The sequence below is a fragment of the Centroberyx affinis genome, unplaced genomic scaffold (genome assembly GCF_046629955.1).
Source record: "Centroberyx affinis isolate AG114_WGS23_722 - 3 ecotype Tasmania unplaced genomic scaffold, CSIRO-AGI_Caff_v1 ptg000557l_1, whole genome shotgun sequence".
NCBI lineage: Eukaryota > Metazoa > Chordata > Actinopteri > Beryciformes > Berycidae > Centroberyx > Centroberyx affinis.
The window spans coordinates 453,651-597,829 of NW_027279200.1; the positions used below are offsets into that span (position 1 = coordinate 453,651).

The 144,179-nt window shown below is 43.1% G+C and overlaps 3 protein-coding genes across 3 annotated transcripts; 1 reads left to right on the top strand and 2 right to left on the bottom strand.

The window, feature by feature from the left end:
* Positions 1-23,100: 23,100 nt before the first annotated feature.
* f9a (coagulation factor IXa) lies at positions 23,101-26,771 on the top strand. The gene is made up of 8 exons (XM_071518221.1): positions 23,101-23,188; positions 23,719-23,906; positions 23,987-24,011; positions 24,279-24,392; positions 24,932-25,086; positions 25,253-25,495; positions 25,661-25,784; positions 26,182-26,771. Exons 1-8 carry the CDS (start codon positions 23,101-23,103, stop codon positions 26,769-26,771), a joined length of 1,527 nt encoding a protein of 508 aa, XP_071374322.1.
* A 3,076-nt stretch (positions 26,772-29,847) lies between these two features.
* On the bottom strand, positions 29,848-54,702 carry mcf2a (MCF.2 cell line derived transforming sequence a). Its single transcript, XM_071518199.1, has 30 exons — positions 54,588-54,702; positions 49,093-49,161; positions 48,684-48,798; positions 48,142-48,232; positions 46,281-46,400; positions 45,842-45,958; positions 44,199-44,348; positions 43,583-43,698; positions 43,084-43,198; positions 42,824-42,943; positions 42,123-42,314; positions 41,838-42,029; positions 39,623-39,794; positions 38,080-38,156; positions 37,745-37,830; positions 37,507-37,573; positions 37,166-37,281; positions 36,015-36,084; positions 35,816-35,908; positions 35,277-35,369; positions 34,695-34,820; positions 34,218-34,439; positions 33,347-33,439; positions 32,956-33,034; positions 32,782-32,845; positions 31,354-31,454; positions 30,768-30,880; positions 30,429-30,541; positions 30,001-30,104; positions 29,848-29,888 (listed from the first exon to the last, which is right to left on the bottom strand). Exons 1-30 carry the CDS (start codon positions 54,700-54,702, stop codon positions 29,848-29,850), a joined length of 3,342 nt encoding a protein of 1,113 aa, XP_071374300.1.
* Positions 54,703-56,049: 1,347 nt separating this feature from the next.
* Positions 56,050-100,978, bottom strand: atp11c (ATPase phospholipid transporting 11C). The gene is made up of 31 exons (XM_071518184.1): positions 100,479-100,978; positions 83,156-83,275; positions 81,548-81,637; positions 76,739-76,819; positions 75,450-75,557; positions 74,021-74,149; positions 73,291-73,379; positions 72,490-72,540; positions 71,979-72,043; positions 71,785-71,866; positions 71,554-71,704; positions 71,174-71,371; positions 70,219-70,389; positions 69,520-69,728; positions 69,252-69,323; positions 69,057-69,130; positions 68,804-68,907; positions 68,448-68,629; positions 67,946-68,212; positions 67,561-67,738; positions 67,305-67,407; positions 67,043-67,188; positions 66,624-66,683; positions 65,119-65,246; positions 64,219-64,354; positions 64,064-64,129; positions 63,772-63,875; positions 63,492-63,648; positions 61,053-61,161; positions 59,442-59,473; positions 56,050-59,127 (listed from the first exon to the last, which is right to left on the bottom strand). The coding sequence occupies exons 1-29, from the start codon at positions 100,503-100,505 to the stop codon at positions 61,057-61,059; spliced, it is 3,453 nt and encodes a 1,150-aa protein (XP_071374285.1). The 5' UTR covers positions 100,506-100,978; the 3' UTR covers positions 56,050-59,127; positions 59,442-59,473; positions 61,053-61,056.
* Between the last annotated feature and the right edge of the window lie 43,201 nt (positions 100,979-144,179).

Sequence of the window (144,179 nt, forward strand, 5' to 3'; positions counted from 1 at the left end):
TGCTCAGAACTACAATGTCACTAATACAAGCATATACGTAGGTTGTAGGCGGATTTTTTTTTTTTATGGGTGGTTTGTGAGATTACACAACCACATGTCCACATGCCTGCCATTGTCTGTGTTCCAATGATGGGACGGAGCAGTGAGTTTCAGCAGAGAGGGAGATTTTTTTTTACTCATGGTAATTTCTTTAACAAGTAAAAACGTTCAACTTAACTTTGGCCAGAGGAATGTTGCCACATGAAATCAAAGGTCAAAAACGCAGCTGAAGAGAGAAAATAAAATGGAATAAAGGGGATGACTGAGAACAAGAAAAGAGGAAAAGAAAGACAAAAGCCAGACAGGGATCCAACGACACTGGGTCAGATTTTGTCACTGGTTCTGTGGCCTGGCAAATGACAGCCAGAGGCAGGCATGTTCCAGTAGGCGCTGAGGGGGCAGCTTACAATGCCACTCACCTCAGAAGACATGCAGCGCTGTGGATTACCAGCAGCAGGCTGACTAATGCACCAGAGCAGTCAGGTATTTAGAGATTTTCGGGGCAGAACACTTCTGGCGGTGCTGACGTCAGACGACAGAGTGTGATAGAATTTTAAGGTCAAATCTTTTAAGAAGAGAAGAGAGAGTAATAGGGCGTAAAAATGCATTTTGCCCTGAGATAGATAAGAGGGATATTATAGTTCCTTATTCTAATCGATTTAAACTTAAGCATCTCTTTAAACAGATTCAGCACGGCCTACTAAACAATTTGGGTTGGGGCATACTGAACAGAAGAACATACCTTTCTCAAACTGTAAGGAATACAAGAGAACGCGACAGACAGATTAAACCAGGAGTCAACGCACCAATTGCAGGGCATGCGTGTCATTCAGCAACCCAAGCTGACGGAGGAACGGAAGAGACAGGCTCTCAACAATCCCAAACATTTCAGCGATCAGCGTGCGAGGCAGCGATGGAGAGTGGCAGGTCTCTGACGCGAGGCGAGCCAGTTTCCTCGGGGCAGTGTGGCCGGATCTGCGTCAGCACCAGGGAAGCGTCTGACAGGACACGGCTCCACCACCCCGGCACGACATCTTCCTCCAGTGGAACATGTCCTCACCTCCCCAATGTCGCATGTTGGAAACTGCATTTGTGGTGTTCGGCATATTATAGTGCATTGGTAGATGGTGAACTGCTGGTTCTACTGGTTCTACTACTGGTGCTACTTTTTCTTGATTATCACTGTTTTGCTTTGGCAACAGATACTGTTGTATTTAATGCCAATAAAGCTCATTTGAATTGAATTGAATTGAACCAGCAAGGGTGGAAGTAACAAATTACATTCCTCTCATTACTGTAAGTGAGTACTGTAGCTTTTTGTATCCTTGTACTTTTTTTTTTATATTTTTGACAGTTAGTAATTTTGCTTTTATTTAATGCTTTGACTAAGTAGGTGTATGAGATGTGTATGTTTGCCAATAAACAAGGAAACATTAAATTGCTAGATTTTTTAATTCAAGTTTGGTTTGAGTTTGATTCATTTACCAACCCTGGAATAAGAGCCCAGGATCCCCTCATGCAAGTCTACTGTCCTACCAAGTGAGTTAAAGCATCAGTGTGGCTGCCTGAGAAGTTTATAGGTATTGTATCTCTGTATCCCACTATATGCAGTGGCTTTTTTGGGGGGGGTTTTTTGGACCAACAAACTGACCCTACCAACCAACCGATTTACACATTCTCTTCCCAAACATGCCCTGATGAAGACCCTGTGTTGTTCAAAACCTGCCACCATTTTTTATTATTTGTCCTAGTTATGCCCATATTCTAATAATCAATTCTCCTTCTCTGTGCAAGAGTGCCTGAGGATAGCCCTGTATGGCAACTTTTTTGTTTTACATGTAATATTTTTCTTCAAGAGCAGCTTGTAGTAACCCGACCTGGAGTTTATTCATTTGTTGACTTTTTTGAGCTCTTGGCCTCCCAAACTTTGATTTTCAGTATACAAGCTGCTGCTCACAGCTAAAGAGCAGAACCTTAGTAACTTTTAATCTGCATACGTTTTAAATGTATTTTTACTTTTACACAGATAGATTTTCACAACAGTAACTGTGGCCTACTGCTACTGAAGTAAAATTTCAGCAAAGTCACAGCACTTCTACTTGCAAAGGATATGTTAGCACTCTTTCCACCCCTGCAGACTAGATATGATAAATTTTCAATAAGACATTAAAATGAAATCTGACAATGCAGACACTGACTGCTATAGAAGGGGGAGCTGCAGTAAAATATCAGATATCTTAACTTTTTGCCTTCCTCTAACACAGATATCGAAACTATGGTGAGGCTGCCACTTTCTTCAGCAATACTGTTAACACAGGATGTGAAAATCTGAGATAATACTTTAGCAGTGGTCAAATCCTACTGGTTTGTACGGATCACATGCTACTCAAAGGGGCTTCTAGAGTCAGCCACTAGATCGAAAGATTTTGATGATACTGTAGGCAGTGTGTTGTTTTGCCGATGAGATTAGAGCAGGTGTCAGTGCAGCGCAGGACAGAGCCGCCTTCGTTGTGATTAATGAAGCGACTGCAAACTCCTCTCTGGGCATCTATTGATCTGGCTCTGTGGCTGGCCTCGGCCTGAATTAATCTGCCTGCAAATATGCAAGACTTATGCCTTCTGCTCCACTCGGCCCTGCAATTCCAGGCAGACATGAATCCACCGGCTGACACTCACTACCCGAGAGGCAGGGGAGTCTATCAATGCACTGGACCGAGATGAAGTCTGAGAAGAGTGAAAGAAGTGCAGTCAAAGTTCTGCTCCTACCGCTGTGTGGCATTAAGGAGCCACTTGCAGTAAATGTATAAAGTAAAAGTAATAGAAAGTTATCACAAACTTTACATATATTAAACCGTACAAATATTTTTTTAAAAAGGGGATGGAAGTGTACACTACCAGTCAAAAGTTTGGACACACCACATTTTTCTTTATTTTCAGTATTTTCCACATTGTAGAATGATAGTAAAGACATCAACACTATTAAATAACACAAATGGAATTATGCAGTGACCAAAAAGTGTTAAACAAATCAAAACTATCTTATATTTTAGATTCTTTAAAGTAGTCGCCCTTTGCCTTGATGGAAAGGCAAAAGGCTGTAAGAAATTCATACATAAGCATCAACTTCACTATTTATATTTGTCTAAGAAACAAATTCCAAGCATTTAAGCAGAAGCCTTTAGATCAAAATCGCTTTGAGATAATGTAGTACATTCAATGAGGTGTGTGCAAACTTTTGACTGGTAGTGTACAATATTACGATATTGTACATTTTGTCATCAAATTGTATGTTTGTCATGAGGCCAAGCAGTTATGCAGTTGGAGTTCACAGGCTCGGGGATGCTGTGAGGCTGAGAGAGTGGGTATGTCATGCTTTGACACATCACTTTGTCTGGACAACTCAGCTTCACAAGGACAGGGGGAAACTAACACAAAGTGATTCACTGGTGTTGATATTGGAGCCCCAACACACACCTCACCCTCTACCCCACCATCTCTCCCTCCCTCCCTCTTCCTCTTCTTCTCTGCATGCATTCTGTTTTCACATGCACTGCCACAGGATGTGCTGATATCATGTAAGGCATGGCCTTTCACTGACTGAGCCACAGAAGAGAGAAGAGATTTATATCACAAAACTCCTTACTCGCCAAGCACAAGAAAAGCGACGTGTGCGCCGGCACTGAAACGACACCCAGAAAACGACAAAGCATGATGTTGCTCTGTGCAGCTTAGTGAGAAGAGCATGGTTTTAACACTGCTTCAGTTTGTGATAGGATTACCACTGGGACCACCCAGAGTGAAAATACATTTCTTCAATATCATTTGAGTTTGAAAAAAAAAACCATCCCACCAGAGAGTTTTCTCACTAATGACAAATTACAGAACTTTACAGGGTTTCTACGCCTGTTCCTGAATCCCTTTGTTTCCGAGGTTTAATTAATTGGATTATGGCGAGTCGACAATAATCACCTGTACATGTTAAGGGAAATACATGTACAGAGAAATTGACATGGTGTATTGGAAACATTTAAAAAGCAGACACAGCACACATAAAAATGTTAATGTACACTCAGTATGTGATTTTAGCAACCTGCCGAGCGAGATACTGTAGCTGAAACAGTCCAAGTAGTGCAATATACACGTGGTGTGTAAAAAAAAGTATCTTGTGACTCGGGTGTGCAAAATGATCAGGGTGGATGGACACAGAGGTGGGGGAGGGAGGTGGGGAGGGGGGGTTGTTGGGTGTCACTGGTGTTCTGAAAAAGCGGTGGGGTCAGAAGGTTCAGCAGGACAACAGCTCTCGGAAAGACGCTGCTGAGATGGCAGGTGGTTCCGGTTTTAATGGACCGTTTCCCTGAAAATCATCTGTGGAGCAGGTGGTTGCCAGCGTTGGCAGGGTCAGCGCTGATTTTTCCCTGCTCACTTCCCTGCTCATGTGCCATTCAAGTCCTTGATGGAGGGCAGCTGGCAGCCAGTGACCCGCTCAGTGCTGCAGATAGCCAACTGCAGTTTTTCCTAAAATTTGAAGGCAGCAGAGCCAAACTACACACTGATGGAGGATTCAAGGATGCTTTCAACTATGCATCTATTATACCAGACTGAGATTTATTGAGCATTCTTGGTTAAGGTGAAGCGGGTTTTGGAGATGGTGATCCCTATAGGGCTTGAATGAGTCAACCATGTTCACACATGCCATTGATTTCCAGGGGGAGATGAGAAGGCGGGCTGCTGTGGAAGCTAATCTTGAAATCAATTCTTTTGAGCATGCTGTGCTCAAAGTTATTGCTAGCATAGCATGATGCTAGGCAGGCTGCTTCTATCCAGCAGATGAACCTGCTGATGATGCTATTGTTATTGGTGCAATCACCAAACTTGAGCAATTTGATGAAAGGGTTGCTGTAGATGCAACGTTGGTATACACAGCAAATTTATCACCATTAACAAAGACTAAGGTCGATTAAAGACGATAACTACAAGAAAACAAAATGAAAATAAAAACTGAACAAAACAATCCTGAAACTATAATATAAATCTCTAAAACTAAATGGAGTAAAATCACAATTATTTTTAGTTCTTGTCTTTTTGTCAAGGCTGTTGGTTGTAATTCATCAACTGATCAATTTGCTACATTACTATGTCACTATGCTATATCAGTATGGGGTTAGGATGCCGGTCTGTGAAAGATTTGAGGCAGAACAGCAAGCCTACCTGTTGAAAATCTTCAAAGAGGACGGACTAGAAGTAGTTCACACTATTTCAACAGCAAGATACATGTTTCTTCAAATTATGATATTAATTTCAATCGTCTGTATCTCAGTGCCTGTGTGTGAGCATTTACAGGACAGTGCCCTCAAAAAATAATGAGGCAAAACTGTACTGTACTGTGCTGAATACAGGGTGTAGCTCATTATCTGTGCTGTTTAATTTTTATAGCCCATTTACCAGGAATGCTAGCTGTTCTGGAAGATGTAAGTCTAATTTAACATGCATATAGCCTAGTTATATTGAAAAGGAGACAAAATAAGTAAAGAAAATAAGCAGTAAGCAAAGAAAAGTTTCTATACACTATATGTGGTTGCTGTACAGGTATAGTGTCTTTTTGGCTTGGCTTCACCATCACATGTGTGACTTCATCACATGTGACAGTCATTACTTATAGCAATGCTGCCAAATACACCAATTAGGTTTATTGATTTGTTGTGTGTGAAAACCAGAGCACCTTAAAACAAAGCAGGGAGCCTGACAACAACAGCACCCAAAAATTAATTGCTATAAATGGGAAAGCTCCAATGGGCAAGCTGCCACAGTGTAAATACATCTATTATTATTTCATCAGCCAGGATGAACAAAAAGGCTCTGCCTACCAGTGTATTATACATAATAAAGTAATATTTGATTGCCCACTGGCTCATAAATTATCATACAAATAATTATCTTCAGGGAATATAAAGTCATGATTCCTAATCCCCAAAGACAATGGACTACAACCGGATTTTGGGGTGAAATTTGCTGCGTAGGTCCAGAAAGAATCTGTTGGTGCAACATGACTGCTTCATTGTCAGCGACCACATATCTCTTTTAAATTGTTTACAGCAAAATAGACACCAAAACACCAAAACCAGTAACGTGCGTGCCAGTGCGTAAAGTGTCGTGCGCATCCCCGGTAGATGGAGCAGTTACATTGATTAGTCCCGCCAGGTTTCTCTGGCAACCCTGTCTCCGCTCTGTCTCCATGGCAATGGATAGGCAGTTTACTTCCCTTCACTGAGGAGAGGTGCAAGGCCTAATTTTTTACACAATAGGTCATAAGCTCAAGCTAGAAACGTGGAGGCTACGCACGTTAAGATTGTAGTGTAGCTACCTCAAATGTGATGAGAGTGTGCAGTGAGGCTGGGCAGTGTTGGTCATATGCGGATAAGGTGCGAGCAAAAAACAGACATTTCAACAGGATGCCAGTGACACGATGTGTCACTGTCATCATCGTGTTAAAGCGACAGCACGTTTACTCTAAATGTAAAAATGCATTATTTTTTTTACAATCTGGCATTGCCCATTGTTTCCTACTGGCCTGCAATTTAGGGATTCTTCGTTTTGCCTCATTGACTCCCTTCTTTCGACGATCACCAAGAAATAACCAAGTAAAACCAGATGTGATCTCAGACCAACTACGTTGTGCATGTTATATAGGCCTAATATCATCGCACTACTGATAGCAACTGCTTAGATTTAAAACAGCAATATCAACATGCAGTGTGCTGGGAATGGCTCGTCATCAGTGGGCAGGCTGCTATTGTTTTCAAAAATCCCAGAGGATGATTTGAGAACCATGCAGGGGATGAATGGGCGCACGGTCGCTTTAAAACCTGTGATTTAGGGGTAGCAGTCTGTGCATGGCAAGGCTCGCCTCTTACCCTTGGAAGCATCCTTTTCTTCTTTAGGCTTCGCCACTTTTCCGCTCATAGATCCCAGTTTGGATGTGTAATTCCCGATTTAGACAAGAATCGAAATCCTTTTAATCGCTGACTGTCCTCAATGAAATCCTTATCAAAGGTTCCAGGTGCTGAGATAAGGGCTCTGTGAATGGGAAAATAGGCTACAATTAGTCTTCAAAATTACATTTTCTTTTCATAACGCAAACAGAAGCCTACAATGTGAAGACGGCCACAAAACAAAGCAACAGACCGTGTGAGCTACTCAACATTCAAGGTGTTTATCTCAGGCTATCAGTGAAAGCATCCAACTACTGATGCTCTCTAAACACACACACACGCCACACGACATACAGACTATAGCCTAGTGTCCACAAAGCCCATATGGTTTCAATAAATACCAAGAAACAGCGTATGAGGCTTTCTATCATTACAGTCTTCCCAACGGTTTAAAAACACGCTCCAGCCTACCTTATCTCCTCCACGTTTTCTGCTACATCAATGCACATTGATGAAAGAAAACGCTCCCACCATGAATCCCGTTATGTTGCATACAAAAATCACGACCTGCTCTACTGTGACAAAGGAGCGGAGCGAAAAGCTGCGAAATTGAGCGCAGGTTTTCCAGGAGGGTTTCAGTCGACGTTTAAAACCAACAGAACGGGCACAAAAACAAAGATTGGCTCAAAGAAACTATCCTATCTCTAAACAAAACCCGGGAAAAACAAATGCCATCCAGGGCAGCCTGTGACCAGGTTTCCTTGTCTGAGGCGTTTTTGTATTGACGAGCTCTTCTAAAGGGTCGGCAAGCCGAATCAACAGGATCCACAACGTGAGAGCGCTCCTGCCGTTACAGCGCTGATCCACACGGTGAAAAACTGTTTACTGACTTTAACGGCATCACAACTGTAATGGAAATCACTAGCATAACCGCCTCCGTCCACAAATGCAATCAGTGTGTGAAGTATAAGAGCACTGTGGCCGATGTGGCGAAGAATACAAGCAGGAGACTGTGCTGCATGGCGCACACCATCTTGCTGTTGCTCTCATTCAGCTGCCGTCAGTGCTGTGTGTTATCTCATTCACATATACGTTTTGTTGTTATTTTTTCTGTTTTGAGTAGTTGTTTTCTTTAAGCTTTATGAAATAGCCTACACGAGGTAATAATTAAGCAAATAAAGAGCATTTCTAGCCAATCATTTGATGTGATAGCATCACTCATTTACTGATCGGTTAACTTTATAATGTGCTGGTGTGGGAATACTGGATAACTTATACCTAAATACTACATGAAAAAAATGCAGTGTTAATATTTAAGTCACCGCACAAATGTAAAACCCTTATTTACATGCGTAACTCATACTGACTGGGTAATATTTACTGGAAACAGTCTGTTTTGTCGCCACCAAGCCTTGTATTATCTAGAGCAGGACCTGCTGTAGTGCACTGCAGAGATAAACTCACCTCGGTGAGATCAAGTAGCGAGGAATAAACCGGTAAAAACTGTTTGTTTATGACAACTTGGCTCAAAGTAGGCTATTTGAAACAGGTCATTCGTCAACACTCTCCAAACGTCCCTCTGTTACTTGAAGTAAAACTTTTCTGCCCCTGCGGTTGTTTCAATCGCCTGTTCTTGAGCGACGGACGCGCAGTGGGACCCAAACAGCTGCGACACTATAATACACGATACCATCACTGCAAAAATAGCCTATCCACCTTAACAAGTCAGTTAGTATTGAGCTTTAAAATCTTATTTTATAAAAACAAGTGGAAACGATCTGTCAGTATAGCATTAGATAATTTCACTTGTTTCCAATGCAAATCAACTTTTCCTGAATCAAATGTCATTTTCTTGATACAATCAGCCTTCAGGATATTGACCCTTGTTTGTAGAAAGTTCGCGAAACAAGTATTGAAGTGGCATTATCTCATCCCGCTGGTATTTTTTTCACTTGTTTAAACAAAAGTAAGATTTCAAGACTGGATATGAGACTAAAGGACTTGTTGAAAGGGACATTTTTTGAGTGTCCGAAACGAAGAGGGGGGTTCAAGTCTGCGTAATTCCTCTGCAGAGCAGCTCTTCAGATCCTCCTGGTTAAGAGTGACTTTAAATTTTAGCTTTTTCGTTCAGCTTTCAAGCAACTTCAAGTTTTATAGCAACAAAACAAGTTTATGTGCAGACAACAGGTGCAGGTCAGTCCCTTCATATGGCTTAGGTCTCGGGAAATATATCACACATAACGGCATGTTTTTACAGTGTTACTGTTGACACTGACATCTCCTTTTAACGAGAGCTGAAAACTATTGTGCCAAATTTTGGTGTCCAGAAATTTGTTTGATTTTATACTTGATAACGATAGCTTAACCTTCATAATCCATGTCCGTAGGGCATTGTATTTAACACTTAGGCTATTTTTCGTCTTAGCACAATAAATTAAGTCCTTACCTTAACTCAGAAGTGAGTTAGCCTATTACTTTGGCAAATGAAGATGGCAAGGAAAATTAAAAAATAAATTGAAGCCTAAAAGCTACAGTTCGTCCTTCATTTGGACTTGCAAAGAAGCCCTGACAGCCAAAAAATCCAGTTAACAGCCAAAAATCCAAATTGTTAAAAGGGCTCTAAATCCGCTTTTAGGGTTACTATTATTATGATGATTATTATTATTATCTTCTTTCATTCATAAGTCCCCGGTACAATCCCAGCCCGATCTCTGCAGGCGTTATGTCACATCTCTCTCGGCCCGGCGCAGGTCTGTGGCGCTCAGAGGCAGCGGAGGAAAAAAGACCCGCGGTTGAGGGTTACAAGATCTATATGGTTGCTATTTTTAGAAGAAACTGGACTCCTTTCAAACTTTCTTCACATGCTTAAATCTTCCTGACACGTTTAAGGCGCACTGTGGCCTGTTTCAACACATAGGACGAGAATGGTCAGATCATTATATGGTCTACGTCTGAACAGCATTTACTCTCCAGTTCAGCTTTATGATTTCTCTCCTTAAGCGTCCGGATTCAAACTGAAACTGAACAAATTTAGGCTTCCAAGTGTCTAAGATATTCGATTGCTATAGCAATCATCAGGAGGATGATAATTGAAAACATGTTGAAACAGCATGATACTGTAATGTTCTCTTTTCTTATTTCTTATTATCTAATTGTGACTTTCACTGTGCAATAAATGCAATATTAACAATGATGGTTGAATGCATGAAATCAGAGACTTTTATTGTTATTTTTATTATTATTATTTAATCTGAGAATTTTGAACAGTCCTCAAACAGGTGCCCGCTGGTTTCACTTTTATACACAATGAAAGTTTCAAAACATGTCACAGATAAGCTCATGCACGCATGAGTTAACCTTTTTACCCCTTGTTTTACATCTATAATTTGTTATGAGATATATTCCATTAGGTGAGTCTTCACTGGTTGTATAGTCATTAAATAGTTCACCCTTCCTTTACCTCCTTATTTATGGCCATTGACTGTGACTTGTAAGTTTCTCTCTTGTCTCAATGGCCACTGCTATGCTGTATTTCCTGCCATAATTTAGTTTAGTTTGGAGAGAGAGAGAGAGAGAGAGAGAGAGAGAGAGAGAGAGAGAGATGTGAGATATTCTTTCTTGGAAATAGCTGATTCTTTGGCCATGTGCCTGTGTGTTATTATTGTTATGAAATCGTAATCTTCCGTGAACAGGAATAAGCTACTTTCAGTCCCAAACCCTTCAGTTTTGGTTGTCCTGCTGCAATGTCACTCAGGCCCATCACAAATGAATTATATGCCAAATCTTATGTATCCATTTTGGAAAAAAAAACAGATAAAAATATTTCTGTAAGGTTGTTATTCAACAGCTTTAAACCAAAGACTTAAGTTACCTAACAACCGTTAAGTACAATGATTTGTTTTAATTTTGTGCTATCGATCATTGTGTAAGAGTTGCAGTAAGCTATCTTTGTTTAAATGGTGTCTGTCTCTTTTTGGAATAAAATGCCTTGATCTATCCCTCTTCTTAAGTCATGAGATCTGACTGCTCATTCATGGGGAGTGAGAACGTGCATGTTATTATTCCATGATAGTGGCAATCTTAGCACCAACACAGAGTTGAGGAGACTGGGAATCAATAGGAGCTGACCACACTCAGGAGCAGGGGTCAACAAGGTTATATTGGCTATGATCAATCACAGGGGAGAGGGGGGGGGGGGGTTAATGACTGGATGTGTTTGTAAGAGATGCTGTCACTCACTGCCAGCATTATCACACACACACACACACACACACACACTCACGATTACACATGCATGTCACAAACACACTGTGCACAATCCGCACACACCAAAACATATACACACACATGCACACACACACACAACTCACAGACTGATTATATCATTTCTCAAGTCCTACAGCACACATCCTTTTGATCTGGAGAAATATTATGCACCGACAGCAAAGCTCTAGCAGAGCTGATGAAGAAGCAGTAATGAATGGGATATTCAAGTATTATTTACTTTACCCATCTAGTCTAAATCTACTTTTCACACCATTTCTAATAGCACACAGCAAAAGTCATTTCTGCTGGCCAAATAGCTGAGGCCGCAGCGATGAGCCTGCAGGATTCAGATATGATATCCAGGTTGAGTATTTGGCACTTTTAAGGGCTTTTGTAACAGTCAGCGGTGTGAGTTTGAGTGTGTGTGTCTGTGTGTGTGTGTGTGTGTGTGTGTGTGTGGTGGAGTTAGGGTATGTTGTGAGTTATGCAGACAGGCCCCCACATGTTAATCTATAATGTAGTATATTTCCCACCGGATTACGTATTTCTCTCTGGTCTAATGGACTAATTAGTGCCTGTACATGAAACCTTATGTGAGTTTAGGTGACTGGAGTAGAGGTTTATTGACCAAGTTGTAGAGTAATATCATTATAGACTCTACTGTTTTTGTAATCATTACAATATAACAAAAAACAATCAAATAATCAATTGCAGTATACTGTAATAATATGGGAATACACAATTATTGCCAATATATTTAAAGTCTTATTACACATGTAGCCTATATGAATACATAATATGACAGCCTTTGCAATGAGACCCCAAAAATGGAGTTGTTGCATGCTGAGACACAAGTTATTTCTTACCTAAATTAGTGGGTTACATGCTGGTGAGGTCGGAAATGAGTTGGAGCTCTGACTCACTACCATGGCATATGTACAGTATGTATGTTGGAGGGTAGGGCAGAGAGAGAGAGAGAGAGAGAGAGAGAGAGAGAGACAGTAAATGTCAGTGGGTGGTGTTCCCACTGTGTCCATGGCCTGTAGCCCCCTTTGACCTTTCCAGCAAGGCATCACACTACAGTGCTGCGTTCACCCCCAGCCTGTTTAAAGCACTGCCCCGCAGCCCTTTTGGTACAGCACACAGAAACCCCTGACTCACTATTAGTACACTCTGTCACCTCTGATGTCACATCACAGGCTGCATCCAGCAGTGCCACAGTATAACACAAAAAGCTTTTGATTACTTGCTGATTGCAGGATTGCTTTTTTAGAAAATGCACCATCAACCCAAGCTTAAGTTTATACTGCCTCTAACCGCATGCATATACACACTTATACACACATATATACTGTATAGGGCCATATATTCATATTCATTCACATTATATAAAATGGAAATGATACTACTTTTATTGTACTATTTCTTTTAAGCATAAAGATGTATATTAACTAGGGAAAATATATTCTTGGACGTTTCACTTAAGGTGATTGGTAATGGATGGGAGTGAGGCTGTTTGAAAAACTGTGAACATTTCAATATCCCAATATTAATGATACCTGACAACACACACACACACACACACACACACACACACACACACACACACACACACACACACACAGAGTACCCCTGCCATTTGTCCCATATACCGTATGTGTAAATGTAGATTGTCCAGTAGAAGATTTCTGGACTGTGGGAGGATTACAGATAAAACTGGGTTATTAGGTAGGTCACTTGCTATTTCCATGAGTGTGTCCTTGCACAGTTATCCTTGCTAAGATGATGGAGAGATGGTATTCCAGGGAACAACAATCACCCAGAGCTGCAGTTTGCATGTGTTCCCCGTGTCTCTGTGGGTTTTCCCCTCACACTCCAAAAACATGTAAGTCAGGTGGATTGGAGACTCTAAACCAAGAAGTACAGTATGAATGTGAGTGTGAGCTGTTGTCTGTATATCTGTTACCCTGGTGTCCAATACTCTCAGTCATACCCCACCCCACAGCCCTCTGTTACCTCACACTATGTGCACACCCTAAGCATCACTCTGTCACAGTTCTAGCCATATTACATTTACTTGATCTGGTTTTCTTGCAGTGGAAATGATATATATCCCTAATATTAGAGTAGATTATAGCCAAGAGCTATGGGGAGTCATAGCGCGGATCCCTGGCCCAACAGTGCTTATTCACCATGGCGATCAATTCAAAATCAATTTCCCATCGTATGGACAACAGCCACATAAATCAGTTGGATAGGATAACACAGAGCACCACTGGACCAACGGTGAAGAAGCTGCTAGATTTGCAACTTGGCTGAACTGAAAATCACCCAAGGTGATGTTTGTGGGGGAGCCGGTGTGGGTGCTGGGAGGGATCAGTCTTAAAATAATTTTCTGGGACAGGCTGAGAGGCGATGGAGGGTTATTGTGCTCCGATATTGTGCTGGAGGGTTAGTCCTCTGCCTTTGACGGTAGGTGTTAGCCTGAGTCTGGGAGTGGCTGATAAGGTAATCAAGCTGGTTCTGTTACACGGCACTGATGACAATAGATGCAAGCTGAAGCTCTGTGAGTGTTTATTGCATTTGTGTGTGTATACTGTACAATTTAGGTGCAATTTATCACAAAAAACATCTGTCTCACACTCCAAATGTGCCAAATGTTACACTAATTATTACATCCAGTGACATTCACTGTTATCAGAGAATTGCAGGCTTACAAACCACTCAATCGATAGTACATGCAAAGCCAATGTCAGCTTATTGTCAAGGTAGAGATCAAACTAGATTTTATTTATTTGATCATACTAGGGAATCTTTGCAGTAGTCAGATGAGGGGAAAACAAAGCATTATGCAGAAGAGAGAGAGAAAGAGTGTGTGCGTGTGTGTGTGTGTGTGTGTGTGTGTGTGTGTGTGTGTGTGTGTGTGTGTGTGTGCACGTGGGCACATTAAACTGATAGATTTCATCAAACACTACTTTTAGGACTGTTGCACCTGCCCATTCATCTCTGAGCCTATACAGAGCTCCACCAGACTGACCCCAGTTCCAAAGGTCAGTATGGGGTCAGCTAGTTATTTCTATACTAGAGAGGTCAGGGTCAAAGGGTGTGACACAATGTCATATTTCTGTCACGTCGCCCTCTAACACACCACATAATTGACTTGGCAGGTCCCCAGATTGCATTTTCATATCTCCCATGTCACAGAGTCAGGGTGTATTTTAGCTGTGGGATAGATGATCTAAAGGCATTCGGTGTGGAGAAATTACAGCAGCTGACAGCCTCCCATTTAACTCCGGTGATGAAGTCTTCATCAGTCCACTGGTAGGTGAGTTATGACCACCTGAGGCATATATTTTATTAGAAACATTGCTGGCGTAGTTAGACCTGTTTGGAGAACATTCACCGCAGCCTCACTGTACCTACCACACTCCCAATGTGACATTAGTCATATAACCACCTAGACCAAGGAATTGAGAACAAAGGGGTCTGTAAATCACAGCTGATTTGTGCTCTATTGCTCCAGTAGTTGGTTGCAGCTCACAGCTAGATAGGATTAGGGACAATGATTGAGTTTCACATTTTCAAATTCCTCTCAAAACCTTTGACTGGAACATTTGACCGCAACACAATTGCAATTCAGACAACAGGCTTGGGCAAAACCAACATAATCTTAAGAGTTTCCTCAAGTGAAAGAAAGAGCAATGCTAGTGTTCAGTAGCTCTCCAGAGTGCAAAGTTAGAATTGAGCTACTACACTGAAGAATTCATTCTACCCACTTCCTCCCCATCTTCTCTGTCCAAGGCAGCTTTTAGCCAACTCATTTTTGACATTCAGTAGGCAAACAGCGAGCTTTGCGGGCACTTCTGTCCAGGAGGGATGGGAGCTCCACTTTTCGTTAACGGTGGCTGAACATCTCTGGGCCGGCAGCGTCTGTCAGTTCAGCTGCATCACGGCTCACAGCACCAGGAACAAGGGTTTTAGCTCTTATTTATTAGCAACTCATAATAGTACTGTGTTTCTGGGTCACTCTTGACAACAGTAAGCATGGGTAAGTACATTTACTCATCTACCACACTTTACTTAAGCAAGCCTCCTAGCCCTAACTTATTGAAGGGAACTTCCTTGTTTTTTCTTAATTCAGTTATAAAGGAAAAATTCAGCTTTTCGCTTCATTTAACTGACACCTGCAGATTCTAGTTTTGCAAAGAAGCCAGAGTGAAGTTACCAATGAAGTAATCAGACCAAGCATGACTGAGCCACCAACACTTTTAGCTTTACCTAGTGTAGTGAGTTAAATATGGAATCCTTCCCAGTGCAGAAACACCAGGGCACTGTACTGGCCATGTGCTTTTCCTTTTGATACTTAATACTTCATTACTTTTACTTCAGCAGAATTATGAATGGTGACTTTTACTATTCAATTAGGTTATTTCCCCTTATACTTGAGTAAAGGATGTGTGTAGCTGTTCCACCACCACTCTCAAATCAACAGGATATGAAATTAATACCACACCCCTAGAACGTTTAACTTTATTTTAGCACTCTCTCTAGTAGGAATACAGGTGCATCATGGATTTAAATATCTTCTCTCGTGTGTTTTTACTGGCTGGATTTAATCTGAATGACCTCCAACTGAGTTTATTTAAGACTATTGGACTGTGACAAGCTGCCTTTGGAAAAATATCACGCCAACTGTTGAAATGTCAGTGTTTGGTTTGGTGCGGATGCATGTGGGCAAGCAGGGGAGTGGGTGCGAAACATCAGGCTTTCAGATTACAGGAATGACTGTACTAATTAACAGAGCGAGACTCTCTCAAATATCACATTAATGTCAATGACTATATCTAGGGGATGGGGTGGGTGGGGGAGGGGGTAGTGCTTTGAGGCCTGCAGTGCTTCTTTTTAGAGCTCACATCATAGGAGATCCCTGTGGATATTACAAGCTCACAAGACTGTGTGGTGAGAAGAGCCCAGTTGCAGGAGTCTGGATTCAATCTTCATAAAGAGAAAGCATAGTGTACCAGACAGATTTCATAATTTTGCCAGCTCTTTATTTACCACTGCATCACAGCTCCCTGAAAAAAGGTGTCAGTTCTTCTAAAATAGACTGATAATGTCAGCCATAGTGTCAGAAAGGTGAGGTACATCCCCAAGAAGGCGTGGTCAAAATGGCTGATACTTTTAGAGATTCAGACAAATAAATCACTTCTGCTTCCTAAAATCTGAGAAACCAGTGAATCAAAAGTATCCTTGAGTCAATGTTGCTCTGAACCTACTTGCTATTCTTCGTGAGTTTTCAGTGAGTTCATTTGCTTCGGTTTTACATAGTCTCATGAATTTATTCCTGAAATATCCATTTTCACACTGAGTGAACATAATTATAGCATCTCCCTATAATCTCTGTTTACTCCTGTTTGTAAGCGAGCGGCTACAGTTTTCCAGTGGGTGACATTGCAGAGTCTCTTTCTGCGTCTCTTGAGAACAATTCATTTGCTTGTACCTGATGAATAGATATGCTGTTCTCGCTTCAGACGCACAACACAAACACACACACACACACACACACAGTCTATGATGAATACAGAAGTCTAACTCCAGTCTCTCAGTCTTCTGTTCCTCTAATATGCAGTGACAGCAGCTCATCATCCTCAGACTACCAGCGGGCTGATTATGTAAAGACTGTCTCAGAGGGACAAAGGTGATCATAAACTAACCTAGATAAGCAGAGTGCTTGCAATACCTGAGGTATGTACAAATAGCTTAGGTTTGCTGTCTTTGCTTGCATCTGTATATAAACAAACCCACACATGATAATATTATGGTTTACATGTTATGGCCTGGAGAAGCCCAGCACTCAAAGGAATCACTGATCTAATTAAGCACTTCCAACCCTCACTGTCTGATGCTGCCAGATCTTCTCATATCAGAAACACTGCATCATTCAAATGTCACCCTGTACAAATTTAACAACGCACTTTAATTTGGTAGAGGTAATGCTTTATACTTGAAGTGTATTTCAAATCAAAATCCAATCAATGATTATTAATTTACCAAACTGCAGACCACAGACAGCTCTCTTAGTGTGATTAAGATATAATGTAAGATAATGTAGTCAGTGTCAATCTAGTCAGCTCCTGCCCTACCAGAACAGTGCCGTAACACAGAGAGAGAGAACCTGACGAATTTTGTAGAGATGTGAGGTCAAACTCAGAGAAAGTGAGAGATTAGGAAGAGTTTAGCTAAGGCTAAGGTTAGAGAGACAGCAGCGATCAGGCCTGATTGATGCAGCCAGCCAGATCTCCAGGGCTTCCTCAAGAAAGGCAGCTCTGACTCAAGGACCCCCCCAGGTGATTCTGCCCAGTTATCTGGCATCATGCAACACTTAAGGCAATGGTTTTCAATCCGAGTGCTCGGGACCCACAGCTCCTGCTGCTAGGCTAACAACTTACTCTTATGGTGTTAGCCGCTAACACTAGGCTAACAAGTTATCCTAATGGCACTGTAACTGCACTGGTTAGTGGTTAGGCCAAAAACTTAGCCATATGCACTGCACTAAAGAGGCAACCGCCAATATTCACACTGCAAATAATGCTTGATAGTAATCAAAATTTGTCAGTAAGTAACTAATACGATTTTTGCCTGTCTATTAAAAAAGAAGCCATCTCTGCTGTTTCGTGTTTCATTCCATTCCTGAGAGCTTTCCACTGAGTAAAGGCAGTGCCAATATCTATATTTTATTGTGCTCCTTTTCACACTCCTTTTTGCTTTGAGACTGTCAAAATATCTAATTCATTTTTTTCTGGACAGCTGAAGGCAGAGGGGGTGAAACTGATCCCTGTAGAGCTGTTTCAGACATGCTACACCGCACCTGCTACCATCCAAAACACATCACTTCCCATGCGCCAAGATATTATCCCGCCACTGGTCATGCCTGACCACAGGGGCTGCAATGGGACAAACCAGGTGGTCTAATGCAGTGCGGATGGGTGAATTTTCTCTGAGTGAGCCCCAACAAATTACTTAAATTGAACACAAGGCAGTATTTTACCATGAAAAAGTTATACAATGTAGCTTTAACTCTCAAGGTGAGCCATGAGGTTGATGAGCTCCACTCATCTGCCCTCTTGTGGTGGAGGGCCTCCTAGTAATACCAGGATATCAACTTTAGCCAGTGATGGAGTAGTTTGTTTTTGTCTTGGTAGGAACGGTAATTTCAGCCTTGAAAAAGCAATCCACATTTATCATTACTTTTATGTAAGACAGTTCACTAAAGTGCTGCTTGACTGAAATGCATGGGAGTGGCTTTATTAAGCGTTATTTTAATTATAAGCATTATAAATTCTATGCACTTCATAGCTTCATAGCTCTAACCAGATAATGTACCTATACATACTCAAAAAGCACCAAGGGTACTGGATACTGTAACAGAATAGTCTTACATTGTCAGTAGAGCAGCACCAGAGATTGCATCTTGATGCCATCATAGTTTTGGCTCTCTTGTTTCCAGCTTTGGAAAATACATGTGCTCAAATCTCATTGGACCCGTTCAAAGGTAGACAGATAATGGATGCAAATCCTGCTTTAGGGTGTATTACCCCTTAGTAACCTGTATCTCACAAACAAAAAGGTACACTTGTAAGTGTACACTCCCATACATCTCTCTGTTATCATCAGAGGATCAGCTTAAACATGACAACATTGAATAGGAAGTATTATTCTTCAATCATTATATTTATCATTTAACAGATTTTCCCAAACTGTGCTGGTTTTGTTTGAGCTCTACAAACATTTTCATCCACAGCCATAGGGAGGTTTTACCAGCGCAAAACATAAGCCTCCCACAAATGACACTGTGTCCCTGGTGAAAGACTTAAGGTAAGAAACTGGGCTGTCTGGAGATACTGTACAGTAACAATCAATAGCACTGAGCAAGCATCAGAGTTTTTATTATCTGCCGGTCCCTGGCTTGATCCCCTACTGTAGTAACTAATCTAATTGGAGCTGACACAGATTCCCAGCTGTGTGGTGCTGCCAAAGAGACAGAGGAGGGAGAGATGTCAAGGAGATCTACAGAAATCAATAGTCACACTCACAGACTATTTTACTCTATTTCATCCATTCAATCAGCCATGCATCCTTGCTGTCCATCTAACAGTCTTGTTAGCATGCTCCACTCACCACTCATCACCTGAGGGCTAAGTAAGAAAGTCACTGTGTGCCACTATTGTTTTACTCTAAATACAGTTGTAAGCCCAATCAATGGCATTCATCCATGGCGTTGTTAAACTAAGGTGAATGCCTACGTGGAATGGTTTTGATTTTCATGTCATTGGCACACAACCCCTCCCAACAGCAACAGAGAGCCTTAAATTTAGAAATTTGATTCCTGAGAGATGTATATGAGGACAGTGCACAGTTCAACACAATGTTTTGGAATAAAGTTATAATTGTTGCTCTGATTATTAAAAGTGTGAGATGAAATGGATGATTCAGTCAATCATAGACAGTCTAAAGTGCAGTGCTAACCCAAGTAACACAACAAAATGTTTTTGGTCACCAAACAAAACCATGATAATGAAAATGAATAGAAGTATTGAACAAATTATTTGCTCTGATATTCATCCCAGGGGGGAATTATTGAGAAGCCCTTATATTGAGCGGGCAGTGTTAATTACTGAAGTATGAATTATTCAGTCTTTTAATGACTCAATGAAATATAAATGCCTCCGGTCAATAGTTGCCAACATCTGAGTAGACTTGGGACTCCCTCTGGAGGGAATCCAGTGCCAGGGAGGGTTTTGCATCCTATGGGCCAGACCACAAAGTGACACTGGAGTTGAACCCCAGACAGTGATCTTCAACTGACATGTTGAATCAGCACAAGCTTCAAGTCACCCTTGGTCACTGCATCATCTTGGCTATTGATTGACCATATTGTATGATCGTGAAATGGTAAGGGAGACATGGGGTAAAAATATAAATAGCTCATCATAGGCTTGCAAAACATGAAAATGACTCATATGTTGTGCATGCACAACCTGTTTACCTTTCACCCAAGAGGTGATGTTTACTACATCCCTCCCTTTCTTAGATGTTAACTATCATCATCATTTTGAACTGTAACTGCTTTCCAGTCAGAATACAGTACATGTCTATTTCAAATGTTGATCAGTAGCTCTGAACTTAATTGTAATGTAAATATCATTAATCACAAGGAAGTAAGGCTGTGGTTCCATTCAAATATGTAACGCATTTTCAAGTACTCACCTTAATGCAAACAATACCATTTGAATGTACCAAATTTATAAACAATTACTTACTTAACTAACCAAAATGTGCTTTACAATGCATTGCTTTTTCCACACTGAATGCAATACACTTCTTTCTGTAACTCTTTAGAAAACAAAAAAACTAAAAAGTTTTATTTTATTTTGATATTTCTTTTTTTATATATTAAATTGGCATCATAGAATGGCTAGAGATAGACTGACATTAAGACAATACCGGAGATTTTGCTGCTCCATTCTGGGAATGTCTTTCTAAGTGACAGAGTCTCTCAGACAGACTGGGTTCGATCGGCTCATTGAGGTTGACCTTGCTGCTGGCTGGCTGTGTTTGGGCTGTTTACATCAGCACCAGCTGGGGCAGTCTTTTGTGCTGGCAACAGTTTTGCGAATGAAACGTGGCACATCATCCGCCTGCTATCCTGTTCAAGAATAACAGAGTTGCCTTTCCATTCCACAATAGTCTAGTCTAGTCTAGTGTATTTAATAGTGTATGGGTCTTGTTCAAACGTTGTTGAGAGTTTGTTTTGCTTGTGTTGACAGAGCAGGACTGTCACCTTGATGGATTCTCCTTTCTGTTGCTCTTCTGGATTTGTCTGTGTCCACCTGGGCAGAGAGTAGGATGGTGTTTGCAGAGCAGTGGGCAAACCAAATCTCTAAGGATTTGTAAGACGGCAAAGTCTCCACGGCAAAGTGCCACAAAAAATGTTTAGCCTTCAGATCCTATTTTTCTTAAACAAAGAGAAAAACTCTGCCAGTGAGGCGAGACACCCACCTCAGGAACCTTCCAGAAATGAGTGTCAACATCTTGAAACAAGTCAGAAAAAGGCAGATCACTGCACGACTATCAAGAAAGTTGATCTGCACTGGAGACAAGTGACACAATCAAACCCTTAAAATTGTTATGTATTTGGGAAAAGAATACATTTCAGTATTTAAAATAGGCACTACTTTTTGTTAAGTGATACAATGTTCAGTATACCTTTAATAGGTTATGTGATATGTCAGTGTAGTGATATCTGTGTGATTGAATTTGGGGTACACAGGTTTTACAGTTTCTGACCTCCTCCATTGCCTGCACTGCAAGCAGTTCAGCTTTCCGACTGGTTGCTGGCTTTATCCAGTTTTGTTTATATCATAAAGGCTGCATGTCAGTTTCCCCACTGTGACATTTTTTTAGGTTGTAGTAGAGTTTAGTAGAGCTAAGGTATTGACTGACACACTAGGCTATAGGCTAATACACTCCCTGTATGGTACACACACACACACACACACACACACACACACACACACAGGCACGCACACACAATATGTCACAAATGTTAATAAATGACTCATTGCCTATAATAATGTCAGATGATATGGTAGAAAATAGAAATTTTTGGGTATCTTGATTTTTTTCATTTTTATCTTGTGCTAATCTGGATGTACATAACATAACATAAATTTGTAGCCTATTTATGGATTTATTTATTCTCAACATGACTTACTCGCAGCAGCAAGTTCATACAGAATACAGCTCCAAGGCTTCCAGCCAGAAATGTAACAACCTCCAATCTTGGCTTTCAATATATTCACTTTAGGCTTTATTTTAAATCTTACCAATAACTTTAAAAGCAATGCCTAGATAAACCACAGTCTACATCAAAGACCTTTTTAACACAATATGAGCAAATCCCACAGAATAGCATTTCTTACTATTTATGAATCAAGGCTGAAAAGCTAGAAAAGGTGATTGGCCAAGAAGATTCACATCAAGATCACATCATTCATCATAACTAAAGTAAAATGGTAGCTTACCAAAAACTAGTCAAGTACTTGGTGTTGGAGATGGTTGTGAACACTTTGTTCTTTTGTCTTTGCAGGATAGAGCTTATCCACCTTTCCAGGCTGCAGCAGGAGAGAGGGTCTATACTCAAAAGATGACTGACTGACACCCAGTCATGTTAAAGGTTTTAATTGAGAGGATCAGATTTTCTAACAGGTAGTTGTCCCAGTACTTCCTAATAATCATCCAACCTTTTTAGTCTGACACAAATCCGTATGATGTAAATTCACAGTATACCTGTACGTTATTGTAAGTAGTATCAAAGTAATGTAAATTACAGGAAGATAGGGTCTTTAAAAGGGGAAAAAAATCAGTGAATTTCCTTCACATAGAATTGCTAAAAGGTTATAGACATAGCAGCATAAGCAGAGCCACATGTCCACTCTATCACCAGACTATCACTGTTTGTACTGTTTAATTCATTGCATCAACCATGCTGGGTAACTTTGAGGTATATGTCTGCCATCTTGTGGTGAACAGTCTGAGGTGCGCATATATCTTGTTCTGTTGGCCTTAGCTCCACACTCTGCTCTGTTTGTCAAGCTACAACACACATACCAAATCCAAAAACCACACATACAAACTCAAATCCCCTGATGTCTTTGTTTATGTGGATGTTGACACATTAACTTTCCATTGACACAGTCTGGATTTTTTTCTCTGGACAAAACAAGCAACTGAGTGTGTGTATGTGTGTAGGTTCAGTGTAAACAGAGAGCTGTACTTTGGAGTGGTGTCCCAGTGTGTGTCCATCATGATTTCAGAGCAGAGTGGAATGGCTCCAGTCTTTGTGTCTCTCCTGTGGTGTGCGCTGCTGTTGGACTGTCAGCTGGGCTCTGGAGGTATGAGATGGCTCTTCTTTATGATGTTCTTGCTTGATTTCTCACACTTTTTAATTTTTTTCCACCTGTTGGGTGGGGGGTGGGGCAGCTGTGGCTCAGGAGGTAGAGCGGGTTGTCCACTAATCAGAAGGTCGGTGGTTCAATCCCCGGCTCCTCCAGTCCGCATGTCGAAGTGTCCTTGGGCAAGATACTGAACCCCAAATTGCTCCAGATGGTTGCGCCAGCACCCTGTGTGGTAGCTTGCATGTATGAATGTGTGTGTGAATGGGTGAATGAAGGCATGTTGTAAAGCGCTTTGGGTAAAAGCGCTATATAAATGCAGTCCATCCATTTACCTGTTGAATCTCCTATCCAGTCTTGAATTTTCAATGTTGTCAATACAGGTGACAGGTGGTGGATTGTTTCACTTTTTCATTATACAAAAGTGTAGCTCTAGATTCAAGTTATATATTGTTTATATCAACTATGGGACATAGAAAGTTATTTCAGCACAGGCTCAGTGACTGTATTCCCCCTTTGGCTTCCTCTAGCCCCAGCTCCAGCCTCAGGCCAAGTGTTCCTGTCTGGCCAGGCGGCAGACAGCGTCCTGCGGAGACAGAAACGCTACAACACCGGGATGTTTGAGGAGTTTATGCAAGGAAACTTGGAAAGAGAGTGTATCGAGGAAAAATGTGACCTGGAAGAGGCCAGGGAAGCCTTTGAGAATGATGAGAAGACAGTGCGTGTTTATTTATTTTGTTATTACTATACACCTATCGTGATCATTGTTGCTTGCATTCATCAGTCTTTGTATTTCAGATGGAGTTCTGGGTGGGATATGTAGGTAAGGCCATGTTTAATAATTGACTTCTAGTAAGACAAACAGAAAACAGGAGAAATGACTCAGAGGTGACTGTGTTTGTGTGTATCTACTGTGCACATGACCTCTTAACCCCCTCAAAGTATGAACCTGTGACAGCATGATGTTTTTTGTTAGTCTTTCTTGTGAAACACTTTGTAAACTTTGTTTTAAAAAAGTGCTATATAAACAAAGTTATTACATGGCGGTGTGCTAAGGTAATGATGTGTTTCTGTGTCTGGATTCCCTCAGACGGAAACCAGTGTAAGTCAAGTCCATGTAAGAACCAGGGGATGTGTAAAGACCACCGTGGATCCTACACCTGTGAGTGTCTCTCCGGCTTCACTGGCAGGAACTGTGAGATTGGTGAGTAAAAATGGGATCAAAAGAAATTTGATTTGATTGATTTTTTTTTTAGGCGAAATGACCCAAATCTGCTGAGAAGATTAGATCTGATCAGATCTCAGTCTCACAGGATTAAATGTCAGATGCTTTTTTCTCCTTTGTAAATTGAATCAGTGGCACAAGTTTGGTCTTCGGTTCCAAAATTAGATTGTTTGCCTTTCTGGATATTCCAAATAGAGCACTCAAAGTGCCCTCTCTGTGAGCGTGGACTGAATATATCAGAATCACAACACTTATATTCGCAAGTGCAATAGGTGCACAAGCAATTTGACTTGGTAAATGGTGCTGACACATTACAAGACAGTTACACAATACAGGTTTGACACAGTTGGAGGACAAAACATGACTCACATAGTGAAAACAAGACGTACACACTGTGTGACAGTAAACAAAACATGAACACACTGCAAGTAGGCTATGTTTGGGACAGGGCAATGTCATTGTTAGTAATGTAATAAGAGGATGCGGGTTGAAATTGTTGATGTGGTTTCTCTCCTCAGTAACGGCTAGAAGGTGTGATGTGAACAACGGAGACTGCATGCACTTCTGTGAATCGATGGGCAACTTTGGAGCAAAATGCTCCTGTGCTGAGGGATACGTACTGACGGATGATGGGATGAACTGTGACCCGGACGGTATTACATTTTCTTTATGGGTTCTCTGCTAAATATGATAACGATAACTCTCATTCCCACAGAACTTCTCTAACAAGGATCAAATGTTACTCTGCATCTCTCACATTACCAGCTGAATTCCCCTGCGGTAGAAATGCCTTGACAGTGATAAGTGCAGTGTCCACAAGGTCTCTACACGCCAATGAGACCGCAAGCCTCCAAAACATCACCTCAGTGACCAACATCACTACCACTACCTCCCCTCTCTCGACTTCAGCCAGTACCACTGTGCCCTTTCCAGCCACAGATGACTCTATAGTAGACCTGTCCCAAAGCAGGCGGCTCCGGTGGCCGCACAGTGACACTGCAGTCCCCACAGAGGAGACGTCTGAAGCTGACAGACGCATCGTTGGCGGAAATGCGGTAATTCCAGGAGAGATCCCATGGCAGGTAGAGTATGAAATTGGATATGCTGTATTTAAGGCAAGTAGGGGCAAGTGCAAGATAAGGGGGGCTTCTTTACAGGAATGGGACATGAATGCATGTGGGTAAAGGAAGATAAGTTATGCTACATTAATTCCTTGTAGATATTCACAGCTTCCTCCTCTGGCCCAGGTGGCCTTTATAGCACGTCCTAGTGGTCAGTTGTTCTGCGGAGGCTCCATTCTCAGTGAGCTGTGGGTCATCACTGCTGCCCACTGCCTGGTGGAGGCACAGGGCTCCTTCTTCATCAGAGTGGGTAAGACTCAATGCCACTGACTAACAATTACCAATTTTACCGCTGCTGGTGTAACTCACTATTGCGGTGCTAAGTAGCTCCTTTTAAGGTTATGTGTATTTTTAATTTGATGTAAAGTGTCGTGCCTCTGGCTTAGGTCGGGGTTAAGTATCTCCCTCAAGGATACTTCGACAGGTATGGCCACACAGGGGATCGAACCTGGGCTCTCCAGTTTAGTGACAACCTCAGTAACTACTATGTCATTCTGCTGCCCTAACAGACATTTACTGACACACAAAAGGTGTACAAAATCTTGTGTGGTTGTGCCAGGGCTCTGCAAAACAAAGTGTCTCAGGTTTTATCGTAGTGTAAATCTATACAGTGGATCAATGATATCTGTGTCCTGTCCTTCGTCCAGGGGAGCATGACATCTACACCAACGAGGGCACCGAGCAGGACCACGAAGTGTTAGAAGAGCACATCCACCCCCGCTACGATGCCAGAGTGAGCATGTACAACCACGACATCGCCCTGCTGCGCCTCCAAAGCCCCATCAACTTCTCCACAACAGCCCGTCCCATTTGCCTGGGGCCCAAGGCCTTCACCGAGGCCCTGGTGAAGGAGGCCTCTCCCGCTACAGTCAGCGGCTGGGGCCGAACGCGTTTCCTGGGATCCCAGGCTAACACCCTGCAGAAGGTGGACGTTCCCTTCACAGATCGGACAGAGTGTAAGGAGAGCAGCAGCACCAGGATCACGCGCTACATGTTTTGTGCAGGATACTATGATGAAGCCAAAGATTCCTGTCAGGGGGACAGCGGAGGTCCTCATGCCAACCGCTATCACGACACGTGGTTCCTGACGGGCATCGTGAGCTGGGGGGAAGAGTGTGCGAAGGAAGGGAAGTACGGCGTGTACACTCGGTTGTCCCACTACCACCGCTGGATATACCACATTATGGGGGTGACTGACCACAGGCTGGCAGCTGATGTGGAAGAACCTGAACCTTGAATTAAAAGACTTTACATACACATTTGAAACATGTTGAAATGTGTTGCATTTCAAATAAAATGTCTTATTTTGCGTGATGCTCCTTGACAGTCACAGAGGATATGATTCCAACAGTTGTAGCAGACTTTGAATTTTGGTTGTAAAAAAGAATCTGACAGGAAGTTCATGACGCAGCTGGGGGCTCAATATGGGTCTGGTGGTTAACTGGAAGGTCATAAACTACTCTAGGTTCAAACACTACAATAGCCAGTGTGTCTGCCTGTCAGTGTCCTTAGGAAGAAAAATATTGAACCCGTACCTACTTGAGAGGTGCATCTTCTGGCTGCCGCTGCATTCTGACCTCTGGTGAAATGTGGAGATGTGTACGTGTCTCAGAGGGACATGTGAAGAAAACAAAATCCTTATTATATGACGTGTAATATGATGATTGAAGGGCTCAGAAATTCCCCCACAGCAATTAACTGAAAATATAATCTCCAATATAAGAATGCATTTGTAAAGACTGTAAGAGGGTATGAGGCACTACATGTCAAATAATGGATATGTAATATTAGTTAAAGTCAGATTCATGTCATACCTTCCATGCACTGTACCAAATAATATCAAAACACATCACTCCCACCTGCTGGAAAATAAATGCTTTACAAGTAATAATTATCAACAGCAGAAAAACAAAAAGGCTATGCACATCCAAGCCTCAATGTGCCGGACAAGAACAAACAGAACAAACAACAAAGAAGAAACTCAAAATGAGAAAAGTCTGCACAATTGAAGTACATATGTATGTAATAGATTCACTGTGTGTGCATAAATAAGTATACAGGCTTCAGGAGCAGCCTTAGTGTTCAAACATATCACTGTGTTAAAACACTACATTAAAAAGACAAGTACAGCGTAATTTCTGTCATGAAAACAAATCTCATCATTATTGCAATAAATAGTTTTTATTCTTATTTACTTAATTATTTCTGTACAGAACTGAAGCTGTACAAAAAGAAGCCAGTCAAGAACTATGACTGTTTAACAATACAAACCTGCTCATTGCCATGCATTTTGTCCCTAAAGAAACATTCAGCAACAAGCATACTAGGCTTGTCACGGTACACAATATTTCAAGCAATTATTTTTATTTCCATGTTGGAAAATCAGTGGAAAATCTGCAGCATTTTGGATTGAAGTTAGAAAGAAACCATCTTATCTTGTCATATAAGCAAAAAAATAAAAATAAAAAAATAAAAATCGGGGCGTTGTTGTGCAGTCAAGCATAGCTGCTGTAAATGTGCAGAGACATAATTTCATTTGGGGCTGCATAGATACCTCACAATGTGAAGGAACAACATGACAGCAAAATAAATAAATAAACAACATAGGAAATGTGTAGTGTGAAGCGGCCCCCGCTGCTTTCCAGACTCATTTCCACATCAAACGCAGCATATCAAAGGCAGCCCTCCGACTGGGGCCTTGATTTCATGTGGTAAATTCGTATAAGTCTGCAATCAATATTTAATTAAGCGTTCAACACAGTGGGTATATTTCATGTTTGCTGTATGATCCCTTTTAATGGGGAACCCAAGATTAACTGTGCTGTAATGGAGAGGAGGAAACAATCTGCCTCCGTGATGGAAGGGCACAGACAGCATAATATTTCTCTCTCTCTCTCTCTCTCACTCTGCCTTTCTTTCCCCCTGTACATTGTGACTGACAGTCAGCTCCCAACAGAGAGACAGTGAGATCCTGAGGAGAACGACAGTGTTTGGAGCTCTGTGCCATGCGCCTCCCATACCTCTACAGCACAGCCCACACTGAGGAATACATTCCTATCAATCTTCATCATCTCCGCCTGCGTCTTAGATTACCATCCCTGACATGTCAACTGCTGCCTGCGTGCAGGGGGGCATGTCTCACTACTAACACACAACAAATCCAAGAATAAACAAATGAAATGACAGCATGAATAAGGGAAAATATACTGTACACTATGAGAGGTATAGCGCCAAGCAAAGAACAACCTGCCATTCAATACACAATACAATGATTGTTTTTTGTTTTTTTTATCTTTTGCCCTTCCACCTTATTAAAGTGCCTGTTGAATATTTGTGAGGTCAGGTAGAAGCAAGAACAGAGTATTTGATATTGCCTAGCAAACAGTACATACGAGAGAGGAACAATTCCAAAAGAGCAGGAATAAAAAGGCAGTATGGCACGGCACATTTTGGCATTTTAACTCTTACAGAGTATGGAAGAAAGGTGCCTTGAGGAATGAAATGTAAGAAAAATACGATGAACTAGTTTAAAGGAAAATGTCAACCAACTACACAAACAAACATTGAGGTACATGTTAAAAATGAATGATACTGCATATGTACAAAAGTCTCTTTTTTTAAGAAATGTTTCAGGCAAGTCCTGGGTTAGCATCCATTCAACACACACTCAGACAAACACGAACATATCACACACACTAAGAGATATTGCAATCTCAACTATTAGCCAGATTGAGGAGGGACTGAAAAATGTTTCTGTTTAGAGTCCATGTGATGTGAAGTGTCCTGCTCCAGCAGCAGCAACTTGTCTCACTTCACATCCTGACTACATTTGCGTTGCAGAGGGAGGGCCAGAAGGTCAAGGTGTTTTCTCACCAATCGGAAACATCGGAATTTGAAAATCGGAAAATCGGAAGACCAAACAGGATCCAGGGATAGGCGGTTGATTGTCCAAGAGGGCGAACAGTTCCTGTGCCTTTGCGCTGGTGCCACCTTTTGCTGTCTGTCTCTCTGTGCAATGGCTAACACCTTCAATGACAGCATCCATCAATGAGACAGGAGACGAAAAAAAACAAACACTGGCCCAGGAGATTGTCATTCAAAAGCTGGGGGAAAATCAGGTCTGTAGACTCCCATGTATTTTTTTCAACTGATTGGACTGTGCAGAAGAAAGCCGATGGCAGCAGGGAGTGAAGAGTGGGTGGCTGATAGTGTGCCAGTTATGAGACAGCAGTGGCTCAGTCTGTTTCTCTGTCTGTGGCTCTGTTTGTCAGTCCGCATGGTTAATATTAGATTCACATTGTGTGCTTTCTTCACTATGGGGAGCTGAGCTTTCTCACCTTCAGATTCCCTGGGTCTACAAGAAAATATAAAGATGTTAAAAAAAAAAAAAAAAAAAAAAACTTGAGTAAAGACATACTGTGCTCTACATTATATTGTCATCTTGGAAGCCAATGTCTTTTCTTTACCCCCTAGTCTGGAGGAGTGTCCTCGACTGCTGTCTCCTAGAATCAGCTGCAGGCTGGTGGCTGGAATGAGGCCTTCCTGTCGCCGACTCAGATTTTTCACCAACCTGAAGGATGAGGAGTGGTGGGGAAAGGGTTGAGATTGAGGGAGAGAGAGAAAGAGGGGGGGAGAAATCAGATCAAATAAACTTTGGTACTTGGTACATGGTCCAATTCTAATCCATTTACTTTTCAGGCATTTAGCTGACGTTTAGGTAAGCAGGGGTCTTGACAGGTCACTTTGACAGGTCACATAGCTGCTAAAAGCCACACACTGGCTTATGAGGATTGAACCTGTGACCTCTCTCTTACGGCACTGTTTTCATGACCACTAGGCCACCCTGGCAGCCCAGTTTACCAGTCATGTGTCTGAAGACAGGCCAAAAACTCACCAGATGCCCTGGTAGCCTTCATGCTGCAGTTGGATGACATCTCCACATTTGATAGTGATGCTGTCTGGTCCATTCCTATGACAATCAGCCAAAGCCCTGTATCTGCCTGGAGACTGGCACAGAATGAAAACTGTCACTTAACAAACCCTATCAAAAGTCCAGTCACGCAAAATAGAATCAACCACCCATACAATAGAAATTCTATGTGAAAAGATCTATGTAGGCCTTAAAGTCATGATTGACAGGTTTGGAAAGCTGGGAGGATCTAACTGATTATGGTCTATTCGTCTAAATGTCTGCTGATATTGTGCAGTAAGGTAAGGTGTAACCTCGTCTCACCAGTTGCACCAAAACCTCCTCGTCAGTGTCAGATGGGTGGGAGGTGTCCCGACCTCCAGGCCACTCCTCCAGACCCTCGCAGATGTCTACCGAGTGAGGCGCGCCGGGCCAACCTGGGAGCGCACACACACACACACACACACACACACACACACACACACACATACATTACTTTGGCTGTTACAGGTATCGACAAATGCATTGCTTAGAACACTCCACCTGCAAGGAACTATGCAGATACTTGGTAACTATATTGACACTATAATGACCCTTGTCACTTACTGGGAAATTAATAAGAACGTAGAATCAAAAGCTAATCTCAGTAGCTGGGCCTTTTCCCCCAAAATTCCTTGGTGCACCCAGTGCTGCTTCAGGTCAAAATACACCTGAACTGCTGAGGAGGAAGAAGTCAAATATCTACATCAGTTTGGGTTTAAGAAGAGAAAAAGCAACAGCAATGTGATACTGTGCAAGTCAAGAATGATTTGTATCAATTTTGTTAATTTGTCATTTACAAGTCATTTAGTTACCAAGTATCTATTTGATTATCAAATGGTGTAAATGTGTGCGGCTGGGTGTTACTCACTCCTGCGGTTGCGCTGGTGTTGAGGGGAGTGGGACTGGGGGTCTGGACTGCTCCGCCCCGACTCTGTGTCCTCTGAACTCACCGACGCCCTCTGCTGCTTGCTGGGAGAACAACGCAATGCAACACATGGCTCACCACACACTGTACAGAGTCACCAAACACGCTCAGGATAGATGTTATCCTCAGCCACACAATCTAGGGTCAGCTATCACTTCCTGAATCCGATCCATACCTATAAGAGGAGGGAACATTAAAGCTGGCCCTGGATCAGTGTCTAGGAACAACTCTGTCCTGTTGTATCTCACACAGCCATGACCGTTCAGGCACCAGCCAGACAGCAGGGCAGAGCACAGAGCAGCCAGGTGCAAGCTTCTCTGTAGAGGGTGGGAAGTAGGACTCACAGACCTCTGACTGACAGTGTTCACACAGGGGAGGCATGTGTCAACACAAGGAAAGATCTGGTCTCGATTTATCAAGATCCAAATTTAGACAGATTTGATCGTTGTGTTATCAGATGTTGAGCATGTTTCTCGAAAATTCATTCTAGTTTGATTAGATCTCAAAAAACGAGCCCCATCTTAAAAAGCAGTTCTTATGAGGAAATCAAGAAAATTCATGAAATCAAACCAAAACTCATATTTTCTTTTCGTTTGCCCTTTGCATTACATGCAAAATTGCAAATCTGAGATGCAGAGATAAGTGCAATTACTTTGGATACAATGTTAGAAATACCATGGAAGAGCTGCTGAGACACTGGCCTCTCAATGCAGACTTGGCGACCGGCAAGGGAGGGGGGATGTTCAGTTATGAGCCAGAATGGAGGCTATAAAACGGGGTGCAGATGACGGTCAGTATGCAAACACAGCAGCCCTGGGTTTTGGTCCCCAAGCCGGGCCGGGCGGGTCATGCCGAGGCGTGGCGAGGTGAGCCAGGCCGGGCCAGGCTGAGTTTACCACTGAGCGTTAAGGCGGGTCAGTGGCGCTGGGGGCGGTGGCGGGGGCGCGGCCGGGGCCGTTGCCGGGGGCTTCGGGGGCGGGGGCTCCGGGAACGCAGGCACAGAAACACATCAGCTGACAGCGAGACAAAGTCCAGCCCCGGCAGACAGCCCCTGGGGACCCCTCTGGACGGCCGCACGCCCCTGCAGGTAGGGGACGGGAGGAGTGGGGATAGGCAACCAGACACCAGAGAGAGTGGGCCCTTTCTCCCACACCGCCACACACACACACACACACACGGCCTTCTACCACGAAATGATATCCTTACATTCACTCAAGCCGTGAAGACTCAGCAAATGCAGATTGCAGTGCTGTGACTGCCTGTGTGTGTGTGTGTATATTTGTGCACTTATTGTATACAGCCATGCCCTGAATACAGTAAATACAGAAGAAAACACTCACACTGTATCCATAAGTAACCACAGGCACTGACCTCTCAGAAAGTGGTGGGGAAAGCTGCATGTGTTCAACCATTTGGCCATGTTGATATGCCTCGTCTATGAGAAGAGAGAAGAGGCGATGGAAGAGGAGAGAAAGAAGAGTTTCACCTTCAGTGTAGGACTCCAGCTGATTCTGAGTTGAATATAAACATGAGTTGTGCACAGACCTCGAAGCAGTTTCTGCTGGTTAGTGAGGATTCTGCGCAGCTCATTGAGCCAGGCCATCTTCACCTCCACTGTAGGAGCCTGGGAGATGACAGAAGCATGAATTACAACAGAGATTACAACAGAAACAAGGTGGTCAGAGGACAACACCTAAGCCACTGTACATAATATATCTGAACATGATATAGTTGAGTGTAAACTGAATTTATGGGGTGGGAAGGCCAGCCATAAAAATGTTGGGATAGAATAAATGGTCAAAATGAAAAAGGGTTAAAAGGGTTCAACATCGAGCAGTTGAGTGAAAATACTGAATTAACAGCGAGGTAATAAATCTACTGCTAACGCTGGCAGTAAATGTAAAAAAAAACTTCAAAAAAGTATGCGCATCCTCACCTGAACCACATACACCTCCTCCCTGCCACTGTACCAGATTTCAAACTTTTTCACATCTCCCTTGACGTTCTCTGTGATCCCCACAGCAGTCATCTGCCAAGAGAGATGTACACTGCTTACAAACACACGCACACACCCGGCATTAAGAGGACAAGAAGCACACACAGCACATCATACATCAGGCTTACATCATGTAACACATCTGTTCTGTCAGAACACAAACATTCACACACACCTCCGCTGTGCGACTGCTTCCTCCCCACACTCTCAATAATAAATCAAGAGCAGCAGCAGCAGCAGCAGCAGCTGTTGGTGTGACACCATCCATGATGCCCGCCAGGCATAAAGATATACTGTAAAACAAGTCTTGAAGGAATACACTAAGTTTTGGGGTGATTGGCCAACTTACCCATTGATAGTGTTGAGAACTCGAACACCAAAATCATCTATGTGCCCCTGGCAGATCATTCGCTCCGGTGCTCTATGCCAACACTTTAGCATACACCATGTTAAGTGATCATATGTGACTAACATCATCCAACCTAAGAGAGCTTTTTTCATGAAAAAAGATATCTGATGTAGCCACAATTTATTTTTGGGACTGTTTCAGGCGAGCTACAACACATTCATCCGCTGCACAGTGATTTTTAGCTGTTTAGTCTCCAGGTAAACAAAACAACTCACTCTGAGTCTCGTGGGAAGAGAGACTTTTTCACAGAGAAAGTAGTCTGCTAGTTCAGAATAGTTTTTTTGTATCATAGGTAAATTGACCAAAGGGCTAATCTCCCAATACTTGGTGTATTCCCTGAAGAAAAGTGCATGTGTTTGGCAGTACACACACACACACACACACATACACACACAGGCCAACCTTGAGACAGTGCTTGAAGCTGTAGGAGGGGGTCTTGTCACTGCCGTCTCCATGCTCCTCCCTGCGCTTGCAGAAGAGCAGAGCTCTCTCATACAGGAACAGGTGCCTCTGCATGGGCTTGAAGCGGGCCAGCTCCTTCATGCGTGTGGGACCTTTCTTATGGCTGATCCACACACTAAAAGAACCCTGCATCAACACACGGCCCAGGTCACACAGCTCGCCCTGGGTAAAATGGGAGAAAGCATTTAAGATCACTTTAAATTCCTTCAGTTTGAAACGCAAGCTAGACCTGCAACCCACATAATAAAAATTAAGCCTTTGTTGTAAATAGATTGGATATAAGAACTTATGTATCGCCAAATATTTCCAGTTTATGGATTCTGAAGGAAATTCAGTTCCAGTGAATTAACCTTCATGGTACACTGCAGACACAAAATACCACTCACAAACACAGAGATCAAAACAAATAGGACCCACCTCATATCCTGTGATGGCTATCTGATGCATGGAGTCATTGACTGATTTGAGCAGGTCCAGCATGGCCGTTAGCGCCCCCTGTAGTTCAGAGGTCCCCTCACAACCTGTACTGTACTTCAGCAGCTCCTGAACACACACACACACACACACACACACACACACACACACGCACACACACGGACAGGCATGTGCACACAGTACACAGTGGCTAAAACAGTACACTGTATATTGATAATGACTCTTGCTAAATCATAATGAACAATTCATCATAGTACAGAACAGTAAATGGGGAATTTTGCCACCAGTTCCTATCATACAGGACTATCGAACATACTTACTACATGTTGTTGCTTGCTAATTTCTGACAGGGTTATACAGTTTTGTACTGACACTTCATGGGTTTTGGGAACATGGATTTAAAATATGGCTCAGTTCAGCTCAAGGCCAGTCTGGGAAATAGAGTATGAAAGGCCTGCCTCACATGCATGAGCGATTGATTGACTGTGTGTGTGTGTGTGTGTGTGTGTGTGTGTGCGCGTGTGTGCGCGTGTGTGCGTCATATGATGCTGCCCTTTGTCCCACCTTAAGCAGGAGCTGGTATTTGGTAAGGCGTTGGACTGGTTTCAACAGGTAGGAGTCCAATCCCAGTTTGTGCTCCAGATTCTTTTGACACTCCTTGACAAAGAAGGCAAGTTAAACCACAAAATGCTCTGAATGTAATGTATGTAAATCAATCACTGTAACTGCAGAGTATTTCCAAAAATGCCAATTTTGGGGGGAAAAAATCATTACCTTCTTCATTCAATATCTCTCGAATAAGGAGGATCTTGTAAAACTGTTACTATTTTGTCAACCAAGGATTTACTATTGAACTATAGAAGTTACTATCCTAAAAAACATACCAGAATTTGCTCTCATTTTGTGCTATCAATAAGAGTAGAAGTCTATTTTTCAAATGGTAGATATCAGATTATGGAACAAAACTATTAAAATTTTTCCAATATTAGAAATGTTCTATTAAATATACAGTATCTGTAGATGGTAATGGTTGAGTCTGCAAAACAATGAATAAACTAAACAAAAATGTCAACTGAGAGAGTAAAAACCATGGCGAAACCGACCTGAAAGAAGGCACAGTCTGAGAATTGTCTCCATAGGGCCTCAGAGCGTGGCTTATTCTGACAGTAGCATTCATACATTTGGAAATTCTCCTTCTGGAGAAGAGGAGACACAGCACACAGGAATCTGGTCTGAGATATTGCCAATAAATGATGTCCGAATCGTCAAAATAGAAACAACAAACAAAACGTATCGTCTCACCCGCTCCAGAAAACAAGCTCCTACACCCTCAGGGGTCTCCAGGCATCCTTCCAGGTCCTGGAGGAACACTCTGGATTCCCAAAAAGATCAAAGGCCAAGAGTTAAATATTAAAAGCCAAACAGAGTGGGTGAGTTCACAAATTAACCAAACACCGTCTTACCCCAAACCCTCCCACACATCAGCCCTAATAGAAAAACTGCCATACACATGGGGTTTACGCTACAGAGCCCACTGTATCCATCCGTTAATCTCTCTAAATCTAATGCTTATTACAGTAACAGGCAATTATCTCCAGTTAGGATAGTGTAATTTGCTTCCAGCATCAGTCATCAAGATGAGCCATTTAGCTCAGCAGGAAGGCAGAATCAGCAGGCAAGAGCGGAAACATTGACACTAATAAACTCCACTGTGTAAACTGACGTTGCAGTGAGAAAGAAAGGCTGACAAGGACGTAGTGTAAACTACTGAAGACCCAATAGTTAAAAATGGAGAGGCGGGAGAAAATGAAAAAAATAAACATTTTGTAAATCTATTTTGTATTTTTGTCAGCCTGTCATGTTGTCCATGCTAAATATTACATGTCTAGCTGTCTCTGCTGTCAACAGACTGTCAAAAGGAGAATTTATAAGTTTGTAATGCTAACAGGTATGAGGAGAGACATTAGCATTGGTGGAAATTTAGATATCTATAGGCAGTATAGACAGTGTAGGATTCAGAAAAGCTTGCTGAGCTAAACTGAGCTAAAGAAGAAAACCAATTCTCCATTTAAATCAGCTTGTAATTATCTTTTTTCTGTCATTGACTTTATTTTAATGAGCCCTTCTTGTTGGATTTAATAGATACAGACTACCCACAACACCCTTTGTAGCTCCACATATAATACTTAACTGCTAGTTGTTACCTTAAGCTCAGAAGTCATGTTGATGGGATATTTTTAGCAGTTAGTTTGCCTGTCTAGTTTACTCAAAGCAAATGATTCAAGGTAAAAGAAAGTGTGTAGCAATCAGTATTACCATTACTTATTATTATCCCATTACTTACTGTACCTATCACTGTGTAACAATGCATTTTTTGTTTGCATACCATACATGCTTGCAGTTCTGTATGTTTAGACATGTTTATGTGTGATGTGAGTCATTAGTTTCCTTGCCTGCTGTGAAAATTGTAGATCTCAGGCATGTTTCCAAAGAGGATGTCTCTCTTGCTGCGCAGGATGGGGGGCAGGAGGCCTGACAGAGCTGGATTGTCCATCTCGGCCCTGTAACCCTGCAATATTAAACCATAACAGCATAATCTAGGACATATATGGCTTAAGTGAAGGCAATGCAAAATATACTAGCAGGAGCTATTAAGTAAGTGCATATATTGAAGTGCCAGTGGAAATTGGGAAAATAGTGAGGACGGAAACACGTGTGGCAAGTTTTTACTGTTAGCAATTTTTCTTTTTTGTGTGACATGAAAAAAAAAGGAAAAGCTGGCATGTTTTCTCACCAGCAGCACTGACAGCAGCTCTTCCACATAGATCCTCTCTGTCTCTATGAGTTCCCTCATCACATGACTGTGACACAAACACACACAGAGAGGAAGAAAAGACGGGAGAGAGCCAAAGGGCATCATTAGCACCGAACAAAGAGAATCACAAAGTAAACAACATGGAGAGCACTGTGAGGATGGACAGATGGGTGGATGAATGGATGGATGGATGGATGGATGGATGCCTCCTCCTCACCGTTTTAAGAGATCTGGGCTGTCCTCTCCCTCTAGACTGTATGACACACAGCTCCTGCTCTCCTGGTAGTCGTGCATCACCTCTATCTTAACACACACACCATAGATGGACAATACAGATTTTCCATTTGGATTTCAGGCAAATATTTGAGTTCAGTTAATGTAACAATTATTGTATCGCACAGGAAAAGCTACATAATAAGATGATAATAAGATAATCATAATATTTTCAATTTCAATTTCAATCATATTTGGTGTTAGCTGGAGCTGTGATAATCCATGAGTGATTTAAAAAAAAAAAAAAAAAAATGTACCACATTGTTGTTGTTGCCTCACCTTTCTAGGGTTGGGGCTCTTCCGTGACGCTCTCTTCCCAGGCAGAGAGAGATCAAATGTGAACTTCAAACCATCACCTGCAGAGCATCAGACATAATGATCACACTGATGAGTGTAATCCACATACAGTATGTTCCCATATGCTTTGATGAGGCTATCTTTCAACTACACTACTTAGGAGATGGCTGATTCATAGAGTAAATCAAACAGAATTATTTCTTTATGGCCATGTGCAAGATGTGAAATTGATAGCCCCGAGGGGGTTTGTTTGCCCTGCCAATGACCTTTTGTTTTTATTCCTCAGTAAGTTTAAACAACAGTAATCAGTCGTGATGGACACTTGACATAATCAGTGATAATAGGCTGCCTCTACTACAGGTACCTCCTGGAACCAGTATATATAGATCTAAAGCACTGGCTGGCACGACTGTCAGTGTCCTTTTGATCCTAGCAACTGAATCCTTACATTACAGTCCAAGCTCTAGTGAGCGTATGCTCAGAGTGCCTTTGCATGTGCCATATTACGTTCATCAGTGGTACGCATGCATGTGCGTGCATGTATATGTACGCATGTACAGTATCAAATCAATCAAAGCTAACATTTTTCCCTTCATCTCTCTCTCTTAAATGGCTATTCTCCTGAGCATGAAGGAAACCGGGGGAGGGTTCATAATCACTCTTACTCTCGTTATCACTCTCATTACTAGGCCTCAAATCATAGAACAGAGCCTCTTCATGGAGAACAAAACCTTAAAGAACATTAATGGAAATAGACAAAAGCCTATTTATTCAGGTCATAGTCATTTGCATGCAGGCACGCATGCACACACACAACTGTTGGGGACATGCTCAGGGGCGCAATAGACACATTCACATCCAAATACACATACTAGATCCACCATATTAATTGGGTGCTACTGTATATGACTGGCTTTGTGCAGCCTCCCCTGGGAGCTGGAGGGAGATGAAAGGTTCTTTAATGTATATGGACCGCATATGGTTCTATCACAGCTATCGTCCTGACTAATAGAGACGTCAGGTATATCCCAGTGGGCTGATTATACCAGAACCCTTGTTCCGGCTTGTTTGTAAAGGTGCCCTGCTAAGCCCAAGGTCAATACAGGAACACCTTAGGCCAACTCACTGGGACCCTGTGATGTGTTAATTTCACCACAGAGCCAGTGGGAGGCTGGAGGCAGGATGCACAGGGGAAGGGGATTGCTGCCAGGCAAAAGGACGAGGAAGAGGCCTCACACTGGGCCTGGGAAACAGAGGAAGCCTGGGTGAGACCTACAGTAGTACAGCTGGTTGATCAGAGAAAGGCATGTAAGCTGCAAACTAGGGAAGCTAACTAAAGACTAATGCTGTGCAATCCGCTGTGATGCTGTGACAAAGACGCTCTTTCTCCAAGTTTGAATGAATGAGGTGACATAATCTTCATTTTGATAAAGAGTCTTTCTCAAGACACTAGTGTGTTTGTATGTGTGTGTGTGTTTGTGTGTGTGTGTGTGTTTGAGTATGCATATTATCTGTGTGTCTGTACCATGCTTGGGGGAGAAGAGCGGGGACTTAGAGCGTGGGGGGTTCTCAGGCCTGGGGGCCACCAGTTGAACCGGACGGACGTGTTTATCAGCCAGCTTCCTCAGACAAGCCTGTCGGTTCTGGATCATCTGCTGCACTGTGCCATGCTTCTCAAACGTCTTCCCTATCTGGGCCTGATAGACAGAAAAAAAGGGACGGAGAGAGAGAGAAGGAAACAGAGGGTTAGGGTATTCATTTTGATGTAAAAGCCAGTTTAACTGATGTGAGGAGCAAAATAGACATGGAAACGACGGCAACATGGTCATATATTTGAATCATATGCTTTAGTTGACTCACCTGATGCAAATACCTTTTTATTTCATGTATGAAAACCATTCAATTAATATTACTATTTTTATACATGAGACTGTGGCGAAGTTCAATTTCACAAACACCTCAACAATCCAGTACCCCATTTACACTGAGCCACAAAATGAAAATGACAAAGACGGAAAAGAGAAATTTCCCCGGTGGCCTCAGTTCAGGCATCACCAACGAAATAAAATTTGAGTGGCAACATGTCACAGCAGCAGTTAATGCCGCCAGCTCCAAAAGCTGGACTGTTTATAAAACTAAAACAAAAAATATATATGAAGATGGTGGAGAGCTGGCTGTAGAGGGCGGCTGTGCGCCCTGCACCGCCATCTCCAATGCGCCCCGGCCGTGCGCCACAAAACCATAACGCATCGTTAATTTATACCCTTATGACATTAAGTCCAATTGCTTAACACTTTGAATTTGTCACAATTATTTGGAACAAATTGGGGCTCTGCTAAAAGACTGTAATGCATTTACTTCAGACTAATTCACACCATATCAGCCTATAATGAAATGTACTGTAGATGCTTTTTCGACAAACGATAGGCAACAAAGACGCTATTTAGTGGTAGACGTTCTTCTGACAGAATATTTGTAGAGTAGGCCTGGAAATGAACTGAGTGTAAAAGCCATTTTTACTTTATTTCACGAATTTGCCATCGAAGTTGCCATTCCCCACTGTCTCAAAAATGTGCACACGCATGGGTCAGTGTAGCGGTACGCACAGTCTCACTACAAGAGTGTTTTTTTTTATAATCTGTGTGAAGTAGCGCCTGCCGTCTAACTTGAAGAATACGCAGAAATGCATACAAAATCTGAATTTCTGTGGCGCCTGCCATCTCCACATTTGCATACATCGCGGGAAAACAGGTAGAGATGCAATCGGATTTCTATCTGGCTAACGGAGATGCATTAATGTGGCCAGGAGTAAATGGAATGTGGATAAATCATATCTGGATACTATCCGGATAAGGGACGCATGAAATGACAAGTGTAAATGGGGCCCAGGAGTACGCTCTCTCTATCCCTCTCAACATGGTCATATAACCTCATTGTAGTTTGAAGTAATGAGCTAATTTATTGTATGATTATATGATGATCACATTACACAGTCTAAGCTCACAACTTCAAACAATACGATTACATAAAAGGGCCAATCTGTAATTGCAACATGGCACCCCCTGTTGAAACACTGCCCCATTCTGGCTTTGTTACCTCCGCCAAGGAGTTTATGCATTCGGTGCCGTTTGTTTGTTTGTTTGTCTGTTTGTCAGTTTGTCAGCAGGATTATGGAAAAACTACTGGCCCGATTTTTGTGAAACGTGGAAGGGTGTAGCATGGGCCAAGGAAGAACCCATTACATTCTGGAGCGGATCCGTATCTTGGTTGCGCTTGCACATTTGCATATCATAGAAGACTGGCCTATTGGCCTTGGCGGAGGTCTGCGCTCTCCGAGTGCCCTTCTAGTTTTATATTGTGATTATTGTATTGAAGACATTTTTTTGCTCTGAAAATAGTACTGACAGTATGTGACTGCCGGCTTATGTGTATTTTGAGGCTGTAAATTTGTGTTCAATGGAATTTTTTGTTAATACTGAAGTAGTTATGATGGGTTGAGAGTTTCAGAAAGATTATTTTCCATCTACATGCCAAACTCTTCAAAAACGTATGTGAATTAGAGGTCAAATAAATTCTGTATTACAGCTTTACGAGTTGCAATGCACCAGTGAGTGATATCATATGCTGGAAATGATGGATTTACTGTATGATGTTATGTTCTGCAAATAAAGTGTCACAGTTGTTTTTCTTGACCCAGGTTGAACCTGGCTGTGAGGTTCCTCATGTTTTTGGTAGCTGACCTGCAGCTGAGGCGTGATGACAGCCTCGTACTCCATGACCAGGATATCAGGTCCTGAGCTCAGCATAGATGGCGCCCCATCCAGGAACTTCTCAATGTCCCTCAAAGCAGCCTGGGCCCCCTCCTTAGACTGGAACTTATCTACCAGCTGATTGGCCAACAGATAAGCCCCATCATCACACCAGCTCTGGGCCTGAAGGTGAGGAATATATGTATATCACAATACAAAAGAGTGTGTGTGTGTCTGTATGTGTGTGTGTGCATGTACATGCACAATTCTCAGTACCTGTCCGAGACACAGCAGCAGCTGGTGTGTGTGGGTGAGATGCATGTGTTTGGCCTTGAGAGCAGCAGTGAGTGTATCACAATGGTGGCGAAGCTCGTTGCAGCGCTGCACAATGAGGGCCATGGCATAGTGGTGACTGGCTGCTAGCTGGTGTCCATGAAGGATGATGATCTGGGCCCGACCCATCACCTCCTGACAATAGAAACAAGGAAACACACACAAAAGGAGCCATCAGTTTTATGGTGAATGGGGCGGCAAGTGGCCTGGTTCTTCCAGTTAAGGTTTAAGACACTGAGTCTTGAACCTTGGTGAAAGGCTTCAGAGGGATATGCAAAGAAGTAAATTCCTAATTACACTGCATGTAATAGTAACTGCAGTGGTCTAATATACAGTATGTACATACTAGGGATGGGACAATATATCGAAATTCAATATATCACAATACAAAAATGTGACAATACGTATTGTGGAGCAGAAAAATGCATTGCAATATTAGCTCAATTATATTCTGCTGCAGCAACCGCAAATAAGCCCGCTTGCCCAGCACAGTTTCACAAGCTCTCCATCCAAATTATATTATTTGCACTTTGGAATTACATTTTTAACCCCAAACCCCACCCATCTGGTACTGAAAGCAAGATAACAAATGCAATTATTTGCATATAATGATCTAGGTCTAGGTCTAGTTGGGAACCACTGACCTGTGCGTTTGACTCCAGACACTCCAGGTCTCTGAGAGCCTGTTCTGTCTGAGCCAGATTGTCTCCTGGTGTGGACACCTCTCTCTCCTGAGCCAACAGACACTCCAGACACAACTCCATCTAAGCAGTCAACACACACAGTCAGATGCACACAGAAAAAAAAACATACATGGAGCAGTTACGCATGCACACACATGCACACATATATACACACAAAAACATGCATGCACATACACACAACAAATACACAGAATCCTTACCTCCTGAAAGCTTTGCTCATATCTGAGCAACTGTCGGTACTGATGCAGTTTCAGATGATGCTTCTCAAAGAAGCCATCAAAGGCTGACTCCATGTCTCGGAGCTGGGCGAGAAGCCTAAAGAACAGAGGGAGAAGGCCCTCAGTCCGCTCCCTTAAATCCCACAGGCATTTTTCTCTATGCTCATAGCCTCTGGTGTTTCTACTGTACATTGCACAGTATAATTCTTGCTATGTGCAGTATGCTAATTATCGCCAAAAGCTATATGCACAGAGAAGTAATCATTTTATGGAACCGAACCTAAGAGGACAGGCATATCTAAGATATAGTAAAATTCTAAGATGTAATTTCCAATAACAATACATTATTTAATACCTGATCTGATCTTAGTTTGATTACAATAAAATAGTAAATAAAACAATAAAACTTGTTTTTCCCCATAATTACATCAGACAGGTGATACAGCATAAGAAAGAGAAAGGCAGTGTTAAGATGTCTTGCCTCTGTACAGTGTCCCAATCCAGTTTAACGTCCCAGTGGGAGTCGTCCTCCTTCACAGAGGTCTCCAGGATGGAGAGAAGATGGCGACCCTCCTTTGACACTGACCTGATAGCATCCTGTCCAAGAGAGGAGGATTTTACGTCATGAATGAATGGCATTCAAAATATCAGTGCATAGAAGACTAGTAGTTGATCAATTTTTTCATTATCTTAAACCATTATGATCTAAAGGCTTATGCTTAAATGCTTGAAATTTGTTTATTAGACAAATATAAATAGTGAAGACAAAGGGTGGCTATTTTAAAGAAGTTAGTTTTGATTTGTTTAACAGTTTTTTGGTCACTGTATAATTCCATTTGTGTTATTTAATAGTTTTGATGGCTTTACTATTATTCTAAAAAAAAATTGAAAATTCTAGAAAAATAGGAAAAATTAAAGAAATATGCATTTGTCCAAACTTTTGACTGGTAGTGTAGAAGATGAATGATGTTTGTGATGCATGTTTGTGATGCAAATATACCCAAACCACAAAAAGCTTCAGTCTTCGCTGTTCACATAACACACAATAACACATTTCTTTCAAACCAAACCTTCAAAGACAGAAGTTTAAACTTTACCTTGAGTTTCCTGTACTTGTCAGTGTGACACTCCAGGAGGTGCTGGATGGCATTTCCCTCATCAGGCAGCTCTGTCTCTGCCAGCTCGGTGCCAAAGGCCTGTAGCATCTGAGCGATGTCTTTCACTGTCACAGCAAAGCTTTCAATAGCCTGTAGGGGTACCAGAGAGCACACAACACTACATCACATCCACTGGTCCTGTATTTCTGACAGAGAAGGGTGAGGAGGGAGATGCTGCAGTCCTACAAGTACCTGGTGCATATCAACAACAAACTGCAGGTCGACAACTCAGAAGCACTGTACAAGAGAGGGGAGAGTAGACTTTTCTTTTTGAGGAGGCTCGGGAACAAGGTTCTTTCAATCAGTTGTGGCCAGCACACTGTTCTTTGCTGTTGCATGCTGGGAAGGCAACATCAAGACAGCCGGAGGCGCTAACAGAGGGGAGGATGAAGACTACAATGAACTCCATCTTAGACAGCACCTTCCTCCTTCCACTACACTGAGCTGATGAGCCTACGGAGCATGTGCAGCCTCTCCCTCAGCACCCCAATGTGCAACATGGAGCATTTTAAGCGCTTTTTTGTGCCGACAGCAATCAGACTGTACAATGTTTCTGAGCTGTACATGTGTTTGTAGATTATCTGCATATGAATTGGTATGTATCTTTGGACTCTTTTTGTGTATGTATGCTACCTCCATCCACAAATATGTTCTGATAATAATAGGGATAATGACAACAGACAACAATGCACATGCTACATACACATTGTCACTTTTCTGTAGGTTACATATGGTACCTCCCTATGGAATTTGTCTTTGGATAAAAAGCTAGTAATGAACATATCCAAATTTGCACTTTCTGTACATGTTATCTACATGTGTAATTTGAATATACTGTATATGATAAGGTGTAGAGTTGCATCTACACACCTAGGCACTTTCTGAACATATGTACGGCCCTCTGTACTGGTTAATGTGTATACAAGCACATTTTAGCACATCCTGTATATATGCTATGTTTTCACATTGTTCATATTCTCATTTTTCTTTCATTTGTTATATTTAGTGCATATATATTGATTTTTTTTAAATTTTATTTTATACTGCAGATATTTTTGGGTATATTCTCATATTGTACATAATTTTCATCCCTTTTTTCTTTGTCTCAGTTCTACCGCTGCTATTTTGCCCATCCTCTTAATGCTGGAATCTATATGTTTTCATACTTCATTAATAGATTTCTATTTAACATGTTCTAGTGCTGGAACTTTTTATATAACCAATTCTAATTTATATCAGATTTTTCTTTTCTATATCCTGTTACTATTTGCAGCTGCTACATCCCAATTTCCCCAAGGGAATCATTAAAGTTTCATCTTATCTCTTTATGTTGCAAAAAGTGTAGAAAGAATAAGGGTCAATGGGATTTTTGCACAAAAAGTGATGAATAAAAACTTATGAATGACCTCACTTAACCAAGAATTTTCCTTCATTTAGTTGGCAAACTACATTGTCCGCCAGACAATTAAATTCTTCATCTGTAAATAAAATGTCATTGTGTTGTAAGAAAATAACTATTTTTGGTGCCAGTATGTTTCAGCATTGATCAGCATTGTTCAGAACTGATCTGTGGCCTACCGTACCGTTCGCAGAACGATCCAGTCACTGTGGCAATAGTCCAAAGTGCCACCAAACTCAGACGTCAGCTGGTTCTCATCGATGTAACGCAGCAGGTCTGTGACAGAGCTCAGCATCACCACCTAAAGGTGCACACAAACTCTGAGATCTCAACAATATTTCAGAGAGGATTCTGGACTTTCAATAGATTTGAATCAACCCACCCCTTACTACAATCCTCAGATCTTCAGACCAGTGGTGACATACAAGTGTCTAATTGCTGGAGCTATTTTCATAGTTGTTTCAACAGTTCAAAGTACAGCAGGGTCTAAGTGTGTTGCTGGCTGTGTCCACCACAGAGCATTTGACTCATGGAGATCAGCATGGTTAAGGGGTGTAACAAGAATGAGGAATACCTTGTGGTGAAGTGGGACATGTTTGGTAACTGAGGAGGAGCTGCCTTACTGGCATCTTAAGCATGAAGTCCTCCTGGCTGAAGCGAAAGCCAATATCGGTGACAGTGCGCTGGAAGAAGCTGGTGGGTCGCAGCACCAAGACCAGGTGGAGGTTCCCAGGAAAGGAAGCCTAACAAGGGGGAAAGAAGACCGCTGTCATATCAACGATGGTATGTAGTATAAGACAATAACCCCCTGTACTTATTTATGTTTACTGTGGTACACACAAAAAACAAATGAGCTTTTCCAACAGCTGGCCCTCTAGTTTGCACATTCACACATCAGTGCACATACACCTACGTGCTGGATGCATACTGAGACTAGAAGAGGTGAGGGTTGAGAAAAAACATCTGTCACAGACTGCATTAACAAGCTATCATCCCCAGTGTCTGACAAGGCAGCGTGTAAGTCTCAACCATTCTGTCACTCAAGAGATTACTGCCAGCCTAATGGGTTCAAGGTTCAGTCACTACATGAGCTACATGGATGTCACAGGCTGCAGTTCATCTTCAGGTCATTTGGGGAAACAACCTGACTATGTAGGAATTTGTGCTCTGTAGCTGCATAATGCTCAAGAGGCACAGGCTACATTACATTACAGTATAGTATATCTCCAGTCAAGCCCAGGTGTGATGAGGTTGCAGTAACTGTAAATAAGCACTGTGGCATGCCGCACTGTAAAGCGCGAGGAGAAGGGGAATAAAGTCAATAACTAGTAAAGATTTTATATTTATTTGGTATCCCAGTATTCAACGTAAAAACAACTGTCTGGACATAATTTCGTGACGACTGGCACAATTACGTCATGCAGGTGTGGGTAATGCAAAAGCCTTCAGCTCTGTCGCATGAGCTCTATGATGATAGCATAAACAAGGATGCACAACATATATTACAAATCGCCTTTCTTGAAATAACATCAATGCGTTTGCATGTGACGCAACTTTTGACATTCATTCGCCCTGACTCTCCCGGAGCCTACAATGCAAGCTTATGTATTCCCGATGAACATGCGTTAAAAAGCCACAGAACCATCTGAATGGGTCTCAATCGGGTTTGGTACTGTTGCATGACTAAGCGGAATCGCGCGCTGCACCGCAGTGCTACGCTCTCCAGCTGCAGCCGGTACGCGGTGCCACTGCCGCATTCAGCCTGTCCGCCCAAAACTTAATCCTAACTCTTTAGACGTGCATCAAAACTAATCAGCAGCTCGTTACCGGGCTCCTCCGTATCTTGGGCATTCTTCGCCGCTGAAAACTATCGGTCATGGTGTTGGAAGCCATCTTTGTTAAAGTATTAGATCTCGCCCGCCCGTTGGTAAATCGGTGCCAAGGTACGCTGCTCCCTCCGGCTGCCGGACCACAGCCGCAGCGCTGATGCTGCCGCCACACAGACAGGCTGGCAGCGCTCACTGCAATGTTTCCCTCCCGCCTCTCCTCCTCCTCACCCCAGCCTTCCCCCAGCGTCCCACGAAATATAGCGTCATCAGGCATAGCAGCAGTTTTTGCTGGCTCATACATTTGCAGCAATATGCAGTGGGGCAAGACTCAAGTCAGGACAGACGGGACGCTGACTTTGCACACTATGCATTTATTGTAAGAATACACCGACCCGAGAAGACTTAGCCTATGCAAACATATATGTCAATATTATGTTAATCATGGAGAGGCAAAAATCCATATTGCTTAGGAGATTTTCAGTACCATGGACAGCAACTCACCGACTTGCTTGCTCAGCACAGTGATGTTACAGCATTCATTATTAGGAAATATACAGGGTGTGCACGAGGAGTGTTTTACCTCCATACATGACATCTTAAACTGTCAATAACAAAAAAGACATATTTTAGAACAAGAAAACTGAAACTTGCTCACCGCTATTCTGGCAAGTGCAGTTTTGATAGAGGCCCAGGTATCCAGTCTTCGGTCTAAAATGATGATAAATTTCACGCCTGGTTGCCTCGTTCTAGAAGCACAAATAAGGCAATTACATCAATGTAATGTCATTTACTACATGTTTGTGCGTTCAGTGTTTTAGACCTTTCAGACAAGAAAAGGTGAAGGGATAACCAGCCTAGAGCAGATGGATTGGTCAGAGCGTAAATGACTGCAAAACCACATCATTTATAGGTGCTTTACAACTACATTAGCACATTATTGTGTAAAATTGACTGCATTGACACATGGGGAAAAAGCCCTGGACTTGATCCAATAAACAGTATCCTAATCTCTTGGGAGCATTCGCTGTGACCTCTACAGGTTGCCATATAGAGGGCATCACAAGAACATTTGACATAGTGAGCTTTGAAGGCCAGCTGTGCTCAGAATACAAGCTTTGGGCTTTAGTGCACTGCATTGCAGAAAGGGAGAGAGAGGGGGAGAGAGATAGGAATCTGAACAGGTTGAGGAGGACGCACCGAGGAATGAGAGTGAGGTATGTTAAGACTTTGGCTAAAGCTTCCTCTGGAATGTCACTGAAAGCAGAACATTCTGGGAGGGTGATGATGACACTGGAGTCTTCCCCACGGCCCCCTGCAAAGAAAGATATGAGCAATCACTTTCTTTACTTGTAAGACAAAGACATTCAATTAACCCACGTTTAGTCCTCATCTTAACTTGCGCTGCAGTCCTAGATAGCAGGAGATTTGAAAAAGCCCACAGTACGGCTTTAGAGTGGAGTAGCATGAGCATTGAATTGTCTGATAAGCCTGAAGGGGATGGATAACATAGAACTGGGTGTGATAAAGGATCCAAATTTGAGTAAAAGTGGCTGATATATATGATCTTACATAACCCATAGGAGATTGTGAAATGAAAGGGCCTCACCTGACAGGTACGCCACCTGTTTCTCTATGTAACCTCCCACCTCCTTCATGCTCACAGGGACTGCCACCTCTGGAAGGAGAGACAGAGATTAAGGAAGGAAGGAAGTGGTATGTTCTGCAAAAGTGAGTGTCTATATACAACAAAACATGGACTTGAATCAAAGGATTGAATGCCGCAGATTGCCATTTGAACTAAAGACGTTGATATATGTTGATTTGCTGATACTTTGGGACGATTTTGGACCAGTCAGTCAATGTCATTTACCTCTGATATGATATGTAAATGAGGTTCTTACTTTAAAACCCTGCCTCACCCTGAAGAATTTCATTTGTATGGGTTTGTATGAGAGTTTTAGTTACTTGATGGTCTAAATGCTGTTTCAAAGCTGCTTCACAGTTCTGCATGAGAGAAACACTGAATCCTTTGGCATTTGAATTTTTGGATATGAAAATGATCAAATTTACAGATATTTAATATTGGCCCAAAATATCGGCTATCAGCAGCTTTAATACAAAAATATCAATACTGGCCTTAAGAAACTTACAACCTGGTTTGAACTTGTTCTTTACTGTATGTTCCATGAAAATAATCAGTAGATAGCTGTAAATGCTGCCTCCCTGTGGTGGATGTAAATACTACATCCAATACAAGAAAGACAATGAAATCATTAGCAATCTTATCTAGCGTAGCTCTTGAATTGCAGCTGGTGTAGTGTTAAGTTTATTGGCAGATGGCCCAGTTGCTCATGCTTGGTGTCACTATTTTTAGCTTTCCAGAGTGACTGGCCAATAGATACCCACTGTCTCTTGTAGGCTGGTCAGTTCAGTTCAACAGGAGGCTACATCTGACCTCTGGATGCCCTGCTCTTTGCACCAGGCAGCAGTGTGGAGATCATCCAGCCAGCTGTGTGGTGGGCATGCACACTGATCTGTTTGCATCGTGTTGGCACTACTTACAGATGCTAACATTGCATTTACCTCTTAGGCATTTAGCTGTTGCTCTTATCCAGATTGAGTAATGGACTTGTTAAAGCACATATGCACACACAAATAGCATTAGTTGTCCTTATATGTGCCTTCTAACACTCTCTACCATAGCCTGATATGCTGATGTGGATGTGTATTGTAGCATTTGATTCCCTCAAATGAATTTGAATTCTAAATGCCAGATCATCAAACGTATTGAGCTATGTAACTTTCTCTCTCAAAAATAATCATTAAGAAACACATGCATGAAAATTAAACACGGTATTATAGCATTAACTTGTTAACTACATGCTCAAATACTGTTGTCTCTGCCTCTGTTCAGTGGTTTATGCAACAGATCAACAGGGCAGCTGATTCGCACACACCTCATCATCTCCTCATCCATAATGGATAGAGACATTAAAAATAAATTGGAACAGAGAGAGAGACGTAGAGAGACAGAAAGAGAAAGAGAGAGACAGAGAGATGAAGAGAGAGTGAGAGAGAGAGAGAGAGAGACAGAGAAGGGGGATGGGGGGTGTCCTTTTCCATGCGCCGACTACAGGTAACAGTGTCCGTAGGGCTGTCAGGGAGCACGTAATGAGCTCCACCGGTCCCTGCTGAATATTTCATGTGTGTCTGTTACAGAGCGGGGCCGGGCCAGCCGGGCCGGAGGACGACCGTGACTGGACTGTTCACACACAGCTGCAGGGTAAAGTTACTGTCTCAGGTTCAACACAACACTGGGATGGTTGTGTAACGATCTATCTCCCTTGGCTCAAGGACTCCAGAAAGCTTAGACAGGTCTTAGACGTATGTCCATGTGTGTTTACATTTTCCATCACAATAACGGCAATATCCAGACATATTATGCTGTGGATGGTAAACCAAGGGAAATTATTGTCACTGGAGATCAAACAATGTGCAGCCTAGTGAGATGGAAAACAGCACATGATTCTTGTTGTTTATATACTGTAAATGTGTTTGTTACGTTATAAATTATAAGTTAGGGTTAGGGTTATAACAATCAATCAATCCCAGGATGCACAAGTACACACACACACACACACACACACACACACACTACAGCCTCCTTCACTGCAGAACCTCTACAGGACTTGATGAAGGAAAGCTGCAGTGTTTTTAATATGCGTGCCAGTTTGTAGTCCCATGGAGATCCTCCCCCTCCTCCCCGTCTGACTACCAGCTCATCACATGATGGAATGCTCCTCAGGACTCGGCCAAATAAAATACCTGCCTTGTACTCCTTGAATCATGCCTCATGCCTAAGGCGGCACAATTAATTGAAAAAAATAAATAAATAAATACTGGAATAATGAAAGGGTAAGACATTTTAAACAGCTACTTACACAAGGAATTATCATGCTGCTCTGCCCTAAATCCAGCTACATGGTGAAAGAAAATCTCTAATTTTATTCAAACTCAGCAGTGAAAAAGAACTTATGTAGGAAAAAGGTGTGACCATGTGTATTGCAATTCATATCATTATCACAATACTCAAATCACAATATGATGTTTGGTCATGACTGTTCAGCAGCCATTTAGCTTGTGAAATCATTCTCTTCTAGGCTGCTTCATGACCTTTGCATGTGACATGGCAGGCTAGTGTGTGCAGGCGAAAGTCAAACAACCTTGTTAGTTCTTCTGCTCTTTGCCCAGAGAGAGAGAGAGAGAGAGAGAGAGAGAGAGAGAGAGGTGTTTGCCAGTATGGCTGCAGACAGAGATTTGCTGCCAGTCAAACAGATTAAGACCCAGACCAGTCCTTTCAGTCAGCGTCCCCACTGAAGCTGCGAGGTAGACAGCTTATCTCTGTTGACCAAACACTGATAGGCATCCACACTGACTTGATTAAAAAAACACATGGGCATTAAGAGGTTTGCAAAATATTGAACCCAAACATGGTGAGGCTGTTGGAACAAGACCTATGCCTGGAAATCAACTACAGTGTTCTGTGAATTAAGCAGAGATTGGCCTTTCCATATAGTATTTGCTATACCAGCTGACCAATCAATATTAGTGAGTGTCCTGTCAACTAGTGCCACACCTTATTCACATAGTAAATCCTCGTCCAGCATACAGAACAACAGCAACTATGATCACATCTTACAGAGACCAGCTTGTCTGTAGGGAATGCACATACCCAGCGTGGATGCGTGTTCGGTCTTTGCCATCTGCTTTTGTAGAGACACAAAGAAGCAGGCACAAGCATGTAATCCCTTGCAGAGTAAGAAATCCCTTCTTACACATACAAACATGTTCACAGTACAAAAAAGCCTAACCTTACACTGCTTTTAGGTCAGGAGATATTTTTACTAAACAAGGTTTCCAATGCTAAGGGGATTAGGGCGGTGGGTTGCTGTGTGTTCTGGTAGACAATTGGAGAAAATTCCACACTACTCCGGCTGGGCTGCATGGAAACTAGATTGGTTTAAACTAGAAAGGCCTGGCTGGTGAACCCTGTAACACATGCAACGTCCAGAGGCATCAGGCCTGCCCAGCATTACAGATATGCACATTTCTGAGTAATGAGGCACTAATGGGGGCAATTGGCTAGGAGAAACTTGTCAAAACTGCCTGTATTTATTTTCCAAGATGATTTTTTGAATTATATTTGGCATTTATAGGCAAATATTTAGTATGAGTTGTGGAAGGATGAATACTTTGCTTTTACAGTGCTGAAGATTTTGAATCTCAATGACCAGTGCTGTGGGCATTTGGCCATTCTAGTGTTAAGTGATTTATCAGGTATGACAGTTCCTGCTGCTTTCTGTCCTATAATCTTAGACCAGCATATAAAACCAATGAACAGCTCTGGAAATACAATCTTCCATTTGGTGTAATACAGATTTCTAAAAGCCACGAGGCCCAATGTCATGTGCATTGTGTATATTAAGATTGAAGGTTAAGGTTAAGATTGAAATCAGGGATTAAATGCACATGGAAAACATTCAAAAGCCTCACATAAGTCACATTCTTTAAATGACCAAAGGGAAGCTCTCACACTTGTGGGATATATTTTAGAGGGGGAGTGTTTAAAGGGGCTAATGACAAGGACAAGTTGCCACACCACATTCTGCAGGTGTAAAAAGGAGGGGACAATAGGTGAGTTATGTAAATGATGATAGGTATCATTAATCTTAAACGGAAGGATTCATCCATGGCTAAAGGTGCATACAGCAGTGTGTTCTTCTTCTCCCCTCTTAGCAGATCAAGCCAAACCCAGGGAGCAAAGCTCACATTTCACACACATCATTAGACTGAACAAACTCCACCTGGTATAAATAGACACTCGGCATGGCCTTTTCCCTGCTGTCCCTGTTACCTACACATCCCAACCTGGGCACCAAGAGGAGACTTAAAGAGACAAGGGCCCATCCATGAAACAATAACACCAGCCTGCCAAGAGCCCCTCCAAGCAATCACATTAGCCTCTGGAGGAAACTCCTCCATGGAGCTGGCAGTCACATCTACTGCTCACCATTTCTGTCCATCATCTCTCCATCTAATACACTGACAAAGAAACTTCATCATCATGAGTTTTGTTTCAAAATGAGTGATCTGCCATTTGAAAAATGCAACACATACAAACATTTTAAAATAATTATGGTACTTTTTAGATAATTTAAGTAGTTGGTGGCCAAAATGATTCCACTTTTATAAACTGGGTCATCTATAACAGAGATATTGAATGATAAACTAATGTTTGTTTAGTAGTAGCATTTTGGAAAAGGACGTTTCACATGTTGATCATATCATCGTATGGCATACAACCATTAAGAAACACTGAGGAGAAAATCAGGATACATCACTACAGCTTTTTCCTGTACCAAATGCAGTTACTGTCTAGGGATACAGAATATAATGGTACATTTGACAGTATGTGAAAGTGTATTAGCTTCCTGTTTCGATTCACGACATGGCAATGAACTATACCTGGAAGCTGCAATCTCTCCTTTTTGAACATACTTTGGTAGTTTTTCTTATTAACAGTTGATAGCAATTAATAAGCTGAATATCACTGATAACCTTTTACTTCCATCACATAATGATCTACACCAACCCAGATTTTACAGATATCTCGGCTACAAATCATTACTATGGATAAATCTATCCATCCGTGATGGCTTAAAATAGCTGACATAATCCCTGCAAGGCTACGCCATGGCCCACTCCTGGAGCAAAGCTGCAGGAACTGGCCCATCAATAATACTGACTAAAACTGAGGCACTGTGTGTACTTCCCTGGAGGCTTAATCCAATGCAACCTGATAATATACAATCTTGCAGGTTACAAATGATCAATGCAAATAAAACTAAATGGAACTCAGTGCACACTGCACTGCGCTGGCCCGATCACATGTCAATCTCGGTTTCCTGAACTGTGCTGAGAAGATCTATGTGAAATGAAGGGATGCGGAAAAGTCCAGAGCAGATACAGCCTCATATTTAAAAGGCTGTCAGTGGATAAAAGAGGTGAAGCGAGGGCAGTGCCGGCGTCATGTGTACTCACGCTGCAGAGTGCTCTCCAGCTGGGAGCCAGCCTGCAAAAGGCTGTGGTAGCTCTCCATCTCTCCCTTGGACTCGTGCTCCGGCTCACTCTCCTCCTGCAGTGAGGCTGGGCCCATTCCCCTCCTCGCTGCTCCTCCTCCTCTCCTCCACAGGACCAGGCTGGGCTAACTGACAGCGTAGTGGGAGGTGGTGACAGCAGTCCAGGCCTCACATCCTCTTCACAGTCCTATAGAGCTCCATTGAGTGTCAATATAGGGAGGCTGGGAGGGGGGCAACAGGGAAACTTATGCCCACCTGCCTCTGCGGGTCCCAAGATCCAGTTGGGACAGTTCCCTGAGGCCGGCTCTGGATCTTCCTGAGTCACCTTGAGCTGCATAGAGTGCCTCCATACAGAGCAGCACAGCACTGCACAGCTACAGCACAGAGGAGGAAGAGCTGTCCACATAAGCAAAAATCAGTGTTTCGCCGTCCTCCTGTTGTTGCTCAGATTTCTGGTGCTATGCACTTTTACCCTCATACACACACTCACACACTACCAATGAGTCTGTCGGCAGAGTGTCCTGTTCCCAACAGCAGTCGGCTACTTCAAAACAAACAGGGCTCCATCTGGCCACTGCTGTCTGCCTCTCTCTCGCCCCTCCCCTCTCCCTCTCTCTCTCTCTGAGCTTTAGTGCGTCAGCTCTGCACCGTGCAGGGCACAAGAGTCCTGACACACTGCCAACTCCCTCCCAACTTTTCCTCTCTCACTTCACACTCCTCTATGTTCCCTTTTGCTCTGTTCTACTCCATACTGCTGACTGACCTACAGTACACAGGATTGTTAGGCTGTCTGGCAGCCTTGTTCATGTTCCCTCCTTCTCCAGCTTTCTTACACACACACACACAGATATATATAACATCTGAATGGATCTATTGTAAAAAGAATATGAATATCTACCGCACCCTCAGCCAACAAGTTTGGCCCATGCGAGAGCACACCCATTAACACACAACAATCACATTCAAATAGAGAAACAAATATGAAAGGATGGCATTGTGTACATACTGATAGACAGAGCCTTTCTCAACTCAACTCCCCACTAGCCAGCCCACAACTTTGAATGGGGCAGTACTCAGTACAGTGGAGAATAATTGTGCATACATATAATGTAAACCTCCCCTCTCTAACACACAGTGACTTACAGTGTTATATGTGCTGTGGTTTCCTTGATGTCAGGCCACACATGAAGCAGGAGAGCAGGAGTACTCCACACAAATCTGCAGCCCCAGTTGATCCAGCTTAGCCTCTTAGCCATCTCATTACTGCACAGCATCTGCTTAGTGTGGTCAAACACACACATACACACACGCACCCAAACACCCACACATGCACACATCCATATCTCAGACAGAACCTGCTTACATAATTGTTGATATATTCTCGTCCCATAACAAACTACAACAAGGTCACGGTTTATCTTCAAAACATTCTGCTTTATTACAGAAAATCATCAGGTTTTGAACATACTGGTCTTAAAGAGGTACATTCAGCTCGGAGGTTTGGAGTGCTGAGGCTGGAGACCCAAAGGGCCAGAGGTGGGAGGGTGTCCCTGCTGCAGGCGCCGGGCTGAGGTGCTTGTTGGTGTCCGCCTCCACCTGTAGGCAGCAGCACCACATCCCAGTGCTCATTCAACCCCTCACAGACAGGGCCAGTCTCCACAACCACAGAGCCTCGTGCTTTTTTTTGGACGTTTCAGTTTTCTTACAAAAGTGGCTGGAAAAAGGTTGCATTAAAAATACAATCCATTCTTTTATACTTTTCATTTAGACAGACAAAACATTAGAATCCAAGAATTTTTTAAGCTTTGAAAATAGCATCTCTGATGTCATTTAAAGGTTTGTTTTTCATTTCAACAAATTCAACAAAGCAGGCAGCCCCTCTCAGTGTCCTCCTCCATATCCCTGGCACAGTGCAGTCTGGAGGTGGCATGCTCATGCCAGAGTAAAGGACAGCTTCGTCTCTCTCTCCTAACATCTGGCACTAATATCATTTCAGAAAATCAACGTTTCAGTAGAAAATTATGCTGTAGATGTAAGTTTTTCCATCACTCAAGAACACACATGAATATTAATTCCATTTTCAAATCTCCATTTGGCATTAAAGTTTTGTGTTTTGACCACATGTGCCAGGCTACAGAAACTCAGTATTATGATACAGATAGTATATCAGTTATAGTCCCCATGGTCAAATAATTGACCAGTACCAGAGTAAGGACGGAGTTATGGTTTGAATAGGGATCAAACAGTAAGGTAGTAAACAATGAAATCACCTCGTTGGCTCCATTTTAAGCCTTGACAGCGGTTGACTGTAACACAAAACAACAATGATTTGCAACACATGCTCATCCATTGTAATGATGAGGAGTGTGTGAAAGGAGTGGCAATGGCTGAGGAGTTAATTGGGGGGCTGCCCGTCTTTGCATGTATGACAAAGACTATCAAATAAAATTGGCACAGGCTCATATCAGGGGTGGAATAACACAAGCAAACTCAACTGGCACAAAGCTGATCACTCTCCACAATAAAAAAGATTTATGTAATAAAAATATAACATTTGTGAGTAAAATTACGCTTAACAATAAATATGCCAAATACACATTACATGTTTGGAAAAAAAAAAAGAAATCTTCCAATATAGTATCTAAAAGTGTTTCAACTCATGGTATGTAGAAATGGAATGTATGAAGCGCTACACGCTAGAAGTTAAAGGACAGAAAAGGCAAAACAGCCCACTCGCTCCATCCCATTAGCCACCAGCTTTGCGAATCAGATGACCAAAATAGAATGGCAGGGAGGTGGAAAGGAGAGCCTCACAGTGGCATTAACTATGGTGATTTGGTAGAAAGAGGTCTGGAGTTGGTTTCTTTACTCTCCAACCTCAGCCCACCTGAGACAAATAATGCAAAACTAGATAACTAATGAGTCATGAAGAAAAATACCTCTTTTGGGCTTTAGTGCATGTGCGCATATATTTTGTGTACAATGTGTATGGTCACTGTGTGTGTATGTGTGTATTGTTCTTATCTATGTGATATGTGCATATGTGTGCTCAGGCATATGTCCATGTGCCTATCCAAAGAATGAGCCACTTTGCTTTATAGTGCAGGTAACATCGGCCATACTACATCTACAAGGTTCAAGTAATCTTGTTGTTCACTACACACAGGTTGCCCATGTTTCTGGCTATTCTCATCCAGTACAGCTGTGCACACTTATACAACACGTGCACACACACATACACACACACACAAACGTGTCAGTTTCAGCTCACACTTGTTTGGACAGTATTGGGCATTACAGTTCGTTTCAGACATCTTTTTGGCTTTGAGCAGAGGCTATCATACATCTCTAAGCTATATACAGTACAGCACATATATTAATTTTCTCATCTTAATTGGGATCTCTTAAATTATCGCTGAGGTTGGAAGATTTAGGTCATGCTCCAAGCCATGTTGGCAGACACGTTTCATTGCTAGAACGCGATTAAAATCTCTAGTCTTTCGTTCAGTCTCTCTCTCTCACACACACAAACACACACACTTTTTGGGTTGAATGGTAAAATGGCCTCAATTTCTCTCTTACCTCAGTATTCAATGTAAAATGCAGTTCCACTACAAAGACATATTTGAAACAATTCAATCACATCATCAGGCCAGAAAGCAGATGACTGATCTAACAGCCTCTTTGCTGCTTTGAGCTCAATTGAATTCACATACAGTAACTTTTCATCTTAAACTATGTTTTCGACATGACCTGTGGAGTGTAATAACTGTTGAAAAGTGTAATAACCGTTCAAAGTAGAACGTCTGAAAGCGTAATAACCGTTGAAAATGGAACAGAAGAACAGAAGGATCATGTCATAGTACAAACCTTGCAGGATACAAACAATAACAAGAACATCATCAGTGGAATGTGGCTTTCTTTTGAGCCTCCTTTCATGCAGGTGAACCATTCTGGGATAGTGGAGATCGCGACTGCATGTTAAAACACAGCAGTCGGTAGAGCTACTGACAAGGCAGCCGTGTATGCATTCATTTTTAAGCTAGTATTAAATAAAAAAAAAAAAAACAGAAGGAAAAGAAAGAAAACTGCAGAAACGCATGCCTGTCATCTGAGTAGTTAGTTTTAAAAAAAATGTGGTACAAATGCGCCCGTGCTGCATGGGCCAGTAATGCAGAACACCGCTCTGCAGGCATGCTGAGGAGGGGACAGGGAAGGACGGAGCAGGGAGACACAGCACCAGCAAGTCAAAAGACTGCTTTGACCCCTTTTCACCCCCTCCCCCTGGTAGGTCGTCTCTCTTTTTCTTCTGATCATTTTTTTGTTTTGTTTGTTTTTTTTTTTACCCCTCTTCTTTCCAGATCAGGCAAAATGGCAGGCAGCTCTGGCCTGACTGGCATGGGATCCTGAAAGAGGCAGATGCCAGTGTTGTTGTCACTCCTTACTGCCCTTCACTCGCGCTCCTTCAGGTGCTTGTAGGACAGTGGTGTGACAGCTGCGATCTGGAGGCAGGAAAAACACAAGTAGACAGATTTTACTAAAACATCTTCGCCGTGAGCCTCAAATCTGCCACGAGTCAACAAGAGGAAGAGGAGATGACACCTTGAAATCACCCAAAATCGAAGCAATCGTAGAAAATAAGCAGTGATTGGCCAAGTATCCTCACTGATAATACACCATTCCCAACACCACAGATAAACTGAAATCAATCAAGGAAGCGCTCCCGATTTCACCCAGGTCGCTTAACTCTATTGATCTGTTGAAGCTCAGCTGCAACATTGAACAGACATGTTGGGTTTGTCTCCTTATGGTTTACCTGGATGTCGGTAGGAGGCAGTCCTCTGACAGCTATAGGGAGAATAGAAAATCAGGTTAAACCGTGAAAGCTGTGAGCGAAAAGCCTGGTTTTATTGTTAAGCCTTTATTTTGCCCCTCCCCCAGATCTCAATGACCCTGGTCAAAGGTGAGGGGAGGTGTGGCATTCAGACCTATAGAGGGTGGACAAAATAATGGAAACACCTGACAATATATGAATATCGGGCGCCTAATAAGGAGCAGCGGCCAGAACTTCCCATTTAGGTTCAAAGATGTTTAGATCTGGTGATTAAGGATGCCATGGAAGGTGTTTCACTACATCCTGGTGTTCATGAAACCACTCTTGAATGTGTTTAGCTGTGTGTATGTGTGCATTATCATCTTGGAATACGGGAACATGTTGAGGGAATAGTGTTTCCTTATGGCCACCTTGCCGTAAATACGAGCTTTGTCAAGCTAACAACAGACAGTTTTTGACTGTGTTGAGATGCTGATTCAGGTGCCAATCCTGTGGTAATGTTTGAAGCCGTAGTTTTGTGGCGTTTATAGCAGCAACTATCCCGTTAAATGTGTTTCCATCCTTGTCTGTTAGCTTTGACAAATGACCACTGTTCTTCTGTGCCCTGGTGCATGCTGTTATGATTTTTTTCTTCTCCCCCCTGCCACATTAAATCAGTTTGCCTTATGTTGCTGTCACATATTGGCATTCAACTTAATGAGTCATCTGTATAGCTGCCTTTGTAATTGTGATTTACCTACTTCAAAGTTAAAGTCCTTTTTCATGTGGTGTTTCCATTTTTTTTGTCTACCCCCTGTATGTAATGCAGCAGCGTTCAACCTCAGGTTAAGGCAAAGACACACCATGCACTGAGCTAAGCTCGGCAGTTACAAACACATTAGGTTATATGCAAAGAAAAAAAACAGAAGACGACCAACGACACAGGTTTGGACATGCACACAAAATAAAACAACCATAACCAAACCATACTACAGTAAGTGCAACGATGTTACACTGGGGAATTCAAAAGCAGATTACCACGTCTGTTGTTTCACGCTCCCAACAAGGAAACCCAAGCAAACTGGTAGACACTCACACCCACACACTCAGACACACACTTAACCCGATGGCACAAATAAATTCCTGATCATAAAATGAGGTTGACTCAATTTGTCAAAAACATTTATCATGGAATTTTTCAAAAAGCACATGCAAGGGGTTCCATGAGCTGGGCATCTAGAGGGAGGCTGAAAGGAGCATCCGTCATTCTGCTGGCTAACATAATATTAAAATAAATAAAACAACAAAAAAACTGTAGATCCAAGTTTGCAACATAGGTTAAGGCATAGAGATTTGATGCATTTGACCATATTAACTACAAAATGTCATAGACAAAACTCAAGTCTGCCATGAGAATAGTGCATCTCTTCAGCCAGCCAATAGCAGCTTACACAACACATGAGAACACACTGGGTCTGCCTGCCACAGGAGGGTTTGGGCTCTATGCAGTAGATTCTTTTGTTAAAGTTAGAGGTTGAGTCCATGGATTCTGCAGAGGTTGGTTGGGGGAGGGTGTCTTTGATTGGCTAAAATGGCCTGGAGGTGGGCTGGTACCTGTTTAAATGACAGTATTGGACTCATCTGAAAAGGTTCTCATGAGCAGGGGCCTGGCTGAAGACCGGGGAGACTGGGGGCCCCCCACGCTCGACTCAACCGGCTTCTTCTGGAAGGGTGAGGCAAGAGATACCAATGACATCACTACGCTGACAAACACATTCACATACACACTCTCTGTCTCTCACACACACTCGGCCTCGCTCTCCCTCTGTCTCTTGCACACACAAGACACACGTACACGAGGATACACATAACACTGAGAAACACTTCAACACCAGGGGGACAAGTGGACAGTGAAAATCAATCCACATATATACATCTGTTTAGACACCCTTTCCTCACATTAATTTTCAGATGCCTCAACAAGGCTATGAATACAGCAAGCTGGTCGGACCTCCTAACAGGAACAACAATTGGTAGAGTGCTCATATATCAACTATATTAATATAGGCCTAGTTTCCTGTGCATATTTAGTAAAAAAAAAATAAAAATAAACAAAAACATGAGTACATAACACGCCCGCACACACGCACAGACAAAATGCAGTGACCTGCAGGGGTTGCGGTGGGGGTCCAGGATGAGGTTGTTGGCTTGAGCCTCATGCAGGTAAGTTTGGGTGCTTTGGCGTGCTGCATTCACCTGACTGGACATGCGGAGGCAGCAGGCATTGGAGCAGCACAGGCAGCTGGGAGGACACAGTGACTGATACAACTGGACAGACTTGTTGACAAGGATGGAAGACTGACTGCATGGTTTCAGCAGGGAAACCTGGTCCTCACAGCTCCACACTGCTGACAGACTAGGCTATGTGAAGCCGCTGAGTGGAGTTGGGCACACACTGGCCCACTGACCAACTGACCAACACTCCTCCGGATTTAAAATACATATATCTATAGAAACAGCAATTCAAGTCATGATTTTAAGACTGGACCTTCCAAGTATAGCATCCCTGATGTAACGATTCATCCTCCAATCTGAAATATCTGACCTAATCTGTCCCACCAAGAGTGGGGATTGCTTATAGCCTATAGGACACCACCCCTGAGTTACTTAGAGGGTAAGGAGGGAGTAACAGTTAACAGTGGGCATAACAGTAGGAGAGGAGGAGCACGACAGGTTGGAAACGAGCAAGAATGGCAGACATGGAAACTCGGTGAGCTGAGAGGACTAAAGCATAGGCTTGAGCTGACAGAAAGAGAAAGAGACCTCAGTCACTCCAGGAGAAGCTGTGAGTGCTAGCGGTCTGCGACAGCATGAAGATAGTAGATGTCCCCGAGGAAGGAAGGCGATGCTTCATCTATAGTGTAGCAGGTCCAGAGAGGAAGAGAAAAGAAATAAGAGGGTGAGACAGAGTGAGGAGAGAGTGTGAGCGCAGAAGTGAGAAAACTAGTTAGGAAGACAAAGTTGGAAAGGTGGCAAATAGGTAAAGATAGGGTTAAAGGGGGTGTTCTAGATAAAATGACAAGGTAATAGTTACACTATACCGCCTATAGTTACAACAGTGTCATCTTTCATTTTAAAGCAAAATCCAAGGTATGCCTGGCTCTGTACATGCCAAAAAATAAATTAAAAGCATCTTGTTAATTTTTTATAAGCCTGTATATTGTACAAAATTGCAGTTTGACTCTGTCAAACTGCAAATACGTGCAGAACATTTTGAGTCAAAAGAAGTTTAACAAAAAAAGCCTAGGCACACAGAGCTGAAAAAAAAAACATGGAACACACCCAAACTAAAAAAAAAAAAAAAAAAAAAAAAATGGGTACCGTCAAACCATTCCAACTGCGTGGAGGCAAAACTCATGTGCCTCATGGGGAGCTAATTGGAATGAAAGTTTGGGAAGGTTGTCTTCTCGAGGGAAGGTGGGGGATGCAGCCATATCCCTGACCCAACAGCTTGCATCAGACTGTTATGGTTGGTATTAATGCCCAATTATGGATGGGCTGCATCAATAACAACCAAGTCCTTGTGAAGACAAATAGCCAACTCCAGAACAAAATGCAAAGGACTGCATCAAAATAGATGACAGCATGCCAACAGATATCTTGAATATGACCTCAGAATCCAAACCCACAAAGGGCTTGCCTCAACCGCAAAATATCACAACAAAGACCTGTAACATTTCTGCTGTAGGATTAAGTAATATACCATGGTAAATCTGGGAGGGAGGGACGGGGAGAGAGAGAGAGAGAGAGAGAGAGAGAGAGAGAGAGAGAGAGAGAGAGAGAGAGAGAGAGAGAGAGAGAGAGAGAGAGAGAGAGAGAGAGAGAGAGAGAGAGAGAGAGAGAGAGAGAGAGAGAGAGAGAGAGAGAGAAGGGGGATGGGGGGTGTCCTTTTCCATGCGGCGACTACAGGTAACAGTGTCGAGAGAGAAAATAGAGATGGATAGTACAAATGTTACAAATGTGTGTGTGAGGGCGTGTGTGTGCCAGTTTTACCTGTCGTGCGTGGGGGCCGCGGGGTTTGCGGAGCACCACTAGCAGAATGTCAGGCAGTAGGCTGAGCAGGATGAGCAAGACGATGACCAGCCAGGCTGACACTGAGCTCAGCATGGTGGCAAACACAAAGTACAAACGCTGCTGCCTCAGGAAGGGCCTGGAAGAGAGGGAACACTTCGATTTACACTGAAGAGCAAGGGTTGAATGGAGCAGAACTGAGTTGGCTATAGGTAAACCGGGACGGTTATTTATGTCATTTCATCCTGAGAGGTGTCCTCACCATATTATGCCTCCCCAGAAGAAGCTGAAAAACACATAAAAAGCCAGGGAGCCCCAGATGACAAAGTGGTTGATCCAAGTCCAATGCCTTGTGTCCAGAGCAAGCTAGATTGGTAAAGAAAAGTGTGATGAATTTCAGATGTCAAACATCCAGCACAGCTTGCCAAACTCAATGTTATGCAAGATAATTCAAGCAAGGAAAAAAGAATCAGAGTCAGACGTGATCTGTTTACTGAACAGGCTGCTCTAATGACAAAAAGTCTGAATAAACAACAACAGGGGGAGTAGTTTACCTTTAGCGTGACAGTGAAGACAAGGACAGTGAAGACTATCGTTCCATATGACCAATTCCCAAACACCTGGATTTGAACAAGACAAATGAGCAGACGTATTTAGGAGGCTCAGTATGCTTAACCAATTGGGAGCGGCATTAAAGCAGGGGACTGACCTGGCCATTGTCCTGCAGCGCCGGGTTGCTAAAGAGATATCGGACACCAAAGAAGAAGAGCAAGCCATGGAAGACTCCCAGTAAAGTCCAGTAGAGGAAGGGTCCCCACCGCAACATGGCATTCTTGGCAATCCCCCTAAAGAAAGTGAAGAGAGAAAGACATACATGCAAGTAAGTCATTATTTTATGCCTCTTTACATATAATCTAAACCATGAAAAGGGGAACACCACTCTATTGATGAATCCCTGTATATTATTCCAATGATCTAGAACAGTCCAGTCAATTAACCAATACAAAACTGTCAAACTTGAACAACTCTTCCAAAGCCAAAAAAAACAAAAGTAAGACTCAAACTTAATGTCATCAGGTACAAAGTCTGGAGTTCCTCCATAAAAAATTAATTTGAAAAGATGTTCCTGATTGGTGACTGGGAAAGCGACCAGGGGAATTTCTGTGTATATTTTCTGGTTCGGAAGTGACAAAAGACAAAAAACAAAAAGAGAGATGCACCTGCAATTTTGGCACCGACATTTTGGTCTCTTTTAGTTGCTTTATGTTGCTTGTTGATAAATAAGCTATGTTATTTTGTACAACTCCTGCAGCTTATTTACGTATAAAACTCTGATATTCTGTGGGTCCACAAAATCAGCATCCAATTTATTGTGTATTGAACAGCTCCAAAACTTAAAATTGCTGGCATCACAAAGTCTTAATTTCTGGCTTCGGGAGAGAGGTATTAATATTCACAAATATTGATTGAACGGTCCTAGACCTAAGGAATAACGTACAGGAAATCATAAATATGGGTGCTGTTCCTTTTTAGAGAAAGAGAACAACATAGCAAGCGCATCTACAGCAGTTGGAAATGGGCTGCAACAAGGGAACTTCCCAAAGTGTACCTGTAGAGGGTAGCATTGTCCAGCAGAACCTCAATGCAGATGTGCTGCTCCAAAAGGCTGTAGGCCAGGATGGGCATAGAGGTGAAGCAGATGTTGTACATCGTCAGATAGGCTGCATCGTAGAGGGGCTGGGAGGATGGGAGCAGGAGGAGGGTGTGAAGGAGGAGGAGCGGGGAAGGAGGAGGGGGGATGGGGTAACCGGGGGTTAATATCATGGAGAGGACAAGGCTCATACACACCATCATCCTTACACATACTGTACTGTGATACAAGCAAGCATAGCCACAAGCTACACAGCAAGAGGGTTCTCTGCATTTTTTGCTGTGGGGTCACATGACAACAAAAAGCATTGAGATATACACACAAATGGGCCTGACAAGCTTGATCTGAGCCGGGGGCCATGTGAGATATAACTGTCTGATGTATCAAGTGGCATGAGGGACAGATTTTACCAAACAAAATGAAATGTTCAGCCTCACCTATAAGAGCAAGACATGCCAAATTAATGAAAGATGAGTCATAATACTATCATAGTGAAACAAGAGACACTTGAGCTGCCTAATATCCTGCCATAATCACCATGATATATTAAACATAACCAGTTACGCTGATGTGCCCATTCATTATGCTAATTAACACATTAATTAGCTAATATTTCTATGTCAACATACATGTATTCACATAACAAATGTGTGGTATAATATGATCTCAGCAACAAGGTGCTCCAAAATCGAATCAAATCATCTACCCTATTAGCTCTGTTAGTGGCCAAGAAAATTTCTCTGGTCATGATCCTATTTTCATTGTCGTTTTGCTGTTGGTCGCTCTCATGGAAGACCAGATCAGTGAAGCTATGAAGCTGGGAATTGCAGCTATGCAGATTGGTGTCCACAGCGACTCAGACATCTTTCATGGATGTTGCCAAATTGTATTCAGCAGCTCAGAGGCGTGATGGCTGAATAAATGGCAGAATATGCTGGCAACACCAGTGTATCGCAAAAACCTCAAGGGGATTGAGGTGGACGAGGTCGATGTCACATACAGATGGTAAATATAATTTACTTTACTAATTTACTCTTAAGCATACACAGCTGATAGGCTACTACTCTATAGGGGATATCTGTGGTGCATGTATGAAGTTTCTATCATGTATTGTTCTTGAGTTATTGTGTTTACAAGAACGTGTACACACACAGACGCCACCAGGATGACATAATTTCCCATATACCATGTACCATGGTGGCAGTATACAACAAACGTTGTGTGTGTTTATGCTAGTGTGTCTTTAATATTTAATAGTGCTGTGTAGTCTAAATCAATAGATACATAAATATATATATATATCAATCATACTTCAGACATTCTGGGAGCAGAGAGGGAGGGTCAATCTGAGGGGAAGAGTTTGGCATTCAGGAGGAGCAGGTGGTGTGAATTCAAGGGGACACTCTGCCTCCTTTCATGTTCAGAGCATCTTTGAACCTCAGCGAGCCCCAGGACATACTCACTTGCTGTGAATATCCACAGAAGAACTGGTACAAGAACTGAGGTAAGATGAAGCAAAGGTTCTGCAAGTAAACAAGAAAGTAAAAGAGAAAGAGCTTAGACTGATGGACATCAAATGCATTCATAGGTTTTCACCTCTTTAGTGGAGCCATTTTTGACTTAAGTGTTATGCTTAGAAAAATGCAGTACATCAACTAGAATTAAATCTGAAAAGCTGTTTAAGAGGACTGATTCTGTTAGATCTGTATCTCTCAAAACACTCAGCCACATAATCCTCAAATCTAGCAAGGGTTCAAGTTTGTTTGGGACAAACACAGTCTTTGCTGAAACCAATAACAAGACCTTGGTCTGATAAAAATCATGCAGTCAGTTTGGAGAAAGATAGCAAACAGTGTCTGCTCCTCACTAGACTGCCTCCTACCTTGTAAAAGAAGTATTGCACGAGGTGAGCAATGCGAACATAGTAGAGATGCCCATGTGCCAGTAAGAGCTTCTTGAGGTGCTTGAGTTTGGGGATGGCGTAATCACTGTTCCTCACTGCCTGTCGGCCCTCTTTACCCTTAATACCTGGAACACCATGGACAGAAAATTACACAATGCCTTCAATGAAGAATGACCTTTCCCTCCATTTGGGAGGACTCTTTTAGAGATCCCTTAGTCAGCTCTGGCGTGGGATGCCTTACCGATGCCAACGTGAGCTTCCAAAATCATGCTGACATCGTTGGCTCCGTCTCCGATGGAAAGGGTGATGGGGCCGCCTTTAGAGTTCTTCACCATCTTCACTATCTAAAGATGGAGAGAGATAAGCAGGGGGGACAATTAGAACAATCTGAAACTGTAGTTGCTCACCATGAAAATTCCCTACTTTTATCATATAAGTTAGCATAACTTAATTAGTAAATCATTAATGAAGAAATGTGTTCAGCTGATGCGACTGACCTGTGCCTTTTGCAGAGGGGCCATACGGCAGCAGAGCACAGCAGTGCAGTTTTGACAAATTTGAAGGAACAGGTTCTTGTAGCGACTGGAGTTGGAGTCAGGAGAGGAGTTGAGGACCATGGATAGAGTGGCTCCATCTATGATAAAACCATAGTCCTGGTTGGTTGTAGACCAGCTCCTACATAACACAAATGGAATTAAGGATTGATGTTTAATTAATACCAATAATATAAATGCACTTCGAACAGAGTGGTGAGCTAGTTTTTCCATTTACATCTTCAATTGATAAGATTTTGGTTGGATAAATTATCACTATAATCTAAAACAGCAATCTATTGCAATATATCAATAAATAGGCTGAAATGATACCAGCGTGGACACTGACCTGGTGACGCCTGCCTTGGCCGGCGGTGCGTCCTGTACGGCTTTCTTATGGTAATCGAGCAAGAGCTCATGCAGTCGTTCCTCCCGCTTCCTCCCTCCATCCTCCAGCGTGCGCACTGTTAGCTCCAGCAGCTCCGTGTTCCTTTGGAACAGCCTACATGCATAGCAGGTGGACTTGGCCGTCTCCATCTTGTCCCCCGTCAGCACCCACACCTTCATGCCTGACCCCTGCAGAGCCTCCATGGTCTCTGCTGCCTCCTCCTGAAGTCTGAGGGATAGGGACAAAAATAAAGAAATGAGTAAGACAGGTTAAGATTTGTCAATATTATATTGCTGTTTAAAAATGATAAACATAGCACCTTTAATAAGAGAGAGGAAGAGAGGGGGAATGAGAAAGGACAATAGCAGCATGTGAGACGTCTAAAATGCAAGATAATCAACAGAGCTTTAAAAGTCAGCTGAGTGAGAGAGAGCTGTGGTTATGTTGTTGTGTGAGCACCCACCTATCTTCCACAGCGGTAGCTCCTATGAGACTCATGCCCGTCTCCACCTGGTTGTAAACAGCCATGAGCTTCTCCTCTCGGTCCTGCAGGGCCAGCCTGGCTTCCCTCAGTCCTGCATCTGCTTGGGCATACTCGTCTGCATTAAGCTGCTTGTAGGCGACACACAGTGTCCGGTAGCCCTCCTGCGCAAAGGAAACACACACAACCCAGTGTTACAATAAGAAGCACTGAATTAATTAGTTTTGAAATCAGTACAGGACTCAAGTTAAAGCTTTGTCATACACACATGTAAATGTAACCAGGAAAGCTAGGATAGAAGCTACTGGAGTAAGAAGTAGGAGGCTTGTGTGACCCACCGTAGCATTACGCTCCACATGCGTGCGTATCCTGTCCACCTCCTCCTGTCTGACACGTGGGAAGATGGAAGAGTCTGCCCCCTTACAGAAGAGCAGCGTATCACCTGGAAAACCACACAGGCACACGCACACACACGCACACACACACACACACACACACACACACACACACACACACAGAGCATGGTCAGGGCTGAGGGCCACCAACAGACAAGGGTCAATGCAGTAAACCTGAAAGTAATCTCAGGCTCACCTGATTTAGATCTGACTATTACACTCATTCGCCTTCGCACTGGGTCAAAGTTCAACACATGAAGCAGCTCATACCTAAGGAAAGAGATCAAGAGTCCAAAATTCAAATAAAAACTTTTGCATAAATTAGCATTTCAAAAAGACACAAATATAAAAAAATATATATTATTCAGTCTCTTTGCAAATACTGACTTACACTTCAACATCATTGTTCCTGTTCAGAATTTTCATGTTCTTGCTTTCCAGACCAAGGAATGTGAAGCCATACCTGCAGGTGGAGACAAAGAGTCAGGAATGAACCATTTATGTATTCATGTATGAATGAATGTTATAAAGAATAGTAAACCACTCTTCTAGCAACTTAAAACTATACCAGGCATTTATTCATATTCACCTGATTTGTCAGCTTGGTATAATGATAATATCAATCTGACTGAATGAATAATCATACACCCATCTCTCACCTCATGGCACCCTTGACCAGAGCCACCTCATCAGGTGAGGAGGCTATGAAGCCTCTCTGCTCCTCTGGTCGAACCACCTCTCCATCCAGCCCCAAGCCATCCACCTGGTCTGTCAGTCCATCCTCTTGGCCCTGACCTGGTCCTGTAGACTCCTTCACCTGCACTGTGTGGCATAGACACAGCGCCCGCAGAAACAGCTCTTCCTTTTCCTAAGCACACAACATGAATATGGCTTAATAGAATGAACTATTTAATAACATAAACATTATTAATTTAAAATCAAATATTTATTACTTTATTTTAATAAATAAACTTGATAACTGAAACTTTATAACTGAACAGAGGGCTTGCAGCCACATACATGCAGCCATATACAGTAGCTGGAGTTAAAATTAATAGATTTACAACCATGGATTTACAACCGTTTGTCTAAATTGACTTCTTATCACGCAGGTGGTGAAATGCAACAGCTTGTACAGTGTTATCAGGTGGCTGAGTGTCCATGTCAAGAGCACACACCCACGCCCCTCTCCCCCCATGTCGAGTGCATATGTTGACATGTCAAGGAGAATGTATGTGGGTGACCTCTGAAGGGTCTTTCTGAGCAGCGAGCTATGTAATGGCCATATGTTGGTTGGTGTGTGTGTGTGTGAGTATGTGTGTCTTTTACAACAGACGGAGGGATACCACACCACCCACCCTGCCAGCTTTCTGCTGCAGCTTGCTCACAGGCCCATCTGTGACACAGAATCCGTCCAACTCTGAGCCTGCGTCCCGGTACTTGTATTGGAAACCATCGATGCAGCATTCGATGAACTCCATGTTGTTCTGAGTAAGAGTGCCTGTCTTGTCTGTGAAGACGTACTCCACCTGCAGGCAATGTGAAAGTACATCACAGGCTCTTTCAAAGCTGTAAAAATACATTTGCCCAATTAACAGTCTCAAACAATAAGATTGAACAATTACTCCCTGACAGAATTACACGGCATAAATCAGTTTAACGAAGCATCACCTTAAATTAAAGTAATTATCTGGCAAACCAAGTGCAGCTGATCTACGGCTGCACTGTTTGAGTTAGAAGTACAATAAAAACAGGACAATCAGGGCGGCACAGCCAATCAGGTCTAATTAAGAGCAGCTCATACTTCACAGTCACGGATGTTTTCTTAATTTAGACTGAGGTCATTTGGTGGGTTAACAATATAAGCACCCACAAAAAAAACTTGAACTCTCTTTAGCATCCCACTGACCTTATAAATCATCCTACTGGTTATCAAAGCAATTGTATTCACACAGATCAGGAATTTTAAAAATAGCTTTCACAGACACACAATGACAGCAGATTACACCAAAGGGTGATAAAGAGTGATAAAGACACACAATCAAGTGCTTGTATACCACAGTTATCGTCGTTATCTTATTTTTGTCATTTTTTTGGTGCCTTTATTGGACAGTTCAAAGTGGAGAGACAGGAGAGAGTGGGAGAGAGAAAGAGGGGGGTGACATACAGCAAAGGACCTGGACCAGATTCCAACCCAGGAACGTCACAGTTACATGGTATGGGCCTTAGACCACTAAGCCACCAGGATGCCCCTCATATGCCATTCTGCCATTCCAATAATGTTTAATGTTTGATTCTGTCCATCCGCCTGACCTGTCCCAGCTCCTCGTTGAGGTCCGAGGTGTTGACCAGTGCACCCTCCTGGATTTCAGGGTCAAAGAAGTCCTTGTCCCAGGTGATGAAGAAGGAGCCCAGGAACTTCTGCATCTCCACAGTCACGTACATGGACACGGGGATGATGAAGTTGAAGAGCACCATGAAGGACAGGAAGTCAGTGAACATCTTCAGGTACTGATGGAAAAAAAGGGGAACACAGGAACATATTTACATGTTAAAATCTGTATCACCACAATTACAAAAAATATTTAAAAACTAGTTCAAGAATAAACAAGCAGACACACACTTGCAGCTTGCACACTGCAGTGATAACACTATTATGTCAGTCACCATTTCACTGTTCAATGTGTCCTCACCAGATTGGTGTCCTTCTCTCTTTGGGTCTTCTGGTTGTACCACGGCTCATCCTGACCAGGCTTGCTCTGCCACACATACTTGAGTGTAGTGCACACCAGGGCCTTGCTCACCAAGATGCAAAGGTAAACCAGAAGGAAGGCATTGATGGACCTGGAAACATGTAAATTGAAATTAGTCAGTACCACAGGTAATGTGATTTCTTTTAATGCACACTAATTTCCCCAACTTACTTCTCTACTGCGGAGCGTTTCTGAGACTTGCCCTGGTAGTTGAGAGCCATCTTTGTCTCCATGCCGGTGTAAACTGCAACACCTGGAGTAGGGAGAATAGGAGCAGAAGGATGGGGATTGGCTTTTAGATATTGACCAATCCTTAGACACAAAACCATTAATCAGTTTGATTAAGTCAAGTTACTTTTACTCACCACAGATTTTCTGAGTGTTCTTCAAAGTAGCCCCTTTCAGGAGCAGGTTCTCTGGGCCCAAAGACCTGAACAACCACACCAATATACAGAACAAGTTAGTTGCACAGAAGCTATACAGTCCATGGGCATGCCGCTCCATGCTCCGACTGGCAACTTGGCAGCAAAGCTAGCATCAAGTCTAAAACAGCCAGTGGCAATATATGACTGCAGTCTGGGCTTACACTGGTCCCAATGTTCTTGAGAAGGACACAGTGACGTTTTTGTTATATTGCCATTACAAAACAGTCAATGACAAATGCCCGTGAGAGTGCTTTGGAAGTGCTGGCTGAAGCTGTGCCAGCCTGGTTTTATTTTAATGCTTGTTTGCAATAAAGGATCAGTGAAATAATGATTTGATGGTAATGCAAAGGGAAACAAGTGAGTGCTTAAGCAACTGCGCTTTGATTTTTTTTTTTTCTAAAATTAGGTGTTTGTGTCTAGGGGGAAGTATCAAAAAGAGAAATGCTCTCACCTCACTGCAGGCTCCTGATCGTTCTTGTATATGTGCATACGGCCAACAAACCTAGAACAAGCACAATCCATCCACAATTACCAACCAAAGGAATTTGTACAAACAAAACACATGTGATATTTGTCATGCTGCATATATTGCCTTCCACTTTGGCAACAATAGTCTGGATCTGAACTTGTGATATGAAAAGTCAAGCCATGTGGGACTCCTCCTTCACTTAACAAACCTATAAGTACCCATCATTGCACCTGCAAGTCTATCACAACACCATCTGCCCATCACCAAGAACTCACAGGAGGGTGCACAGTTTAGGGAGCCAGCTAATTACTGGTGGTTAGCCAGCAGCACGCTGGCAATAACCCTGTCGGTTTTATTGATTCTGAAAAGTCAGCATCTGGCACTACGACTTCCTTAGCACGTCTCAAACACCACTCTGATGTCTGGCTAAATGGCAATGTCCTACTCTTTGCCCCTAGGGGGAGCCAAAGGCTTTCTGTTGATTGAGCCTAGATTCCCATAAATGAGTAAGGAATCACCTCTGAGCTGGTCAGGCCAAAACTGTCCAATTGAACTTTCCCTTCATTTTCTGGGAAGCCTCCCGGACATACCAGACCCACCAGCACCAGTCATAATATGTCAGTATGGCTTGCTGACAGGTCTCCACTTTACTATCAACATGTTACCATTAGAGTCAATTAGGACATTTTTCAATTGGCAGTTGTGTTAATCCTATGCCCAACAAACCATAGGCAACGCATTCTTGGAGTGTAAATCTGTTGGGGCCACGTGATGAGTGCCTACTTGTAGAGGTCAGGCTGCGGCTGCTCGCACTCGATGGTGGCGTTGAGAGATTCCAGATCCTTCTCTGTGTCTGGCACTGTGTAGTGTGTCTGGACAAGCGGGAGAGGCAGAGATAGAAAAGAGTGTGAGTGTGTGAGTGCTGCCTGGCTCAGGTCAAGTGGTCATTTTAGCCTTCACTTACCACTCAAACACAGAAAGCACAGTTAAATGTAAAGACAGATACTGTGACTTACAAATAAGCACAACAAGCACAAACACATACTGCTAAGGGACCAGAGTGAGAAAAATTGCCTTGAGAACAAGGGTGGCAAATACGTGTTAATTGACTGAAAATAATGGTGCTAAATAGATTCAAATCCCTATGTTAATTATAGGAACTACACAAATAATATACCCTATATTCCTTAAGCAGTGACAGTCAATTACAGGGAGGGTTAGGGTAAGATTGCAACCACTGTTGGAAAAACATGAAATATTAAATAATATTCCTTTTTACCTCTTCCCCTAATCCTAATAGTCCTAATATTTATAAATACCAAAATTACACTTTAATAAGAACAGCTTTAGTTTTACCATCCTGCACTGAAGGCATAATTAGGACCAAAATAGTGACAGACATGGAACCAAAACCAAAATTACCACCCAACCACCACTGCCACAAAAAAACATTATGGGGGTAATACACACTACTGTATAATGTATCTATGAACAGCAGAACGGTTGAAATTACTTTATGGTTGGACTCTCCATCCAGACTGGCTGTGGTCACGAAGCAGGTGTCATCATCCCGGTTAGATTGCAGCAGTATCAAATCACAGGGAAAGGTCTCGTCCTCCTCCACCTCCACCACATCTCCAACCTGGTGAAAGGAACACAAATAGTACTTGTAAAAAAATGTCATGGTTTGTTTGCACCTACTTTTTAGGTTCCAGATTGGTGGGGTTTGCTACAAGACGAGTGCCACAAAGTTTAGACAATCAAAGTAAATTTAGTGTATTTTTCTGCGACTGATAATTTACCTGACACCATCTAATTTGTCCTGATGCAGCAAACCCCACCCATTTGGTACTCCGTATAGATTGAAACAAACACCAAGACTTCTATATGTCTGAAGTCTGAAACTCAGTGGTAGGATGCTAGAAGATCTTAGTCCATACTAGATCGTCCATACCAGACAGACAACAATTAATTACAGCAACTATCTGCACACCCCACCTTGGCAACATCAATGACCATTACACCCATGGGACTAGGGACAATAACCAGAATTACTATTACGTATGAGAGATTTTGTAGCAGCTACATATCGCACTTTAGCACCTGACTAAATTCTTAATCCTGTTGCTTATATCTAGCATGTATTTTATTTATTTTGTTGTGTGAGTTGGTGTTGTTTGTTTTTAATTGCTGCAATTTTAATGTTTCTTAGGCTGCTGTCTTGGCCAGGCTTCCCTTGAAAAAGAGGTCATTGTATCTCAACGGGATGGACCTGGTTAAATAAAGGTTAAATAAAAAATAAATAAATAAATAAATAAAAACTATTTATCGTGGTAAAAAACAATCACAGTTATGATACCGCCACTAATTTTTATTACCGTGACCACCGCGATAACGTCTCCCGTCTGTCATCTTTGATGTTTTTTCCCTATCATTTTCCCCAAAAGCGAGAGCCCTCTAATAAATTGTTATATTCATGTTGCTGATTGAGTTATAGTGGATACAGACCAGTAGCACTTTATTTGAGACGCATCTGACTTCATTTTAGATGCTGTTGTTTCGATTTCCTTAGTTTCTATAAGCTAAACCAACATTTTATAATTTTGTTATTTAAGAAAAAAGAAAACTGGCTTGTGATTGATATGATGCATTTGTTTTTAAATGATTGAAGCATATTACAGTACTGCTTTTAAAATTTTAATGTTTTTAGTAACTGAGATAATGTTGTATATTGAGATAATGTTGGTCAAGGTAATCGTACTCTGAAATTGTCATATCGGCACAGGCCTAGTTGGGACATCTACTCAACAGAGAGAGCACGTTCTCCTGCATATATTCCAAACACAGTCATGCCAAGCTGCCAGCAGCTACTCTCTGGCCTCGTCTCCAAGGGAATATTTATTCCAGGGGATCTTGGCTAAGATGTGGCTGCTGAAAGGTACCTTGATTTTCTCACTCTCCTTCCGTATTCTCCGGCCGTCCTCTAGCACTGTCACCAGGTACTTATTCACCTCGTTGTCTGCCTTGTGCCGCAGCCAGTCTTCATATCCCTAACACGGAATATCAAAATGAGAATCTGTATTGCTTTGTTTGCAAAGTATAACAAATGTGAAAGAATTGTTCTTTGTGACATTGGTACACAGGATAAATCTTACAACTAATGCAGTAACATAAGTACATACTGGCATACGTAATAGACTTAACAGGATCTCACACTGTGTAGGAGGATAGAACAAGATACACAATATACAGTACATTGTACAAATTTCCTGTTTTATGATTATGTGCATAATAACAGCATGACATGCACAGTGGGTGCAGCGGTAGAAGGACATGCATGGTGATTGTCCAGCAGTGCATTGGAACAGTGTACCATGAAAATGTTACCCTGAGTAGGGCAAAAAACAATTCCTGAGGCTACAGCAGTGTAGGGTACCAAGCGTAATGTAGACTTGATAAGTAGTTTATGATAGTGATCGGGATAGAGAGAGGTGGTGCAGGAATGCAGAGGGGTGTGCCAAAGCAGAGCTGGAGCCAGAGAGTGGGGTTGCAGGGAAAGGTGAAGGGAGAAGAGAAAAAGTCGGGGGGTGGGGGGGAGTGATGCAGAGAGACGATGCCAGGTGGATGGGAGGATGAAAGGCAAAGAGAGAGGAGAGGCATTCCACGGATGGACAGTGGAACTATACGGTTCACCTCAGCCTGACTAATAGAGGAAGACAGACCGCCCCGGTGTCCCACTTCAAAGCCTGGCTAAAGGCAGTCCAGCACTATCAGTGTGTCCCATATATTTTTGGAAGGAAGTCTACCCATTATTGTGCATTTCAAAGCCCCAGCGGTAGGCTAACCAAAAAGCCAATCCTAAAACAATACATCTAAAGCTGGGACACGGCTGCAGCAGTGTGTGAGAAAGAGACACTCCCCTTGATAATTTGTCTCTGTATAATAGACTCTCTCTCTCTCTCTCTCCATTTGCTCACATTCCCAGAGAGTGTATTCCCTTTTCTCCCCAATCAGAATTCACCAGCGGAGCACATTAATACAAAACCCAAGAGAGCATTAGTCACGTACTTTATACAAAACTCACAGCAAGGGAGTTATGAAGGCGGAGGGACTTATTATGTTATGGAGAGGGAGGAATGATGAAATGCAATGAGAGACAATGTGAGGAAATGAGGACATGGCAATAGCAATCACAATAAAATTTCATCAGCCGTACTAGGCAGCGTCTTACCTGCTTGATAGCTGTTACTGTGATCACAAAAAATAAGGGTAGGCCACTGGTGACTGGGCTGGTGGGGGTGTCCACTATCACCTATTGGGACAGGAGAAAACACAAATTACATTTTGAGAAGTACACTGAACAACACTAACCCTATGCATAGAACAACTCACTACCAAGTCCCACTACAGCACATGCGTGTGTGGTCACAGGGGGAGGAGTGTGCGGTCAGGGTTCAGAAGGCGAGGCTCTCTTTCTTAAATGCAGGGTGTAGCCCTTTGTGTGCGAGGCCCTTCTACCATTTCCAAAATCTGTTCATCAGTGAGAGAACCGGGGGAGACATTTTGTGTCTGGAAGGGAGGGAGGCGAGCACGCAATTTCTGGACCACAGAACTTCTAATCAAGTGGGCCAGGGACAGAGTGCTTAATCTGCAGCCGCGCCAGGGCTGCTGTGTTTCTGCCAAAACATGGGAGCAGGTCCTCTCCTCCTGCTGAGAGGCCCAGCACAGAGCATTGCTGGACTAGCCTCACCTGCTGGAGCTGTGTGTGAAGGAATCTGGTGGTGTGTGTGCGTGCGTCTAATGAGAAAGAGAGTGGGACCCTTGACCACGTAATTCCAAACAACCGGCTCAGGAGCACCGCCTGACTAGAGTTCCCAGCCAAAACCCCAACATGTGCAAACAGCCCAGTGTGTGTGTGTGTGTGTGTGTGTGTGTGTGTCCCCTAAAGCCATCACAAGATGGATTTACCCAGGCATTCCCGATCCTGCAGCAAGCCGGCTGGTCTCCCACCGAGAGAGAACGTGTATTACAGCGTGCGCACAGACACAAACACCTACACATCCGGCTTGTTGGTATTCTGACCAGGAGCATTACAAGCTGTCAGATAGACATCAGCTCAAGCAAGAGCAGGAGACGTGTTTTGAAGCAGTCTCTGGTGTTTTCCTCACCTGTGCTCTGACTGAGAATGAGACAAACCCACTGCTCACTCAGTAATCAATATGCGCAAACCAGCACATACAGACACATACTGTACATACAGATACACTGGTACACACGTACAAAGCCATGCATGTGTCCATGTGTGGGCATACACACACACACACCCCCACATGCACGCATACACATACGTGCACACATGCACATTCACACACACATACACATAAAATGCAAGGCAGTGAGTTACTAGCCTACTCGAGCTTTACTGTGATTACAATTAACTGGGGGATAAATCAATTAGAAGGCAGAGACGGACTAGTGCACATCGAACCATTTGGAGGAATGCAGAATCAGGGGGAAGAGGATAGTCTGCATTATATCTGTAGTAGTAGGCTATTCCTGTCAGACAGAGGAGAAAGTAATAGCTCTGCTGCAGTAGCCCCAGGTGTAGCGAGCCAGAGGTGAGGCTACTGAATGTTTCAATAGAACAGTGTGTGTGTGTACACTGGGATGTTATATGGGGCTCTGTGTTAAAGACTCATTACACTGGGCACATTCCCCCAGGCCGTGTAGCTGGTGGATTATTGAATGTCTCCCAAGATAGGCTAGGTTATCCCAGTCACGCTTGCCCTCACCTGGCTCCACATGGAGAACACCCTCCTGGGCACAGATGTGATGAAGGTCGGAGAATGGTGATGGAGCAGTTTATGTCTCGATCTAATAGGTTGATAGCCCACATCCCTATACTGAGAAAGCTGGACTTCAGGCTGGCTGATTATAGAAATTAAGAGAGCAATTGCGGGAAGTACTGAGGACAGCTTGTCCCTCTGATGCAGCAGCCAGATGGCAAAACCTGACAAAGGGTGACCACAGTGTAGAGTGACTACTCCATAAAGGCAACTCTCAGCCTGCATGTTGTCTGACTGACTTATCCTTGCTACTTTAATGCCAATTTTGATGCCGAGTGTTCATTAGAGGATTATAAAAGACACAAACGATAGTGTGGCATCCTACATTTAACAATTAGCTTTTCTCAATCTCTATTCTTCTTCCTATTCTGAAAAAGCCCTTTCTTCAACTCACACTACAACACCATGTGAATTATCATGCCATGATGAAATCAAACTTGACAAACAGATATGACAGACATAACTGTATTGAGGGCATCCATCATATTTGGTGTAGTTGTGCCCTGTATGAATCCCTAGATGCCTCATTGGTACTATTATTGGAAATACCGCAGCACCATACTCCAGAGAAAACTAAAACCTACACATAACCTTCAGCTACTGTACTACTGCTGCCTCTGCCCAAACATTTTCCCCTACATTACTCAATTCACCTAGAGCTTGTTTTTTCCCCCCCTCTTTTCACACAGACTATATCAAACCACATCCGCATCGATTAATAAGAAAAAGACCCCCCTCCAAACTTCCAGATAGCCGTAAAACCTTGCCTCCTCTGCACCAACTCCAAAGCCTAAAATCACAGCATAGGAGTGAACTGTGTGCTGTAGATGAGCTGGTGTGATATCAGGCTGCTACATGTGCAGAGCTGTGCAGTGCAGAGCCCTACATCTGAGCTGGGAAGTATGTCAGAGTGAGCGACAGACAGCAGGTCCCTAAGGTCTCAGGGCAGCGCTGGGGCCCTCTCATCCTCCTACTCCTTCTCTCTCTCTCTCCCTTTCTCTCTTGCTCACTCATCACCATCTCTCACCCCTGCTCCACTCCCATTCGATCAGAATCCAGCAAAGACATGCAGGGCTATTTATAGGAGAGTGGTGCTTTTTTATCAGCCTGTGTCTATTTGTGGCACTCAGAAGTACAGAGGGCTTCCTGGCTGCTGACGTCAGCGGTGCAGCGCTGCAGAGAGATGGGGGGAATGTGAGAAAGAAAGAGACAGAGAAAAAGGGAAAAAGACAGATAGAGGAAGAGACCCAGTGACAAAGGGAGAGACAAAAAAAGGGAAGGAAAGAGCTGGGCGATGCATGACGCTTGGTTACCGGTGGAGCATCTGCATGAAGCCTCTCAGGGGAAGTGAAAAGGTTTATTTCTGCCTGTGTGATGCAAGTGCAGAGTGTGTGAGTGTACCTGTATGTTCCCCCCTCTCTCTCTCCCTCTCTCTCTCTCTCCCTCTCTCTCTGTGATATAATAGCAAGCTGCATGGGGAAAACTGAGTGGTTAGGATAAGGAGCCCCTCCAGAGAGGCTGGATTAGTGGAGAAATGCCAACCACATGGCAGCTTGGGTAAACACCATCAGCAAACCTAGGACACCCACTGACTCATACTTCACACACACACACACAAGCACATACATACAATGTAATAACACAGAAACAAACATACTACACTTGCACACGTTCTATACTCCAAGTGATAATGTGTGTGCATGATAGTTTACTTCCATATAAGCACATGCATTAGCCAACAATCTTATTTACACCCCAACATACACATATCCATCAACTGTGTGCACTATAGACTAAAACCAGACAAACCGAGGGGAAAAAAGGTCAGAGAGTCAACTGTAAATACAGGTGGACACAAGGGACAGAGGAAAAATAAGCACCGCCATCGATCTGTTATTGACTTGAGGATGATGGAATTACTTGTGACAGCACCACACACATATTGCCCAGTTTAGTACAGTACTGGGCTTCTGGGAGAAGTCACTCAGTGAGCTCATTCAGTCTGAATGCTACCAGAGACAGCATGTCCCTCCTGAGTGGGCCCAACACCAGCACCTGTTTACACTGGAGAGACTGTTTGCCTCTTTAGTTTAGGTTACGGCTGGAGAGGGAGAGGTTAGTTTCCATCTCCACGGATCAGAGAAAGAGAGAGAGAGAGAGAGAGAAAGGGGCTGTGGAAGAGCGAGAACAGATGCGGGCAAACAGCTCTTCTTCTTTTCTCTTCTGTTCCCCACTCCATCATCAACAGCCAGCTCCCAGAGGAGAGGAGAGGAGATGAGAGTTCACTTAAGTGTACGGAGCAGGAGAATAAGGATGCCAGCCAGTGCTTTTTAGTCAGCCCTCTTAGCCAACTCACAGTTTCCACTTATGAAGATAGGCCTACACACACTATACAAACAAACACAGGCAAACAAACAGACAGATACACACAGAATTTTGAGACCACCATATAAGAACGACGGCTGGCATGATGGGCAATGTTACAAAGATCACCATGTTATCACCAGTGACAAAAACCTATGAGACTCCAGAGCAATATGAACGTCTTCCATCAACAAGCTTCTCATTTGCTGATGAGTGCCTTTTCTTTTTAAAGGTTAAACGCTGACACACCAAAGTTGGTTAACTCGTGCTGCACTTGTGAAATAAATATATGCTTATTGAACAAGCCCGATAGTGGAAACCACGCTGTTCACACTGTGTAGCCTAACAGAACATTCTTGTTTTATGACTGTTTATTTTGAGGTAACTGGAAGATCTATACCAGTACAAACGGTTTTTTTTTTACAACTTTCCAAAGGGGCAATCCATTAGAGCACACTGTTTTAGATCTTTAGAATTTGGACAGTGGCAATAAAAACACTGGGAAATTCAAGACGTACAGCACAAGCCTAAATGAAAAATACAGCTCAAGATTAAGCTACAAGCTTAAGTACAATACATTTCACACCAGCTATAAATGCACATACTGCTCAAAACACACATACACTTCACACATTCAGTCACTGTTTCACACCTGCCATGGCCACAGGCAAATTTGCACCCACACACTGACTCACTCACACACAACACTTCAGTCGCACTCACAGGCCGTGACCACGCACCAAGTTTCACACGACCCACAGCTACACACACAAAAGGCACCCATAAATTCTCTCTACTTCTCTTGGTTCACTGACAAGGCCTGCCCTTACCTGCACCAGGAAGATGATAAGGAAGTAGAAATTGGCGATTCTTCTAAACTGTTCAAACAGGTTCTTTGGCAGAAAGTTCCATACTGTATACTGTGGGGAGAGAAAAAAAAAGGAAAGAAGCAATTAAGTGACAGAGAAAAGCAACCAAAGGATCTACTACAGTGTGTTGAGGGCTCCTTTCATGCTGCTCATCGCTGTGTAATTTCCCCATCCTGGCATGATGTTTTTCAACCTGATTTCAAGGAAGAGGAGGTTAGAGAAAGGCTTTGCAAGGGGAGAGGGATTAGATGCATTCAATATTCACCGGATCCTGCATATGTGTATATTTTCCCTGAGCTGAGGAAGGAAGTTAAGGGGGGAAGGCGACTTCAATAGCTTGGTGCCTCTCTGATCTGCCTATGGCCCAGGGAGCCGGCCCTTGGGGGCCCACAGGTATTCCATTGATTCGGATTAGCGACTTATCTCCCTAATTCGGCTAGCCCTGAATAGAGAGCCGATTACCTTATCACGTTGGCTACAGATCTGTTTCCATGGGTTTTTTTTATTTCTTTTCTAAGTGGCCATGACTGCTGATACTTTAGTAGCTGAAGTGACACTTTTATCTGGCCAAATCCCCAAGAGACTGCTAAACAATGCCCTGGTGGTAACTTTATACCACACCACAAAGTACCAGGGTGAAAAACACAGACAAATGCAAACACACACATGCACACACACACACAGCAATAAGGCACTGTTTATGAAGGGGAATGTCTGCATGGGGAGAGTGTTGAAATGCAGCGGTAGCAGAATGGCCCATCTCATTTTGCCAGAGAGAAAAGAGAGTGAGAGTAATGAGAAAAGGGGGGTGGCGGTGTGAGGGCCTGTGTATGATTGTGATGGTGCAGCAGCAAGGAGAGGGAGAGAAGAGAGGTGGAGATTGGTTGTTGGAGAGCGCAAAAGCAGCAGGATGATGGAGGGCAGAGGCATGGAGGAGCATAAACACTACAGCAGGGGTAATTAAAGACTGTTTACACTGACACACTGGTGGGAGCCAATTGATTGGCCCATCCTCACTGGGACCCTCTGCACCACTATAAATCCCACTGCCTTCTTCCTCTCACACTGCTTCATCCTCCCCATCACCTTCACCCCTCATATCCATAACCCAGCCAGCCGGCACCTGCTCGGGCCTGCAGCCCTCCGCTAACATGGGGCTAAAGGGAGAGATTTAGGGGAGGGGGGCGTCTATCAGAGCCAGGGGAAAAAGATTGAATCGCCCACCCTGCCAGTACATTAATAGCAGCTATGTATTTCACTGCCAAAGACAGTGCTCTCCTGACAGACAAATAATGGCTTTCCATGGGAGGGAAGACAAGCATGTGGAGAGGCAGTGGGAGGAGGAATAAAGAAAGGAGGAGTGGGGCGTACTCAGGATTGTATAAGAGTTCAATTTGCATTCAAAGAGTTGGATAAGATAGTAGGAATGTCAGAAGGGGGGCCAAGACAGGTGAAAAGTATACATGGAGGAGCAGGAGCAGAGAAAGAAACATAGGCATATGAAGTTCACTGTGGTATCTGGTCAGACTGTAGCCCAGGTGTGTGTGCGTGTGTTTGTGTGTTTCTTACCTTGGAGGACACAATCCTGTTATCACAGAACTTGGGTGGGATGAAAACCTCAGTGGCAGGGCACGGCCGGTGGCCAACGTAGATAGTCCTACTGTCTACCCTTCTCTCATCACCACCAAGCTAGACGGGACAGGAAGGGAGGGGGAAAAGGAGGGGTAAAGAGAAAGAGGGCAAAAAAGAGAAATGTTAAAAAAAAAATCTAGGTACTTTCCAACATAGGAGCAGAGGTTAGAAATTGAGGCATATTTCATCTAGGAGGCAGCCCAATTTGATGAACCAACAGAATATAAAAGAGCACCAGGTAAAATGTGCATCATACAAAAAACAAGCATGACTAAAAGCTGAACATTTGACCCACCATCTGAGGCATGGGGGTGCACTGTAAATCATTGAAAACAATGGAGCTATTTTCACTGGTGCATTGTTATTTTAGGTGCAGCAAATCCACTCTGATCATGAAGGATTCATTGTGGCCTTAAAAAAAAATTCTGGTTTGATGATGCCTAAATTCTGTCTAGAGGTCAAGAATTAAACTATTAGAATTTCCACTGAGGTGTGGAAAATTAGAAAGACTTCAAAAGCGCTCCACTGGAAAGCTGTTGAACACAAGCCAATGTTTCATACAGGGGACAAAGGAAAGTTTGACAAGGGTCAATGGGCCAAAATGGTGAATGTGAGGGGCCTATTGCTCATTTCTTTTTTCCCCAGGTGGACACTCGTTGATGATTAGCCAGTAATAAATTTGTGCTGCCAGGGAGGATAATGCTGTGCTCAGATTTATGGGTCCAGCTATCTTGTCTTGATACAGATGGCAGGATAATAAACATGTGCACCCAGATGCATATCTATCTATCTATCTATCTATCTATCTATGCCTATATATACACACACATGCACGCACAAGTCTAATCGCATGTGTGAAGTAGGAAAGACTTCAGACACTGGGTCAGCAGCCAGACACACACTGGTCTCCCCTCACCATGAGGTGGCCTGGACATTCCTGTTCCTTAAAAGGTAGGTAGGGTGAATCACAGAACAAAGGAGGGGAAGCCAGGTCTTAGTCACTATTTAACTTTACAGGAACTCGCCTGGCCTAATTCTCAAAAGGCACAGTATAGATGATGGCCCAAAAAGGTAGGAGAGGAAAACCAGACAAGAAGTCTGAGTGATCCATTGTGAGGCTTAGCGAGGAAGTTCACTGAACTCACCCCCCCCCCCCCCACACTCACAAACGCACACAAACACCCACTGATTTTCTGTCCTGAGGAAAGCCATGTTTCTCTGAAAAATTGGACCTAGGCTATGCCCTCAGTGACCTAAGTTTCCTTCCTGACTTCATCCCACACACAATCCTGGTGCTTTGGCTGGACAGCCACAGGGGTGGGACAATCATGACAGTAACAATGTCAACATCCTTGAGGGGCCACAACTGCTACTTCCTTCTGCTGCCTACTCGGCTTCTATCTTATCCCTAACCACCTCTCCAGGCAGAGAAACAGATAACACCCAAGAGGAGATACACCACGCACCAATCAATTGGCCACCAATCATCATCTGGCGGTAAAAAAAAAAAAAAAAAAAAAGACCCCAAAAAAGTTTCAATTGCTGGATCAGAAAGGCAGTCGAATGTATTCCATAAAAAATATGAGCCAATTTGTGGCAGTCAACAGAACGTTAGTAGCGTAGGCATGTCCATCTGGCATAAACAGAACAGTTCATTTCTAAGATGTTCAGAATTTCACAGCCTATGATCATATGCTGCTGCAATGAAAAACTTGCTGCAATGCGCTACCAGGCAATAGGTGAGTAAATACCTCAATCATCAAGTACACACTAACATGTAATTACTATGCTTGGATTGTATGTTTTGGATTTATTTACACATGGGATAGGCCAATGTAATGCAGCCATAAAAACAATCCTTTAAGAACAGTGCTATATTTGATTCTTACTATTAATGCTTGTTGAGCACTTTTACATGATGTGCCATGTTTAGTAGAAAGTCAGGCTAAAATGAATCATTTCAATCAGCAATTGGATTGGTGATTGGCCGACTACACTGATCACACTGTTAAAAAAAATTGGCAATCAGAATCTGTGCCAGAAAGCCTGATTGGTGCATCCCTAATCTCTTTATGTATGCTGCACACTTTCAGCTCCGCTCTCCTCCGCTAGTCAACAACACCCTGCTCAAGTGCAGGCCCCAACGCACGAGCCCTTAAATGTAGTTGTGTTCTCAGCTTAAGTACAAGTTGTGCAGCTATTACTGTGCCTGTAAATTATTAAGGCTATGCAGGCAGGAGATCTGCTGGATCTGATACACAGGCCAGCATCATGCGGGCTTATAGGGACAAAACCCTGTCAGGTCTCCATGGACAGCTGATCCTGGACCAGCGCCAGTGAACGTGTGAAAAAAGGCCACCTGGACAGTGACCTGTCCACCGTCTGTTTCTGACAACAGGTTAGATCAAAGACTAGCCTCAAACACTTGGGAGCCTAATTAATGCGGGGTGGGGACAAAAACATAGCCTACATAACTCAACTTGCGCAATCGTTTGCTTCTCATTAGCAGTCAAATAACACAAAATAAAGGCCAAATTCTGTGTCTGAAATTCTGACTGTTTCCCGTCTTCTCTCCAGTCCAGACTGAGGAAGGGGAGCCAACAGGCAGCTTAGCTTACATAATGCTCCGTTATGCGTGAGCAGCAGTGTTTACACCTCAGTGTGGCTGTCAAACCTACCATCCCCTACCCACACGACACACACCGACACTCCTCCAGCAGGACCATCCGGACGGACTCGTCTGCCAGAAGATGAAGGGAGGGAGAGAAAGAGAGGAAGTACAACAGGATCCAAGGACACAAGAACATCCAGATTTTCCATATCAAACAACAACCAGGCCCCAGGAGGAGCTGTAAGCCAAGAGCACCCCCATGGACTACCCTTATTCATTTCTTTGAATCAGATGCTGTGTTTCTGGCAGTTACCCTTACTCTGTGCACTTTGAAAATGCCATCTACAAATTTAATAGCAGTGTTCCAGATTTGCAATAGTGCAGCCAATATATCCTGAATAACTGAAATAACATTATACAAACTGCAAGAACAGGAAAAGCAATCATCATTTACAGAGGCCTACGCAGACGAAGCAAATTTCCCAGAGCAAATAAGGAACAATTTACAAAACAAATTAGCCTTGAGCTATAGGACCCGCAAAGGGCTCTGGCTTGGACTTGGGTGAGAAGCCACACAGTCAACAGTATTAGTTGGCTGGCTTACGCTAGTGCCAATCTTTCACCTGTGCCCGTCTCTTTGGGAGTCATTATGCACCAGAGCCGCGTTAATGCAACACAGCCTCAAGGTCACAGGCCTACTAGAAAAACAAACAGCGGTTTTCCTATAAACTATAGATGTTACTGAACAACCACAAAACCTACTACATAAGCAAGCTCTGGGCCTTAGAGACAATTCTCAAAATAAATGCTGGCACTTTAACACATATAAATCATGCTGAAAATGAGATTCTATATTAAAAGAGGAAGTGGTCCATGCCCCGGGGTGCTTAAGATAAGAACATAACTATTGAATGCCCATTGATTTAGAGGGGAATTCAATGTAAAATATAATGAGGGTCAGACCATGGGGCCCCAATTCATTTTTGAGCAGTTACGTGATCGCAATGCTCATCTCCAAAACAGTGAGCTCAAGGCCGGACAAGAAATGCTAATGTAAGGAAGAAGTAGAACTGATTGCATTATCTTTGCCTCATTGTCAAAGGTCAAACGGAACCATTCAAAGCCAATGATGTTAGACAGTAAAGCAAAAGTGGCCTACAGTCAAGTGCCAGTGTGTCAATACCAAACAGTAGATTCATGCTAGATGAAAATGCATTAGCTACAACACGCGAAGGGGGATCAATAAAGAAAACATCCAATGCTCAATTGAGCCGAGATGCAATTGCTCAGTCAGAAATAAACGGTGCATTAGAGAATTGACTGAACTCGAAACTTTACATTAGATTATGCTCTAAATGAAATTATGCACACATTGTAAAATGAGCACAGGCTGGGACAGGGGGAAAATGCACTCCATTGAGAGCAGAGGAAATATAAGGCTGCATTCAGCCAGTGCCAAACTCTCAATGATGACTTCGGTCTGATGACACTGCGTCCTGTCACACCATCTCACTATTCAGTGACCTATCCCACTTGGTCACAATCTCCATGCTGTTAGCTGAACTGATCTATAATGAGCAAATTGTTGCAAGTCAACAGTCAGCCTCAAGTCCAATACCCGGATGTCAATAACTTGCCCTTGAAGCTCCAGTCTAGAATTATTTTTCCTGACATATCAATTAAAGAATATAAAGAATCTTGAAAGGTAATCGTTGATACAAAATTATCTGGCTATAGTCAAACTTGTTATTTCAATGCAACTTTTATCATCCGATCACACCAGGATACATTGAGAAGCCAATATGGATGAACAAATAATTGAATTTTGCTCACACTGACATCAGATCTTCAACGACAGATATGGGAGTTGTCAGGCTCGCATTGTGATCATAATTCTACGTAGTCTGGATGCAATCCAGCGACAATGCACACAAGCAAAGTAAAAAGATTGAGAGGGAGAGAAAAAGTAATTCGGACAGAGATCTAAATAAATAGATATTTATGGAGCCACAGGAGACACATAACAGCCATTTTGCAATTGTGAACATACAGCAATTGGACTGCATAAAATCAGAAATAAGAATCAGATCTCAAAATCATATCAAAATGTTGACGAAAGTGTGCAGCTGGTGACATAGGCCTATTCTCAGATTCCACACTATGCCATTTAAAGCGTCCTTGCCCATAGACAGAATTACTTAAGATAGCTTAGAGCAGTGTTTTTAAAGACTCGGTCAGGACCTGTAGGTGAATTGCGAGGAGATTAAAATGGGTTGTTAAATTATTCAGGAGAAAATGGTATCCAAAGCTACTGGCTATATTATGTTAGCAAAGCCTTTCCTAGTACATGTGATGTAAGCTGGGGCTAAGTAAAAACACAGTACAGCAGTAGATTAGGAGCCTCTAAACAGGAAAAATGTCGCTGAATTATCCTGCACAATAGTATGTCAAATCAGCTTTGGGGCCTGATATGCCCCAAAGCTGATTTGACAAGCTAACCCTGTATTCAAGATGTAGGTTTGCAGAAAACATCTCACAACCACTGGCCTAAAATAACAGCCGCTGACAGTGGTATCAGTCGAATTTGGTGGCGACCATTTTAAAACAGCTAAGAGTTCACAGTTCCTTTGTTAAGATGTAGGCCTAGTCTAACCTCAGCGTGAACAGGAACACGTCACATCGGCTAAGTTTAAAAGGGGTATAGCGCCCATCCCTTTTCTCTCTTTTTTTCCTCTCCCAGTTGCAGGTAACACTGGTAAATAAGGAACAAAGAGTAATCACCAATAAATAAAAATTCCTATTACTATTCCTGATAATTGTCTGCAAGATTGCACATCAATGATGCCTTAACATGTTGCCAGTGTATTATGGCCTGTAGGTGTAGTGCTGAAGCTAGTGTAGACACCAATTTTAAATTGTGTTGGTCATCAGGACTGTTATGGGCAGCAAAGTGGGTTTTGGATGCCTGCATCTCCAGTTGTTAAGCATGGTGCTAAGGGTTATGTGAAGCGTGGATGAGGCAGCGTACATGTGTATCTCAAAGAGGGTGCTCATACAGTAGTTGTCTCTTTGGTGTCAATGACAAGTGACTTAATTTGACAAGTGTCTCTGAGCTAACTGCAAAGAAAGATGATATTAAGATGTATAGAAAACAAACAGACCAGTGGCTGCAGGTGCTACAACAGCACAGCAAGTATTATTTACCCTGACACAAATGGATTTTGTGGTCAAACAAGCAGAGTGTTGTCAATGCTGTGACTTTTTCTTACAATAGTGCTGAAGCAAATTGAAAAAAATAATCCCAAAAGAATATGGTAGGTTAGGCTTTGTTCTGAACACGGTCTGTTCTCTTTTGGTTTTGTAACTTCAGCACAAGGGACTAAAACACCGAGCTCATTCAGTGCGGAATGCATGAGCTGTGTCATTAAGCCTCAAAAAAATCCACTTAGAAAATCTACTTAGACACATTTAATGAGGTGTGAGGGGGCTGTGTGAGAGAGAGACCTATGCTCGTACTTCTTTATGCTCTGCACATGCACTAATAACACTTGCTCCAGACTACACAGAAAGCAAAGAGACATACTCCTTGCCAAGGCCATATTCCCATTTGACCTTAGCATCTGTTTCAATGATTCTCTGGGCAAAAAAAAAAAATGAGCTGTATACAATCTACTCCTTCATTCAGTTGTACCAATAGTGAGAAACTGGCAAGAGTAAGCCGTGTGCGCTTGTATGCGTACATGTTTGTGTGAGACTCACAATCCCATATCAATATTTAACTACTTAACTACATCCTGCTCAACCTGCATCTTATCTACTCTATCAGGTTTTATGAAGTCCCTCCCAGGGTCAGTAAGGTCATCATAGGTCAGGTACCTGCAATTTAGTGCAGTGTGTAGCTCTAACAGTATTAACTGGACAGTTTTTCCTCTCATCACAAAGATGGGAAACCCTAGGAGGGAATGCCCCAAGGGGGAAAGGAGTGATGAAAAAAAATGTAGGTCTAAACATCAAATGGAGGGGAAATCCAATGAGTCAACATGTCCACAAGAGAAGGCTATAGTGAAAAACTAGTAATCGTATTCTGAGAGTAATGAAATGAATAAATGAAAGAACACAGGCCTTAACTCCTGGAAACTGCTACAGGAAACGTTGATGACAACAGCAAAAACAGCCTAACTGCAACATAAAGTTGTTATTAGTACGACAGAGGTTGGATGGAGTTGAGTGATGAATGTTTGAACGCAAGAGGCACGCGTTGAGTCAATGCTGTTCGTCACTGCAGCACTCGACTTGGCACTCCCCTCTCTCACTCCTTCTTACCGGCCCACCTGCCTGTCCTTCTCCAGCTTGCTCGCTCTTTCTTTCTAATTGTAATTCTCTCAGTTTTGATTACACATCCAACTGTTCAGTGTATTGTAGTCAGACACTGAAGAGAGCCTGTTTCAAGCTGTCACTATGAGGATTTGCAGACTAGGCTACATTGTGAAAGACAGCATATAGCATGAAGACACATTAACAAACTGAAGTTAGATTTGTTAACTACAGTAACTTCAAAAGAATTCAGCCTCTTCAGTTTTTACACATATTCCTGTGCTGCAAAAGTAGTTTAAAATACATTTATATCAGATAGTTAGTCTGAAATCAATCACTTTTTCATATCAAAGTGGAATGGAAATTAAATAAATTTAACTGAAAATATAAAATTCCGATCACAAAAACCTAGTTTGTAAAATTCATCCCGTTTATTATCTTGGACCAAATTATCTCGCTGGAAAATGATGTTCAGCATTTCATAACATATTATTCATGCTTTATCTTTAGGTTAGAGTCATATGAACATTTTAATACATTTTCTTTCCAAAATTGCTTTAGTTCTACCTCTTCTACAAGGAAGTTTCATGCCAGTTTCCTTCAATACATCTTAAACAGTGCCACAGAATACTAGAGAACAGTGTGGAACAACTGTTACTTATGAATGGCATTTGATTCCAGTTCCTGGAGTTTAAGAGAAAAGATAAACTACCATCCTTCCATCACTTTCGGCCACTTCTGAAAAGCTTGAATGCATTGGAAGCATCATTTGATGCTCTTGATTTGATGCCTCTATGGTGTAATGCAGGTAGGAGATTCAACCATCAGCAACGCAAGCAAATGCATTTCACCACTGCCATGGGTAACGTTATTATTATCATATTTTCTTCTGAGTGACATAGAGGATGTTCCATGGCCTGTTTTAGAATCAGCTTCTTGTATTTGGTAACCATTTAGTAGCTACCAAAAATAGTGTTCATATTATGTTCATATACAGTATCTGTACAATTGTATGCCCCTACCTAAATTACATGCTTAGTTTGTTATCACTGTATTAGTTATGTACGTCATTTTGCCTCAAAATGGGTGAATGGTCACTACGGTTCCAGAAACCTCCCAGAAAACTGTGTGAATGTGAAGCATGGCATTGCTGAAAAAGAGCAAGCATACTCAGTTGACTTTCCCTTGGTAAATAAAGGTGAAACGGAATTAGGCAATTGAAAACATTTGCCACAGTTGAAAACATGCACACTTGCTGTGCGATTATACCTTAGCAAAATGGAAATGAGAAATATTGCCTTCACAACGGGAATGAGAGTTGACAATTAAGATACAACCAATGTGAATGTAATTTTGGGCTGGAAGGAAAAGAAGAATGATGAAGTACACTGCTGGCCATTACTGTGTCCAAAATTGCCTATTGCTTCAACTTCAAAATGTTGTCCCTGTATCACAGCTTAAAAGATTACTTTGACAGTTGAGCGAGTTTGGATGCTATGCAAAAGGCTGTGGCCACAGCATATTGCCATACAGTTAACAAGCAGACTATCTCTCCAAAAACACATTATTAATAAACAACACTACCAGACAAAAGGCTAACTACCGCATTATTCAGACCAAAGTAATGAAAAGCAAAGCTATTACCCCATAGTGAAACTATAGCAGGAGTTACCTCCATCACGAGTTCACCCACAATGGCCTATGGCATAGTATAAAGACCCCATATCAGGGGCTACCCTCCTCTCTGACCGCCGTTTGCACACAGTGATGAGTGGCCCACAGAGTAATAACAGTCCAACTTGAATTGAGGGCTGATCCTAAGGAGCTGTTGTGGAAAGGCAAAGGCTCATTGTTCTAGTAGCATCCCTGCAGCTGTACAAGACACAGAGCGTACTGTACCATGGGCTGGTACTGGCCTACATTACACTGTGTCCCTCGACACTGGGGAGGAGGGAAAACTCATCTAGACCTCGCGCTGGGAACTATCTGCTGCCTCAATCATCTGGTCTACTCAAGTAAGCCACTGACAGATGTTGTGCTGACTACTTTAGCAATGTGGTTCTCAAACCAAAGACAATTCTGTGAAAAGATAACAGGTGGCTATAAGCTTGAATGCATGTCCTCAAAACAAAGATTGATTTGCTTATAATTTCCTGTCTGCGTACAATGTGAATGTAAATGAGCAGTGCTGCACAAATGTTTGGTGGCAAAAACCCAGTGTAAAAAGCAATCCGGACAAAGTCTGCCTCAGGCTTTGCCTCAAACAAGAGTACCTGATGAAAATGAATGAGGGATGTGAAAATGTTTACCATTTGTGGAAAAAAAAGATGGTTGTAGACAGGAAATGTGTAAGCGCTTTATAAAATGCTGACCAAGGTCTGTGTCCAATTGCAAGGCAAGGCAAGGCAAGCTTTATTTATATAGCACAAATACAATGTGCTTCACATAAAACAGAAAAAATACATAAAATGACATTAGAAAGGAAAGAAAGAAAGATATTGAGCAGTCACTCTCACACTGGTGACACCTCTGGTCAGCCAGTATAACTTCTCTGAGAGTGACTCCCTCAGTAATTTTGTATAAAATAGGTAAAACATAAATAAAATAAATAAATAAAGATAACACCTGTTACATCTACATACAGGTGATTTAGCAGAAGGCCACAGAGAAAAGGAATGTTTTGAGCCGACTTTTAAAAGAGCTGACAGTGGGAGCACATCTCAGTGCTTCTGGAAGTTTATTCCAGTAATTGGGAGCATAATTACTAAAAGCAGCTTCACCTGATTTAGTTTTCACCCTGGGAACAACTAACAGACCAGTCCCAGATGACCTCAGAGGTCTGGGTGGCTCATATCCTTGGAGCAGGTCAGAAATGTATTTTGGAGCTAAGCCATTTTGCAGAATTTTAAAATCAATTCTATGGCACACTGGAAGCAAATGCAGTGACCTAAGAACTGGTGTAATGTGTTCTGTTTTCTTAAGTCTTTCCAGAGATTTTCACCTTAACTGGTGCAATGTCATCAATGGCATTCCTAATTTGACAATTAACATTTTCAAAAAGGTCATTAATACAATGCGCATTGGGCGTTTGTGACATAGATATTGCGTTCATAAAAGCTGCAGCAGTATTATCATTGATGTAGCTTTTTTAACAATTTTTGGCCTAGCTTGTAGTCCCAGATTTATAGACACATCAAAGAAAACACAGAAATGATCAGATATGGCAACATCAATAGCAGCAGTTTTAGTGATATCCAGACCCCTAGTGATAATCAAGTCCAAGGTATGCCCCCGATTGTGGGTGGGCCCCAATAGAGTCTGTTGCCATTCTTCCTTGTGCAAATGATCAATAGTGGTCGCCATTTCTGATTCACATAGATTCAGTAGTGGTTCAAATCTATTTTCCAGCCGTAATGTCGGGGATGACTGCAGTCTCTTATTTGCATTAGTCTGCTGTCTATTTGTGTGTTTATTTTTGGGCTTTGTGCCGAGCGTATACCAGTGGATAGCAGACTCAAGTCTGTTCAGTTAGTTTCTTTGGTACTGGTTCAGGTTTACCAAGTTTTGGGAAGGTTATGGAATCATTCAATGCTGGCACTTCATTAGCACTCTGAGCCTGAGTTCTAGGCTGTTTTAACTCACCGACTGAGGTCTAGGCTGTTTTAACTCACCGACTGAGGTCTAGGCTGTTTTAACTCACCGACTGAGGTCTAGGCTGTTTTAACTCACCGACTGAAGACTTTGGAAGTGTGTCATGAAGTTCTCTGTCATTTTCCACTGCAAAAATTCTGGTTTCTAGTAAAGCAATCTTCTGTAGCAGTTTATGGCAGTCCAGAGTGTGAGGAGGCATCGTGTAATCCCGAATGGTGAAAAAGTTTGAAAATAGGCTAGGTGATCACAACCTCTGATCACTTTAATCACTTTAATCCTGTAGAATTAGTAGTTAACAGGAACTCCCACTCATAGTTTTGTGCATTGCAGCTGGAAAAACAGGAAAATATTGCCGAAAAATAGATAAGCAGGCAGGAGCAAAGGAGAGAGTGTCTGTAGTGTTGGAGAGGCGGAAGTCCAGTTTTGCGTGTTTTTGCGTGCACACTGTTCCTCAAAATAAAACCTTTACACAGACCAAATAAGACACTAAAATGTAGCCTCAACGTCACAAAACTGGATACTAGTTTTCTATTAAATAGGAAAGTCATTTTGGGGGTGAGTTTAAGTCCGGCATTCACCAGTTCTTCCAGCCGGAAAAACAGGAAAATATTGCCGAAAAATAGATAAGCAGGCAGGAGCAAAGGAGAGAGTGTCTGTAGTGTTGGAGAGGTGGAAGTCCAGTTTTGCGTGTTTTTGCGTGCACACTGTCCCTCAAAATAAATTTACACAGACCAAATAAGACACTAAAATGTAGCCTCAACATCACAAAACTGTAAACTAGTTTTCTATTAAATAGGAAAGTCATTTTGTAACTGCTTTATAGTTTTTAAGCATTCATTTACTGAGGCTTCAGTTTAGGTTTCACGAGTACATGTTACTCAACCTCCCCCAGTTTGAGCTTAAGTCCCCAGACCTATGGCCCTCTAGGCCAGTCGGCTCACTAAGTACTGGAGGGAATGACATGAATGAATTATTTTCTAGGGGTCTTAGGGAGAAAATCTCTACACTTCATATTTAAAGACCGGGAAAAGTGAGCATATTTTGAGCAGCACCAGAGTCACACTTTAATCTATAATTAAAGAGAATTTAAAGTAGTGTGGCCATAAATGGGGTATGGTTTTCCCAGCCAAGTGCACATACAGGGAAGTGTCCAATAGGGAAGGGGGTTGTGTGTGTATGTGACTCTGTTTGTGTGTGTGGGGCGGGGGGGGGTTTGGGCCATAGCACTTACACAAGGCACCAGAGTCAGGTACCTAGATGAGGTTGCTTGATTCAGCTACTGTTTGCATCTTCTTGTTTGCATGTAGTGTATGGGCTGCGACTAAACTAAACTGCTCAACGGCACAATGGCTTTCATCCCGCCTATTGGATGGCGGATAGAGCCATCCAATAGTGAGAAACAGACATTTGCATCCTAATGCTGACGTGCTTTAAAAATCTCCATCTCAGCTGCAGCCCTTCTGATGACATTATCTTTTATAATGCACCAAGCTACATTGACTGTAATTGCTATTCAATTAATTATCCTCAGACACTGCATAGGAGGGGAACAACCCTAATGACTAAAATCAATGTGGCTCCTTCCTTCCTCTGTGCTGAGGCCATGCTTGGTTTGGGCAGTCCCTCACCATGCCTTTCCTCCCAGTCAATCGTGACCACATTTAAAAGACTCATTTTTCTGCCTGTGATGCCGCCTGCCTAGCTGGGAAGCTGTTTCTTAACCTCTGTGTGTGTGTGGGGGGTGGTGGGGGTGGGGGTGGGGGATGCTTGGGGGTTGTATATTTCAGAGCATGCGTTTGTGACTCGTTAAATCCTCACATGGAGGTTACGGTTCTTCTTCTTCTGTGTGTCAGCCAGTATCATTTCAGGTGGCAAAGAAAGTGACAATGAAAAGCTGGGATGACGAAACATCGGAGATGCTGGCTTCTCTCCTCCTCCCTTCCCTGCTCACTCGCTCTCCTGGCTCAGACACAGACGGAGACACACATAGACAAAAAAATATCCCCCACACATCTCAGCATTCTCTTCACATCTCACTGCGAATGCTCTCTGGGTAATGCTAGAGCTGGAGCACGCCACAGAGAATCTCTGGATGAGCCTTTATAAATATATGGATGACGAGAATGCATTTTAAGTGCTGCTACCCTGGCGAGGATACGTGGGTCAGGAGAGGAGGAGCGATGTGAGGAGAATTCAAAATAAATGAAGCCACCTGAATTATTTAGAGGTACAAACTGAGAATTCAACCTCGCTTTTAAAAGGAAATGGAAAATTGCCACAAAAAGCCATGGTGCATCTGTGGTTCCCTTATATCCCACCTCACCTTACGCCACCCACCCACTCCATCGTCAACCACTAAAGTCAGCCTGACAGAGTCTGTCCATTATGTGAGCACAGTGAGCAAGGAGAGGGAGAAGTGCAAAGAGGTTACAGGTACACCCCCTTGTTCCACAGTTTCCTTGGCTTGAGTCACGCAGGGCTTTCCTGGGCTCCCCCAGCCTATCCCACCACCCAGCTAGCCCACAGCTAGCCATTTATCCCTTTACACTGCCTCCCCCGCTACTAAATATATTTATTATCCTGCTGTGTGGTGCAGATGATCTCCACTGGCTGGATTTTCATTACTGGACAGAGAGCGGGAGACCAAACGGAGAGAGGGAGGAAGAGAAAGAAATCAGAGTAAGCAGTTCTGTCCGCCAGCCAGTTCGCGGTGCAAGACTAATGGCGGCAAAACGGAGCACAGTTCTAATCAATACCTAGCTCTCCTGATGAAACAGGCCTGATAAATCAAATGGCCCCACAGGCCTTGTATGGTCTGTGGCCTCCGGATGCACTCTTACCCTAGCTGCTCTCCCTAAAGTCCCGCTATGGGACCATCACTCTAAAACTGTCATCACCTGGTAAGAGCCCCTCATGTCTTTCCAACAGGTGCTGACTAGCTGCTACTTGGGCATGAGGGCATTAAATACCAACTGGAGTATCTGATGGTAAGACTAATTTAAATCTGTCATAAAGTGGACATCTGGAGATCTGGCATCTGGCATTTTTGCCTTTATTAGATGGTCTATAGTGAAGAGAGACCAGAAAGATTGGGGGAGAGAGAGGGCATTGACAAGCGACAAAGGTCCCAGGCTGGATTCGAACCCAGGATGTCACAGTTACATGGTATGCACCTTAGACACCATATCTGGAGCATTCTGAAGTAGATATCTCACCAAGGCCAAAACACAATGAAAGAGACATGAGCCGAGTTGTAGATTAATGGGGCCTTAATATGCATCGAAGTAGACGCAACGCCCCAATGAACACTACAGGGCAGATGGAAATATCACAAATAAAGCAGTTCCTCTTCTATTGTTGAACAAAACTTGAGTTTCCTGTGAAGAGCGATACCAGATAAAGTCTCTGAAAACCTATTTCACCTTGTGTTGTTTATGTTATCGAAATATGTTTGCACAAAAACATCTCAATATGCACGCGTGTATGTGCATGTCGCCTATTTCTACACTTGTTTGTGTAGGTATGCGTACAAATCTCTAGCCCACAGACACCCTAAGCCGACCTGAGAAGCAGGTTTGCGCTGCCCTGGGGCTCTCAAACTCTGTTTGACATGCATGCCTGCAAAGGCCTGATACAAAACAACGTCCCCTGCCAGGCAAGGGTCTGCTTATTAGTGCTTAGGTCACAGCCGAGCAGAAGCAGCAGGGCTGAGACAGACAGGCCCCAGTGCAGTCAGTATGTCAACCTGCTGCAGGACAGACAGACTGAAGAGAGACAGAGAGGGGGGTAAAAGGGTGGGGAAAGCAGAACAGGGGGAGAGGAGGACCAGAGTGGTGCTGCACCCTGGGCAGAGCTGACAGCTCTCAGGAGTAAAGATGATGACCGAAAATACCTGAGACTTCATTCGGCACTCAAGACCCTGACATTTGACGGACCTCAAAACGCAGTGGAATTTGCGTGCGAGAGAGTTGTAACACAGTCACATGGTGAGCCCCACCAGCTTGCAATTAGAGCCCCCTCCAAAGGTACTTAAAACAGCTCCATCACGCCATACAGCACTGGAGTGTTTAAGAATCAGACGCTAAATCACAGGAAATAAAAAAAGTAGGCTAGAATCTCACTTCATATTATAATTGCTTAGAGTGCATTTTCACTTGGCAGATTAACATGCTGCTGTGACACAAAAAATGCACATGAGTATTTTTGAGTGCACTTCAGCATATGACTAAAATAATCGTAAATAAGGTGCAATTAAAATGTATGCCTATGTCCAGGCCTATGATGCTGTAGTTTTACCATAAGCCAAATAGCATGCTCAGTATCATAGACTTAACACAGAAAACACTACAATACTGCTACAATCATATAACAGTTCAGCTATTGTTTCCATTCTTCCCTTCTTAAAACTTCTCAATCTTATTACTACATAGACCTAACTCAAATCAGCTCAGTTAGTGTTAATGTGGTCATTTCACTCTCAAGTAGATGGAGGTTTGATTGTAGAAGATAAACAATTTGAGTTTAGTTGTTTTTTTTTCTTTGTCTGTTGATTTATATGTGCATTTATCATTCTGTTATGTTTTCCCTGGGTATTTTTCTGCAAAAATATATTGCAAGGAAATAAACAAATGATATATGGTATATGCAATTGGAAAATTAATTATGAGTTCTGGAAATCAAATTATTTTTAAAAAAAATAATACAAATGTGGTCATTTCAGCAGCCTTAGTATACAGATTAAGAGCACCTGTAGAGCTTCCACCCTTTAACTGGGTGGTGGAGGACTGGACCTCTTGACAGGAGCTTACTGTATGTGTGCTCTTCACTATTAACAAAGGAGCATTTTGCTATTGTAACAGAATCAAAACATAAAGCAGAAACTTGACATCTGTTGTGTCTACCTAGCTAGTGAGTGGGAGTTGGCCTACTGGTTACCATGGAGCAGGGAAGATACTGAGGAACTGCCTGGGCAATGGTGCTTTCATGTGTCTATGTTGTTCTCCTCGCAGTCAAGGCAGGGGCTCCCACAATGAATACTATCACATTTCCGCCAGGCTCCACCTCTCACAGATCACGCTGCTGCCTTCAAGGGCTTGAGAGAACATCAAAGGCAACTGTGTGATTTTGCATTCCTGTCAGACCATTACAACCTCTGGAGCTTCCCCCCGATGAAAAGCCCAGCCCCACTCATTCCCACAGCCATCTTTAATGACTTTCCAAAGACACACTAAGGGTTTAGCGGCACAGTGCATCATAGTGGGAGACTCAAGTGAGACTCATGCGGCCTCTTCAGTGCCTTTGGTATGAGCAGTCTCCCTCTCTCTCGCTCGCTCTTCATGATGCACATACCTCCCGTGGGCTAGGGGAGGGTGGTGTGAATTAGGAGGCAGAGAGCCAGAGCCTGAGATAACGGCACAATGTGCATCAATGACAGTATGGCTGGCTGCTCCACACAAAATATTATTTACAGCTCACACCGAAGAGAAATTACAGCAGCAAACCTCTCCAGAAGCAGGAAAATCCGCTGACCTGGCAACACTTAGAGAGAGGCCAGGAAGAGGGTCAGGCAGTATAATTATTATATTGCTTCTCCTTATTCACTGTCGGTATCTATACTGCTCACGTACACTATGGGGGATTCAACCCACTAGTGACAACAGGTTACTGGTGCATAAGACGATGATAAAAAGGCAGTAAAGATGGTTTAGCATTCATAAACTAGGGCTTGCGACGGTCCCTGTGGATAGTTACTCCACTATCAACTAGCCTACCCATGACTGAATAACTATAAGACCTATGAGAAGGGCAATAAAACCAAAGGCTAAACCTTAAAATGATGAGCAGTAAATTGATGACTCATGAAATGTGATGTCAAGGCAGTCAATCTCGGCAAAATACCAACTTCTTGGATGAACAAATCCAGTGGTTGGACACAAAGTAGAGTATATTCGGAAAGCAATTGCAACACAATTGGGAACAACTATTTTGTACAGGAAAAACGAGCCCAGCTGTATAGTGTTAAAGAGACAAAAGATGCATAAGCTTAAAGACACAGAGAAAATGCATAACGTGCCATTTGGTGGCTGTCTTTCTGCAAAGCCTCTCGTGATACAACCATGCTGCATATTTTTAACCATTTGTGGCCCAGTGAGAATCAGCCCCCACCCCTGGCGAAATAGTGGTCTGCCAATTGAGCTGTAGGACCAAAGCTGACCTGCGTATACAGGTGGGCGATCAAGACTTTCTTCATTGTGCATTTAATCAATAAAAACGTAAAAGGCAAACATAAAAGGTGAGTTTACATTGAGAAAAATAAACACTGCCTTCCCACAATCCCTGTATTTGAGCTGAAAGTGTAGTTTAAGGACTCTGTAAGTCAGCTACCGAGCTAGCATTACATCTGTCGTGCCTTCATCATGGCTGGCAACAACTTAGGTTAGTTACCTACTCCTCATAGGTAGCTAGCTGGCTGGCAACAGCTATGACAGCGGCTTCGTGCTGTCAAGCACTGTGAAGTAACAGTTTGTTACAGTTTCATAACCTACAGTAGACGTTGTAAAGGAAAATAGTGGCAATGCAAGCTCACAGTATTTCAGGGTAGAATCACAGCATTTAACAGCTAACTGGAGCAGCCGGATGCCACAAGCTAGCCGTGTGTGTAGTGTTGCTGCCTGGCACACATACCAAACGGTTCAGTCTTCTCCGTAGCATCTTCTAGTTTCTTATCTTCTTTGATTTCTCAATGCTGGCGAACTCCTCTGTTTCAAAAGCCACCTACAGGCTCCGTTTCAGCTTCTCTGGGGAATAACTTTGCATGTATATTAGTTAACTTGCTAGCTCCTTAGCTATCTATTTTCTACTCTAACGTTAGTTCTAGCTATATGAAATGCCGCAGCGACGCTACATCGTTTCCATTTTGTTTGATTTCGGTCTCTTCGCACCATTCGCATTCTCTCCCCGCTGAATATTTTCCGCGTTGCGGTGTACTAGTCGCGCTTCCCTCTGCTCAAGGCTGAAACAGTCCGTGACATTTTGTACTATGCCCTGTTGCTGAGACTCGTAAAAAACATCTGTCGCATGCGAGCCAATTTGCTTCCCCGGTCACTCAAAAACTGCGACCGATACATAAAAAGTAACTTCTATTTCCAATCCCTGCGCACAGGTCGCTTCACCTCCCTGTCAAACAATTTTCACTCTAGCAACCAGCAACCCACAAACGTTCCCACGTTCACAAGCTCCACCCGATGAAGGTGCGGCGAGTTTTGCTCACAATGTATGATGGGTAATGCGGTCTTAACTTGAACTACAACCATTCCAATTTCCCCTCTTTCCAGTAAATGTTGCAGGAAGGAGAGACTGGAGCCAAAGGGGCGTAAGTAAGTGTGTTATTGTAGATTTTACAGGAGAGCCAAAACAAATTTTGATCAAACTTGGATCAGCTGCCGTTACCACATACTAAGCACAATATTTTAACTTTTTTGTGTTATCAGATTGAGCATTAGGCTACTATAAAAACAATACTGCTACAGTTTAAGTTGAATTATATTTGTTAACTCTTTTAAAAATGGCAAAAGAGTGAAATACGCCTTTCTGACACAAACGTTGTCCCAATACAGCCATGCAGCATATGGGCGTATGTAAGTAAACAATTGTAAAACACATTAATTTTAATACAAATCTAGCAATTACACTTCATTCAACACTGAAATATACAACAAGATTAGAATGAATATCTTTATCTTGAAGTAATGCTCAGCAACTTAAAATTGTAGGCTACATGGAACATATCAAATTGATTGATACATTTTTTCTGTTAAAAACTAATAAACCTTTTTAATAAACCTCTATAGACATAAGAAACGACTTTTGATTCTAAACTACTACTTTTTTTTCTTTTGCTAGTATAATACATTTTTGTATGTGTCCCAGGACACATCACTTATTGATGTGTCCTGGGACACATTCAAAGACCTGTAACTCAAAAAAACTCTCATAATACTGAGGGAGAACTTCAGCTACCAGCAGTCTTACTGTCAGAGCTCATCTTGACCAGTTCACACTCCTAACATTAAAAAATAACATGTTGAATCTATAGGCCTAAGTATTTCATGGGAATGTTAACATATTTACATTCATCTAATATTGACCTAGAATATTAATTAGGATATGAATAGGATACTAAAAATGATGTGATCATGCTGCCATGCTAGCATTACTTATGTCAGCATGCATTTTGAGTTGACCTAAGTGCTGTTAGACTCCTCTACCCACAATGCTTGTTCAGTGTCAAAAGTGGGGTTTTGCTTGGTGTCAAAAGGGCGTAAGTGCAGTTACACCCTTTTGGCAGCAAATAAAACCCTACTTTTACTGTTACGGCTTTCAGTTTTTGTTTAATTACACTGAAAAGATCTCACTGAGACCTTTCAATTGATACATAATACTCATATTCGCCCAAAATCACACTTACACCTCATACGTGAAATTATCATACGTGAAAATATATCACAGAAAATCATAGATAACACAGAAGATGCAAAATGCCATAAAGGATGATGACAATATAAACTCACTAGTGAGTATCAGAGACACATTACAAGTCCCTATAGGAATATTATAAGAATATTATTGTTTTGGGTTTTTTTTGTAAAGGAATATATTCTTTACTTCCCACAACCGTGATCATCAGAAGATCCACTTTGATTTTGTACACAGACCTTACCTGACCCATCACATGCACCTTGTGCTCTGTGAAAGTTCCCTGCACATTTCTTAACATGAATTGGATCTGTCCACTTGTTGCCCAGTTCTGGGAGGAGGTGGTATGCTATATCAGAAACGGTGCCTGTAATCATGCCTGTCTGGATCCGGATTGTCTTTATTTGCTCCTGAGTATCAGAACAACAGCAAGCCTCCACACTCTATCAGACACATTGCTTGATGTTATTGACATGGAACTATCAAAAAGAGGTCAACCTGAATATTCCTCAGTTGAAGGACACAAGATTGCACAACTCTCTTAAATTGTCCGTCAAAGATCAAATTTACATCAAAATTTACACCACTTTCTTGCTACTGGCTTTATATTGGCAGAAATTGTACCTATGGAGTTGGGTGGGCTGGAAAGTCTAATTCTTATTTAAATTAAGTTGTTGAACATTCTGCATTTGTACAAGTGTTTAGACTGTAAGTTTCATTAGGTTGTATGATCAGCGATATCTGTGTGTGTCGTCTACATAACAGTGAAAATGTATGTTATGCTCATGGAGAATGTGTCCAAGCTGAAGCATGTACTGTAAATGGAGAATAAGACGTGGCCCAAGATTGAGCCCTGCTGGACCCCACATGTAATGTCTGCTGAGGATACGGTGACTGAAAGCATACTATTAGAAAGGAAGGACCTGAAACAGTGAAAAGCTATATTTCCCTAACACCAAACCAGTTTCTCAAGTGCTTTCATAAAATGGCGTGGTGCCACACTGAGATCTAAAACAATTCAAATGCTATATCTAAAAGGATTAGAACGCAAAATGCATTTCCCGTCATAAACAAAGGTCATTGATCACTTTGAGGAAGGCAGTGTCTGTACTATGAAGTGCTCTAAAGCCAGAGTGGAAGTTGGGTTGAAACAACTTTTTCTATGTGAATTCCAAACACTACAACACTACATGCTGTGCTGCCTGCTGCAGTCTTTCGATGATTGGAAATCTGAGACTTGTGGTTCCAAAGAGCTCATTTGTATTTGTATGTGATGACGTAAGTGGTCTTAGCAGCCATTTGAATGTGGCAACACCAGTTTGCATTTTACCTGCAGTCCTCAATCATGACCTCCAGGACACTTTTTCGCAGGTGTTGACATGTGGTCATTTTGAATACTGAGACAGGTGGAGTATTGTACAGTAGGAGAGCTATAGGAGTATAATGGTTCACAAAACATAGAGATTTGTGTACGGATGTCATTAATGCTACCATGGATACCAGCTGGGTGAGCTGTGTGTGGGTGTGGGTGTGTGAGGGGCTTTGTGTGTGTTTGTATTCATGTGTATGATAATGAAGTGAATCCATTAGGAAAATAAGGTGAGATGCACATTTTCTCCAGTGGCATTACTAAGAGAAGTCATCTTACCCACCAAAGCATCGGTACTGGATGATAACAGTGCACAGTGTATTTTGTTGCTTTTTGTGCTGTTTTTGTGTTTGATATTGCACAACGTTAGCAAAAAAGACACTATATGATACCTTAAAGGGATTCTTTTGGCTTGCACAATACTAAAACTGCAGTTCTACACTGAATCATTGTGGTTCTATAAGCAGGCAAATCATAATAGAACCCTTTTTTGGTTCCTTAAAATATTAACACAGCTGAAGCATTTGGGACATTTTCTTAAAGGGTTCTTTATTCTGATTTGCCTGTTTTTATTTTGTACGTAGACTGTATGGTAGAGAGCCAATAGCTTGAGTTCAAATGTGGTTCAATCCTACAGAATCAATGGTTCACTTGTTCCACCAAACTATGAAAGCTAGTTTAGTCCATTGAAGTTCAGAACTATCAAAGTCAAAACCACTGAGTAACCATCTGGTACATGCAGAATGTAACCACTGGCTGCTGTTTGGAGTGGAGCCGATAGTTTCAAATAGCAGCTAGTGATTACATGTAAAGGCTCAACTGGTGAGCCCATAAGTAATCTCTTAAGTGCCACCATATACTCTAGAGTCAAATCATTAGACATATGTAAAACTTTACCAAGTTGATTGTTAGAGTTGAAAATGTCAAATCAGGTGGGTCAAACTGAAAGGTTATATTTTTACATATACTATACACAATGACATCAAACCAGGAAGTCACCATCTTTATTTACTTGGTTAATGCAGTAATTGTTAGCTGAGGAGTGGAGAAGATACATACTACATATACCTTATCTTGAAAGTGATGTTTCCACTTCTGAGTTTCCTCTGTTAATCAGTTCAAGTTCTGTCACCTAGACTTTTTAAGTAATCTTTCTGAGTTATGCTGGAGTTTATTCTCGTATTTACAATTGTTCTTTATTCTTTTTGCATGATCAATCCAGGGTCACAAGAATATATTGTTTCATCAGTTGTCAGGGCCAGTTGTAACCTGTGCAAACCCTACTACAGGTTGCTTGTAAGGTTGGTGGTCTGGGAATTTAAGGTTATTGCGGTCATTGTCACTCTGGACAACAATATCGGCTAATTCCCTAAATGCTTAAATTTTGCCGAGATAACTGAAACACCTCAATAGCTCCAACATTTAAAACTACATTCAAATATACTTTGCCTGGGTCTGGATGTTTTGTCACATTTCTTTTTTACTGCCTTAGAACAACTATCAACTCATAATTTAATCCATATATGCCATGAATTAATACAACATTCATTGTATCTTTGCTTTCAAAATCTCACATTGCCTGACTTGCCCTATAACACATTATAAAGGAGATCTTGGCAGTTTTGAAGACTTTGATCCAATCAGTCAACGATTTTGCTGAAGTCCATGTTTTCAGACAAAGGGATAGCACTTTTATTACAACATCATCATCATATTACACAGTAAACAAAGTGATAAAGACATTCAGAGAGATTGCATAAATGTTTGGTTGGATGAGTCATCTGACAGTTGTATCACATCACCAGTCATTGAACAGCTACTTGGCTGTAAGTTGGGCTCTATCTCCATCATGTGGCGATGTGATGCAATTGCATATACAATGGTTTAAGTATAAATTCTTCTCAGCTTTATTTTATTTTATTTTGTATGATATTTTGTTGAATTCTTAAGAAGATATTTGTCTTTTTTGCTTGTATCCCTCTACAGGGAGGTCAAAGCGCTGGATCAGCTACAGAACAAAAACCCTGGAGCTTTTAGGGATTCAGTGTCTTGCTCAAGGACACTTCAGCAGGATGGATGCCTGCTGTCAAGGGCCTTACATTTGAAGGACGGTAAGAGCATTTGCACAGAGTTTTCAAAGTGACTGAAATCAGCACCGTCCTGATGTGAGCTCCCTTTGATGCAATAGAAATCCAGCATCTGACAATGAATTTCAAATTTCACCAACAATGACCTTCTCTCAAGAAGTTGAAAAAAAAATGTATTGCATTGTGTATCATTGATCATCCACCGAGAGCTGAGATGAAAAATTGCGGGGGGCAGCAGGATGGCCTAGTGTTTAGTGAGGTTATTCCCTGAACCAGAGGGTGTGACCCACTGTGAGACCGTACCTGTCAAAGTATCCTTGAACAAGATGTTTAACCGCGACCCGCTCTGACACACTGGCTGGCTGACCCTGAGGCACAACAAGAGGAGAGAAAAGACTGTTTCCCCTATAAACTATAGAGAAGGCCTACATCATACCAAATGGTATATATACTTCATATATGTGCAGATGTTAATAGGAAACCGTTTTATTTTTTCAGTACTTGGTCAGTCTTATTGGTTTCATTCAATACAGCATGAGGCATGGTGCAGACATTCAAACTGATTCCAACTGGCTGTAATTCAATGTATGTCCACATGGTGGCAGCCAAATGACGTCAACGAGGTGTTGATAACTTGTTGCACTGGAGGAAAGAAAAGTGGAGCAAGGCTGCAGAACTGATAACTGGTTTGTCTCAAGCTGAATAGTTCTTACGGTGGAATACTATAAAACATCTATTTCATGGAATTTTGTCTAAATTTATTAGCAGTATTTATAAATATTACTGTTTTAGATTGAACATTATCAGTGATGGAACAATGTCAAAGCATCTATGTAACATGCTCATAATACAATTCTATTTTATTCACAAATTTTATAAACAAAAAATAATGCAAGTGCAACACAATACACATAAAATATAGATTTAAAAGGCACACATATACTGAGGGAGCAGGACTGAAATTACAACGAACAGTTACGATCAAACTAAGCATACATTGATGGTCTGCTGTATTCTTGTACTGTCAGTTTGTGCTGGTACTAAAAATCTGATATTACTTTAAGGCAATCCTCTGAAAATCATAATTTTATTCAAAAATTGAAAGAAAAATTCCATGGATAATGACAGTCTTATTTACTTGTTTGCTGATTTGTTTATTTGTGATTGTTTTGTTTGTTTTGCTCTTTGAATGAAACATTTTTATTATATTTGGTAATTCTAATATTCTGGTGAATTGTGTAGCCTACTTCAAAATAAAAAATAAACCCAACAAAACAACAAATACTCACTTTAAAAACACTTGTATTAACGTTTATTGTAGGAGTAATATAAAAAGCTTTTATCATGTTAAATGTTTGTTAAAATTCCATGTTGAAATCGTTCCTATTTGAAGTTATGAATGCCATTAGGAGATTGCATCTGCTGCCAGCCCTCTGTCGCTCCTGTGTTGTGGTCCTGAGTGAAGTGTACAGTAGCGGCTCAGGCCTCCGCTTCCACAGTTTTACAGGGCATTCCTTCACTGGCTCTTCCCCTGTGTGTCTCATCCGTAGTTGTGAATTTAAACTGACAGCCCCCGTGGAGGAGTTGGGAGACTTCCCCAGCCATCTGTCCTAGAGCACCCCCCCCACCCTCCACCCCCCATCCCTCCAGCCCCCCCTCCTTCCCTCCACGCATCCCTCATTCCCACACTGGGCCTTTGTCAGCAGTTCCTGTCCCTGGACTAGGCGTGGCGTGCGCAGAGGCTGGGGCGACCGTGGGTGCTTTCAGAGGCACCTGCAGATGGGACAAAGGGCCAAGGGTGCTGGGGCTGAAGACAGATTGATGCTTTGTGCGTTGAGGCTAGAGAGAGAGAGAGAGGGAGAGAGAGAGGGAGAGACAGAGAGAGAGAGAGAGAGAGAGAGGAGAGGGTGGTGGGGGATAGTTAGCTGAGAAGTTTTTTGGGGAGAGGATTTTCGGGGGAAACGGGGGTGGGTTGGGGGTGGAGGGAGGGAGGGAGGGAAGGGGATGGGGATGGGGTGGGGGGGGTTTCTGTCACTCTAGTCTGTGTGAGTCCAAGCTTTGGAGGACCCGGAGAGATTGACAGCTTTTGTGGACCACATCTCTGCACAATGGTGGTGCTTTAATGGGCGGTAAAGCTAGAGCCGAGCTTTGGGGAAGGTTTGAGGGGAGGTGGTGGTTGGTCGTGGTTGTGATGGTGGCGGTGTGGGGAGGCAAAGGGATGGGGGGCCAAGGGCTTTACTGCTTTGCTTGGTGGGGACCAATTCATGGGTATTCAGTCCAAGGCTCGTTATTCACTGAATGCATCCAGTGGAGGAATGCAGCAGCATCAATTAGAATGTGTTAGCAGATAGCAAGGCAGGGAAGAAAAACCTTTCTCTCCCTTTTGCTCACAGGACAACACAGTGCCACTATAGGAGGTGTCAGAGCCACAAAGCCTTTTTTGTGGGTCTCTCTCCATTACATTACCAGTGCAATATGTAAGGTGGGGACTCTTTTGATTTAAATTAAGTGGAAAAAACACTAAATCCTATTTTTATTCAGCAGGGATAATGGTGTTATACTCTATAAAGGTCTTTAACTACTTATCTGTGGCTTAAAATCTTCCCCAGCTCCCTTTTCACTCCACCTCAGTGTCTTACTCTCATTGGAGGCATTATATTTATTCAATGGTGGAGGGTCAAAGACAGACTGTTAAACAGAGTTGCTTGTAGCCTTAACTGCCGCATCACTTCTAATTGTGTATCAGTGGGTCAGTGGTTTGTTGTGTTGTCCCCCTGTAAGAAAGGAAGAGCGGATATGAATTTAAACAGTGTCTTGTAAGCCATTGTTTGTAGTGGGCTCAGGCCACCACTTCAGACTCAGAGGGCCTTTTAGAAAAAGAGTTTTTTTCTATAACTATCAAGACAGTGATATAAAAGAAACGGAAGGAGTGGAAAACACTTTGATGGTGATCACATGTCGGGGTTGACACACCATTCTGTTTTGTATGTGTAGAGGGGCCAGCTGTACATGCCCTTTGAACTAATTAGGCTGTACTTAATTGAATGCTTTTTCAGGCCGCACACAGCAAACACATTCCGTATTTGAAAACAATGAAAAGAGAAAGATTTAATTTCCATCGGCAAAATCCCTTTGGAAAAGTATTTTTTTTTAATAGATATTATACTAAAACATATCCACTGAATTTCTAATTCATGCTAGTTGTGAGAATCTTAAGTTAGAAAACAGGCTGTGAAGCCTTCAAGAAAAAAGGATATTCTGCACTGACTAACTTGAGCGGAATGATTCTTAAGTTTTATACCATGCACTCAGGATCCATTTTGTCTCCAATTTCCTTGCTTTTAACACAAGATGATACAGATGGCATGCGTGCTCAAATGGAATTGGGAATTTTTGTTCTCCTTAGGTTTAATGAGAACTAACTGGCAGGAACCTCTTGTAGAAAGGTGTACATTTCAATATGAGCAATTATGCTTCATTTGAAGCCAAATGAGGCAAATTTGCATCCTCTGAAAAGGGAACCAGAGTTAAACTGTATGAAAAGTGCAGTAAATTGGGGCAAACATCGTAACATGCAGAAATGCATCTCCGCTGTAATTGTGTAATTGTAGAAGAGCTCTAAATGCACGGCCCAATTAAACTTGCTTCTTCTGCAAGGCAAAGAATTGGCAGGTTATTATGCAGGAAAGTATCAGCACATTTAAATAGCTGCCTCCTTCGTGGGTGGGGATGGAGGGTGGGATCATTTGCAGCAAAATGGAATATCTGATCAAATATGGACAGATGTCTTCATACATGTGGAGCGGGTGTGAATTGGATTGGAAGAGGCAAGATAGATGGATGGCCTCCTCTAAGAGATAGAGCTTCCTGCCCTGAGTACTGAGGGGGCATAAGAGGAAGAGGGTGAGAGAGGGGGAAGGTTAGGCTCTCAGTGGGGGGAGACATTTCCCTGAAACACCAGTTGATGGGTTTCTCCCACAAAGGGTGGAGTGGCGCAGTCTGCAGTGCTGCAGAACAGCCTGGTCTCTGTCTGGATTAGGCCCTGCAGCACACAAAGGGGAGCTCAAGTAAACGGTTCATGAATGTTGATTAATTGATGCCATTTTTTGCAGTGTGCCATGGAGATTCAGAGGGAAGGGGTGCACAGGGAGGGTGTGTGTGTGCGGGGAGAACTCTGGTCTGAGTCCAGGATGTGTTTTTGTGAGTGCATGTTTGTGTTTTTGTTTTTTTGTTGTTTTATTTGTTTTTTTGGTTTTCAACATGCATATTATAAAATGGTTTCTATAGATCACAAACCTGACACAAGTAAGATCCATAACGTCCATGGAGATTCCTTAATCTGTGCGAGGCCAAGAAATGTTGGCAGCGAAAAGTTCTAAGACCTCCAGAAATCAAACTGGCACACAGTGACTACCTCCGGTCTCTCTGTGCTTTGACTCCTGATAGTGTTGTCAGATGTTGCCCAGCTGGCACAGTGACTAACTCAGGTGGCAGAGGCTCAGAGGAGGTTCCCACGATGGGACTTAGGGGTACAGGTGTCCTGGGAGAATGAGGGTGGCCCGGGGCTTGGAGGGGCGAAGCACTGGCCCATAGCCCGCCTCAATGGAGGGATCCCAGGGGCCAACTCAATAGCCTGGGTTCCACTTGATGGAGAGAGAAAGGACCGTTTCAGCCGCTGCCCAGCAGGAAAGATCTGGTTGTGGAAGACCTCTTTCAGGACTCACTGTTTGTCTGAAGGCTGTCACAGCAGATGAGTACTCAGCAAACAGCGTGAACAAGGATTTGAACCAGAAAACCAACAGAGCCTTGACAATATTGTGATTGGGCCTTGTCTCTTTAGTGGGGGCTGAAAGCCGAATTGAGAGCAGTAACAAGTGCACATTCAGAGCAGGACGTGGATGCCTTTGGGTTGTGTTTTATGGTTTTGAGGCCTGTATGTGGTGGATAAAGCGAAATCATGTTAATCTCCCTTTTCTCTCATCTAAGAGCAGAATGGGTGTGAACCTGTGTCACTTTAATGGGTCTAACCAAAGTCATTGTTCAATCTTGTAATGTCAAACGTGAATGAGACCTAGAGACATAAGGCAAGTTCAACCATTCTTTTAAATGCAAATAGATTCATTGCAGCCAACAATTATATAGGGTTTATTTATGTTATTTTCACCTATTCTAGACTTCCATTTACAGGTCAGTGACTTTCATCAAAGGTTCCTATTAATGAACCTGCAGTTATCACCACATAGATGGCACTTAATTGAAGTATGGATCAGGCAGATTCTGTCCCGCAGCTTTCCAGCCACTTTCTCCCCTCCTGCTAACACACCTGATGCTGTAGGGTAACAATCACAGCTGCCTCTGTGTGGGGCTGCCAGGAACCTGTAACCTTATAACATGCTTTAAGTCTCACTGATACCTTAATGCAAAGCTCTCTGCTTTGGGGGATATGATTCGTCTTCACCTAACCTAAACACACACACACACACATCTGCACGCATGCACACATCTAGACAAGCATGCACACAGTCAAGACTGCATGCTTGCTCACTTGTTGTGACTCACATGCCCACACACAGACTCACACACACGCACCTTTGCTTTGTCACCTGCTCGGTAACGGGATTAGATGTAAAGCCACAGCTCATTCCAGTGAAGAACAGGAGAAGAGAGGGGAATGGACCTAGATTAGTGATGCCACACATGACGCAATAACTAAAAGCAATTTTGCTATACCCTTCTAATTTTGAGGATACATTTTCAATTATAGAATTACGTTAAGTGATGCTATATTCTCATTTATTGTGTTGTTGTATAATCCTCTTGGCTAAAGTGTGTTTTCACATCAACAGGTCTGATGATATCCATCAGCCTTTGACAACGAACAGAATGAGGAGTGGGAATCAGTGAAAGCAGATTACACATAAAACAACCGATTATATGCTTCAATTTTGTTTCCCTTCTGACTTTGTATACATTTATCGACCTATTTATCCATTTGATGGTGAGTGAGAGAGGCATACAAAGAGCAATGTTGTCTCTTGGAGGAGTTGGGCTAACTTTGAAGGTTTGTGAAGAGAGAGGCTTGTGATGGAATGGGCCGGGAACGACTGTGACTTCTCCATTGAGAGTGGAGGGGCACGCTGGATTAGCTTGATTTGCCTGTGAATGGGTGCTTTCCATTATTCTTGTTAGGGAGCTGTCACATCGAATTGAGAAAGTGAAAACCTCCTTTTATCAACCTTTTCCAAGTGAAACTGAACAGGCAATCAATAACTGAATTCAGGCCCTGGGGAAAGTCAAGCAGAATGATATGGGGCTGTTATAAAGGGGGTATTTGTCAAATTGCTAATGGGAAAAACGGATAACTGATGTAATTTTGGCTCAGTATGCTGTTGAGTATAACAGCAAAGTGAAAATAAAGCAATAAAGTCATCGCCGCACAAATGAAATTGCCTTCTAAGGACTGTTAAGTTATAGTAATAAAATACTAATTGTCATAACAACAACCAAAATAACTGCAATATAATAACAATAATAACAACACTAATAATAAATAATAATAATAATAATAATAATAATAATAATATGAAGAAGAATTTGAATTGTGTAAAAAAAATCTAACAAATATATCAGATTCTTATGGTGACAAAGCTGTCACATAATTTAGTTTTCCTTCCAATACATACGTATGCAAATATAAAATTAATTCAAAATGATTAAATATTTTCTGTAGCCAGGCCAATACAGCAAAATAGCAAACCACAACAAAAAAGATTTCCCTTCAATAAAAATTATGAAACTTAATTCAACCTCATTTTGAATTCAACAAGTTTAAATATGTGTATAAAAGTATCTGAGGTGTTACCTCATAATAGATTTTTAGCAGAGTTGATAATATGTTTATTATACTATTATTATGATCAGATTGCAAAAGGCTCAATATAACCCAACGACTGTTACAAGACCAAACAATCGGGAGTGGCTCACTTTTTATTATACGAATGACACCATATTGTTTTGGAGTTTCATTATATTGACCTTATTGTGCCATTGTGCCGGTTGTGACACCATGATAATGCCTGAATACAGAGGGAATTATGCTCTGTATAAATAGATCCCATAGTCAAGGATCGCTTCAATTATCCCTCTACACATTGACAACATGGACAGAATAAAAACTAAAGCCTTAGTCCAAGCTGGTCTCAAGACGTTCCTCAAACATTGTTTTGGCTATTGTTAGAGGGACAGGGGAACATCATCAACATCAATGGCACTCAGTGAAAAGAATTAGATTCATTTGATGCATTAGCCTTTTTATACAATCAAACTATTCATAGAGAAAAGAGTAAAACAATTTATTTGCGGGTTTGTAAACTTGTGAAAGATTTGCATGTATTTTTTTAACTGTATAACCCAAACAAAATTAAAGCACAAACAGACGTTATGTGCATATGTTTTGTCTCTTGCAATAAAATCTGCTTGTGCTTTAATTCTTATAATTTAATTCTGTTGCAAATGTTTGAAAAGTGTTTACAGAGACCTTGGATCATATGAAATTGCACATATTATTACCATGAAAAGCTTTTCGCACACCCAAACCATTCATCAACGAATTTTCTCATATTGCTGCTCCCAATTTTTACGCTGGATGGAGAAAATGAATCGGATCATTTGGCCTCATCAATCAATTTGGTAATTGATGTCTTAATTGATGACAGCGTTATACAGTTAATTGAGCACCTCCATTGTTGCCTGTCATTGTTCAGAGTGCTCAGATACACTGCCCAGCAACCAGCCCAAAGCTTTTTGGGGGAATTAGGACAAAAGACTGAATTTTGTTGCCCCTTACAATCTTGTTAGGTATACCAGCAAAGCACTTTCCCAAATATTGATAAATAAAACAAAAGGTCATTCTGAAAATTGTTTCCTTTTTTAAGTCTTATACAATTGCAAACTATTTTGGTATTAAAAAGTAACTCAAACACATTTACATCATGATTTTCTGGAGTGCTCTATCCCTGCCAATGAGGGTATATGAGGTTTTCATCAGTGTAATTGTCATCCATCCATCTTCTGTGCACAGTGAGTCGATAACAGCCTATGAAAAATGACTCATGGCTGTAATGAGTGTCTCACCTCAGAGTGGTAGCCGGGTTCACAGCCCACCACGGAGCAGCAATTCCCCATTTATTCCACTCCAGTGTCTTTTCTCCACCTCATATACCCCCTTACCTCCAGATTTTTTCACGAAACAAATCCCGCTTTCTCTGTGCAACCGGTCCTGACGTTAGTTAGTTAAACACTTAAGGCCCTGGGCTAGGCGAGAGCGGCTGCAGAGGCCACAGAGGGCTGCTCTCACAGACTCCCATCTCCTCTGGCAGGGATAGGTGTAGGGTAGCGGCTGGGACTGGGGGGGGGTTGGAGGGGGAAGAATCCTTAATTGAGTTACAGAATACTTTAATTACGGCTGTTTCCCACATTCCTGCTCTGAACGGAGGACGCCTCGCACACAATATGAGCCACCGAGAGGGAAAAAAAACACCCAGTTCCAGCCCCGGAGCGCAGCTGCGAGGCAATTATCATCAAGCACCCCCGCATCTGTGTACAAACAATCCCACAGCTGCTGGCATTGATACTGTATATGCAGAGGAGAGCAGAGAAAGCCCAGGTTGACCCTAGGGCCCCAGTATCGCCTCCAAGAGGCCTGCCATGGCCTATTCATCTGGGAGGTATTTGTGACACCTATGAACACTAAACCTGTTTACAATTTCAAATGAACTGTCACATACTGGTTACCGCAGAGTGTGCTCTTTGTTGATATAGAGTGTTGTATAAATGTTTGTGTCATTATGCAAAAGCCTGGAAACGCTCTGAGACTTCTAGGTGCCGACTGTAGCACATTTTACAGCCACCTAGAGTGTAAAGCACCTGCCCCAAATATGCTATTCACACAGGTGTAATTTGACACCTCCTTAAGAAATTAGTTACTGGAGAAGGACATATCCATATAACCACAAAAGCTTAAAAGTAAATCTCACAACCCCTTGAAGGTCTAACATATTAACTGTGTACAGTACAAAATAGAGTATTTTACACCCATGCTCTTTTTGCATCAGGTTGATTTTGTTTTCACTTATAGTTTTGCAAATGTATTGAAATACATTTAGTCAATGCTACAAGAGGAATATATATGTGTGCATGTTTGTGATCTGTGTGGGCATATATGTGTGTGTGGGTGGGGTGAGGTGGTGGAGGGGTGAATGTGTGTGAGCAAGAATGTGAGTGGGGCACTGTGAGTGAGTGGGCCTATTTGTGAATGTAGCGTGACTGAGAGGGCCAGTGTGGGAGAGAGAGAGGGGGGAAGAGAGAGAGAGAGAGGGGAGACGGTATAGATGAGTGAAGCTTTATGACACAGAGGGGACAGGATCAGGGGACGGGGACACAGAGGGTCTGGTGGAGGTGGAGGTGGTGTGGGACAGGCTGTCAGCTCTGAGGGCTGCTGGAAGACCCAGCGGGAGCCCGGCTTGGCCCCCGGGATGCCTCGTCACCACGGCGAGGCCCTGGAATGCACCGACACACAATGGGCTCCCAGGGCTCAGAGGGCACTCCGATTTGATAACCACATTAAAGTCCCAGCAACATCTGTTGGGGTGCGGGAGAAAGGCCTACTGGCAGGCTTTAACCCCCCGAAACTGGGATCATTAACCCCCAGCCCCGTGAGAGAAGGGGGACAACAGCCCTCTATTTGTCAGCCGCCCTGCGCAGGGGCTGTGGGGGCTAATATTTTACCAAAAACAGCGTGAGAAGAGAAGCGGCCCTGGGCACCATGGAGAGTGCTTCTTCACAGTTTACACACTTGCATTAGCAGGAGAGTACTGTGTGTTATGGTTTATGGGGCTCACAGCAAAACATTAGCATAGCCTACAACTAGGTTTCAAATGTCTCTAAGAGTGTCACTGATTTACATGATATTAATCAAACCGCCGCTCTTGTCTCCATTACTTTAGTTTACATTATGTGCATAATTCAGTATCATGCTGGGAATTTAATTATTAAAACTAATCTTGTTTGTCCTTCATGAGTGTACAACATCTTAACTGATATCAAAGAAATGGAAGGGACAGAATGGCCATCAATTTAATGCTATATGCGATACATTAATGAGCACAAAAAAGTGTGGGTATTATTTTCCCCTCTGATTTGCTAATGTGTGGTTAGAGGCGAGGGGGCGGAGTCGGTCGAGGATGGAGAAATAACAGGTGTCCTGCCACAAAGACAAGTCTCAGGCTCTAGGATGCTCTGGTGCATCGTGGGTCAGCGCCAAGCCTCATCCACCTCCACAGGTTTCAATGCGACGGCCACCTCTCTGTGATGAATAATTAAGGAAACAAAAGCCCAGAGGGGGTGAGAGGGTGGGAGGGGGGGTGGGGGGTGGAGGGCCTAATGCAACTAGGCCAGATGCAGAGAGGAGAGCTGAGGTTTTTGCCCCTGCGCTTCATAGAAAACATCATCCTAAATGTATTCCCTGGAGATGAGGGCCTGCAGGAGGTGCCCCCAATGCACAGGGTCCTCAAGTGCCTCCACACAAGTAATCCCTTTCACTGCAGCTCATTACATGGGCAATTAAGTGCTGGGGTGGGGGACTGGGGTGGGGTGGGGTAGGATGGGGGGCAGAGTACGGTGAAGAAGTGTGTGCATGTGTTTGTGTGTGTGTGTGGGGGGGGGTAGTAATGGAGGCCCATCATTGGGGTCCACTCGCGCTCTAAGGACCTGCACCCCCACCCATCCAATTCCCCTCGCCCAGCATGTCTCTCGCTCGCCCAGCCAACCCCTCCCTGCTCCTTCACCTGGGCCGGGCCTCTGTGGACACCTGCCTCTCCTAATGAAGATCCATGGCTTCATTTCCATTTCTGGAGTCATATCAGAGACTGCTGAGCACAAAACAGGCCTGTTTCCTCTGAGGCCTGGAGAGCCGGATAGAATGACGCGGCTAAGTGCTCTGGCAGAGCAAGGCAGCTGCGGAGCCTGAAAATGGGATTTGGTTGGGGTTCTGAAGTGGAGGGGCTCGGATGGAGAGGACCTGATGTTTGGATTGGCCACAATGGCAGCCGTGTGCTACCTCAGCAGCTCCTCGCCACTAATGAGGCTTTCTGCAGAGATGGAGGAGGAGAGGAGAGGGCATGAGGAGGTGGAGAAGAGGAGAGAGGAGGAGTGAGCCACTACACACCTACCTCACACACCACTCTCACCTCCTCAGTTGATAACAGCAATGCTAACTCTTGAAGATACACACCAAAGATCTTTTATAACGCACACAGCACAGAACAAACAGGTGTAAAGACTCACATAACCGTCATTGTTATTTGATATCACCCCATTAAATTTAACAAACCAATATTCACAGTAATACGCCTATTTTAATCTAGTTGTTGAAGATCTATTCCTGTGTGGTTGGCATGTATTGACTATAACACATGGTTTAGTAAATAGTCATAATTCCTATTTCATATTAAAACATAGTTGGATGAGGTGAAGACAATTCCCAACACTAATTCTCTGATTATTATATACACACTGTAAATATGAAATGGAAACATTTGTTAAGATGAGAATTGCATTGGGGAGATAAAGCTTCAAATCCTGTCTTGAACAGATCAATAACCAAAGCAACTTTATTGATTTTCACATTTGGAATAGAAGTCATAAAATGTGGAGGGCAAAACATTGAATAAGCTATTGTATTATTACTCTAAAAACAGTCTTAAAAATGGCATTTATCACTACAGCACTGAGCCACAACACCCCCCCACCCCCTGCCCCTCCCTGTGCTGTGAGCGTGTGTGTGTCTTTCAATACAGTGGTCGAGGCTGTGCTTGTTAACATGTTCTAGCTCACTGACTCCTCTCAGCACCCGGGGGAAGGGCCTCAGAGCGGGCCCAGGTGAGGAAGAGGAAGAGGAAGAGAGAAGGAAAACAAACACGGCGACACCTCAGCCATATCACAGCTGCCTGCTCCAGTGACAGAACTGAAAGAAGTAGCCTACTGGCCTGATACTTGAAATCATTTTACTCAGTCAACAGACAAACTTTATGGGAAAAAAAAAAACTGAAAAAAAAAGTTTTAGGGATACAGAGAGCTACATTATTGGCCACACATCAACATTAAGGATATTATTTTGCTTAATTCCAGAAAAAAAAAAAAGATTTTACATTTGAGTGACAACATAATTGCAACAATGACAGTTAACTTAGTGAGACAAAAGTTTAATGCTTTGGAGAGTGTCTAAAATGCTCTTTGGAGGCACTAAAAGTAACAAGGTAAGTCAATTTTAAAACACAAAGTTTCTCACAAGGCAATGGATGGAACTAAAACTGTCAGAATTAAATGTAGTCATCAGTAGGCATTAGATATGAGGGAAAACCCCAATAAATCTGACATAATCCTTTAAATGACAAGCAGCTTCTGTAGCATCCATGTAAAAAAGCAGGTCAGAGCATGAGTCAGACTGTTGATGTGTTTGTGTGTGTGTGTGTGTGTAGGGGTGGAGCCTGAAGGGGAGGGGGGGTCGGGTATGGTTGTGTATGGTGTCATTTTGCGGGCCCCTCTGCACTCACCTGGAACAGAGCACTTCCCCTCCCCGAGTCTTATCAGTTCCCAGAGGAAATACCTGCTGCAGGTAAACACGACCCTGCGACCCCTCGGCCATCCGCTCTGCCCCGTTCTCAGCAGCCCCTGTCCCCGTCCTGGAGCCTGCCTCGGTCTACATCCACGGATTAGCCCCGGCCCCTACAGACGCCACTACCTCCAGCCCCTGCAGCCAACCCCTGCCTCACACCCAGGTCTTGTCATAACCCCTTTGGCCCCTGCCCCGACTACCCTCCATGTTGTTCTTCATGCACCAGTGAGGAAACCCCTGTCCCCATCCCATCCACTCCTCCCCCAACCCCCTCATCCCTCTGTCTCAAATTTAATCTTATCTACATATCACCAGGTGTAACCGAATATCCCGCTTATCAACCAAGGTGTCTTCAGCTCTGTTTTGCATTGTCACTGGAGTGATTTATGCAGGGGAACTTGAATGCAAATAATATGTCCTATGTCACAAGAATCGGGCAGTATTTGCAGTGGAAGTTAAGTCTGAGCTTCATCAGAGTATGAGAAATATGATGAATTTCAAAGTGATCACATTAAAGAATGATTGTAATTAAAATGCAAAAGTAGTCTACTTTTAATGACTTTGGGGTGTAATTAATTCCTCTACAGTATCTATTACAGAGTTTCTAATAAATGTGGGGGTGGTGATTTAATTACCTCCTAAAGAATTATGAAATAAGAGGTTTTCTATGAAATATGACACAGTCACTGATCACAACACAACAAATCACACACCCTGCTCATTTTACAGATGACACACATACATGCGCTTAGACATGGGCATCTATGCGAGTGCACACACACACACACACACACGCACACATGCATACACACACTTTACAGTCATTGTCGTCTGGCAGGGTAACAGAGGACATTAAAATGTGTCCGATAGCGCCCCTTGGCCTGATTAAAAACAATAATCACTCCCTGTTGTGGCTACACTACCAGTCAAAAGTTTGGACACACCTGATTGAATGTACTGTGTTTATTATCTTAACACCATTTTGATCTAAAGGTTTATGCTTAAATGCTTGAAATGTGTTTTTTAGACAAATATAAATAGTGAAGTTGATGCCTATGAATGAATTTCTTTCCAAAGCCTTTGCCTTTCCATCAAGGCCAAGCGTGGCTACTTTAAATAATCTAAAATATAAGATAATCTTGATTTGTTTAACACTTTTTTGGTCACTACATAATTCCATTTGTGTTATTTCATAGTTTTGATGTTTTTACTATTATTCTAAAATGTGAAAAATAGAAAAAAATAAAGATAAATGTGTGTGTCCAAACTTCTGTAAATCCCAACTGTATCCTCCTGTTTTATACGCTGAAATTAAGAATGAATTCATCTGCAACAAGTGAAATACGCAGAATGCATCACAACAGATAGTGGAAGTGTGAGTGGTGTGTGTTTGAACTGGTTCTTCCAGCCCTGGCGGTGGTGGTGCTGGGGAGGAGGAGGAGGAGGGCGGGGGAGCTGCTGCCGATACTCCCGGAAGGGGGACCGCTCCCAAGGGACAGCTGGCCCTGTTAGCGCCAGGCAACATTCCCACAGTCCCCTGCCTCCAGGACAGAGGGCCAGGCCGCGGGGCGCTGCCGGCCCAGCCCGGCCCGGTCTAACTTACCTCTCCGACCCCGCCCCCCTCCCCACCTCCCCCCCCCTCTACCGCAGGGTCAGGGTTACTCTCTCACCCCTGGGCCACCACCATCCCCCTCTTCCAATCCCCCAGCCCCTCCTCCGCTGTCACCTGAGCCACACAGGTAAATGCCTGACTTTATTTGATGGATGCGGTTTCCCACGGCGACAGTGATGTACGCAGGGCCAGCAACCCCCCCCTCCCCCAGTGGAGTCTGGAGCTGGAGTGGTGATTCAGTGCTGATAACCTCCTTGGCGCGGCCCTCCTCGGCTGGGGCGAGGGAAACCAGAGAGGACAAGACATCCTGTGTGACGCACCTGAGTGTACGCCTCATCAGGCTGAAACAAAGGGGGCTCCATTCTAAACCAGCCCATTAAGACATCTGCACACATCAAAATAACATACTTAGCGCTTACTGAATGTGATATGCTGCCTGACAGCGTAATGTATAGGTAAATGCTGAGTGTGTGTATGTGTGTGTGTGTGTGTGTGTGTGTGTGTGTGTGTGTGTGTGTGTGTGCGCATTGCGTAAATTTGATTTTTTTTTCATGGCTGCGATGGCTGGGATATTTGCCAACTTGTGTATTCTTAATGTATGAAGTCATTCAACATCCACCCAGTGACTGATTCAGCACAATTCCAGCTAAGTTTACCACTGACCCCTGCCACCATACCACCATTATGTGTGTGTGTGTGTGTTTTAGGGAGGGGGTCTAGGGTCTGGGGTCTGCTCTAATCAAGCAAAGTACCCCCAAAACCACTCCTTAATTAACAAAAAATACTGCTTTTTTCATTATCAATGAGCCCCCCCCTCCGTCCCTCCTCTCTCCTCCCCATCACTAGCAGATAGAGCCACATTAGAGATAAGCAGGACAATGACCGGGGTGAAGGCCTGGATCACAGTTGTTTCCTATCTCTCGCCTCATCTGCAGCCTGTGGTGTCTCTGTCAGAGGATGTTGTTAAACCAAGTCAAACACTCAAACATCCTGCGGCATCACCCTGCCTATATACCCCCCCACCCACCTCCCTGCCACACACACACACACACACACACACACACACACCTCTTCTTTATGGCTGTTCACACTTGGCTGGGGCCTGGCTGCTGTGGACGGTTCACGGGCCGAGGGATGCTGTTTGCTGAGGTGAGTCGACCCTGCCTGCCTCCTGCCTGGGACTAACTGGGGTTGCTCTGTCTAAGCAGTTGGGAGACTTGTGAGTGTGTGAGATTCACACACACACACACACACACACACACACACACACACACACACACACACACTGCCCTCATCCAGTTCAGCCAAGCCAGGCTAAATACAAAAAAGCCAGTGGAAAGTTACCATGAGCGAAGCAGAGCAAACAACATGTAAATAAACTACCCACGCAACATTTGGGTAATGATGATTTTCAAACAGCCTCAGAATGGGCAGGGAGATGTTGAACTACAGCAAAATTAATTGCCAAAATTAATTAACTGGCAAAATTTAAATGATGACTCTCATTATAGTGTAAAATCTATGAACTTCACTCAGTAAGTAAAATTTTGAGGGTGACTCTTCTTGACCAACTTCCATCGGCACTAGCCCTCAAAATGCACACAGGAGTGCACTCACACACACACGCACGCACACGCACACACACACACACACACACACATCTCCTCTGTGAAGGGAGGAAGCCCCAGTGCAGGCAGGTTAATATCAGGAGCACTTGACAACAATGGTGTGTTATGAGGTGCTGCAGCGGTAATAAGGTCTTTGTTGGGACTTTAGAGCACAGCCACATCACATCATTACTCATCCTGGGAGACCAGTTGCCAGTCGGCATGGCAACCGGGACTTGGCTGAAGCCAGAAGCAAGACCAGAATCTCAATGCCTAGAGAGAGAACACACACACAAAGAATGTTCTAGTGGAAGGAAAAAGTTTACAAGTGGCCACAGTGACCCCCGACCAGTGTCTCTGAGATGAGAGTGTGTGTTAGCGAGGTCGATCTAAAACCTAATAAATTAAATGAAAATAATATAATTACAGCAGAACTCTATCTCAACATTAGAAATCCAAAGTGAGCTGCTCACTGAATCGCGAATCAAATTTCACAGGGCATTCAGGAAAAGTGTGTGAATGCACGATTCATATTTTTCAATGAGGTTTGGCCTAATATTCAAATTTATTTCAATTTTCCAAGCATTTTAGTCTTCAAAATAAACTTCTGAGGGGTTCAGATAAACAAGGCTCTATGGTATATGCAGTAAATGGATTAAATACAGTGCGCTTCCAACTCCATATCTGTGTATGTGTGTTGTGTGTGTTTGTGCGCGTGTGGATGTGTGTGTGTTAGTCTGCGCATCCTAGTAAGTGTGTGAGCGTTTAGGAGTGGACAGTGGGCAGTCAGCGGAGGTATGCAGCGGTGTGAGTGTGCAGTTATCCTGTAGGTTGTGGGGTGTGTTGGGTCAGTGTGGAGCGGTCAGCAGCTGCTGCCTGGCCTAGGTCCCACAGTTCCCAGGCTGGGGGGATTGACAGGCCAGTAATAAAATCAGGCGCCCTGGTTGGGCTGTGTGCGGCCCATTGTTCCTCCGGCAAGGCCCGCGGCTGCTGTTTACTTTCTCCCATATGCATTATTCAACGGCACAGGAGCTCCCGGAGAAAGGGGCCCCATTCAGGGATCCTCTTGCCCTTGTTTTGTTTTGCTAATTTTCAATTAAAATAAACCATCTCTCGCCAGTGCCATGGCTGAGTGGGGAAAGAGAGAGAGGGACAGTCTCCCTGCCATTTGGGCTGTCTGAGGAGATTAGACCGATTGTATAAATGAGAATAAAGTGGGATGTATCATTTATTCTGTCAGTGATATGTTTTTCTATAGTAGGATTTAAATGGAGACAATGCGAGGGGATGCTGTTTCAGTTGAGAGCATACGCTGGCCTCTTATTTATGTTTTTGTCGTCGAACATGTTCCCCAGCATGACCTCATTTTTCTAAATCGGATTAGATATGTAAAAAAAAATATTCAAATATCTTCATATTTATTTTCACCAGCCAACAAGTGCGCTTTTGTTCCACAGACCACCATTACAAATGTTTTGATTCAAAATGTTCACACTTGAGGTTGCAACAGGAGGATTCCCATATGGAGGGAGAAAGTGTGAACTAATCACAAAGACAATGACTTTTCAATAATGACTGCCAGAGGTCATTAAATGAAGCCGGCCAGGGCAGGCCGGACTAATCAATAAGTCCACTGATAGCTCTCTTTTTGTTGCCTCTTTCTCACAGGAGGGGGCTGAGCCAACCTTGTGGGGTCTGGGGACAGATGCGGTGACAGTGGGGAGTGAGGAGAGTTAAAGATTCACCACACATCTGTCACTTCAAGCGGGGCAGCAGCTCAGAGTCTGCCCCCGCTGACAGCCTGCCTGCCTGCCTGCCTGCCTGCCTGCCTGACTCCATGCCTACCTGTGGCTGGGTTTTGGTCTGTCGCTAAGCTTCCCCATCTGCCTCTTCTTTGGGCCCTCTGTCTGTCTGTTTCCCTGTATGTCTCTCTGTCTCCTAATTCCTTACCCACCTGTTTCTATGCCTGTCAAACCCATCTATCTCTGTTTGTCTGTCTGTGTGTCTGTCCATGTATTTCCCATACTTCAACCCCCCAACCGCAACATCCCCCTCCAAAATTAACTCTTAAGACAAAATTCAGGAAAGGAGTCTTAATTGGCTGCCTCCCAATGCCCTCTCTCTCTCTCTCTAGCTGTCAAATGTTTATAATTACAGTTAAGCAGCAACCTGTTGTAACCCGCTTTAAGTTTTACAGCAACTTGACGCCAACATTCATTTAACTAAATCATTTGCTACCGTATATATCTGTATTTCATCAGCTGCTCTATCAACTGAGGGTCGATCCCAGCCGCCTGTAAACAGGAATTGATCCTCTTTGGCGGCGGACCCACGCTAACCCGTTAGCGCCTAGTGAGTGGGGATGTGAATGTGGAGGGCCTCTTGGCTTGGCTGGACACGGCCCGTTCCCCGCTGGGTGCAGGTGAGCTCTCAATGCAGCCCTCAGCACCTGCCCTCTTTGTTCCCTTGTTGATGGCTTTATGGCGTGAAGGGGATCCGTCTGTCTGGCTCTCGTAAAGCCAGCGGCGCGAGGCCTAGTAAAAGCCGCGCTGCTGCCAGGGCATTGTGTGGGGCCCCCATAGCTCCCAGAGTGACCCCAGCCAGCCAGCCACAGAGCCCGCTGCAGCGCCCACCACAGCTCACACACATGGTTGTAGAGTATTGCACATATGGGCATTTACATTAACACAAACAGTACACACACACACACACACACATACACACACACACATGTATATAGAGCTCCCCAGAGCCTTATATCGGTCACTGCTACTCCCAGTGTCTTGTTGCAAAACACTAACAACTGTCTGTTTATGGCTTCACCTCATTTTCTATTCTTCTCTTTACTCTCATGTTACAGCTTAGCGCTGTCCTTTGGAAAACATACCAGAACTGGTATTAGACTTCAGTCCCTGAGGGTAAAGATCTTCAGCTGTATAAAATCAACAAAAACAATAATAATGGTAATAATAAAAAATCCCTTTGACCTCTTTCCTTAGCTCTTATTTTTATTTCTCTTCCTTCTTCTGTCTTATAAGATCATTCTGTGGTCACAGGAATCTTGTTGGCTCTGACCCTTTCACTACTTGCTATTGGTTACTTGTACACAGTGATCTAGAAATTAAAGGTTGTTGAACTCACTGTATATTGTACTCTACGCTACTGTTAGTGTCTAAGAGGGTTTGCTGAAACCTTCACACCAGTTTGAGTGACAAACACTTAGTCCCAGCCCGATAAGGCAGCTCAATGGCCATGGGAGGTCAATGATTGCACAGAAATAAGCCCTACATTAATGTTCAATTTATATGATTTTCCTGGATATGAAATCTCACTGATAAGCTCTAACAAATTAAGTGGCTGAAAGGAGGGCCATAAGCAGCTTGGTATTTGAGATCTGGGCTTTGAGTGGGGGCATCTTAGAAACCAATTACCAGACAAGAAATAGATCATTATTTTTTCTTAGAAGATCGGGTTGTGGGGATGAGGGGGGCAAAGGTGGTTGCTAAAAGGAAGGGAGGGTTTTCTAGATTGAGGGGGGAGGGCACAATAAAGACATAATCATCTCCCCTCAACTTTTCCTATCCAACTTTCAGATTTTAATTTGCCGTCTGTGAAGTGGTACCTAATTTACTTTCGCCTCATCCCTTCAATGCACCATTGTTGCCGCTGCTGAGATTCAGAGCTTCCTCTCTTAGCTCACCTCGGCGTGAAATTGGTTTAATGAAGCTGAAAGGTATGGGGCTCTCACAACACTGTGGATTCCAGTGACACTGCTTCATCCACCCACCCCTCCGCTCAGTCCCTCCTCCCCCTAACCCAACTCCCTGCGCACTCGCATTACGGTGACAATTTATAACGCACCGCACAAAAGATCCCTATCTCACACATTACATCAGTGGATATTACTGTCCCTTTGAGAGAGCCAACTCTTAGGCAAATGCCGGAGGAAGAAAAAAAGCGACTGGCCGATCGGCTTGGGTATATGGCATGCATGAGGCACTTCAAATTATCAGCCAATACCAATATTAAAATGGATCAGATACGTTACACCCGGCTGGTAAGAGAGAGATGGTCTGAAAGCAAAAGATAGAGAGAGAAAGGAGGCAGAGAGAAAGTAAATATCAAGAGAAAAGAGGGGAGAGCTATGAGGAGGTGAAACTAATCAGAGAGCAACCTTGCCTGTTTTTCCCACCTCTTCCAATCTGACCCTGTGAAAGGTGTTCTCCTGTTACCGCTCCTCCTGGGTGTGGTTTCTAATGGGAATGGGAAGGAAGTCCTCTGGGATTATTGTGTGTGTGTGCATTACATTAATATGATCCCCTTAAGTCATATCGCTTACTTCTTCTCGTCCCCTTTTAGGACAATCGAATGGAAATGCATCCGTAACCGAATATTCCAGCCTGTACCACTCGTTTCTGGTTTGAGGCCCAGTTTGGACCTGGTATTTGGTTGGAGAAAAAAAAAGAAAAAAGAGGAAGAGAAAGTAGGCTACTTGAGTGTATGGAAACAGCAGGATATGTGAGGTTTCCCATTGTGCTGGCTTCCCATGCCAGAGGTGAGGGAGCATGATGAGCAGCTGTTTTGTTAATGGTATAGCGGGGGAGAGAGAGAGAGAGAGAGAGAGAGAGAGAGAGAGAGAGAAGAGAGAGAGGAGAGAGAGAGAGAGAGAGAGAGAGAGAGAGAGAGAGAGAGAGAGAGAGAGAGAAGGGAGGGAGCAACAGATAAAACTTGGACAGAGAATAGCCTAAGGACACCAGGCAAGGGAGAGGGCCGACTTACAAAAGGTTTCTTTACACTGTAATGACACGGACATTATGTTGAACTTTGGCTGCTGTAATTCAAAAGGACGACCACTTTCACTGTCTGCGGAGCTCTGGCCAGGAGCACGCACCACTGTTTGTCTTTCAAATACCATCGCGGGTGAGGCCACTAAGTGTACGTACAAAGTGCCTGTTACAACTTTCCATTCAGGGTGGGATTGTGAAACTCACAAAGGAATGTCAAATTACCATCCTCCGATTTTGTGCAATTGTGAATTTCCAACCATCATCTTGTCAAAATGGGCAAATGAGTTCTAAACACTTTCTTGTTTCCTGTGATTTCCTTGTTCTCTGAGGCCGGTTTAGTGATAGCATGAGAGTGGTTATGCATATTTGAAACACACACACACACACACACACACACGCGCGCGCGCACACACACACACAGAGACACAGACACACACACACACACACACCTGTTTATAGAGACAGTGGTGCTAAACTGCTGTGTTTAGCTTCTTGCCAAGTTAAAACCTGATCTGCACTGGAAGCAGACAGGGAAGATTATAGCTGAACAGAGCCATGGGAGTGCTATCTTTTACAGGTAATTACTCAATTATCAGTAAACACTGTCGCGGGAGACACAATGCCATCGGAGGAATCACACAAATCGCTGAATGATTCACTTCAGCGCCACATCAACATGCAGTCACAAAGAGGATAGCCTTGTGAAGACAGGGAAAAATCATTACACCGACCTTGCAGAGGATTCTCCTTGCGTGTTGCAAGAGAGGAAGTGATATTCATATGCCACTGCCAACTAATAAACATATCACACACATGTGGTCATGGCTAGACAAATTAATTGCTCAGAAAATCTTAGAAAAATAAAGAGGTACCTCAAGTTTATATTAATGCCAAACTACCCAGATTTCTATCTATTTAATCTATATTGAATTAACTTCAATAAAACAAAACAAAACAAAACTTTTTTCCCTAATCAGTAGGCTTGCTATGAAAATGCAAAATGGGCTTGTGCTGTATCTAATCGCCCTACAGAGCTGCTCGCACAATACTGCTTTGTTCCACTAGTGGGAGCTAGAAAACAGATGAGACGAGGTTCCCAGATTCCCCCTTTAGGCTCCAAACCATAGAGGTCTTGTTTGAACAGTGTTAGGAACCAACAGTGATTTTATGGGTTTGTTTAAAGACAAAGGTTAAGACACAGACAGCCAGGTAGATAAACAGACAGACTAGCTTGAAGAGGCTGGGTGTTAAGTTACACTGATGAAGATTGAGAGGACGAGCAAACCCAGAGTCCCAAGATAAATGCACTAATATCAAATAAACAATCAACAAAGCACACAAGTGTGTCTCCACTGGCAGGCCTTTGGTTTCTCTATAAACATTTAAGCAGAATTAGCAGGGTGGATAAGATCTGACACTAAGCTCTGACAGAACGAATTGAGACGTGCAGGACAAGTCAGAACTGCAGTTTTTGCCTCTTTGCCGTTTTTCTTTTTTCTTATTTCAGGTTGTGGTTGTTGAAAAGATTAGTCAGAGGATAGCATCTTCTCCTGAGCCAGGAGTACGCCGGCGCGAAACCACACACACTTACACACACAGGAAATCCATACGGTGTTACCTGGCTGTGGTCAGTGGTCACACACCTGGCCTAAAGCCATGACCCACAGTCGGTCCCTGTGGTCCTGCACACACTCACCACATGGGTTAACACACACTCAGTAAAACACTCTCCTCTACTGAGAGCCCTGCAGGCCTTCTAAATCTCTCCTGGGACAACCTGCCGTGAGGTAATGAGGAATTAGAGGGGAGGAAGGAGGACTAGTGAAGATTTACAGGTTTTAACTCATGTTACTGTCACCCAGGAAGAGCCACAGGCCTTAGGAAACCAACAACAACAACAACCGCCTCCTAACCAACACTACCTTACAACCACTGGGAGATTTGTAGGGGGATGATGGACATGCCACTCCTGTAAAAAAAAAAGTATTACTGAATGGATCCCACTCAATTTGGAAGGAGATGTCATGCAGACTATCTTCTATTAAAAGCTCATGTGTTAGTGAGTTATTTTTACTCTTTTCTAATGGCTTGTGATCACTTAATATCCACACCTAACAACTTTAGTTTCATGCACTGCCTCGTTGGAAAAACACCCCCCCCCCCCAGAGACTCACCTATTTTCTTTCACCTAAGTTAGTTATCATTTTGACAATGCTATTGTTGCTCCAGTGTCGCATACTCATTTAGAAATTATTTGAAAAATTGTCCTTAAATGCTGATGTGGACTGAGTTTTGCCATTTCCGCCTGTGAAATGCATGAAAGTAGAAACCATCTCAAGCCATCTCACCCTTAACTGCTGGTGACCCTGCCCCGTCCTCATGCAGGACGTTTCTTCCCTAAACACAATGGGCCTTCCTAAAACCTTGATTCTAGGTAATGATTAAAAGGTATATTTTCATTATACTGACTTTTAAAATGGCAAATTTTACTCATCAGCATACTTAAAATTCCAGAATGTACATCTTACATATTTTCACAACTGAGTAAGCAGACATTGAGAAAATACTAATTTATTTAGTATATTATATTATCTTATTTTTACTATTTGGTTTCAGTTAGAGGATTATGAAAGACTTGATGGATTCAATGTGGCACACTTACAAAAAACAGCAACTTACATGGTTTGCATGAGTTTGTTTCGGAATATGTTTATTATACATAAATTGCAATGTGATGTAAGGTGTTTTGTAAACCTGTGTGGACTGGCCACTTTGAGCGCTTGACACTGGAATGAAATTAAAATGAAAAACTATACACACTGTACAATATACATAATGTGTTCATAATGGGTTGCTTCATAATGAGTGATGGTAAAAGCACTATTTAAATTATCCAACATTATATGCATTTTGGTGTCAGTATAGACCAAATTATGATGCTATTATTTTGTTCTAAATATATGTGAGTGATATACTAACCATATGCAGTATGGTAACCACTCAGATAGCTGAATTTGTCATAGTAATGCATGTGAGTACAGTTTTCAAACAGAACTAATTGGCCACTCCTCATTCCAGTTTGCTGCTCCCAGTAACAGGAATGAGTTGCAATAGACTCTGAAATTGGCCAGTTTCTTCTCTCTCTCTCTGGCTTCAAGGACATTTACAGTCACACATGCAACTGTTTCTCAGCAAAAAATGACTCCACTAACTTCTGTACCAGTGCTGTGATGTTTGTGCCACAATTTTTAATTGAATTTTAATGGGGTCCTTGTTGTTGCATTACTGTTTTAATTGTGCTTTCTGTTGCCTTATGCAAACCACTAGCCTTCTCATCTTGTCTCCCTGTTATTTTTTCTCCTATTATCATAAATATTATTACAATTATTGTATTATGATCATGTCCAAAATAGTAAACAATAGTAAGCAGTGACAATAACTTAATGTTAAGAAAGAGACATTGGAGATGAGAGAGTAACTGTATGATCCTTTATGAACCAATATCTCCCTTTAAAGACATGTTTACAGATCATTTTCCATCATACGGAGCGATATTGGCTACGCTTCTCTGCTTACAAACCACATTCAGCCACTGCCATTACCATCAACTAAACAAATACAAACAGAGTCTGACTCATTCAAATGTCATGTACATGACCGCAGGTCTAAGAACCGTGTACTGATTCACTTGCCAACATACAGCATACACTGACTCACAAAACCATCATGACTTAACTTAGAATCACCCCTTAACTTAAAGGGGTGTTTCTCTCTCTATATGTTATCTTGAGCTGTTGAGCTCATGGTTGTTGGCTATTTGAGATTGAACTGAAATGTGTTCACAAACACACACCTGCTGACTAAAGTACACAGTGAAAATTTAAACAGAACTCTCATTCTACATCTTCTGTTTTCATCAGAGAGACATTACACATTACATTGCACCTTCTTGAACAGGATATGATTGTAAAGGCCATCGGGAGCTTTCTGGACATGTGTATGAAATGACCTTTACACTGTAGGACACACACGCACACACACACCATAGTGAGGGGAGATGCACATTGATAATGACAGACAGATTAGGGGGCTCCTTCTCTCAGTTACGACAATACTCTGAGCCTTCCAACACAGGGGCCCCATGTTCAGCGGATGGGCTTACACCCTGGACAGGTATGTACTGTGTAATTACCAGGCTAGCTCTGAGCATGGAATAATCAGTAGGTGCTGTACCATTAAGTACGGGGGCGGCAGCGCAAACAACTTTAAAGAGAGACCACTAGTGTCAGGTGTCAAGAGGGAAGATTTACTGCACCTGACTAATTTTCCCTGTCTTACACGGTGCAGGGTGTTCACCAAGGTGAGGCAGAATGAGGCGAGGACAGTCCCGCAGTAAGACAGGGGCCACAGTGGGTGTGACCGAGCATGGGAGAATGTGTGTGGGTGTGCTTACCATTTTAAAAATAGGGCATGCCTAAGAGACCAAATGCATGCGTGTGTTTATGTTTGTGTCGAGCAAGACCGTGTGAATGTGACTTGATTGTGTCTAGGACTGACAAGTGGCATGTGAGTGAGTGAGGAGTACAGCGTCAGAGACGGAGATAAAGGGAGAATGGAGAGACGAGAATGTGTGTATGCGTGTGTGTGTGTGTGTACAAGGAGGGTTCCTCGAGGAGGGTTGTGTTGTAGATGTATGCAAATATGATGAAGTATATGTTTATATGCTTGAAAGCACATATGAGACATATGTGTGATTACTGCCTATCCTACGTGTGTGTGTATGTGTGTGTGTGTGTGTGTGTGTGCGTGAGTTTAGCCATGTCTGCAGGGTGAGGTGGAGGCTGATGTTTGGCAGCAGGTCTGGCACGTCTTTCAGGCCCCAACCTGTAGAGGAAGGAGAGAGAGAGAGAGAGAGAAAGAGAGAGAGAGAGAGAGAGAGAGACAGACAGAAATGGAGAGACAGAGAACAAATAGGAGTGAGAGTCTGCCTGCCTTCCTGTGATATGCTTCACTTATACCTCGCCATCTTTACTGAGCTGTAAAAGCACCTGGCACAGGTCAGGCCCACGTAATAATGCATCAAATTTACAAACTGGGATACATTCATTTATGCGCTGAACAAGGCCATATGGCAGGAAACCTATAAAGTGCATAATTTGTTTTCTCAATCATTCATTTTCACTTAAAAGCATCGCTTTTGGTTAATTAAACTCAGGATCATACTCCCCAAAGCCAGTTCCTGTGTCCCCACACTTACTTGTTGTATGTTTCTGGCTGGGTGCTAATAGTTTTACAATTTCCAGTTGATTCAGTTTTATGATTTATTATTATTTCTGTTTTATCTTTACACATTGCTCTTATCGAGAGCAAGGAACGAGTGAGGAAGTGACACTTCACCCAGAAGCATTGTTGAAGCTGCTGATGGACAATCAAAAAGTCAAGTCAAGTTCAATCCCTGTGACAGTCACACTGGCTGTCACAGGGATTGAACTTGACTTTTTGATTGTGTAATGATCTGTCTAACCACTTAGACACCCTGCTAGTTTAGTGTCCTTTAGTTATGAGTTCATGTTTACTATTTTAAAATGTATTTGCATCAATAGTTAGGCTACTGTAGCTTTCTGTTTCTATTTTGTTGAAGTTTTAGTATTTCAACAGTCATGCATGTAAGAAATGAGTGCAAAATGAGTTTTTCATGTTCATTTCATTATTATGTTTCATGTTCATTATCATGTTCATTAGTTCATTTTCATTTTTCCATTTTTCCTCACACACTTTAGTTTTAATTTTTATTTCAGTTTTTTATGCCCAGAAATTTAGTGTCAGTGAGCTATATTAATCACATTAATCACTCTGCTACAGCTACCACCCACAACACCAGCTGGGTTCCTCAGTCATCAAGTCGGTTTAGTACAGTGTGTCCAAGATTATAGGTTATATTTCCAAATTAAGTCAAAACTCTAATGCAGGTATCGTTAGATAAAAGGATCTGCCGAATAATATCCAGATAATACCTGCACCTACACAGGAACACTTCTAAAGAGAATATGTGTCCCCTAAGGCAGTAAATCACTCTACATTGTGTCCGTAGCACAAAAGTGACGTTGGAGAGTGTATCAACTCCATAACCTCAAAGGAAATCTCTATTCAATGGCCATAAAGGAACGCCTTAGCCCACTATCGCTGTGGGGCCGGTTATAGAAAGAGAGAATGGATTAAGAGAGAAAACAGAGGGGAGAAAAGTGGAGTGTACAGGTGAAGTCCTATGGCTATGGAGGTTTGCTCAGCTGTGCAGTATTCTATTCTGCGCCCCACCCAGTAACCAAAGGCCGGGATATCTTTCCATTTCACTCTTTTCCTCCCTCTCTCTCCCTCCCTCTCTCCATCCCTCTCTCTCTCTCTCTCTCTCTCTCTCTGTCTCTCTCATATTTGCACAGGTGAGAGGACAGCAGTCCATAGGTGTGGGTGGGAGACTTGAAAGTCAGGTTTGCCCGGTGGAAGGAGCTCACCTGTGGACTGTGGATGGATGAAGATCTGATGGCAGGGGCCCGGCCTGCCTTTTGTCTGGAGAGACAGACAGCAAACACACAAACACACAAAAACTGAGGAATGCTGTCAATGAACGATTCACTCATAAGATCATTAGTCACAATGATCTGTAACACAGAGAAAGAGACGGGGGAGGCGGTGGTGGTGGTGGTGGTGGAGGCTGTAACATGATTGTATAAAAAAAAATGAGCTTTGAAATAACAAGGTACAGCGGCAGCCTGTCATGAAAAAACAAAAATGAAAGCATAAGGAGTCAACAAGAAAGGGAGGGCACGGAAGAAGGAAAGACAGAGAGGAGGAGGGAGGCAGGTGGAGCGGTGCAGGAGTCATCAGGGTGGGGAGGCTTTGCTCCCAGGGCCAAAAGTTCAGAGTGAGGCAGAGCGAGCAGGTAACCCTAGCCACCATGTGCCAGAGTCTCACGTGTTCCTCTCATTGTCTCAGCAGGCTGAGGCTCGGGTTTCTGGAGCACCGCGAGCTTCCTGGGAGCTGGGGACCTGGCACCCCCCCCCCGCCCCTACACCCCTTGACCCACCACCCCCCCCCACCCCACCCCTGCACAGGTAAACACAAACACACACGCACACAGTAAGCAAACACTCACATAATATGTCAACACACACACACACGCAAGCATTAGGCAAACATTAGAGCACACGCTCAGAGCCGAGATACACGCCTTTATCATGCACTCATGCGCACATAAGGGCGACACACACACACACGCAACCTTTCCACATTGGCAAATACTCTACAGGTGGTCATAATCAAAGCAAACCCTTTCTTTTAAAGTGAATTAGGACGACCCTCTCAGCCCCTTTGCTTCAGAAACATACAGGCCTGTGTGATATAATGGCACCAACTGGAGAGGCAAGTCGTAAATCACCATAATTACCATTACGCCTGTTTTCGAGTGTCGAGAGAGATTCGCTCAGACACATGAGGCAGAATTATCAGACATGGGGATATGTACACCAGAGGCAATTTTTGCTCTTCCTGTCTCTGTTGCTCTCGGTCTCTCTCTCTCTCTCACTCCTGGAGAATTCCTCGAGAAAAGTCATTCAGTGAAATTATATTCTTTGGGTGTCCTATCTCACCGTAGGGTTAGGGAGCAATTGAGCCCAACTTCCTTTCTAGTTTCCTGCTACTGATATTGCAGGTAGTTGATAATGTCACATTTTGAATAGTTTATACTGTATTTTATTCTGATAGTTCAGCCGGTCTTCACTTTCACTATTATGTATCTCAATTCAGCTAAATATGGATTGTGAGAGTAAGTGAGGTCATTAAGCAATTACATTTTTTATTTTCAATGATTATATTCATTCATTTGTTGAAACCACAGGCAGTATTAATTACTCTGACTTTGTAATTGTTAAAGTCAAGTTTATTTTTACAGCTCTTAATCACAGTTACAGCCTAAAAGGGTTTATACCAACACCCACATTATGAAAACAAATGAACAAATGAAAACATTGCCAGTGAGAACAGAACTAGTTGAACACGCAGAACTGTCCTGCTGCAGCCATATTGTGTTTTTGTGCATTGTAAAGAGATTTTGCTGACCAGGAGGAACGCCTCATATTACAGCACCACCCCATAATCTCTCTCACTGTTCTACCTGTCTAGTATGTGTGGGGTACATACACACATCTGCTAGCAAAGAAGTGTTTATTCTCTCCGTCTGTGTCTCCCTCGCTCATCCACTATGTGGGACAAGACATGCGGCCTGTCCGGAGCTGAGTGATCACTAAACGCACCAGAGCCTGGACAACTGTGATGTCATCGAGATTCCATGGGGCCTAGACAATGGCCGTTTCCACGACAGCATAACTCAACCAGCTAAGGCTACAGAGTGGGGGTTAGTGTGTGTGTGTGCGCGTGTACGTGTGTGTGTGTGTGTGTGTGTGAGGGGGCCACTAATAATCACAAGCCCAACACATTCGCTCAGCCAGACTCTCATATTCCCTGACTCTAAAAACAAATTGCAGTTGCTTCCAAGATAGATGTACATGGACAGGATAACACCATTTACCACCTAGATTATTCATATTAAAAATCAGAATGACATCCATGACCACAGTCATAATTTGCATGTCTGACTCACATCTTACAAGCAGGTCTGCTGAAAACCCAAAACTCAGGTTGGCATCACCTATAACTGACTCTCATCATTCCTGCAGCGCCTTCATAGATGCTGAGTCTCTCTCCATGGGAGGCGATGGGCCTTGTCTTGCCTTGCCAGCCATGGGTCACTCCCTGATTGCTGTTGCCTAGGTGCTCAGGCTAATGGGCCCCTGTTGGGAGAACAAAAGACCCAGAGAGTTAAAGCTACATTGGCTGCAGTGGGTGGGAACCCTGCAGGTACATGCGGTATCACCTGATCAGCTCATGAGTGCACTGGACTCATGCTGACTGACTGATTCACCAAGATGAGAAAAACCATCAGACAGAAAATAAAGATCGAGTCATATACAGTGTCAAAGGTATTGTGACGATAGAGTGAAACTGGATCTTTTTGCAACAAATATGCCTAAAGCAGCCAAAAGCACAGAGAAACAGAATCAGCAAGAAACGGTTCCACCCCCAATTCATTAGCAATTACAAATTAATAGCTGAGAAAGTATCATGATCAATCTTATATGTTTTTTTTTTTTACCATTGTAACTGAATTCTAAGTCCCAGAAACAAAATTAGATGCTAAATGAATTCCCATGAACACAAGAAATCCAACTGATCTCAAAGAGCTTTGTGTTGTTAGAACATATTACAGCACATGTCCACTAATTTTACTAAACACGTTTGCCATTGTGTGAGCAGACAATATATGTGTAAACCTGTATACATATTTCTCATGCTCCCCTAAAAGTTTTCAGAGCTTTGAATGAAGTCAGTTTTTACTTCTGCATTTTGGAGTGAGAAACCTCTACGGAGCCCTGGGGTGCTATGTGGAGGTGTGAATGCTAACACGGTTCAATCTGTATGCCATAGAGAAAAAACAATCCATGCTAATCTGCTCCCAGAGACAGGAGTCCAGTTAGCCCAATCAGGAGGGGAATCATCTGGAGTGGAGAGGGCTCAGAGAAGCCTAGATCAAGCCCCTGATTGCAGCAGGGTGATTTACAGCTCGAGAACAATGATGGCTGCCTGGGTCAGCACTGATGGAGAGGCTCTGACTGCACCACCAGAGACAGCCTAACTCACCTGACATGCACGCACTGATGTACATACATGCACGAGCGCACACACACACTACTACCGGCATACTCCTACTCTCTCTCTCACACACACACATACACCTTGTGCTAGTTACGTGCTTGTGTGTGTCATTCACAATGCTGTTGGGACTGACCCTGCCAGGTTTACTCTGTGACCTGGCCATGCCCCTAAGGGCTTGCATTTGACCCTCTGCTTTTCACTAACAACACATAAACAAAAACAACCCAGCAAGCTACTTCCTATGAACCCGGTACTAGCAAACAGAGAAAATGGGAGACTGCCCTTGCCCTGCCGTGGGGTATGTAAATAGACGGGAAAAGGGTGAGGTTTGCATGAATGAAGGGGGTTTTCAGATGTTAAGTGTGCATGTGAGGGGAGTGGGGGAGAGAGGGAGGGATGGGGGGGGTCACCATCGAGAGGAGTTTTCTATAGAGCATCCCCTTTGATCTGCCCGGTCCACGTTACATCATTTGGGGACAAGAGGAAAGACCACAAGGAAGGAAAGGCCTCTTCAAAGTGACCCTGTGGCTTTCTGGGGACGTGACCAAAGCTGTCACTGGGAGCATCCACAGTTCGGGGCGGGAGGGGGTCAGGTAACTTCTGGCAACCGGAAATTAATTGATCTGACAAAAGCATCTCGCTGTCCCCGAGTGACATTGCGACATGATTTGAGTTTGATAGTAGGACCCATTTAGTCTGTATGACATAGAAGGTACCAACGTCCTGCAGCTGCTCAGTGCCTATTTAAAGTGGATGTGCTCCTACTTGCATCTGGAGAAGATAGTGGTATTAAGAGAGAGTTAATACAGGGTTTGTCTAGTGTGTTTTTAAAGTGGCCGCGCTGTTGCCCCAGGTCCTGTGTGGGAGTTGAGAGGCTGGCTTTGACGTGTGATACTACACAGACGAGATTGCTCTGAGCTTCTAGAATAGGCAGGTGAGTACATGCACATGTGAGCAACCCCCCCTCCCACACACAGTACCTACAGTGATCTAACTCATTCGCATGACTATGTTAGGGGAAGTGCAAGGTGAAAAGTGGATATCAGCAGGAAAAAGTTCCTATTTGATGTAATATTAGATATCATGCCGTATTGTAAACAAGAATGGAACCGGTTTATCTGAAATTTTTACTCTGAAGTTTTATGTTGCGAGTAAGTAGCAAGGAATTCTTGGTCTGTTTTGTAAACATCTGACAGTGAAACAGGGGGCTTATAGGCCATCCTTAACTGATGATAGAGATTGGAAACCATGACTACTGTTGGCAAATACATCCTGTTTTAGACCTTCAGGGCATGACTCATAACACCAAAACTAACACTTAATAGTTTGAGGATTCAGTTGTTATATCTTCTCCTCTTTCACACTGCCGGGAATAAATGGGCAACTTCCAGCAGCTCGTATACTGTACACCCCAGGGGTGGAGCAGAGAGGCCTGGTGAGGGCGAGGAGGCAGTGGGGGAGGTGACAGAAGATTTTTAGGGGTGCCTATAGTTTTTGGGGCTGAGTGGGTCTATTTAGCCCCCAGCAGATCACCCCCCCTCTCCTTCCCTCCCCTCCCCCCCCACCCCTCTCCTCCCTCTGGCTTTGTGTGCCCTGAGCCCACTCCTCCCCCTTTTGTCACCCGGGCATTCCGCTTTGGTTAGCACACACAATGGGCGCTCAGTGCTCACCCTCCTGACACTGCATTCTGCCTGTGCACCGGGGAGTGGGCACGGGAGGGGGAGGGAAAGGGGTCTGGGGGGAGGGTTAAAGGATGACAGCAACTCACCCCATGTGACCAAAATGCCATCAAGTATCAACTCCCCCTCCCCTTTGTCAAAGAACATCGCCTAACTTCAACCATCCACACAGATGGGCAGTAAAACTAGTGCCAGTGGGCCTGGCTGGCACAGTGAAAAACAAAACCTCGACTTTGCTAGCCAAACACACTAACAGGTGTCTCCCATGGCTGACTGGCTATGTGGAGCTGTGTTCCATCCAGCTAGGTTCTCAAACCGAGTGTGTGCCCAGCTACATGTGTGTTCCCTTCATCCTCATGCTGTTGGGCACACATCCTACACGGAATTTTAAGACCTGGCTTCAGAACATTTTTGTCTGAAAATTAATCCCCTACATCGACAACAGCGAGTGTAAAATTGGCATAATTACAAGCCCAGGCTTTACTGCTTTGACATGTTTATCAAAGATTTGGAACTCTTCCTGGACTCCAGCAGCTTTGACCCGCTGATGTAATGGCATAGCTTGTCATGTCCCGGCTATGCTTATCTTATTTTGTCAATACCTGAGCACACACAACTGACAGATGATTCCACATTTCAAGTACAATAAAAACAATTGACTCCCATGTACCCAGATCTATGAACATAGAAACATTCAAATATTATGAGAGCAGTTAAGGACTATTTCTCAATGATACACACAAAAAATATTATGCCATGTGTTCGACTGAGTAGATTTGGACAGAATGTCAGCTGTAATTTAAAGAGAGTAAAGTTGCAGAATGTCTGGCAAAACTGGCAAACTATAAGCGAGCACAATATTTAATTCTCTCCTATGTAAAGGTAGGAAAGAGGGGAGAGAGAGAGGACTACTGTGTGTGTGTATGTGTGTGTGTGTGTGTGTGTGGTAGCAGCACAGAGGCCGGGGGGGGTCAGTTTGAGTTTCAAAGACCCTGCTTGTTCGCCCATATTTCACACCACGGTGACATCTTAAAGCCTAGACAGGCCTGGTTGCTTCGCCCTCTTTTTCACTTTCTGAGAAAAAAGGGGAATTGGGATGTGAGGGAGGGGGGTACTGAAATATATGCAAATGGTCCCCCAGAGGGGATACGAATTTTATGGGTTTAGAATTTAGTTCAGCCAACCTGAATAATCAAATGTGGGAACAAAAAAACTGCCCCCCACCATCCCACCACCACAACTCCATACCTCAGGCTTCCACCCCCACCTCAGGCCTCATCTCTCCTCCCTCCTGCCAAGTCCTCACATAAGAGGAGCTCAGTACGTCCAAACTCTTATTAGGATCTCCTTACGGGGCAGGGGAAGGGAAGAGAAACGAGGGGGCAAGGAGAGGAGGAGGGGTTGAGGAGGAGAGAAGAGGGGCTAGTGTACCTGATCAGGCAGAACTGCCGGCTCCTGATTACGACACCATTTTCTCAGCAGGCTTCCCAGCCTCATCGTGCTTCTATGAATATGGAGCACAGGGCCAGCCAATCCCCACAGCGCTCCCTCTCGTCTAATGGCAGAATTAAGACCGTTTAGAGTGATTTCCTCTGCCTTCATGGTTGCACTCTGAAAGAGCCGAATCTTTTTCCTTTGCGCCCATTTACAATGTGGGGGGTCTGGCATGCAAGGGGTAAGAGAAAAAGTTCTACATGACTGAACATAACATTACAACAGGTGGGGAATTGATCTGAAACTCTGTAGAACATGGGCGAGAACATTTCTGCTTTACCCATGTGTTCTAGGTGTACTAAACCAATGTTTGGCAGAACATTTTCACTTTAGCACGTTTTCCTTCATGTGAGTTTATGAATACTCAACCACCAACGTTAGCTTCCCTGGGGATCCATAGTCACCACCAGTGCTCAGGCTTTTCCTCTCACTCTCCATTCCCCCAAGAATCCTGGTATAAAACACATACAAACTGATGATGTGGATTACAATAATATTTTAATTGTGTTTTCAAGCTAAATGGCCTATTCATGGCTTCAGGTTATGGTTATTAATAACCTGCTGTGTACGTGCATGAGCAAAAACAATTCGGTTCAGTGTGAAACAACACCCAGGGCAATTTTGTATCTATGATCCAATACACACATATGTTTACAGAAGTCCCACGTTTTACTGTTGCACCGTGGCTCCACCCTCAAGAGAAATTGATTGCAAAAGTCATATTCTGGTTTCTTGTTACCAGAAATGGTCTGGAAACCTGGAAACAAGTAATTTGAGAGACACAAGTTTTGGGTTATAATATGCCCATTCAGTTCTACCTTGAAACAGAACCTCAAAACTCAACAAAGAACAGGTAACAGTGGCTGCTGCATTACTAATGGAGGGTAGATGCAGGGTAGATTTAGGAAGGTCTACTTTTACACTGGCTAACACTGCCGTTTGCCTGGTAGGCCCTGAAGACGGTCTTGTTTGACTGAAAGCTTAGACTTTATTAATTGAAAATCTGCATAGACTCAAGTGTGTGGAAGTTCCAATCTTTAATCTGAGGATCTTATGTATGACTCCAGCACCTTAACAAAGACTATAAAATAGACATAGAAAGACATATAAAATACTGGCTAACATTATGAAATTAAAATGTGGCTGTAGTTCATATTAGAGGGGAACAAGAGTAAGAAAAAAGCCTCAATGTTGATGGTGCCTTTAGATACCCAGAATCGTTTCCCTGAACTCACTATAGGCACGCTATAAAGCAAAGATATTCTACTAAACATAATGCTAAATAACATGTTAAAGATTGTTTTGCTGTGATTCATTATAATAAGCCACATTAGTTTTATTACTAATGTGACTCCTGTTCATTTTACATTTTTACATGTAGTGCTGAAATTGAAAGTAAAGCATGCCAGGGGTTGAAAGCTGATCATGTGTCAGATCAAACTGATTCACAATGACACTAACCCAAACAGGTTGTAAATCTGGGCGCAAATCTGCTTAAACTCACTCCTTCTGTGTCAAACTGCATTACATCAAGCCCATCCCTCTGAGATACAGCCCGGCACCATATCAAACAGCCACAGTTTGAACCTGTTGCTTTTGTATTTCCCATGCTGTCTAATGGTTCCCCCACTTCTCCTCCGACCTCCAGTAGACTCAAATCCTTCAGCTTTATTGCTCAGACTCAAGGGCTGCAGGTGCACAGGCCACAAAAGGGGGAGAGAAGGGGAAGAGGGGAGTTAGGAGGGGGTGAGGGGTGGGAAAGAGAATGGTCAGTCGGGAGATAAGAGAGGAAGGAACAGCCCCCCCCCCTCTCCTGGTTTAACCTCTACACCCCCCACACACACCCCCCACCCCTGCCCCTACCCTCCAACACCGCTCTGTTTTGCTCGACTGCTTTGCCACACGTGAGAAGAGTGCAAACTGCGAGTGGTGCCGCCTGGCGCTACCAGGCCTTCCTGGGTGTGTGTGGCAGGGGCCGGGGGACAGGGGGCAGGCGTGGGCCGGGCAGCCATGTGGCGGGAGCGGCCCTTTTCTTCTAAACCAGCAGAGGAGCAGTAATGACTGCGAGCTGCAGCTGTGCCCACTGAGGCCTGCCCCACCTTGCCCTGCGCTGGCCCCTCGACCTCACCTCACCATGCTCCCCTCTGCCTCTGACACTGTCCTGCAACCTGCAAAGTATGGTCATGACTATTTTTCTCCACTGGAATCGAGATGGGCCTCCTCAAACCTATGAGACTATTACAAATATAATATTGCCTTTTATCTCCTTTTCACAGATTTTGTCATTCGTATTCTCCAACACCACTTTGGGCTCTGTTAACTTGTAAATACATCAATAAAAACCTTTGCATTACTTTGGTGACTATTAAGCTGAAAAAGTCCAACTACTATAAAAAAGTCCTAACTTCAATAGAGCTCGACAGAAATCCAGCAGCGGGATCGTAAAAAAAAAAAATCATCAAACCAGCCTCATCAAAGAGGCTGTGAGACGTTACTTTATGTAAGAATGTGTTTTGTGGTTTAGATGAGTCAGGTTTTAGGAAGGCCTGAGGAAAGCACACCATGTGAGTCATAGATATGGCAGACTGGTGTGATGCCGGTGGAGAAACACCTAACTGGATAGAGGAAACGGCAATATATTTTACGGCTGCCGTGCCAGGCCCAAGTGTTGACTGTACCTCCAGCTTCCAGCTATACACAAAAGGCATATTAGTTACCTGTATCACTACTGCAGTGTGCACACATACACACATATGCTAGCGCACAAGTGTACATACACTCTAGTTCTTTCTCTCTCTCGCTCTCTCTCTCCCACACACATAAATACTCAAACTGGTCCTATGTTACTGGAGCTCTCCCTGTGCAGGGAACACACCCTCGGGGACAGGAATAACAGGCCACTCCAGCGCATGAGGACATCTGAGACACAGTGGCACCATACAAGCATGATGACTCTTTAACGTCTCCTTATCTCCATCCCTAATCCCCAGCCGCTTCACCATCAGCTACTGTTTACACCAACCACAAGTCAAGAGTAAAATCAGAAAGTGGACTTTCTTAATTTCGAACCACTAAAGTCCTCCGGAAAACCATTGAGGAGGGCCACAAGTGTGGAGGGAGCCTCATATTGAAAGAGGATTGAAATTTACATGACAACTTAGGAAAAATGCTTTTTTATTACTCATTCATCCCCTAAATCACTTGGCTCCCCCACTCCTTTCCTCTGCCTGAGCTATTAAATCACCATCTTGACCCTGTGACCTGGGGCCGCAGCCATAAAAAGCCCCCTGTGGGTCAGAGGCCTGATTGTAACATTTGAATATGAAATGGACTCGGTTGGGCCTGGAAACAGCCCCATGCACTGAGACACAGGCTGACCCCCAGGAGAGAGGCCGGCCTCAGCAGCCCAAGGCCTAGAGGCTCCTTCTTCTCTCAGTGTGGATTTACTTGGACTTGAGAGGGAGGGAGAGAGGGATGAAGACTGGGAGAAGGGGGTGTGGGGGGGTATAGGGGGTAGGGGTTGAGCGAGAGTGAGGGAGAGGAGAAAGAGAGAGGGCAGACATTTGAATAAGACAAGAGGCGATTGGTGTTTGCATGACAAAGGAGCCCGCCATCTCCCCTGATTGGTGTCACAGCGCGGCACTAAAGCCATGCAGGCCCCCCGGGGTGGGGTGATGTGTGGAGCACAGGCATGTTTATGCATCCAAGGTGTGATATTAGGGAGGGATAGTGGGGGCCCATCGTCAAGTTTCGGGTTAAACTGAAGAACTTAAGTGTGCATTTTCTATAAGGAGAAGAAGTTTGCGTTTCACTCTGACAACAAAATTACTATTTTAAGTGAGTGAAGAAAATCAAGTCTAAAAGATTACTTTCTCACTACATGGATTAAACTTTAAACCATATAAAAATTGACAGTAAGCCATAAATGCTCCGACAGGAGAAGCATCGAGGCTGTCCGATCTTAATAAAAACTGCTCTGTTGCAATAATAGCTGGGCCAGAGGCAGGGATTTTACAGCTACAGTCAAAACACTACAGAGCTCGTAGCACTGTCAACTTCTCTCAAAACTTCGTACAGGTATACTTGCCTTGTTCCTCACCTGTAGGCCCAGACCTCCTAATTGTCCCAGAGAGGACATATTAATGGCCCCAGAGGTGTGAAGAGCCCACTAGACCCCCTCCCTCCCCACCATTGTCCCCCACTGGGCTGTTAGTGGAGCCATCAGCTACTGCAGGTGGAACCCTGGCACCACTAAATCCTGACCATCCAGGACGGATGAACTGATCCACCCCCCCGCACCCAACGCCACCCCTCCACCCACGCCACCCCTCCTTCTGAGATTTCATAGGAACCATGACAATACAAGTATAGAGATGAGAAGGGGATCATATGAGTAGGCAAATTCAAGGGCTATGAAGGGGATTTCACAGCTCAATAAGTTTGGACAATTTATTTACAATCCCCATTATTACAGGTCCCGTGGGACTAGGTGTATGCATAAATATGGATGCAGTTTCACAAAGATAGAAAATAGGCTGTACTGCAGATTAGCTGGGGTTTGGTCCACTCAGGAGAGCCACTCACCCACTGATGCACAAACCCTGAAAACACAAGGAAAAGTAAGTGAGGGGACAAAAAGAGTAGGGATGAGGACGATGGGAGTGGGAGAGAGAGTTAGCGAGGTCACAAACTCACACACACACAACATACACAGACATACACACACCAACCTACACACACCAACCCCCTGCAGACAAAGCCTCCACAGGCTCATCTGGGCAGTGCTGGCCCTCAGGGACACACCTCCAAGAGAGATGGCCTGACTAACTCTCCATGG

Bases quoted from the DNA above. Each gene is read 5' to 3' on its own strand.
- f9a (XM_071518221.1), top strand. From the start codon at position 23,101: ATGATTTCAGAGCAGAGTGGAATGGCTCCAGTCTTTGTGTCTCTCCTG. The intron at 23,907-23,986 runs GTGCGTGTTTAT...TTTGTATTTCAG, and splicing joins TTGAGAATGATGAGAAGACA to ATGGAGTTCTGGGTGGGATA. The intron at 25,496-25,660 runs GTAGAGTATGAA...CCTCTGGCCCAG, and splicing joins CAGGAGAGATCCCATGGCAG to GTGGCCTTTATAGCACGTCC.
- mcf2a (XM_071518199.1), bottom strand. From the start codon at position 54,702: ATGGGCCCAGCCTCACTGCAGGAGGAGAGTGAGCCGGAGCACGAGTCC. The intron at 34,821-35,276 runs GTGGGACAAAGG...GTGTGTGTTCAG, and splicing joins AATACCAGCTCCTGCTTAAG to GAGCTGCTGAAGTACAGTAC. The intron at 32,846-32,955 runs GTCTGTGCACAA...CTCTTCTCATAG, and splicing joins CCAGCAGAAACTGCTTCGAG to ACGAGGCATATCAACATGGC.
- atp11c (XM_071518184.1), bottom strand. From the start codon at position 100,505: ATGCTACGGAGAAGACTGAACCGTTTG. The intron at 71,705-71,784 runs GTAAGTTGGGGA...ACATGTTTCCAG, and splicing joins AAACGCTCCGCAGTAGAGAA to GTCCATCAATGCCTTCCTTC. The intron at 66,684-67,042 runs GTAGGAGGCAGT...GTTTACTTGCAG, and splicing joins TGCAATACTTCTTTTACAAG to AACCTTTGCTTCATCTTACC.